The sequence below is a fragment of the Sebastes fasciatus genome, chromosome 21 (genome assembly GCF_043250625.1).
Source record: "Sebastes fasciatus isolate fSebFas1 chromosome 21, fSebFas1.pri, whole genome shotgun sequence".
Classification (NCBI taxonomy): Eukaryota; Metazoa; Chordata; class Actinopteri; order Perciformes; family Sebastidae; genus Sebastes; species Sebastes fasciatus.
Genome location: NC_133815.1, coordinates 1878876 through 1988525, shown reverse-complemented (window position 1 = coordinate 1988525; position 109650 = coordinate 1878876). Strand labels below are relative to the sequence as shown.

Below are 109650 nucleotides of genomic sequence, written 5' to 3'. Positions count from 1 at the left end.
CTCCTTGTCCTCCTCCTTGTCCTCCTCCTTGTCCTCCTCCTTGTCCTCCTCCTTGATCTCCTCCTTGTCCTCCTCCTTGTCCTCCTCCTTGATCTCCTCCTTGTCCTCCTCCTTGCCTCCTCCTTGTTCTCGTCCTCTTTGAACTAATGGAACCTCTTCTGGTTGTCTGCTAAAATGAAAAATTTAATGAAATTCAGTGTTGAAACACATCAAACTCAAATGAATCTCATTTAATTGTCTTGATATATTGATTTTAAGGAAGATTTTAACTGAAGTTTAAGGATTTATTGATTAATATAGAATAGAATACAACTCTCATTAAAGAAATTTGTCTTTCTCTCATTGATCAAGACAATAAATACAACATCACAAATCATCAGCAATACAGCCATACATGTGTCAAAATTATTGATTAAATAAATGAATTACAGCATGTCAGGTCCTACAAAATGATTTTGGGGAAATTAAACTAGACATAGTAATTAAATGACAACAGTATTCTGCTTTAACGTAGTCATTGCTCGCACATTACAGTTCATTACAATGCACAACTACTATTGTATTCAATACAGAGGTTATACTTACTCTTACTTACTACTTACTTATTGTTTCCATTGTTGGGTGGTTGCCCGGCCAGTGGGCTTACTATTGCTCTCTGACACATACTTATCCCTTCATATCTTAAGTATGCCAGGCCTAAGATTACTGCAACCACAATGGCTCCAATCACCCCGCCAACAATTGCTGCAACATCAACTGAACTGTCTGAAACAGAAAAAGAGTCTGTTAATTGAACTTTCTGCAAACCAAACTTCCACAAGTGCAATGTCATCATCATCAACCGTCAAGCATATATATATACATTTATATATATATTTATATATCATAAATTAAATATATAAATATATATATATAATATACAATCAACATTCACTGCTGTAAATACCATTAGTCAATATCATATATTTAATGTTATTTCATTGTATATTTGATTAAAAAAATTACATCAGTATGATTTTTCACCATTTCTGATTCTGTTTTCTAAGTAGCTTACTGTACATATGGTAGAATAAATACGTGGAAATAATACCAGTACTGGTAATACTACTAATTCCATGGTAACAAATTGACATATGTTGATATATCAATCAATCAATCAATTAATCAATCAGCAAGCATCATCTCAACCGTTTGGTAGAGGCCTATGTTAAAAATAAACTGTGGGATCTGTTCAACAAAACATTGATTGTTGTTATAATTGCCCCAAGGATGTAAAAGATAAAAGATTTTTCATTGGTTTTTTTTTCTTTGTGAGGACATTAAAGGGTGAAACAGAATAATTTATAGGTTGTAATTCAAGTAAAGAGAGTTTTGTTATGTTTCCTATGTGTTTATGAAAATAAAGTGTTTATTATAGTTAGAATTTAGGTTATTTATTGCCAGTGTTGTTGTCAGGCTGTAGCCTGCAGTGCCAGTGCATCACCAGCAGGTGTCAGTGTCAGTGTGAGTTACAGGGGAAGTCTCGCGTGATTAAGAGAGTTATTCACGCGAGACTCCATACACTGGTACAGGGGTCAGGGTGTTTACTTTTTATTTTTATTGATCATTGTTGTAGGTCTATGGTACGACGGAGTATTAGGGCCACATTGCCGAAAAAAAATTAAAATCTGAGATTTCGAGAATAAAGTCAGACGTTTACGAGAAAAAATAGTCGTGATATCATGAGAATAAAGTCATAATATTATAAAGTAGTAATTTCACGTGTTATTTTCTTTTTTTCTTGTAAAATTATGACTTTATTCTCGTAATATTAAGCTTTTTTTCTCCTAAAGTTATGACTTTATCCTCGTAATATTACGTTTTTTTTTCTCGTAAAGTTATGACTTTATTCTCGTAATATTATGACTTTTTTTCCCGTTAAGTTATGACTTTTTTCTCGTAAAGTTTTGACTTTATTCTCGTAATATTACAACTTTTTTTCTCGTTAAATTACGACTTTATTCTCGTAATATTACGACTTTTTTTCTCGTTAAATTACGACTTTATTCTCGTAATATTATGAATCTATTCTGTAAATCTCAGATGTTTTTTCCACTCAATGTGGCCCTAATAGTCATAGTACATTGTCTCTTTGGCCCTCACTGCATTAGACTTATATACTATATACTTAGACTATAAACTGTGTTATCTTCATCACAATGATCACATGTTTTGCCGCTTCAGACTGATTTTTTTTTTCTTCTATTGCCTAAAATGTCTCTTTAGAGAGTAAAGGTTGCTGACCACTGACCTAGTATGAGTAATAGGGAAGTCTCGCGTGATTAAGAGAGTTATTCACGCGAGACTTCATACACTAGTATGAGTCACATGGAAGTCCCGCGAGACTTCATACATTAGTATGGGTAACAGGGAAGTCTCGCGTGATTAAGAGAGTTAATGAGAATACAATGGAGGCGGAGCTAGCTGGCTGGATTGTCAAACTAAAGAGATATTTTAGTGTTGCAGGTGAGCTGGTGATGTTATTATGATTATCTGGGCTAGGACAATGTTTACACTGTATTTCGGTGGCACTGTGTTAGTAACTGTTAGTGTTTATGAGTAGTGACGGTATTAACGGTAGCCAGGTAGCAGCAGGAGCGCGGGAGCGGTGACCTTGACCTTGACCTTGACCTTGCTGTCTATGACCTTTACTCTCTAAAGAGACATTTTAGGCAAGAAAAACAATCTGTTTGGAGCCGCAAAACATGTGATCATTGTGATGAAGGTAACACAGTTTATAGTCTATATAGTATATAAGTCTAATGCAGTGAGGGACAAAGAGACAATGTACTACGGAGTATTAGGGCCACATTGAGGGAAAAAACATCTGAGATTTACACAATAAAGTCAGAATATTACAAGAAACAAGTCCTAATATTACAAGAATAAAGTCAGAATATTACAAGAATAAAGTCATAATATTACGAGAAAAAAGTTGTAATATTACGAGAAAAAAGGCGTAATATTACAAGAATAAAGTCGTAATGTTACGAGAATAAAGTCGTAATATTACAAGAATAAAGTCATAATATTACGAGAAAAAAGTTGTAATATTACGAGAAAAAAGGCGTAATATTACAAGAATAAAGTCATAATATTACGAGAAAAAAGTTGTAATATTACAAGAATAAAGTCGTAATATTACGAGAAAAAAGTTGTAATATTACGAGAAAAAAGGCGTAATATTACAAGAATAATGTCATAATATTACAAGAATAAAGACGTAATATTACAAGAATAATGTCGTAATATTACAAGAATAAAGACGTAATATTACAAGAATAAAGACGTAATATTACAAGAATAATGTCGTAATATTACAAGAATAATGTCATAATATTACAAGAATAATGTCGTAATATTACAAGAATAAAGACGTAATATTACAAGAATAAAGACGTAATATTACAAGAATAATGTCGTAATATTACAAGAATAAAGACGTAATATTACAAGAATAATGTCGTAATATTACAAGAATAATGTCATAATATTACAAGAATAAAGACGTAATATTACAAGAATAAAGTTGTAATATTACAAGAATAAAGTCGTAATATTACAAGAATAATGTCATAATATTACAAGAATAAAGACGTAATATTACAAGAATAATGTCGTAATATTACAAGAATAAAGACGTAATATTACAAGAATAATGTAATATTACAAGAATAAAGTTGTAATATTACAAGAATAAAGTCGTAATATTACAAGAATAATGTCATAATATTACAAGAATAAAGTCATAATATTACAAGAATAAAGTTGTAATATTACGAGAAAAAAGGCGTAATATTACAAGAATAAAGTCATAATATTACAAGAATAAAGTTGTAATATTACGAGAAAAAAAGTGTAATAATACAAGAATAAAGTCAACTTTACGAGAAAAAAGTCTTAATATTACAAGAATAAAGTCATAATATTACAAGAATAAAGTTGTAATATTACGAGAAAAAAGGCGTAATAATACAAGAATAAAGTCAACTTTACGAGAAAAAAGTCGTAATATTACAAGAACAAAGTCATAACATTACAAGAAACAAGTCGTAATATTACAAGAATAAAGTCATAATATTACAAGAATACGAACGGGACCCCGTGACCGAGTCATGTGACCGAGTGGACGCTACTGCGCATGTCCCAGTTGCCCAAGTTACGCCAAGATCCGGGTACTTTTCCAGACGGAAGTCGAGCCATTTAGGCTTCATGCGCCAATGAGCAACTCTCATAGGAATGACTGGGGCCCGCCTCCAACGCTGTATCCCGTTCTCTTTATACATCCATGAGACCACCTTGCAGTGCCTGAACAATAACTGGTGATGCTCTAGCAACCCTCTCGTTGTTATTCATTGTAAAAAGTGCAGTCCACCAAAGAAATCCATGCAGCTCTTTGAGTCTTCTGGGAGTATGAACCTTCTCTGCTATTGATTGTTTATGGTTTCATGATGTATGTCATCAAAGTGAATAACAATACTGGAACTGTCTGAGCACAGGAAGTCACAGTTTAGTACAAACTGTACCAAAAATATAGTTTCCAAACTGTCTGGTTTAATACACTCCCAAGTATTCCCACTTACAGATGTAGTGTATAATCAGCCTTTTTACTGTTATAATATATATTTTATTTACCACTGTGAAGGCAAATGTGAGAACATGTTCTGTGTCCTGTACAATGGACCTCTGTCTCCCCTGTTTTTTATGTGTAGACACCTGCATGGGTCTCTGATGGTTCAAGGTTAAGGAGTGAAAAAGACCGTACCGAAAGTGTATAAAAGCGCAGGAGGAAAGGTCAGGTTTTTTCACGCTCTGCAGACTGGGTGCCTCATCTCTCGAAATAAACAGACAAGGAACTCAAGAAAACTGTCTTCATTTGCTTATTGAAAAATTACTACATAGATATTACAGATAATAGTTCTTGAAAGTTCTCACCTTCTGCTACGTCACCTTGATGTTTCTCTATCCTCAGAATAGTGTTGGTTATGTACGTCTCCTCAGCATCACTGAGCTCACAGCTGTATATCCCCTCTTGATTTGATGTTAAGCCCTGCAGCGTGAGGCTTCCTGACTCAGACACACTCTTCACCTGCTGAGTCCACTCCTCTGAGACTGTGTAGGAGACGTTGGCTCCGGTCTGTTTCAGGATGATGTGACTGTGGTTGAACCTCCAGATGAGGCTTGTCAGTGGAGTGTTTGAGGACGTGCAGGGGATCGTTGTTTCAGTCTGTGAAACATTGATAGAAGCTGAAATGATACAAAAGAAGAAGTGATCAAATATTTCTTATCAGATTCTGGAACCAGATTCAATCGGTCTTCTTAGAAACACTTACCGGGTTTAAACAAAGTGGTTCTCTTCTTGTTTGAGCGAGTGCTGACGGTGCAGCTGTAGTCCAGATCAGAAGCTGAAACTATCAGAGAACTACTGATGTTGTAGAGCTGCTGTTCATTCTGCTGGACTGTGGTTTTGTTCTGGGGGGTCACGGTGGATGGAGGGTTGGTGGACCAGGTGAGCTTTGGCTCAGGGTAGATCCCCTCTGAGCTGCAGGTCATCCTGTTTTCTACCTGCTGAATGTCGACTTTACGGACCGGAGCTGCAAAGAAAAGAAAGAAAAAAGGATTATTTTTTTTTTATGAAATGGCTTTCGAAGTGGAAATGTGTGAGATAGCAGTCAGCTGTGGTGAAATTTACATTTTCTGCTCACTAAGCTTGAGTGTCTCTTTCTCATACCGTCCACTTTTAGGTTGATAAATGATGTGGTACCAGTCTCGGTGCTGGTGTAGCACAGCTATTGTCCCACAAACAGAGTGTGTTTTTGTGCTACGTAAGCAGCCGTAGCTCTGCTGGTAGCTTTGTGCTTGCCGCCGCTCTGTCATTGCGGCGTAACTTTTGCGAGTGTCCGACAGACCGTGTGTGGCGGCGGGGAGTGTTGGTTTATCGGTGGCGTTATAGCTGTGATCGTAGGTGTAGCAGACAGTGTATGTACAGTTTATTTGTTGGTGAATAAATGATACGAGGCTACAACTCGCTCCGCTCAAGCGAGCCATAGACGGGAGCCAACTTCCTGTATCATGCAACTCCAGCTCTGCCTCTTAAGATGGAACAGCTTATCTCCTTAAAGAGACGAGCTGCTCCTCTGAGTTTTTCTCAGCTTTTTAATTAATTATTAATATTTATTTTAACTGTTTTAACCGATAACATAAATGGGTTAAAATGTTTAATGTCGGTTAACGGTTAAACGGTTAATTATTGACATCCCTATACCACACGTTCATGCAATCTGACTTTTGATTCACAAAACATGCAGTTAGAAAAGCTCATGTCATATTTCTCAATTCTGCAAAGGTCTGGAGTGATATCAGGACATTTTAACTGAATGATTTATTGATACTTGTTAGTGTTTCCTGTATTTACTGTTTGTTTCTCATACCGTCTACGTTTAGGTTGATGAATGAGTCAATGTGGTCGATGGCGGTGCCGGTGTAGCACTTGTATCTGCCCTGGTCCTGAACCTCCACCCTTGTCAGCCGGAGCGAGGCGTTTCCTTTGGAGATCTGGTCTTTGAACAGTGACGTCCTGCCTTTGAAGTTCTCGTCCTGGCGGCTCAACTGGTCTTTGTCGTCGTAGTAGGAGTGGGCCGGAATGTTTCCGGTTGTCACCTGAATCCAGTGGATGACCACTTCATTGCCAGCCTGAAAACTGCACGGTAAGATGCAGCTCTCGTTGAAAACACAGTCCACAGCATCTGCAACACATCAGGTAAAGAGACATCCAGTTGTGTAATGTTAGTCCCTGTATTAACAATACATAACAACAAAAATGTATTTAATGAGCAAACAACGTTACTTTGTGCTGCGCAACAAACAAAGAACATCAATGAAAACAAACAACATAAAAGTAACACAACCAAGAATCCTCAGTAAGAGCATGTCTGTTGAAGTCAGTTTACAATGGCTCGTCACGTTGCATATGTTCAGGATTCCTGTGCAGTATGGAACTTGATTTTAATAATTAAAGGTCTGGATAAGTATGGAAAAACATTTCTGTTTCCATACTGTTGCCCCTATTCTGTTTTTGAAAATATTAAATTCAGAATTTCTAAAAACAAATGGATCATAGAAGCGGAGTGTTTTTCATGGCGTTTGGAGCAGCCAAAATGTTTACTACTGTGTGAGAGAGCGCGGGCCAGAACACCCTGAAGAGGACCTGCTCCCTACGTAGGTATGAAGCTAACGAAAACACAACCATTCTTAGTTTCAGGTGATTATACACTAATGAAAACATTGTTATGAATATTCTTCCACCACTGCAAAAAACAATCCTGCCCACTACTGCTACAGTAGTTCTGATAAACACACTCACATATAAAGTAGTTTTTAAAGCCTGCGCATGTTACGCTGTTTACTAGGGCTGTCAAAGTTAACGCGATAACACATTAATGCAAATTCATTTTAATGCCACTAATTTCATGCAATTTCTTTAATGCATTAATGCAATCAATCTTTTAGAGGTTGTAGCTCAGTTTTAAATCCAGAGTGAAGATACTGGGATCATATGAAACTAAAAAAAACTAAAGAATCCATCGGTACCAGCCATGTCATACTAGCTTGTCGAGAAGGACTACATATTGGTGAGGAAAAACCCACACGAGTCTCCCCTTTACAGACATGCCCACTTTATGATAATCACATGCAGTTTGGGGTCAAGTCATAGTCAAATCAGCACACTGACACACTGACAGCTGTTGTTGCCTGTTGGACTGCAGTTTGCCATGTTATGATTGGAGCATATTGTTTTATGCTAAATGCAGTACCTGTGAGGGTTTCTGGATCAATATCTGTCATTGTTTTGTGTTGTTAATTGATTTACAATAATATATATATACATACATTTACATAAAGCAGCATATTTGTCCATTCCCATGTTGATAAGAGGATTAAATACTTAACAAATCTCCCTTTAAGGTTCATTTTGAACAGATAAAACATTTGATTAATTTGCTATTAAATATTTTATTCAGTTGACAGTCCCACTGTTTTCATGTAAAACACACAGATACACACAATACATACAGTGGACACGTATCATGCTCCCACATGTACTTATGTACATTCACTCTCTTGCATGAGTAAGTAAATAATATTGCAAGTTACTTTATTATTTTTCTTTTTCGGAGAGAAATTAAAAACAAGTGAGAAAGGAATGCACTGAAATATGATTGAAATGAGGATGAGAGTGACGGGTTGGGTTCTTCTGAGGAAATGTCATCATCATCAGGAATTTAAACAATGAACCCTTTGTCAGCTGCAGGTTGTCCAACCGGCTCTGATTAACTTCTGATTCATACTCTTGTGTGGCTCTGGTTTCACTACGGTATGTGTCTCAACAGGTTCTCCTGCATTCCAGTTAAAAGTGACAAGATAATCCTCTCAGTCCTTTCCTACTCTACAGCTGATTTATTTTACTATAGTTCAGGTGTCACCTGTAATTCGTTCTTTATATTTGATTGTCAATGAAAATGGTTTCCTAATCCAAGACTTTATTTGGATCTTTGCCACTTGACCTTTGACCTAAATTAAAAGAAAGTCGTTCGTATATTTTTGTAAATAATACAGATATTGTTTTTTTATTAAGCCTAATGCAAAAGATTTCCGTATGAGCTTGTTGTATTTGTAAGTTAAAGATTAGTCTCAGTAACTCAGACTAATGTTGTGCAGCCAAACTTTATTAAAATCAACTTTACTTTAGACCCTAGTGGGGATCCTAAAGTGTCCAAAGACTTAATTTGAGATAAATGTGTCTTTAAATGATGCACAAGACATTCAGAATATTTCTAATGCAGCTATAAAACACAGTTAATTAGACACATATGTCTTTTCCTCTGATATGTAGCCATATGCATATAGTTTCTGTGTTATTTGTCAATATTTTGACATGTTTGATTTGATTTCTTCCTCCACCCCCGTACACGGAAAAGTCATAAACAGCTGGTTGTATTTCATGAAACAAGTTGGCACATTACACCAAAACTATCTGAATGACGGTAAACATGACATGTCTGTTATTTCTGTTTAGCCTGGTCAGACGGGCTTTGAACGCCTCACTCACCTCCTCTTGCAAGGCTCTGCAGGAAGGTCAGGACCACAACGAACACGACACGCTTGAGCCCAGTCATCCTTCCTTTTAAACCTCCGTCGACACTGTTTAATACACTGCACAGAATAGGAATTTCACCGTGGTCACGATGCCAAGGCCACCTGACTGGTATGACCAGTTATCTGATGTGACATCTCAAGTATGCTCACTGAACAGAAGGGAAAGGCTTGAGTGCGTTGACTCTCGGGTGTGGGCATCTTTCATTCAGCACATTTTTTATAATCCTTAATCCTTAAATTATCTTATTACACCGCATTGTTGAATACTTGATTCTGATTGGTTAATCACAGCGTTCTGTTATTTCTTTATAGCAGACCGTTGCTATGTATAACAGACCGTTGCTATGGGCGCAGCTCTGATGTTGGACTCTGGTAGACCATTTTGTGTCAAATTATTGATTATTTAAGTAAGTAGCCGTGTAATAAGCAGGATAATGTACAGCTAGCCGGTCATTGTTGTGAAAGAATCCCCTTCAGGGCGATGAGAGACCCCTCTGCTTCGCGTCGGGGTGCGGCATCACCCTGTTGGGCTTTCTTTCACAACAATGACCGGCTCGCTGTACATTATCCCTTACATAACGTTTATTTAAAATGTGTATCTCACCTCTCAAAAATAAAGTTACAAGTAAATAAAATACAAAAAATTATAAAATCATGAAAACAATTATACAATCAGTTAAAAAAAAGAAGCCATGAGATAAAATTGAGTTTCAAGAAGAGATTTTTAAAGACGTTAGAGATTTTTCCACAGCTGAGGCGCGCGGCCGCCTTTAATGATTAGTCAAGATGTTTAAAGCGGTATCTGGGCCCTGTCAGAGGATCTCAGGCTCATAGAGAGTTAGTTGATCACAGATAAGGCAGGAGGCTTTAAACACAAGCAGTATAATCTTAAAATAAATCCTAAAACTCTCTGGTAACCAGCAGCCAGGACTAGTGTGATGTGATGTGAGGGTTTCTCTTAGAAAAGGTTAAAAGTTCTAAACGTTTTGCCTGCTGTTGACGGATCAAAGTGTGTTGCAAAAGGCGAGTCTGGAAGTGAATACAATCTTATCTAGATCTGAAAAGTGAAAGTGACCTCCTACAATACTTCTTGGCAATCCATCCAATAGTTGTTGTAATATTTCAGTCTGGACTGAAACATTTCCATCCCTAGAGCCGTGCTGCTACAGTAATGTGGCTAAAAATACCATTAAGTGCAGAGGCCTGTACTACGAAGCGAGTTCAACATACCCAGGGTATCTTCTCCTTATCTGGCTTCACTAACCCTAACAAACGAGATCACGCTTAGCGGTCCTACGAAGCTGGTTATCAACTCGGTAAATCAACCCAGGGTTTCTCAGTCACAGATATGGACAAGTCCGCAGACTTGCAGACAGACAGGCAGAGCAGCACGTTTTACAAAGGAAGAAACTATATTAGACAAATATGAAGAAGTTAAACACATAATCCAGACTAAAATTAACTCAGTTGAAGCTGCCAAATACAGGAAGGACAGCTGGTAAAAGAAAAAACTCCAGATGTATGAATGCATAAATTAACAGACTTAGTAATTTAACGGAATACTCAAAAGTCAGATACAGACGTCTAGATATAAACAGCTTTTAGGAGTGTAATAGATGAATGGATTACACTTCTTTGAGGGCGGCTCCAGGTCACATGTCAATGTGTCCTTGAGCAAGACACTTAACCCCAAATTGCTCCCTAAGGCATAGCCATCGGTGTGTGAATGAGTATTTAGATTAGATCCTGATGGGCAAAGTTGGCACCTTAGTAGCCTCTGATATCAGTGTGTGAATGGGTGAATACTGACATGTAGTGTAGAGCGCTTTGAGGGGTCGGAAGACTAGAAAAGCGCTATATAAATGCAAGTCCATTTACCATTTATACCCTTTGATCAAGAGTTGGCGTGTATGACTATTTCAACCTTCTTCCAGCTGCGTCCGCCCCCCCCCTCAGGCAGTGTAAAACAGATTCAAGAGGAAGTAAAAATAAATAAATATAAAAATATAATTCAAAGCGGTAAACCCCCCCAGCATAAAGTCAGCTGTCCTTCCTGAATTTGTCAGTTTTAACTGTGTTTTTTTTTAGTCTGGATTATGACTGTAACTTCTTCATATTTGTGTAATATTATCATAAAATCACCGCATCGAGCTCTGATTGGTCAGTAGGAGGTGCTTTTATACGAGTTGATCTCTTATCTGGAACATAACCTGATCCACCTTCGTAGGACGGAAAACCCTGAAGTTACCTCGCTAACCACAAATCCTGCTTCGTAGTAAAGGCCTCAGGTATGCATTTGTGTTGTGTTAAGGTATCACAGAAAACATGATGTCACTGATGTCATCTCCATGACGACAAGTGAAAGAGGTGTATTTAAGTTGCAAAGTTAATTTAAACTCTGGGAATTTAACACAATTTCAATATAAAAATTATAGCTTTTAATAGTGAACTTATTTGGATGGAAATGCCCATAAAAAGTGAGACACTTCAGGAAAAAACATATTTTTTATGCACTGCTCAGTTTTAAGAGTTTGGGCTTCTTTTGGACTCGTGGAAAGAAAACATCCAGAATACACATTTAGGTGTTTATTTTACTCCTTTATACTCTATTTGCGTCTGTAGATTTCTCCTAAATCCACCAAAAGTTACCATTAGATAATGCATAATTTGCATATTTAAACATAACATTTGAGAGAACTTGTAATTCAAAAAATAATTATCTTAATGTAAGTATATAATATAAATATAATAAAATATACAATAAACAAAATAAATGACTCGATAAATAAAATTATGAATAAAAATGCCATTAAATGTAGCAAAAATAATATTTAAAACAAATGAAGCCAGTAATTAATTGACATAAATTGATATTTCTGTTTTGATTTGCTTTTTTATTTATCTTTTATTAATTCCCTTATTTATTTACTCTTCTGTTTAATTTTCCCTTTTATATATTCATGTATTTACTTATGTATTTATTTTGATTGGTTTTTAAATGTATTTATTTAGTTTTGCATTTAGTTTTTAACTATTTATTTATTTCTTATTCATTTAATTTGTTATTAATTTTATATTTATTTTTAAATGTATGTATTTATTTATTTATTAATGCCCGATTTTCCCCACTGCATTTCACCCTTTATTTATTTCCCCAAACCTATTTATTTCAGTATTCTTTTGATTATACATTTCTATTTTATTTCTTTTTATTTTTTAATTTAGCTGGTTTTGTCCTCCATACCACATGGCCTATTTCACACTGTATGTATGGATTATGTCTTATGATCTAATAAAAGGTTAGTTTCTATCTACATATGACATTTCCACTTTAATCCCATTATTTCCTGTTAATTCCTATGAACAGTTTTACCTTGCAACCCTAGTAAAGACAAATAAAAAACCTTCTCCCACACCTTTTGGATAAAATGAATACTGTTTGTTTTGTTTGACCTCCAGTGGCTGACGTTCACTCTGAAATCACCGCTGGACGTTGCAGCAGATGAGGAAACTTTCATCCAGAAGAGGTCAGTAAAACAACATGTCTGCTACTCATACTTCACTGTATTTGCAGGTAGTCAAGCACCTACTTGTTTATTTTCATACAATACATGAAGACAAGTGATATCAAACATAAGGCAGCTGAATGAATGTAATACAAATAATACAGTCAGTACATGGAGCTACGTAGACGCCCACAGGCCTGCTGTTATAAGAGAGACACACAATGCATCGAATCATGTTCAAACAAGCAATGATTTAGTGATGATAGTGGAAAAAAATGCTCTTATGATCTTAAATTACTATACCAATTAGTTTTTGTTGTTATACAAAATATTTAACACGAGTGCAGAAACTGAGGCGCGTTTTAGACATGACGAACAACGAAGTAGTTTTTATTTATTTTCTCAGATTTAAAGGTATAATTCTTTTGATTTTCACTGTAGCATGTAATATAATTCATCTTTTTTATGAGATGTTCACATGGCACTGATGATTTATCTGTGAAAAGTCCACATATTTAGCATGTATGAGTTTACTTGCTTATAATTAGAATACTTCCTTTTCTCTCTGCGAGTCACTTTTTCCGTATGTGGTTTTATTTTTTACTTCTTCTTTACCAATGTCTTAAGACGAAAATACTTATTAGTTTTAGTCACATTTTAGTCATTTTTATCCTTCATAGGTTAAAGACAAGGAGGACAGAGACGGACTGAGCGCTGCCACCACAGTGCGTTGTGTGTGTGTGTGTGTTTTTGAGACAGAGAGAGGGGAAGAGAAGGTGTCAAAGAAGGGGACAAAAATAAAGAGATTTTGGTAAAATGTTTATGTTTTTAAACTACATTGTGGTCTCGTCGTTATTCGTCAGCGATATTAGAGCTGCACAATTAATCAAATATTAATCGCGATCATGATTAAATAAACACGATCGCCTGCGATATTGACGTTTAAAATGCGTGCTTTGGTCATAGAAAACTCTGCTGCATATCAAATCAAGTGCCACAGTCACCAGCCGGCGATCGAGATGTTTTGGCTTCACTTTTGGAGAGCCGTCATGCCGCTGTGCGTGCACCCGCTGTGGCTGCAGTCCGGAGGGATTCAACTCGGTGGGCCGGAGACGGTGGATCCTCTCCCCGGTGCTGGCTGGCCCTCGTCTGGCACATTTCCATGAGCCTTACAGCCTTAAATTGTTTACAAGAGCACGAAGTTCTTCATAGATCTAGCCCCTTAATTTTGCTCTAATATACCAGATGGATGCATTTAACTTTAATGGATATTCCTGAATATTCCTGCATTTTTTGCAATATATATCGCAGAAAAAAAAATATTGCAGTGTCAGTTTTTTCGAACATTGTGCAGCCTTAATTTATACAACATGGAAGTGAAAGCAGCGCTCTGTTTATTTAAACGTGAAAGTGCAAAAAAAATTGATTTGTCGCTAAAATCAATAAATAATCGTGATTATCATTTTGTCCATAATCGTGCAGCCCTAAGCGATATTGCATGCTTTATATCATCACCGTTAATTGTTTAATGACGTCGGTGCCGTCTCGCCATCGTCTCGTTGTCATCTCGTCATCGTCTCGTCATCGTCTCGTCTAGGGATGCACCGATACCACTTTTTTTCAGACCAAGTACAAGTACCTATATTTGGGTACTCGCCGATACCGAGTACCGATACGAGTACTTCTCTGTGCCAAAAGACCCTCGTTAACAGCCAGCTGGAGGGTGTGAGCGACACACGGCGGGCTGGGGAAAGTGAGGGCCGGTGCGCGCCGGCTGAGGTGGGATCCCGGCAGAGCGGGGTCGGGATCCCACCGTAAAGTGGTATCGGTGCCGTTGTGTTGGAGCCGTTTTGCGAGTACATGAGCACAGTATCGGACCCGATACTGGTATCAGTATCGGTATCGGTGCATCCCTAGTCTCGTCGTTGACGAACATATTTTGTCATAGTTTTCGTTAACGAAGTTTAAACTGTTCTTTACCGATTTGTCCGAGTGTGGAGCCCGAGGACGTGAGGTAGAGGAGGAACAGCATGCTCTGCTTCATAAGCCAGAGTCTCATACAAAATAAATAGATTAAAGAAACGTACCGTAGCATAGAAACAACATAGTGCAGAGTCTTAAGGTCAAAGTGTCCTTCGTTAATCAGTCTGGATAAAGATGTTTGCCAAACTTCTCCGGAGCTGAAGGTCTTTTTCTCTCGTGTTCCCACTGAAACTTCTGATTATTTCAGCCACAAACATTGGTCTGTTTTGGGCTTTGCTACCTCAAGTTTCCAGTGAAGGACACACAACAAGACCTGAGATACTGGAGGAAACAAAGTTTGTTGCTCCATCAGGTCATTTAATCCTTCAGTCTCCGGTGGATTTGTCTCCAGCTCTGTTAACTTCCTTCATGTAGTACAGTCTTCAGAGAAACGCTGTGTTTCTTTGGCTTCACCAGAGCTGCTGGTTGTAGTGCATTTTGTCTTTTCAAGTATTTATCTTTTTATTTTTCTTCATGATTTTGCCTGCAAACAAAATTGAACAGAATTCAGTCCTGAAAAGCGTCAAATCTCTCATTTCATCTTCTTCATTATAAACAACTTCTGCAGCAAACATTCGTTTTCTGCTCATTTTATCGAGTCACTTTAATAAAAAAAAAAAAAATAATCGTGCATTACGTTGTGCTTTGCTGCCTGACACCTGAACCGAGGCTACTGAATGGAGGCTGGGACACGGTGTTGAGCTATGGGGCAACTGGAGATGCGATGTTGGAGGGTTACAGCAGACAGCGCTAGAAATAAAGTGTCAACTCAGCTGCTCTTTGGGTGCAATCGGCCTGACAAAACTTTTTGGCTTAAAGATCTTTTTGCTAATTGCAGATTTGTAATTCTCACCCATAAAGTAGGCTGCTGTTGACACCCTGCCTGCGGACGCCACGGCAAAGAGACAAATCTCTGGTGCTTTTTTGACTACAGCTGCTAGATGGCGCTGTTGTTGAAGTGTTGTTAGCTGCTGATTTAATTACATTTAATTTATGATTCTTGTTTTTGTTGGAGTAGGTAATAAATTCCTCTCATTGAGTAGGTAGTTTATACAGGCTCAGGTTCTTTAAAAGCTTGTTTCATAAATTTGTACAATTTTGATTTGTGCTCATTCAAGATATGAATGAAGGGCTGAATTACTTAAAGAGTGAAGACAGTCCAGGTGTTTTCTTTATAATAAAGATGTCTTTGTTTCACTGCCACCAAAGGGGGAATAAATAACAACAAAATAAACAACAAAAAAAACATCGGTATCAGTGCATAATTATGCAATCCGTGCATCCCTAACTTCAAGCTAAATTTTAACTGAGGAGAAAGGTTTAATTGATTATCAATTAATTAAATGGATTACAGCATGCGGTGCACTGCAGAATGATCGGTGCAAATGTTGTAAAGTAGACTTGGCTGTAAGTAAATGACAACAGTATTCTCCTTTAGTGCAGCAGTGCTGTTGTTAGTACAGTATATTTACCTTAATGGGTTTCCAGCGTCAAGGTCACAACACGTTGTTTTCCTGAGTCCAAAAGACATTATCATGAGTACAAACAACACACACACACAATAAAAGAATAAGTGGAGGCAGAATTATTATTATTATTTACCTTTTTACACTTTTTACAAATGACTCTTTTATATTTGGTGAGTACCGCCAGGATTGCAACCACAACCCCAATGGAAACCACTCCAGCTGCAATGCCTGCAGTGTTTGCAGCATTAGAAGAGCCTGAAACACAAAAAGATTCAGTTAATTCATCTTTCTACCAAACAAACTTCCACAAGTGCAATGACAACTACTGAAGCGTGAAGCTGTAATGTGTCACAAAAATAAATTAATATAATATAACATTGATTCTATTTTACAGAAACCTTTCCAAAGTAAAAGGAGCGCCGCCTACAGTAAGTCAAACAGAAGATAAAAGATAATGCACTCAACCAGAGTGTAACAAAAAAAATGCAATTCATTTGATTATTTGGTTCTTCGACTGCATTTATACAAGCACATTATTTATTAACAGCAAGTGATTTTTATAATATTATATGATTATAGAGAGACAGGAAGACAATCCAGGCACTCCAAAATATTAAAACAAGCGGCAACGTGGAAGGAAATATATTAAGAAAGCCTTTATTGTCGTGGCTAAATCATTTAAAAGCCAATATGATTCGACCACTGTAGGTCTTCTTCAGGGCTTAAAGGCAGTATATTTTTGGCATCATTGGGCAAAAATCCCATAATGACCTTTCAGCATATTGTAATTCAAGTGTTCTGAGAGATAACTAGACTTCTGCTCCTCCTCATGGCTCTGTTTTCAGGCTTTAGAACATCTAGCCCGTGACGGGAGACTTTGACCAATCACAGGTCATTTCATTGAGAGAGAGCGTTCCTATTGGCTGTGCTCCGGTCATGTGATGTTCCCTCACCAGATTTCACAATGGCAGTGGCGTCACAAAGGTTCTCATTTTACAGCTAAACCGTGCACTACAAGATGATTCTGAGAACATCTGAGGAGAGAAATAGGCATTAACGTAACAGAATATTGATTCATATTTGATCAGCGCTGCCTAGTTTGACCGTTTGGTCGGAGTTCAGAGTGATTGACAGCCGGCTCTCGTAGACGGCAGATGGACAGCAGACCTCAGGTCAGCTCTGACTGCTTATTTCCCTCCGGTCTGTGAAATCTTGCAGATGCCGTTAGGAGCACCGGAGGACACAGAGAACATGATTTTTTTTCATGTTTCCTGTTTCATGTCCTACTGTCATGATATAGCAACCGTTTTATGAAAATAACTTTTTTTAATTATATTTGCTCCAATCTGCCTACTGCTGCTTTAACAACCAAGAAAAGTTGGTTTAAGCCCCCAAAAAGTTTCTTAGCCCTGACGAAGACCTACAGTGGTCGAAACATGTTGGCGTTTTAAACGATTTAGCCACTGTTGGGTGTTATTTTAATACTTTCTCATGTTTGTATTTTGCAGGTTTTGCAGGAGTGTGAAGTGAACCCTGTCTGGGATTCATGATTTCATGATTTCATGACGCTCCTCAGCAGCTCAGTGAGTAACTGAGAAACTGTTTCCAAACTGTCTGGTTTCATACACGCTCCAAGTATTCACACACACTGATATTACAGATAATAGTTCTTTAAAGTTCCCACCTCCTGCTACGTCACCTTGATGTTTCTCTATCCTCAGAGTAGTGTTGGTTATATACGTCTCCTCAGCATCACTGAGCTCACAGCTGTATATCCCCTCTTGATTTGATGTTAAGCCCTGCAGCGTGAGGCTTCCTGACTCAGACACACTCTTCACCTGCTGAGTCCACTCCTCTGAGACTGTGTAGGGGACGTCGGCTCCGGTCTGTTTCAGGATGATGTGACTGTGGTTGAACCTCCAGATGAGGCTTGTCAGTGGAGTGTTTGAGGACGTGCAGGGGATCGTTGTTTCAGTCTGTGAAACATTGATAGAAGCTGAAATGATACAAAAGAAGAAGTGATCAAATATTTCTCATCAGATTCTGGGACCAGATTCAATCGGTCTTAGAAACACTTACCGGGTTTAAACAAAGTGGTTCTCTTCTTGTTTGAGCGAGTGCTGACGGTGCAGCTGTAGTCCAGATCAGAAGCTGAAACTATCAGAGAACTACTGATGTTGTAGAGCTGCTGTTCATTCTGCTGGACTGTGGTTTTGTTCTGGGGGGTCACGGTGGATGGAGGGTTGGTGGACCAGGTGAGCTCAGGCTCCGGGTAGATCCCCTCTGAGCTGCAGGTCATCCTGTTTTCTACCTGCTGAATGTCGACTTCACGGACCGGAGCTGCAAAGAAAAGAAAGAAAAATAATGTGTTGATGTGAGACCTGGTTATCTTTGATGCTCGTTGCTGTGTTGTACCCTAACGTATAATAATTCCTTCCCTTCTTTGCACTTATTATGCCTCCAGCAGCCTTGGAGCCAGTGCCTAAAGAATGTGGATACTGTATACCATTGTGCTTTACGTTTTATTACTGTCTGTGGAAATCTTGTACACCGCTGTACTCTGTGTGCTGCTGCTAAATAGCCATCTCTGTATATTCGCAGACTTTCGCATTGGTTGTATCTTATATATAAATTAGGGCTGTCGATCGATATCATATATTTAATCGCGATAGATCGCATGATTGTCCATAATTAATATGCGATTAATTGCATTATTAAAATGAACCTTAAAGGGAGATTTCTCAAGTATTTAATTCTCTTATCAACATGGGAGTGGACAAATATGCTGCTTTATGCAAATGTATGTATATATTTATTATTGTAAATCAATTAATAACACAAATCAATGACAGATATTGATCCAGAAACCCTCACAGGTACTGCATTTAGCATAAAACTATATGCTCCAATCATAACATGGCAAACTGCAGCCCAACAGGCAACAACAGCTGTCATATAGTGGGCATGTCTGTAAAGGGGAGACTCGTGGGTACCCATAGAACCCATTTACATTCACACATCTGGAGATCAGAGGTCAAGGGACCCCTTTGAAAATGACCATGACAGTTTTTCCTCGCCAAAATGTAGCTCAAGTTTGGAGCGTTATTTAACCTCCTTCACTACAAGCTAGTATGACATGGTTGGTACCGATGGATTCTTTAGGTTTTCTCGTGTCATATGATACCAGTATTTTAACTCTAGCTTTAAAACTGAGCCCAGTACAAACAAGTTGTGTTAATGCGTTAAAGAAATTAGTGGCATTAAAATGAATTTGGGTAATCGCGTTAACTTTGACAGCCCTAATATATATATATATATTTATAATAGCTATATTGAGCCAAAAAACAGCCTAATTATTTAACCGAATGCAGTGCAGTAATTATCCAGCATCTGCACTTCAGCCTCCCAGGCTGACGAATCAATACAGATAACACACACCTCATTTTTTTTTTTTTATTACTTTATATTGGGTACAAAGATTAGTTTCTATGCTTTATATAAAGTAATGAAAGAAAATAAACCTGTGTGTTTTTTCCATGGTGGCTATCGCTGCTCGTGCTCATTACCTCCATTCTTCCAAACAATTTATGTTTTCTTTTTTTGTTCATAAAGGTCTGATTTGTTTTAGCAACAGGGATATAAAGACTTCTAGAAAATATAAACAAAAATGTTTATTAAAGTTCATTTGCACATGCATGAATTTAGAAAAAGTGTGAAAGACGAATGGGGGGAAACTACCAATTGACAGACACTTACAGTTACATTTGTAAGAGAATCATAACGTTCTCTTTAAGACGTTTCTTTCTTCAAACTTCTTCACCACAGACAACACTAGCTTCTATTGTGTTTATTTTTTTGTTGTTGCCGGCAGCAGAAAACTGGGAGATCAGGTTGACTGTGCCGGTGTGTTTATCTCCTGGGTGACCTTATTCTCACGGCCTTGAATGAATATCAGGCTCGTCTTCCAGGGAGTGAAACGTTATCAGTCGGATGTTTGTAGCTGAGAGAGCTCAACACACTGCGACACCAGAAAACAAAGTGTACAATTCGACAACACATATCCTGCATTTACTCTGTACAACATGTTCACAAGTCCAAATTACAAACATGCTGTACCTGCTGCTTTAAAAAATGTGTTCTCGGCTCAGTAGGTTTTGTGAAACTCAAGTTCAGTGAAGCACTAGCTGTGTACCATGTAGGTTATAAACTACTGTCTAAATAATGTCATATAAGCTACCACATGTTCATGCAATCTGACTTTTGATTCTCTCAGTTCTGTGAAGTTCTGGAGTGATAACTGGACATTTTAGCTGAATGATTTATTGATATTTTCCTGTATTTACTGTGTGTTTCTCATACCGTCCACGTTTAGGTTGATGAATGACTCATAGTTGCCGATGATGGTGCTGGTGTAGCACTTGTATCTGCCCTGGTCCTGAACCCCCACCTTTGTCAGCCGGAGCGATGCGTTTCCTTTGGAGATCTGGTCTTTGAACAGCGCCGTCCTGCCTTTGAAGTTCTCGTCCTGGCGGCTCAACTGGTCTTGGTTGTGGTAGTAGGAGTGGGCCGGTTCGTCTATGGATTTCAGCTTAATCCAGTGGATGACCACTTCATCGCCACGCTGAAAACTACACGGTAAGATGCAGCTCTCCATGAAAACACAATCCACAGCATCTGCAAAAAACATCAGGTGAAGAGGAAGAAGATTAACTTTTTTACCATATAAATCATAATCACAGTAATTACTGATTTTTGTTTGTTTGTTGACAAACATGAGACATGATTCGACAAGACAAGGAGAGTAGAGATGGAGGAGTCATTGGTTGGTATGTATAGCTGTGTGTCGTCTGCATAACAAGAGAGAAATATATTATGTTGTTACACGGCTTTGTTGAATACTCGATTCTGATTGGTCAATCACAGCGTTCTACGGTCTGTTAGTTCTTTATAGCTATGTTGCTATGGGTGCAGCTCTGATGTTGGACTCTGGCGGACCGTATTTTATCAAATTATTGATTTCCTAAGTAAGTAGCCGTGTAAGAAGCAGGATAATGTACAGCTAGCAGGTCATTGTTGTGAAATAAACCCTGACAGATCCCCACTTAATCATTGCTAGCTGTCTTTCACAAACTAGCAATGATTGATTGTCATGTCTCTCGGCCGAGTCACAGCAAAACTCTTTGACTCTATAATTGTCTAATCGGACACAGTGACCATCGTAACCCGGCATTATTGTCCACATGATTAAGTTTAAGTCCAATATTCACTCGCCTTTTTATCTCTGGTTTGGTCTCCACCACCTTCTGAGAGAAACATCTGTCTCTTTAGCTGCTAAATGCTCCGCTATATTCACCAGCTGGTTTCTAACTGTGTCTCTCTGCTGCCATTTGATCCATGAAACTTTAAAAGCAGAGAAAGCGTTGAAAACAACACCTTTAAAAGTCAAAAATCAAAACCTTCTTGAAGGATGAGAAGGACGCAGCTAATGCCGACCTCACACCAAACGACTTTTCAGGCGTCTTGAAGTTCCGATAAAATCAGACAAGTTAAATATTATCGTAAGTTCAATGACGCAAACGTTGTCCAATAGGAGCGCTCTCTGCAGCAGCAAACAGGAAGCAGAAAACGGGGTAGAAAGTAAACGTGGAGGAGTTGTGGCTTCAGTACTCTTTCAGTACGCTCTCTTTCTTTCTCTCATATGTACACGTGTGTGTGTGTGTTGATTTATATGATTGAAGCCAGCAATCTCCAGCTGAAACATACATTTAGCTCGTAGGCTAATAGAAAACATTCCAGTATCTAACTTTGGCTTGCAAGTAGCCCCATCGGGACAGTGGGTGCTAGCTAGCAATAGCAAACTCTCTGGGGATTTCAAGGGCTGCAGCAATTTCTGCCCACTTCTTTCTCAGCAGTCTTTCTTAATTCCAAGCAAGAGCAGGATGTGACATAATCTAAAAGAATCTAATTGGCATCTTGTGAATAGTGACCCTGCAAAATCCCCTGTGCACAATATCTGCCTGACTAATGTCTGACTAAAAACTCTGAGAGTTAAGACACGTTGTCTTTAGATGTGAGAGGTCTTCAGTCTTTTAAAAGTCTTTTCAAAGGCCCTGTTCAGACCTGGTATTAACATGCGTCCTCAGTGATCGGATCACAAGTGGACAGCTCTAAGTGCGTCTGATCACACCTGGTATTAGAATGCGTCTTCAGTGACCGCTTGTGATCCGATCTCACTTCCCCGCTCCATATGTAAATAAACACGTAGTTAACACGCGGCTACTACAGCAGACGTGACGGAATATTATAGGAATGTCAGTAGTAATATCCTACATATTTATTAATTCTGGTACATTATATTAACATAAAAATAAAAGGTTATTGTACTGGCGGTCCCCGGGGAACTCCGCGCCGCTGGCACCGCTGCTTTTGCCAGACAACAGCCTGTAGGGGTGCAGCGCTCCAGAGAGCCGGGAGGACAGAGAACAGGCGGGCGGTCCGGTGTCGGCTCCGGGCAAAGCAGCGGAACAAAAACAGCGACACATCTCCGACAGTATAATAATAATTCACTTCCTGTTCCCAGTCTGTAGATATGTGGCCTATAAACAAGATATATTTTAATAAAATACAGTTGTACCGACAGGATCCAGCAGAGCACAGAGGCCGTTCCCATGCTGACAAGCGCCTGTGTCTGTCTCATCTGATGTCCAGCTGGAATCAATGCGCCGGTGATCCCAGCTGGACATCAGATGAGTGCCGGTCCTTAATGTGGCCATGACGCATTCATGTACACACTGCTAAAAGAATGTGGTCATATGTGGTCCAGACCACTTCTGAATGTGGTCTGAAAGATCAGATCTCAATGAGTCCTGAATGCGTCTTGAGTGCGTTCACACCTGTACTTAGAGCTGTCCACTTGTGATCCGATCACTGAGGACGCATGTTAATACCAGGTGTGAACAGGGCCAAAGTCTCCTAGTGTCTGTTAGGCATTAGGTAGGTTGTTAGTGAGAAGTAAAATATTTTATCTTTCAGTAACAAGGAAACATAAACGAAAGCATTCACCAGGTGTGTAAAGGTAGGAATGTGATCTGGCAGGTTCTACAACATTCAAGACTTAAAACACGACGCTCTTAATCTTCTTTCTACTTCACAACAGATTTATTTTATTGTTTCATTTCTCTACATTTTTCAGTAAAGTGCTTTTTTTTAAATAATCATATGAAAGGGATCAACACGGTCTCTCTGGACTTTGCCACTAGGTTAAAGTTCGAAGTATGACACTGGTAATAAACAATCACAGTTTTCAGTCCTTTTAGACACTTTGTTTTGTAACCTAAAGCAAAGGATTTGCCTGCTGTACTTCAGTTAAAGGGTTAATTCACTCATATTAGACATATGTTCTCACTTATCTCTCGTGGTGTATAGCTATGTGCATAGTTTCAGTCATGTGGCAGCTACAGTTTCATATCTGATTAACGCTGACGAAAACATCGAATGTCGCAAGTTAAAGTATCAAGTTTAAACAACATGTGTGATATAAGTTTAGACTGAAATAAGATCACATGGGCTGTGAACACCCTTTCTCACCTGCTTTGTTCAAAGTCCGCAGAAAGGTCAAGACTGCAAAAAACACGACACACTTTCCCACCGCCATCCTCCCAGTAAATACTGAAATGACAAGAATATAAATCCACAACAGTCGCACCAAAGTCGACTAACGGGTTTGGCCTGAACATATGACTAAACAGATGACTCTGACGGCACGCCTAACTTTAGCCTGCCTGGGAGTAATCAGTAATGTGTGTGCGTGTGTGTATCAGCAGGGTAAAGTCCAAGCTGGTTACACAATGAACAGTAAAATATTACTCATTTCAAGGGCAGGGCTGCTGAAGGAAAAAAAAGTTTGGAAGTAAGCAAACTGAGGAGTTTGCAAAACTTAATTATTGTTTGCCATGTTATGATTTGAGCATAATGTTGTGAGGGTTTCTGGACAATATCTGTCGTTGTTTTGTGTTATTAATTACTTAATTAATAAATATATACATACATTTGGATAAAGCAGCATATTTGTCCACTCCCATGTTGATAAGAGGATTAAATATTTGACAAGTCTCCCTTCAAGGTTCATTATGACAGATAAAAATGTGTGATTAATCACCATTAACTATGGACATGCTTAATCATTTCTTAATCTTGAGTCACTTCCATGTAACCTCCTCCCACAGATGGATTCGATTAGGTGGAATTTTTTTTGCATTATTAACTGATGACTTGATAATACTGGAGAACATGTTTCCTGCATGAAGCTCTGTAGAGAGCAACAACTCTAAAGACTAGAGTTTCAGTGAGCACAAAGAGCAGATCTACCATTATCTCGTTTGTAAGGGAACTGGGTTGGGATTTGGGATTTAAAGGTGCAGTGTGTAACACCTGGCCAAATGCTCCAACCAAATCGCTGGCAGCATTTTATCTCTATTACTGGATCTATACAATCTAAATAAAAAAAAAACAACAACAACTAGTCACTAACAGCAGGGCATGAGGCAGAAGTGAATCCAATGCTGAAGTGTCTTAAACCTGCATTCTTTCTAACAGCCAGCAGGGGGCGACTCCTCTGGTTGCTAAAAGAAGCCTGATTTAATAGAAGTCTATGAGAAAATGAGCCTACTTCTCACTTGATTTATTCCCTCAGTAAACATTGTAAACATGAGTTTAGGATCTCAATCTCTAGTTTCAAGTCTTCTTTGATACAGCATGATGTTCATTTAGTAAATGATGGTCCCATTTAGAGTCAGATAGACCATAAAGCAGGGGATGCTTTAGGGCGGGGCTATCTTGTGATTGACAGGTCGCTATCATGGCATTGTCCGGTCTGGGAGTTGTCCGTGTTTTCATCTTAGAACTTTAACCCTTTCACTTTGTATTTAATCGCCGTATTTTTCAGCGTACTCTTCTGTCACTTCTGGTTGCAAAAAAAACAAGATGGCGAGGGCCAAAATGCCGAATATGAGGCTTCAAAACGGCAGTCCACATACCAATGGGTGACGTCACGGTACAACTTCTTATATACAGTTTATGGTCTGAGCACAGAAGTTCATTTTTGACCTGTTACTTTGACAAAATAATCTTTGCTTACTTGACGTGGTTGCCGTCTCACATCTGGTAACCGTTTGTGGACAACATTTTCACCATTCACCATTCATTTGGTTCAAAGCTTCAGAAACTAGCTTGTAAGTGGACCTTGAGTTACTATTGTTTCGTCATATCTCAGATAAAAAAGCACATACACAAGCCTTCAGTGATTAGTCTTTTTAATAACATTACATTAATTATGACACATTTGTGAAAGAGGTCAAGTGTAATTCATGACAACGTGATGAGTGTTTACGGCAAGGTGTGGCAGTGCAGACGGAGAGACACTCTGCTGTAGTCTGCTGCAGATTAAATATTGCCACACTTTCTTGACAACAATAAAACGTTATTTCTCCACCTCAAACATAAAGGTTTGTATTGTTCAGTCACATCAGTGGTTTCACATTCATTCTTATAATCCAGGCATGAAACAATTCCCAGAAGGAGCTCCACCTCTTGAGAAAAGTTCAGTGAAGGTTTAAATGCAGCATGTCGGTGCAGGTAGTCCAACAGGAAGTCAGTCTTTTATTTTGGTAATCCAGCCTGTGCAAGTGTCCCAAGAGCAGAACGCCGATTCCCTACTAGTGTCCAGAGGTGATAAACCGACATCCTCACCTGGTTTAGTTCACACAGAAGCTCTTTTTTCACAGTCACGAGCTGTGTGATGCAGCTTCTTGTTTTCTCGGCCTCCGTGTAGCTTGACTTGATGAAGTTCTTCTAATGCCTCGTTTCCACTTAAAAAAGTGCCAAGAACTGAGGAACCACAGGAACTAAATCATCCATTTTGTGCATTCCTGTTTCATCTGAAGAACCGTGACAATATAAAACAGTATAAAAAATGTCTTCTTCCTTATCCCAGTGCTTGCTTACTGTCTCGATAAAGGCCTCGTCACACCAGCATTTAAAGGTGCTAAATATCCAGAGCATTAATATAGCAGCGAACAACTATTTACTGTGTAAAGATATAGAGGAGTAATGTCTACCTGAGCAGAGAATCATCGTTATTGGATTTACTTGTGAGGGCAAAGTGTTGAGAGCCATGTGGAGGCAATCCCGGCTGTATGGGTAGTAGCTGTTGTGGTAGTGGGCCAATCACACGTCGCATTTAATCGAAGAAAAACCATAAAAATAATAAAATAATTTTCTAGATCTGGGCACAGAAAGGATCGAATGCAGGTATCGTTTCGATACTACTTGGTTCTTGTTTATTTCGGTCGATACCCAGCATGCTTTCTGGTGTGACCAGGCCTTCGATCTGTACACAAGCAGCAGCCACAAGGTTTGTTTTTGACCACTGAGTGACGTTCAGCACTTTGAGCTCTGCCCCAGTGCTTCCTGGGCCGTTGGAAAGCACCGCTCACTGAGCAGGGCGGTCCTAAAGTTGCCTCCTTGGTCGTTCCAGGCTTTTAAATAGTTCCTGGAATAAAAGCAGGTTTATGGCTGTACTGTCAGAGTCCACACACCCTTCATGGAGACGCTGAAAGTGTTTTTATGCTTTCAGAGTTCAGCATCTTTATCAGGGTTCCCTCTGAAATCCACAGCAGCCAAAAAACAATAACATACTTTTTTTTTTTTTTAAATAATCTCTCTGTTTGTAAGAAGCTGTTAGTTCCTCGTCAGTGTGCGTGTTTGTTATGTTAGTACTTTTGTTAGTTTTCGTTGATGTTTTGGCCACGTTGTTGTTTCTGTTTGTTTCTCAGGTTAACGGCGATCCCGTCTGGAGGCCCGATTGTCCGTTGGTGCCTCCTACCGTCAGCGGGCTGCTCTCGTTCTGGTTACCGTCGGCTGCCAAGGCTGTGAGGATGAGAGAAAACGTTACTGGATGAGAGGATGAAGACACAAAGGTCATTTCTCTGTTGTCCTGTATTTCTCAGTAGTGATAGGTATTTTAATTATCTCATTGCTTACGTTATCTACTTACATCATATTCAATCAGTTCCCATTTTATTGGGTCCACTTAGCTAAAACTATTAAAACGTTTTTGCTCGTCAGCCCTTAAATGCAGTCGAATAATTAAGTTAAATTAATTCATAAGAAGATTAGAGAGCAACACTTTAAGTCCCCCCATATTTAGCATTTATAAACATTTAATAAATGGTTTATAATAACACACTATGTTTAATGTAGTTGTAAGCAGATGTGTTAACGGATATAACTCAATGTACAAATCCTGTCCGTTAATAAACATGTTAAATGCCCAACAATCAGTCGGCTCATCAGCAGGACAAATAATCGCCAACTATTTTGATAATCGATTAATCGTTAATGTACTTTTTAATGCAAAAATGGCAAAAATACTGTTTTCAGCCTCTCAAATATGGAGATTTCTCTGTTTTATATCATATTTAACTGAATATGTTTGGGGATTTGGACAAAACAAGACATTTAAAGACATCGCCTTGGACTTTGAGAAACAGGGATGGACATTTCTTTTTACTATTTTCTGACCTTTAATAGACCAAACGATTAATCGATAAAGAAAATAATCATAAAAAAGGTATTTCTCAGTAGTGTTAGGTGTTTTAATTAAAGTATCTCATTGCTTACGTTATCTTCTTGCATCATATTCAGTCAGTTGCCATTTATAATGCTCAGTTTTTATTTATTTCAGAGAGGCGTTCATTCAACTTTAAGGTCATTTTGGAGGCTGTAGTTTGTGGTGCTGTTGAATTTTTAGGGAGAGGTGTTTCTATTATATTGTCCATCACATAAAGGCTTCACAAGTGGGATATTTATTGATGTATTTTCTGGGTTTTATGTTATTATCTATGAGTTGTAAAGGTGAACTTCTTCTGAGGCAGCAGAGCAAAGACTACGGCTCCAGCTAGTGTCTGGTTTTGGTGGTGCAAGTGTTATTTTTTAGAAATAGTTTATGACCGACCTTTGACTGAATGCAGCTCTGTCACCTCCTCGGGGTCGTTTCTGGGCTTTGAGGTGCCTCCTGAGAACAGATTGGAGAGACATAATGATTGTGAGAATGACAGTAATGAACTTTTAAAGCACCTGTACAGCCTTTAAAATGTGATTTAACTCACATAAACAAATCAAAATTCTTAGGAAACCTCTCCCACTTTTTGCTTTGATTTACTTTCCTGATTTTCTTGTTTTTATTCAACCATAGGCAGTCTCGTTTAAGTGACTGCCTACATTTCCTAGAATGCATCTGGATGACCCGGATCTAATTAGTTGTGACCCGGATCTAATTAATTATAACTGGTGTGACAGGTGTGGGTGTGTGCTGTAATGACAGCTGGAATATTGATAGCTTGGTTTGGATCATGTGTGGATATTTATATTCCAGTTCTTTTCCTTTTTTATGAATACTTTTTTAAAAAAGAGTAGTTTTTTGTGTATAAGATATACTATACTGTATGTACTACATTCACTATGAGACAGAGAAGCTTGACTTTACATGTAGTTTTTAATTTCATGCAGAAACACACACCAGTTTGGGGATCTCAAACAGTCTCAACAGCTAATTTCTGCTTTTCTAACGTAAAATAAGACTTTTTAATGTGTTTTTAGCTGTTGGTTTGGTTTACTTCACAGTGATCAACTTATAACAAGTATCTTTACTTTAGTCAATTTTTAAGTATTTCTACTTAACTTTTTCATTTTTAATGTGATGTAGAAGCTGCTGTTTATTGTAGGCTAAATTAAATGAACATTTGTGCTTTGTTTTGCCGTATTGACCGTAAAATATCTTCTACAAACACCCAAACGATTTAAAACTTAAAGAACATTAAATATCATATGGTGTCCTCCATATGAAGTGAAGTGTATCTAACGGAGGGGGATTGCGTTTTGTGTCTTTTTGTGTCAGTCCAGTCAAGCGCTCTTCTTTCTATCATGTAATGTCCACATCTGCTGGAGTCCATCTTTACCTTTCACCTTCAGGTACGCCAGCATGCCGGCCAGTGCGACAACCAGCACCGCGAGCACCAGACCGATGATCCACCAGTAGGACGCCTCCTCTGGAATCTTTCGCTCAGCTGCACACAGGTAACAACAAACACGCTTTAATACACCAAACAGCAAATGTGAACATGTGTACATGCATGTTGTTTTCTTTATATTTTAATTTTAATGCACATATTTGTATTTAATTTGGTGCTGCAGCTGCTCATAATAAGTACAGCTGATTGTTTTTCTAATTTCTGGTGGCTCAGCATTTTTTTTATTAAAAATAATTCTCTTAATGCCAATAATCAACTGGGGAAGTTTCATGGTGATATCTATTAGTTCATTTTTTTCCCTGTTCACCTGTAGTGTCTCCCCTTTTGTTTTGAATGGTTCTTCGTTATAATCTACCAAACACCTGTTAGTTTAGATAATGTTGCAGGGATCAACTCAGAGGAGACTCGTAGTAGTTTATGGAGTTTTTTCTACTCTTAAAACCACCTGTCTACATTTTGATGACAGGCGACCTCTTGTGGTTGTGTGAAGAATGACTGTTGTGTCTCTCAGAAGTCGTTGGGCTTATAAAGCTTTGACACCAAAACTATGAATTATTGTTGTAAAGCTCATATGGGACGCTTCAGAAAGCTCTATCTATTTTGTAGTTTAGGTTTGAAGACTTGTTGACTTGGAGAAATCTGAACATTGTCACCTACCATAAGGAAGTTTTGCTGCTAAAACATTTATGTATTGAAGTATTGTGATACACAGACGTGAACAAAAGACATCGAAGAACATACAGACAGCTGTTTTGAGCTCAGTGCGTTTCCTATTCGTCGCTGATATTTGTCTCTTTTGCTTTGTGTGTGTGTGTTTCTGCATGTATGTGTGTTAGACAGCATTAAAGAGATGGTTAACCTAAATTAAAACTACTTCCTACACTGAATAAATCGTCTACCTGAGCTGGATTATCCTGCATAACCCGCATTTAGGAGATGCTGCTGTTGATTATTTTTTCTTATGTAATTTTTCAATATTCTGACCAAATATTGTACCAATATTCTGATTTAAGAGGCAGAAATCTAAGAGACAGATATATCAACCTGGACAAATAAAAAATAAATTAAGAAAAGATGTTTTTTTCTAATTTGGTTAAACTGATCCTTTAATAAAAAAATATATTTTTTACAAGGAAGGAGCTTCAAACTGTCTTTTTGTTTGATGACAGGAAGTCTAAAAACATTAGTTATGCTTCTGAAAATGCTGAACGTATACACAAAGTATTTAAAGGGCGTAAATATACAGAACCACCAGTACAGTCCTTTAAAGGACATGTCTGGTGATATTCTATATTTATATTGTCAACAAATGCCATGAAAAGACCAATTTAGTTTGATTGAAAACTACGACTGTGTTTGTGTTTGTGACCTCACCGGCAGGATCGTCGATGGTGACGTCGGTGTGTTCGGTGTGAGTGTTGTACGGCACGGAGAACACGCAGGTGTAGCTGCCCGCGTGCTCCGAGTGTTTGGGGTCCATCAGCCGCAGGGAGCCGTCTCCGAACGGGACCCTGAAGCCGTCCAGCTCCACGTGGTTGTCCCAGGGCGGCGTGGAGACGCTGTTCCCCGACTGGCTGTCGTAGGTGAGGATGTGGGAGGGGTCCTCGCCGTTGGTGAAGCTCCAGTGGAGGAAGGGGTTGTTCAGGTAAGGAGGGGCGTAGCAGGGGATGGTCAGGTCTCTCCCTTGAGCTCCTCTTATTTCTAAAATAGAGATTAAAGGGACTATTTGTAACTTTCAGAAATGTTTGTTAACAGCGACACCTGTGGCCGTGTAGTCAATGAAAGTCTTGCGCTTGCTCGCTCTAAATAGAAATGAACGAGCATCGCTCAACACAGTGAGGAGACACACGTCAGCTAAAAGCACAATATCACTCTATATTTCAGCTGCTTGGCAGTAATGTTAGCTGACCAGACCAAGGTCTCTCCATGAATCAATGCTGATCCTAGTGTTGGCTTTCAGGCTGAAGCAGGAAGAGAAACGTTAATGTCTCCAACCGGGTGACGGTAACGTTTCTCTCTGCGGAGCCCCGTCACTTCACAAGACACGGAGCCCTGCCTGCAGAGGAACATTCTTCAACACCTAAATTATAATGTATTTGTACCTCTTTCCCTGAGTGAGGCGGTCCAGGTCGGACCCCCGTAAGAAGACGTGACTTTACAGATGTAGATGAGGTCCGGTTGTCCGTTGAGCCTCCTGAGGCGGCTGTCGACCGTGAACAGCCCGTGTTTGTCGGCCAGCTTGCGCGTGACCGGTCGGAGGTCCTCGAAAGTGGGCGGCTCCGTCTCCCAGGTTACATGGGGGGCCGGGAAGACATCACGGACGATGCACTTCATCTCCTCGTAGCCGCTCAGCCTGGACAGCTCCACGGACAGGCCTCGGATGGGCGCTACACACAAACACACACACAGAGACACTCACAGTATGATGAATGTTTCCCAGCAGCCCCTGATGACAGACTCTAAATGCCAGATCCCAATATAGCCTGACATCAGTCTCATGCAGATAAGCTTTGTTAACACTATATAACCGTTCTTACAAACATTGTAAATACATTAAGATTTCACTTTCCTTCACTGATTAAAAGCCTTAATGTTACTTTCACTACAGAGACTCTGAGGGTTTTTTATGGTAGAACAAATATTGGCATGGACATCTGTGTGCAGAGAGGCTTAGGAAGTAATTATACACCTGGTATTCAGAATAAAAGCTGGGAATTACAGCCATGCTGACGCCTCTGTGAGACTTTGAGCTTAATATCTTAGTTTAGCAAGTACAGCCGAGGCTGATGGGAGTGTAGTTTTGCAGGTATTTGGTCATAAACTAATAATATTCGGGCTGTCAATCGATTTAAATTTGTAATCGTAATTAATTGCAAATTAATCACACATTTCTATCTGTCAAAATGAACCTTAAAGGGAGATGGGAGTGGACTAATATGCTGCTTTATGTAAATGTATGTATATATTTTATTATTGTAAATCAATTAACAACACAAAACAATGACAGATATTGTCCAGAAACCCTCACAGGTACTGCATTTAGCATAAAACAATATGCTCCAATCATAACATGGCAAACTGCAGCCCAACAGGCAACAACAGCTGTCAGTGTGTCAGTGTGCTGACTTGACTATGACTTGCCCCAAACTGCATGTGATTATCATAAAGTGGGCATGTCTGTAAAGGGGAGACTCGTGGGTACCCACAGAACACATATCTGGAGGTCAGAGGTCAAGGGACACCTTTGAAAATGGACAACAGTTTTTCCTCACCAAAAGTTTGGAGCGTTATTTAACTCCTTCATGACAAGCAAGTATGACGTGTTATCGCGTTAACTTTGAAAGCCCTAAATTATATATAAAGTAATTTTTGCATCTATATGACACAATGTCTTTGTCACTGAGGTTAGCGCTGACTGTGATTGATTATTAAAAATGTGTCTACAGAATAAGATAACAGTCATTTTGTCAGCAGATCATTTCTGCAGGGGGTTTAAAGAAGGGTTAAAGAAGTCCTTGCGTTGTGTGCAGCATGAAATCGGATCGCGGTTGTAATTATTACTCGCTGACTTCTTTATTGAGACAACATGAGTTTGCTTGCACTGTAAACAGACACGAGCTGCTCTCCTGTTGTATTTCTGATAAAGTAGCTGCTAAACCGCACCTGTTACCACCAGGCTGAAATCTCCAGGCTTACAACTTCTATATCAGATGAGGCTGCACTTGGATCTCATAGTATGTCATAAATAATGACAGACAGGTAGTAAACAAGGTGTCTTGCACTGTAATATAATGGAATAATAGTTTCTCTGACCTTGTTCGAACCCGTCTAAACAAACTAGGGCCGTCCTCGACCAAAGAAATTCTAAGTCGACTAACACTCATACGATTTTGCTGACTAATGGATTAGTTGATTTAATCGACAGATCTGTAAAACTGAGTTTCTCCACAAAGAATCACACAAAAGCACCACTTTAAATCTCGTTGTTAACCTGCGATGTGCTCATAAGTTTCTTGGAAATGAGTCATTCAGCATGAAAAAAACATAAAAATGACGAATCAATTAAAGAAATCTTAGTCGACTAACACCGAAACAACCGATTAGTCGATTAATCGACGAAGAGGGGGCAACCCCAAAACAAACCAAACATCCTTAAAATGCTTTCACATGTAACCTTCTTCATAAACTCACCTTCCACCTTCACGACGACCTTTGCATTGTGTTCGCCCTTCGAGGTGTGAACTTGACACCTGTATGTGCCTCTGTCCCTCAGACTGCTCCTCCTGACGATCAGCGTGGCATTGCCGCGGGATATCAACTGAGGGAAAACGGAGATGCGGTCGGAGAGCTGCTCGCTCTTCAAGTGCTCTTCGCTGCTTTCTTCGCTGCTGTCGTCGTCCTCCTCTTTCTCATCCTCCCGCTTGAACTTGTACACCTCTACGTCCTGTCTGAACCACTCGATGATCTCCTTGCTGCCCGGCTGGAAGCTGCAGGGTAGCAAACACTCCTCCGAGACGAAGCACGTCATGGTGACGTCTGAAACAAGACGAGGTGAGTCACTGGGATGTTGGAGATTTATGTTATCATTAAGTTACAGCTTAAATGTGTTTTTAGTGTAGTGACTGTCGTAGTTTAGTAACATGAACGACGAATGCCTTTTTCTGTCATCACACTTTATCATGGTGATGGCGGTGGCTGCCATGACCATAGAAACTGGACCGGTTTCCCTGCTTTAACCAGTTGGTAATCCAGTTTTGGTGTTATTTAGGCACACATTGTACAAGGAAGCATCGAACTCCTTTACACAGATTTCCGAGCACGAGAAACTGCTGCCTATCAGATATCAACATCACTCTGCTGATACCTATAAAACTCTGTTAGACTGCAATCTGAACCAACTGAAGGAAACAATCCCACAAACAACTCGAGGAGGAAACCTCTGTTATCATCGTTTACAGGACACTGATCTCACCTGGGGCCAGATCAAACCGACTTAGATAGTCCTGTTAAAATAGATAAAAATCACTAAAAGTGATGGATAAACAGTTGAAATAGTGAGCTAAAAGTTTGTAAAAGAATGTATATTTAAAATGTATTTGGTTTATTGTGATTGTGATTATTTTGTGATTATTTCTTGTGAAATGTAATTATTATTTATTTATATGTAATTTAGCTTTGGCAATAATGTAACCTGGACATTCATGCCAATAAAGCTTATTTGAATTTGAATTTGAATAAAAGTAATGGATAAACAGTTAAAATAGTTAGCTACAAATTAGCTAAACGTAATGTTGAAATAAACAGTTAAACAGTTGAAATAGTTAGCTAAAGGTTTGCTAAAAGTAATGGATAGACAGTTGAAATAGTTAGCTAAAGGTTTGCTAAAAGTAATGGATAGACAGTTGAAATAGTTAGCTAAAAGTTATGTATAAAAATTTGGTTTAATTAGACTAGTCTAAGCTGAGGATCTAAAACCAGTCTAAGACCAAGACTAGTCTTAAACTAAAGATTGTGCAACTGTTCACCCTCAACTTCCCTTTATTGCCACATCCAGGGTGGAGGTGGCCAGCGATGAATAGTCTTCAGTGACGCATGTTTTACACGGAACAGGAAATCACCTTCCCACACTTTTCAGGTTTTACCTTCCTTGTGAAATCACGAGAAGCATTTAACCAGAAAACAGATGATAGAAATATTACCAAAACCCCAACAGCAGAATGTGGACGTAGCCAATAGCGGTACTGGCTAATTGTGAAACGTACTGAATCATCATTGTACATAGTGTTTATTAATTTACCTATGCTGTTTTTAGCCATTTTCTCATGTGTTTGTCATACTGTATTGTATCTGTGCTGTTTGTGTCACTTGTGTGGACTGTGCTACTGCCTCTTGGCCAGGTCATCATTGTAAATGAGAATTGGTTCTCAATTGATTTTACCTGGTTAAATAAAGGTCAAATAAAAAAAATAAATAAATAAAATTTCTATCGTGTACAAACACGATCTGATTGATGAGCTGTTTGACGCAGCAGTAACGCCACTGGTTAATCAAAATGCCAGTTGGTAGAGCCTCAAGGGGCATCGATGAATAAACAAAAACAACATAAATCTAAATGGAAATGACTTATTTTTCATTAATTCATGGGCAAACATTAATGATGTTGAAGGTTCAGCTGGCTACTTCAAGGACAAGACTGTGTAATGGCAATTTTCATATCTGCAGTTGACAGTCCAACTCCCCGAGGAGTAGGCCAAAGTTAACACTGTACCTTTTGATAATCTCGGGGCCTCACATGTTCAACCTTGTCACCATAAGCATTAAAACAGTGACCCGACAGTTTGATCTTCTGTGACTATAAACAACAGAGAGCTGAAGTACTTGTTGTGTCTTGTGATGTTGTCTGTTCTGTGCTGACGTAATGATACACTTTCTATCTTTCTCTTCTTTGCATTTATCTGTGTGTTATGCTTTAGTATGTATAAATATTGACTACTCTTTGTGTTCGGGGCTCACTTGCCACAGTCCACTCAGGTGGCTGTGCTCGTGAGTCCATCGCAGATGCTTTTCTTATTAATATATGCTTTTTTATTAAATTAATTTGAAAGACAAGTTGTTACCTTGGATTGTGTCTTGTTTTAACAGAAACTGCCACCACAACTGGCAATATTGTTTTTTTCCCCCTTATTGTCAACAAATACCCTGAACAACAATCCGTCTCTCGTTGCTTTTTTGACCTCCCTACCTTCCCAGTGATGATTTATTCCCCACCATACACTGGAAGTGTTTTTTAATGGCTAGTATGAACGACTACGGCAAGTAAAACCTGTTTCAGTGTTTCGTATAGGAACGTGACTATCGTTTAAGACAGTGTGAACCCATTTCTTAAGCATGTTTGAGCAATTGTGGCTACACCCCAAAAGTTATGTCACAGTAGGTGTTTTCCACCAGGTAAGAAAGCATCCTGCAAGACAGAAGTTATTAACGAGTACGGTATTTAATTGCATTATGAGGCAACAGCTTGGATCCATATTCACTTCCTGTTAGCTGATGTCATTCACAACAGGAAATAAACGTGGACCCATTTGGAACTGTGAAATGGTCTACAATTCAAGGTCACTCCATTATTATTATTATAACCGCAAGAACTCTACGTCTTTCTTCCCGCGTCCTGTAGCGACGTGTCTCAGTGTGATCGGGGCCTCAGACCGGAAACTATTTTTAAGCAGGGTTCCCGTGGGGTCTTAAAAAGTCTTAAAAAGTCTAAAATCCAATAACCTGAATTTTAGGCCTTAAAATGACTAAAAATCTCACGAAATTTCGTAAATACAATTTTGGCAGGTCTTAAAAATTCATTAACGTTACTTTCATTTAATAAAAGAAATGCATTATCTTGCTTTTAAATGTTTTGTTTTTTGAGCACGCCGTAACAAAACTATAAAACGGAACCAAAAGGAAATAGCTGGAGCAATTGGAGCACATCCATTTCACGTGCAGTCACGTTGGAGTGGTGTGCTTTTTAGTGGTGAAACCTCGCGGAAAGTGAAAAGCTGAGTAACGTCGCCGACATTGCTTTCGTCAAACCTAAGGTCCGAGTGCTAAAACCGGGTAAAAAATGTGTGAACAGTGAATTTAGTGTGCGGTTGAAGTTGGTGCCTTGAAATGTAATTGCAGCTCGCTGCACCCTCTGCAAGAAAACTTGGAAACTTGGAACATTGGGCATCATGTCTTTGGAGTCGCATGCAAAGTCAGAAAAACATAAATCGGTCGGCCAATTTATTTTCATTTTGGGTTTTTTTTCAATTTATTTATAGTTAGCATTTTATTTATTTATTTATTTATTTAGTTATAAAACTGAAAACCTGGAACAAAGACTGGGAAAACTGCTGGAAGGAATGTGCTTCAGTGAATTAATTAATTTACTTTGCAAGTAATTCCAAGTACATTCTTGCCAGTATGGACGTGAAGTAGGTCTTAAATTGCATTCATAGTGGTCTTAAAAAGTCTTAAATTTGACTTGTTGAAACCTGCAGATACCCCGTTAAGGTTCAACATCTTCAGACATATGACTCCTAGTGCAATGAATTTTGGTATCGGCACAGAGAAAACACTGCACAACAGATCCAAATGATTGAAAGGCACAAGCAGATATCATATTTTTCATTACTGGCCCTTGAAAATGGAAAAAAGTGGCTCCCGGGCAGTATATATGTACACATGGATGTTTCCATATTTCCTGCGAAAAAAATACAATGTTTGATTGAAAAACCTCTTTCTGATTTGACATCATGATCATAACAATAATGCACTTTTTAATGAGCTGTCAAAGGTAAAACACCTACTTTGACATCACTAATTGGGGTCTTTTTGATGCCACACATAAGATGTTGAATTAACTCAACCACTGAGATTATTCCTGGAGTAAATGGTCAGATTCCCGTTTCATAACTGGTTCATAACTGGCTGTCTCCAGCCGTCCGTCCTCCTGTTTCTCTGAGGTTCTTTCAGGACGATGGTTGGAAAACGTTTGAGCCAAAACTGGAATCAGATCATTGTTTGTGTTTGTACTGCACGTGTGTTTGCATGAGTCCGTGACAGTTACCGGCACAACAGGAGGGATTAATTGTGGCTTTATGACCGAGTGCTTCTTTCAGCACCTTCCTCTCTTGTTATGACTGACGTTGCTTGCTCATGCTCACACAGCTGTTCCTCACATTCTTCTCGTAAATCACGGCTCAGTAATGACTCAGACTTCTGACACACACCTGCACAATAATGCAACAAAGCAGTCGACCGGTTCACCTGCCTGACATGCCGGGTGCCAGTAGTTCGCTCCTGTCACTCAGCAATGTGACATTTTGTGCCCTTGGCAGGAAGTCTTTGCGCTTTTAACAAACTGATGAGCAAACACACACATTTCTTCAGGGTAGCCAACAAACTGTGAAACATTAACTTCACAAACGCCGTTATTTAAAAGAGTAAACACTCTAGTCGGACCCAGCTACGTACTTTCACTGATAAATAAGCAGATGCGTACTGCCAAATGAGATTACAAAACTAGCGATAGCACAATCTTGATAACTTCGCAGCCCACGAACAAAAACACTCTCAACACTGTTTTCAGAGCCGACAGGATCAAAAGACATGTCGGGTATTAAAGCTGATGATTCTCCTGGTAATAAAGTCGACTCAGTGGGGATATTATTCTCATATTTAGTGATAGAGATGAAGTGAGATCAGACGTTTCTGTGCTGCTACTAGTGGTGTATTGCATTGTAAGCTGTATTAAAGATACGTCTGTGTTTCTGCAGCTCTTTGGTGACAAACAGAGGTCAGTTAAAGGTCATACATGACTTACTGTAAAGTCATTTTAAAGCCTCGGTCTCCTCTCCTCCAACATCTGACAATTTCTGTAATTTTCTAAATCTGACAAATGTGCCCACTTCGCGCAGAGATGTGGTTTGAGCTTTCTTTTGTCTTTCACTTTTCACGTGAACAACCGAGTGCGACGCTATGAATGTCTTCCAGGAGAGGCCGCGGAGCTCCGTGGCGTGGTGTGAACAGTTCAGTTGATTTACCTGGGCGGCGAAAGGACGCGGTCAGTGCTTCTCTGAAAATCGCGGTGCCTCTGCAGCCCATGTAAAGCCGGTGTTAGAAAGTGACGCCAAGGAGTCCGGTATGTGACGAGCTGGGAAGAGAACGCGATAACCTTTTCCACCAAATCTGATCGATAAATGTTTGGTCATTTCCATGATTTAAGTGTCTCTGAACTTTTCTTATGTAGTGCATGATAAATACATGCTTTAGATTCAATTGTAAAACTGTTCCAAATCTTAGGAATCGAAGAATAACTATGGATAAAGAGGGAAGGGAGCTGTCCCATGCAGTCAATAGTATAGTATGCTAAACATGTGCACAAATACAGACACTTGATGGCACAAAGAACGGCAGCTAATCTGGATTCAAGCTTGCAGCTCTTCCTTCCTCCGGACACAGCCTTTTCTGTGTTCTTCATGCCATTAAGTGCATTTCTTTCTGTTCCAGATGTCAGCAGTAAAGTTAATTTGTTACCTTACCTCTGAGGAATGATGGTCAGAACTATAAATATAAGACCAGACAGACTTTTCCTTGAGGTCCAGCTGTTTGACAGCTGTTTGACAGCTGTTTCACAGCTGTTTCACTGCTGTGGTGGAAGAATATTTCATACCTGACGACAGGAAAAAGTTTGAAAAGGTCATCTTGAGTAATCTGGGGCAGTTCTCAGATTGCGGAAAGAAAAGAAAAATCCCACAATTTTGCAACTTTGAGATGATATTGTATTTTCTTTCTGAGTATCGGGTTGTGTATAGAAACCCTTTTAATCCCTGTGAACGTTGTCCTGCTTTCAGATCAGTCGAGGCTGCAGGACAAAGAGGCGTTTGTGTCTTACCTGGCGTTTTGTCCTGTGTGGCAAGGCCGATGCAGAGGAGGAAACAGGCCCAGGTGTGTATCGCTGACATGATTCCCTTTCAGCTACACGCATGTATGACTCGACAGAAACAGGTCTTCAGTCCATGCTTCTTCCACTGCGGCGATAGTCAGGCGAGGGTTTCCACTTTTTTTTTCCCCCTTCCGGCAGGTTTTTCCTTGGATCTCTCTGGGTGGTTTGGCAAAACAGAAAAAACATAATTAGAGTCACATTCCTGATGAAATGGACACAGGAACATATAGAGAGTAAAACGTGACAGAACATGTGCAGCTTTCTGAGGAGAATTCAGGTTTGATCCTCTGATGAGCGGCGAGGATTTTCATCACCACAAAAAATAAAAGTGAGATTTGCAGCTGAAGCCCTGCACTCTTTCATCCACCACAAACTCTTTTCTTCTCCGTCATTCCTCTGTTATCACTTATCCTCTGTATCGAGCCCTTCTTTTTATCTCTCAAGTGGTTTGACAAGCGAAAAGGAAGAGGATGCATCTGTTGCTCATGCACAATAAATTCCTCTTGAGTTATCGCTACGCTATCTTAACTCTCCTAAACAAACACGGGTGAACTTGGTACCGTGCATCAAAGAGTGTGAGAGGTGAAATGTGACGACGGTGATAAAGCGGTCAATCTTAAAGGCTTAAAGGTTGAAACGCAGAAAGTGAGTTATTTGGCGGTGACGTTGCGTCGGGAGGTGAGCCGGGCGTGCGGCCGCCGACATTGTCTTCATGTGTTTACGTTGGATCCTTCCTGCATTAGAGCTGAAGACAATTCCCTCATTAAGTGTTATACAGTACAGGAGAAGCACATCAGCTCAGATTTACTGCTCATGGCCTTCCTTTGGCTGGAGAAGAAGGGCAGCACTTGGATTTTTTCCAAATGTTTCTTCTTGGTAACGGAGCGAAAGTGCAGCAATGGTTGAGCAAGCGTGCACTAAATGACGGGATGACTTTTGACTACGCTTGTGTCGTGCAACAAAACAATTTTATCTCAAAGAGCTGACGGACTTTTGTCTCTTGGAACAAAAACCTTTAGAGTGCTCCGCGGAACGTTTCGGATGGACGTATCGCTGCAAATTCTGCAGAATTCTGCAAAAAAAATGACAACTTTTCAAGGTCAAATGAGGTTAAGTGAGGCACTTTGAGCCATTATGATAAGTTCTTTTTATAAAACTGTCACTATACCATGTGTAATCATTTTCCTCTGCCTCCTCCTACTTCTCCTGATGGCATTTGCAAGTTTCTATCGCACCTGAATTTAAGCAACCAATCACGTTAAAATGAATTTGCGTTATTGTGCCGTTACAGCCGTTATAAAAATAACTTCTTTTAAATCATATTTGCTCAAAGTTACCAGCTTTAAACCCAGTGTGCTAAATTAAAATGCATACAGCAACAAGTAACGTGCAGAATACAGTATAATAAAGTCTATATGTGTTTGCAGGGACTCGCTATGCTCACTTTGCTGCCTCTAAAACATACATTTTTAACACCTTATTCTGTATTAATAATTAAGGCTGTCAAAGTTAATGCGATAATAACATAACATATATACACATTTGCATAAAGCAGCACATTTGCCCACTCCCATGTGGATAAGAGTATTAAATACTTGATAAATCTCCCTTTAAGGTACATTTTGAACTGATAAAAAATTTGTGATTAATCGCGATTAAATATTTGAATCAATTGACAGCCTTCTTAATAACACATTTTTTAGTTATTAAACTCTACTGACCTCATTAGTCCCAGATTATTTTAAACTCAGTGAGCTTTACATTAAACTGGTTACAGCATATTTAATAAAACACATCTCTAAATCACATTAATTATTAGAGTTATTAACACGCTGACGCTCACCTCAGGTGCCCTCGCATCTTATCTCAAATACTTCCACTCTGCTGCCTCTAAAAGCTTTTAACTTAACAGCTTATCTTGTATTAATAACTCATTTATTAGCATTATTAAGACATTAACAGTAACTCTTTGACTTCAGGAGCTGCCTCTAAAATAAACAGTAACAAGTTATAATTCTGTATCAGTTAGTTTTGACTTTCTTGTCAAGTCAAACATCAGACAAGACGATGCAATTTAGCAAAAAATAACAAAATAATTACATGTATATTATTTTAAAATACATACAGTATATTTATGTGCTAATATTCTAATAAATTGTTCACTCGGTAGCAGAAACGAGACAATAAATGCTTCAAGCTTGAAGTTTATCCTGATTAACGGTCTTTTTTTCCTCACGGTTTTGTATGTAAACAACCAGCTCGGTCTCCAAATAAATGTTTATATCATTAAACAAAGAGTTTCTAGTAAAAAAGCGACAACAAAGCACAATTATGCTAATTTTCTATATCATATAATAACAGTTTTATTCAAGTTATTGGCCTCCGTGCACTCTGAGTTTATCTCAAATCGTTTTCTTGAAGCAGTTTTAATCACTGATTCAAGTCTACTGTCTAACCAGCTGATTGTCTTTATGAATGAAATGCAGCTTTAGAGTTTCATCACAGCACTGAAACGGCTCTTCTGAATGTTATAAATGACCTTTAAGCTGCTGGCTCAGAGATATAATCAGTTTGGATTCTTATCTGCTCCTACAAGTGTCCTTAATTGGTGCCCTTAATAACAACAATGTTATCTTTAGTAGTAGTTTCCTGTAAAAAAAGAAAGCACTGCATGTATGAAAGAAATGACAGGTAATACTTACAGGAGCTTCAAAGTAAAACTTTCTCTTTCTTTACAGACGTGATGTATCAGACGGAGAACTGAAATCAGTGCCAGCTGTCAGTGACGTGCCTGGAAATAATAATGAAAGCTGAGAAAGCACTCACGGTGACTCAGCCGGAGCTCCAGCTCAGAAGAAGTCCGGGAGAAAAGAGGAAGAGGAGCCGAGCCTGTTGCCTCCTGAGGCTGAGTGAGTGTTAGCTTGACTGGATCAACAGGTTATTTAGAGAATAGGCAGCAGTGCAGGGAGAGTAAGGTCGCCCCACACACAGACACACACCCTCTCTGAATGGGTGGAGTTTGGTTGTGATTGGCAAACACATATACACATATAAACAAACACACATACGACCCCAAACACACACACACATATAGACAAACACACATACGACCCTCTGTAGGAGTCAGTGTTTCCTCTGCAGCTCCATCAAATGTCAGTGGGGTTCGCTTTCAAAGTGCAGAGCTGTTTTAGAGCGTGCTGCGTACTGTGTGATATGTGCTGCAGGTCAAACAGCCAAAACTCTAACACCTGCTGACACCAAACACACACACACACACACACACACACACACACACAGGAAAATACTGGCTCAATTTCATCTGTTTACTTTTCAAAACACATGTACACACTAAAACATGATGGGTTTTTATCTACCGAATCGTGTGTGTTGAGCCTGCTGGGTCATTTTATTGTGTCATTTCCAGGGTCATTCTCAGTCCTCCTCTCTTCCACTGCTACCATGTGGTACCTATCCAGCTGCTGGGTCACTTTAACCCAGTTTATACCAGGTTATCTGCAGGCTGAAAGAAGCGTCTTTTGTCAACAAGCTGTCTTTTTTGACTCCTCTCCTACAGCAGTATCTGCTTTTTTTTTTTGTAGAGACAAGAAATACCAGTCTGTGGTCTGATAGGCTCTGTTCAGACCTGGTATTAACATGCGTCATGAGCGATCGGATCACAAGTGGACGGCTCTCAGTACAGGTGTGAACTAGGGATGGAACGGTTCAGGTCAAAAATCCAAACCGTTCGGTTCACTAGTCACGGTTCAGGTCGTGTATGAATTGTTCGGTTCATTTGAAATAAGTTATGAGGCCGATTGTGTATTTCTTTCATGTAGAGTTATGCTCCCGTTTATTGTCACACTAGAAATCAAGGCCTACTGAAGGAGGCTGGGACACGGGCACACATGGGTCTTCAGGTACGGGGTTTAACACATGCACAGTGTAACTGAAGCTGCAGTCGTGCGTTGCTATTGGCTCAATTTTGGGAAAAGGAAACATGAAAATAATAATAATCCATTTATGAGGTAAAATATAAACCAATATTTGGGTTGAATGATCAATCCACCTTGTTGCTGGGTTAAATTATCTCAGCATGTAGTTAGTCCAATAGTTAACCAGCAGTGTAGTTAAAAACTACCCAAATATGGTTCGATCAAATGAGGTCAAGCATGAGGCGTTAGGAGACGTGACATGTTTCCTTTTAGACATCTTTACTTCGTTATTTAGTCATCAATTGGTCGAGTTCAAATGAAGAAATGGAAACCTTTATTTGTCATAGAACATACAGGTACATACATGAAAAGGAAAAGTAAAACAGATGTAGATAACCTTTACTTAACCCCGAAACTTTTACCCAGTACATTGTTCTCTTTTCCAGGGAAGCCTCAGTTACTCACTCTCGCCTGGAAGCTTGGCACCAGTAAAAACTTCTCGTTGCGGGTTACAGTAAGTGCCTCGGGTTAAAGACAGAGAACCTACAGTAGAGGAGAGCGATTTTAAAAGATAACGTTACAGACAGAAACACATTTCTCACATTTTGTATCTGTTCAAAATGAACCTTAAAGGGAGATTTATCAATTATTTAATCCTCTTATCAACATGGGAGTGGACAAATATGCTGCTTTATGCAAATGTATGTATATATTTATTATTGTAAATCAATTAACAACACAAATCAATGACAGATATTGATCCAGAAACCCTCACAGGTACTGCATTCAGCATAAAACAATATGCTCACATCATAACATGTCAAACTGCAGCCCAACAGGCAACAACAGCTGTCAGTGTGTCAGTGTGCTGACTTGACTATGACTTGCCCCAAACTGCATGTGATTATCATAAAGTAGGCATGTCTGTAAAGAGGAGACTCGTGGGTACCCATAGAACCCATTTACATTCACACATCTGGAGGTCAGAGGTCAAGGGACCCCTTTGAAAATGGGACATGACAGTTTTTCCTGTACATGTAGCGTCTGTTTGATTTGTGCTACTGTACGTTCGCAGATGTAGCGTTGCTGGAGGCTTCGTGCTCGCCGTTGTCGCACACGTTTGTGTGCGGCGGCAGTGAGTGTGAGGTTTTCAGTGGCGTTCTAGCTGTGAACGTAGCTGTAGCAGTGTGTGTACAGTTTATTTGTCGGTGAATCAATGCTACAACTCCTCAAGACCGGAGCCAACTCCCTGTATCTGTAACGCCGGCTCCGACTCTCTTAGCTTTTCTCCTTTAAGTGACAAACCGCTCCTGAGTTTTGCTCAGCTTTTTAGCTATTTTTTTAATATTTCTTTTAAGCGTTTAATCGGTTAAAACTCTTAATGTCAGTTAACGGTTAAATGGTTAATTATTAACAATCTGGCCACACTGCCCTAACGGTTAGGGTTGGGTTTGGTATTCAGTTGTGATGGTAAAGGTTGGGGTTAGGGTTGAGGAATGCATTATGTCAATGAGTGTCCTCACAAAGATAGAAGTACAGGGATGTGTGTGTGTGTGTGTGTGTGGGATTATGACTTCCAGAGGTGTAAACTGAGGAAGGAGCTATAGGTGAGTCTGGATTAGATGCAGCTCGCTCCGCTCCAGCTCGGATTAAACCTCGACCGATTTGTTGTTTGAGCTGCTTCCAAACCCGTGATTCATTTTCACGCACAAATAACTTCTCTACACACACACACACACACACACACACACGCAAAGTGGAGGTGTGCGCTAGCCTCATTTAATCCATATTATCACACCAGGTGCCTGTTTTTTTTTTTTTTATTGCCCCGCTGAGACAATCCTGGTTTCTGATGTGTGTGTGTGTGTGTGTGTGTGTGTGTGTGTGTGTGTGTGACTGTTTGTAGGTTAGTGAAAGATTGCTGTGGCCGTAGATAAGAGGATTAGAGTGGAATTAGTGTCATTCCTCCATCGCCGCGAGGAATAGATTCATATCGATTTTAATCAGAGATAGGACAAAAAAAGCTGCAGATAAAACAGACCGAGACAGACGGCGAGAGAGCGAGGAGAGGAGAGGAGTGAATGACGCTGGAGGGGAAAGATTCCTGGAGATCATCGCAGCCGGGATGTTCAGCTGGAGGAGCTGAACCAACACCTGCTGCAGAGATACATGCATGTAGCAACGTGTACATACATGCATTTAAGAGAAAACCTCAAGAGATGATCTCTAGTTGAGGAAACTTCCAGCCTGCCGTGGGATGTCTGACCAAAACCACCAGCGTTAGTCTTCAGGGCGGTGTGGACGGTGTGGACGGTGTGGACGGTGGAGCTGGTGGAGCTGGTGGGGTGGCTGTGGCCGGCGATGCTGGCTGGCGTCGTGTCAGTTGTGGCGGAGGAATTTGTATGAAGCATGAAAGTGGACGTGCTGACTTGCCTGGCTCTGGCCGCCGCCAGCCTCGTCGCCAGAGTGACCGGCGGTCGCAGCACTGGACGCAGGAAGCACAAGGAGGTCTTCCTCGGGGAGAACAGCAAGTTCAAGTTTGGAGGGTGAGACGCACAGACGGACACAGATCACACACATTTGAGTCAGTCGATGATGATTAGTAGCATCTTTCTCGGTTTGTTCTCTGCTGTTTGTGCTTCGTAAACCTTGGGGGCAGCGCAGCAAGCTGTAAACATTGACATATTATCACCTTATAAAGCTGATTTTAGAAAACATTTGCATTTATACATCCAGCCGATATGGAGCATTATTATGGAGCATAGACTGTAAGTGGACGTAGTCACCGTGACGTCACCGGTTGGTTTGTGGACTACGGTTTTGAAGCCTTGAGTTTGGCATTTAAGTCGTTCCCATCTTGTTTTTTTGGAACCAGAAGTGACCATATTTGGACAAGAGGGTGGAGCGGTGGAGGAGCAGGCTGTTCTCACACACCGCTCGTAGCTTTACCTACAAAAAGTAACGCACTGTAATTCGTATATATATCCCACAAAATAAATGTATATGTAATCCACATAATCGTGAACCAGGAAGTATAAAGAGAGACAAACACCACATAGGGAGGAGATCGGGTTGGATAGGTGGGTCCACAAACACCGGACTTCACCCAGGAGTTTTGTTGCCTAAACCTAACTAAGTTGTTTTGTTGCCTAAACCTAACTAAGTTGTTTTGTTGCCTAAACCTAACTAAGTTGTTTTGTTGCCTAAACCTAACTAAGTTGTTTTGTTGCCTAAACCTAACTAAGTTGTTTCCTGTGAAGATGGAAGTTTATTTTGAAAAGACTCTATGCATGTAACTAGTGGAAGTGTACACGTGTGTCATGTGTTGCTGGGCATTTGTAGGGAAACGCGAGAAAAATAAGGAATAACTTTTTTCCGTAAGAAATCACCCCAACTGTTGTCTGAGGATACGTTGGGAGGAGCGAGGCGAAGTTATCAGTTAACGCTAGCTTGGTTAGCAAGGTGCATCCGTAATTCACGTTAACTGTAATATTAATTGAGATGATCATTTTGGCTAGCGGAAAACATGCTTAAAACAAAATGCCGACTCCTTATGGTACATGTCCACAGGGGCGTTTTTTATCGCGAGTGATCGCCTCGCTTTGTGTATAGATGTCTATGAGAAAATGAGCCTACTTCTCTCTTGATTTATTACCTCAGTAAACATTGTAAACATGAGTTTATGGTCTCAGTCGCTAGTTTCAAGTCTTCTTCAATACAGCATGATGTTCATTTAGTAAATTATGGTCCCATTTAGAGTCAAATAGACCATAAAGCAGGGGATGCTTTAGGGCGGGGCTACCTTGTGATTGACAGGTCGCTCCCACAGCATTGTCCGGTCTGGGAGTTGTCCCTGTTTTCGTCTTACAACTTTAACCCTTTCACAGTGTGTTTTCAGTTCTTGAAAGTTAATTGAAACATTTTGGTCGCCTAAAAATGTCTTATTCAGCGTTCGGTTGTACTCCACAAACCAATGGTTGACGTCACGACGACTACGTCCACTTCTTATACCTAGTCTATGATTCTGTGTCACCCAAATGTGAATTTTAGAGTAAAGTAAATACAGAGGTCAGGTGCTCAATCAGTTCAGCATGTAGTGAGTTCAGAGAACTGTAAAGTGCTCTTGAAGATAAAAACAAGAATCACAATCACAGCAAGAAGAAACGTAATATTAAAGGTGTTTATTCAGTTTATATTGGTCTAAAGCACAGTCCGGAGTCAACCTCTCAGTCTTCATCAACAGATTGATCAATCAATACCTCAAAGCTTTACTCAAGTACCGTCCTTGAGGATCTACAGTATTGATGCTTCTATGTTAGAGTTTATTCTGTGGTTGTGATTTCATTTCTAACGAACACGTCACACAGAGGTTCTCATAGTTCAATCACTTTCACTTCCCTGTTTCATAGAAAAACCACACAAAAACACTTCTAGTTGGATTATTTAATTATTTTAAGAAGTGAGCTCACAGTAATATTCCTCCCTGACGGTAATTTCCATTTTTCATTGACTGGGCTGTTTTTTGGCTCACAAGTTTGAAATAATCCAGCTTTTGGCGAAGAGAGCGGAACAGGGTTTATTTGGTTTTCAGGAGAAAAAGAGCAGCTTTCCTGGAGTTCCTGTTGGAAATAATGAATGAAAGAAAGCAGCTGCAGTTCTCTGACAAGTTGCGTTAGTGAATAAAATCACTGAATAGATTTCCATCAAAACTTTCTATTACAACTAGGGCTGTCAAAGTTAACGCAGTAGTAAAGCAAATTTTTTAATAATTTCTTGAAGGCATTAATGCAACTTGCGATTTTTACGTTGTAGCGGCTCAGTTTCAAAGCTAGAGTGAAGATACTGGTATCATATGAAACTACAAAACCTGATGAATCCATCGGTACCAACCGTGTCATACTAGCTGGTCATGAAGGAGGTTAAATAACACTCCAAACGTATGCTAAATGTTGGCGAGGAAAAACGGTCATGTCCATTTTCTGACCTCCAGATCAGTGAATGTAAATGGGTTCTATGGGTACCCACGAGTCTCCCCTTTACAGACATGCACACTTTATGATAATCACATGCAGTTTGGGGCAAGTCATAGTCAAGTCAGCACACTGACACACTGACAGCTGTTGTTGCCTGTTGGGCTGCAGTTTGCCATGTTATGATTGGAGCATATTGTTTTATGCTAAATTCAGTACCTGTGAGGGTTTCTGGATCAATATCTGTCATTGATTTGTGTTGTTAATTGATTTACAATAATAAATATATACATACATTTGCATAAAGCAGCATATTAGTCCACTCCCATGTTGATAAGAGGATTAAATACTTGACAAATCTCCCTTTACGGTTCATTTTGAATAGATAACAATGTGATTAATTTGCGGTTAATCGCGGTTAACTATGGACAATCATGCGATTAATTGATTACATATTTTAATTGATTTACAGCCCTAATTAAAACATGTAAATCCCCATAGTGCTGCTGAGCATAGTCATCCTCATGGAACAATGTTTATTTTTAACACAAATGCGGTGAATAACTTACAAACTGAAGGATTTAAACCACTCGTAAAAACATCACAGAAGCATTAAATTGTAGTATTTTTAATTATTCAGGTGTAGCTTTAGGATGAGAGTAGTTAGAGATTCATCTTAAAACAATAACCGCAATAAAGAAAATAAACTATATTTGTTGGAGCTGGGAAAAATAGATTTAAAAAAGATAATTTAATGAAAAATAGTTGGAAATATTTATTGAGTCTGGTTGACATACCAAAAGTTTTATTTGAAACGTCTCACTGGTGCAGAAAGAGTTGCAAATCAAGTCACATTTGTTGTAGACTATATACTGAGGTGTTGTAATAATAACAGCCCTGTACTTTATTACATATTATCACACCTACTTAGTGTCTGCATTAAAAGCCTGTTTATTAAGACTTTAATTGAACTCTGGATTGATTCCAGATGAAACGGTTGCTCTATGTTGGCACAACCGTTGACAGACAGCTGACGTGTGTGTGTGTGTGTGTGTGTGTGTGTGTGTGTGTGTGTAGCAACAGCGATATAAATAACATGATCAGTTGATCCGGTGACTAATGTCGCTGCCCGGCCCCTCGTCGTATGACTGACAGGTGATCTGTGGGAAATATAACACAGAAACAACACAGAGATTAAAGCAAAGTCACATAGAAATGAGTCAGTGGTGGAATGTAACTAAATACATTTACTCAAATACTGCAATTAAGTAGTATTTAGAGGTACTTGTACTTTAGTTGAGTATTTGCTTTTCATGCTACTTTCTACTTCTACTCCACTACATTTATCTGACAGCTTTAGTTACGTTACAAATTTAGATTTTTACCCAACAAGAGATACCCTATGAGCATGTTCAGACCAGCATGTAACCTCCGGGTCTGAGAAGTGAAGCCAATGCGGAAGTGCCATAAACCTGCATTCTTTCTAACAGCCAGCAGGGGGCGACTCCTCTGGTTGCTAAAAGAAGTCTGATTGTATAGACGTCTGATGAGCTTCTACTTCTCACTTGATTTATTACCTCAGTGAACATTGTAAACATGAGTTTATGGTCTCAATCTCTAGTTTCAAGTCTTCTTCAATACAGCATGATGTTCATTTAGTAACTTATGGTCCCATTTAGAGTCAGATAGACCATAAAGCAGGGGATGCTTTAGGACATGGCTACCTGCTGATTGACAGTTCGCTACCACCGCGTCACTGTCGCGGCGTTGTTCAGTGTTTGGTTCTTCTAAAATACGCTCTGAGGAGTCGGCAGTTAAGGACATTTCATTTTAGTTATGTTTTCCGCTAGCCAAAATTAGCATCCCATTTAATATCAAAATGCAGTATGCAAAATGTGCGGGTCAAAAATTACAGACGGAGACGCAAATAGCATTACATTTGGTGAAGAGCGCATTATGACTTGTTTAGGACTCGAAACTCAAAGGACTCGGACTCGGGACTTGAGTGCGAAGACTCGTGACCTGCAAAACAATGACTGTGGTTTTAGTCAAAATGTTATTAACGTTAAGGTATTAGTAATAATGTTAAGGTTTGGACTAATCAAACATCGTGAAGGTGGCACTTTCTCAACTTTTCACACTATTTTCCCTATTTTTACAAACAGGAAATAATCAGAAGATTAATCCCTAATGAAAATAATCATTATTTAATACTAGAGCTGCAATGATTAATCAATTATTAAATTAATCGCCAACTATTTTGGTTTTTTTTAAGGGAAAAAAAAAGGTGTAATTCTCTGATTCCAGCTTCTTAAATGTGAATATTTTCTGGTTTCTTTACTCCTCTGTGACAGTAAACTGAATATTTTTGAGTTGTGGACAAAACAAGATATTTGAGGACGTCATCTTGGGCTTTGATCGACATTTTTCACCATTTTATAAACCAAACAACTAATCGATTAATCGAGAAAATGATCAACAGATGAATCCATAATGAAAATAATCATTAGTTAATAGCTCAACCAGCTGCAACAGCAAAATCCTGCTTTTACATTAATGCATGAGTAATAATAATCTAATGATATAACAGTCACAGTTTAATACTTTAACTACATTTTGCTGATTATACTGACTTTTTCTTCATTTTCATAAATGTCCTGAAAGTTTTGTCAAACTGTTTTTTAAAGGTCGTGAATGAACCTTAAAGCTGAACCCTCTGAAGCTGCTTTAAACATCTCAACGTGACGTCACATCGTGTGCGTTTTCAGCAGCAAAACCCAGAAATGCAAACTTCATTGTGACGTCCTCCGTCAACATAAAGTAAACACAACGTGCAGTTAAACAAACTCTAAACTACTATATATATAAAATATGTCTGACATTCAACCAGGGAAACCCCGACGAGACGACGTTCGGGATGTAGAAGGTGTAATTACAGTCTGAGCACGGCGGCGGCCTCTCAGCTGCAACGCATGCTGCATCGTGTGTGTGTGTGTGTTTAGAGGGGTAAACATGCACGTGAGGTGAGCGCACGGTGGGAAAACGAGATAAAAGTTGTTGGAGCTTTTCTCTGCTGACAGATGAAAAGCCTCTCTGAAAGTCACACACACAGTTGCTCTCCTATTATTGTGAGGTCAGACAATGTGTTTGAGCCAAATCCTGTCTCCATAATCCCTTAAATTAACCTTGAAACAAACACTACAATCCCCTCAAACAAACCAAATTCAAGAATAATCTCAAACCTGAAGCCAATAACTCAACACAACACTTCTTTTTAAAGTTGACAGGTCATTTACTTAAAGATCCCATATTGTGAAAAGGGAGATTTTCATGGCTTTTATACTATAAAGCTGGTTTAAGTGCTCTATAAATACTGTGAAAGTATCAAAGCATTTCTCAAACCATAGAGAAATACACACAGCCCGTATTCAGAAACTGTGCTTTCTAAACAACCTGTCAGGATCTCTGTAATTTTGTGATGTCACAAATATACAATATATACATATATATACTGTATATAGACCATTACACAGTTTTAAACATTTTAAATGTGTCCCAGTTTATATCCTGTTACAGGTATATTCAGGCAGACAGTATGAGGAAAATAAAGTTGTTTTTTATACACTTAAGCACGTAAACATGATCTAGTAGAAACACATTATGAAGTATGTTAAGTATGAACCTGAAAATGAGCACGATATGGGACCTTTAAAGAGGCACTGCACACTTTAATGTGTTTTTTGAGCTGTAAACTAAATGATATGACTGCACTGTGGTGAAACACATCAATGCTGGTGTTGATATCATAGAATGTACAGTTTATATATTGGTGCCGTCAAATGGGGTCGTGTTTACCGTGTTTACGAGTTGAAAGGCCCCTCATGTCGTATTCACAACCTCTGAAGTGGGAAGTTTCTGAAATTTCCGAGTTCATGACTTGTGACGTGTTTTTTCATTTTGATAGAAATGGTGGAAGTTATTTTTTCGGTGCATAATAAGTTCATAAATTGTAATTTTAGTCGTATATTGTTTTTCTTGGTAATTGTATTATATGTCTGAGGGAAATTCCTAAAGACCTCATCTTTCTCTTCCGTCATTATACCTTTACATTTCCTGCATTATGTTACCAGCTTGCTAGCTTGCTAAACTGTTAGCCTCTGTTGCTTCTAGACGCCGACAGCAACGTTATTATTGTCGTTGCTTAGTAGCGGCGTTCTCACGACTTAACCACAAACGTATTGTGTACACGACTTCCCATGTTGTAAACACGAGCTCACGTGTTTCATTTGAAGGCAGCATGTGTATGTATGAAAGAAGTGGACGAAGTCACCGGGGCATTTTGGCCATCGCCATCTTGGTTTTTGGCCGTCGCCATCTTGGTTTCAGGCCGTGGCCATCTTGGTTTCGGGTCGTCGCCGTGGTGGTTTTGGGCCGTCGCCATGTTGGTTTTGGGCCATCGCCATGTTGGTTTTGGGCCGTCGCCATGTTGGTTTTGGGCCGTCGCCATGTTGGGTTTGGCTGTCGCCATGTTGGGTTGGCCGTCACCATCTTGATTTTTGGCCGTGGCCATCTTGGTTTCGGGCCGTCGCCATGTTGGGTTTGGCTGTCGCCATGTTAGTTTTGGGCCGTTGCCATCTTGGTTTTTGGCTGGTGCCATCTTGTCCTGTGCTGACTACAATGTAAACACATGCGCGTATAGATGTTATGGTCAGAGTTAGTGACGTAGTATAAAAAGCAACCACTTATGGTGGGAGGGTCGGGAGGGTCGGGAGGGTTGGGAGCATTGGGAGGGTCGAGAGGGTTGGGAGCATTGGGAGGGTCGGGAGGGTTGGGAGCATTGGGAGGGTCGGGAGGTGGATGGGTCCAACAATCACCGGACTTTTAACCAGGAGATCCGTGTTCGAGACCGTTTTTGACCGATGTTTTGTTTTGTAAGTTACGTTAGTGACGTTTTTCACATGACCATTCTCGCATGTTTTTTTATTGACGTTTGTGTCGTGTTTTCTTTAGTTGTGTTACGTTCTTTACGTACGTGTTTTACTTAGTTTACTTACTTATTTTAAGCCCAACCATGACGTTTTACCTTGCCCTAACTAAGTGGTTCTCTTGCCTAGACCTAGTTATGGATGGGTCAGGATTTTCGATTTTTCAAAGTCATTAAATTATAAAAAAATCGACTAGTTTATGCGGCTATCATCCTGTCTTAAAAATATATATATTTTTCCTTGTTTTAACCGTTGTATGTGGCGATTTTCGAAAAATAATGGACTAGTTCCCAGTGATTATGGAATTGTATTTTTGCTTAGAATGCGCATCCCTAAACTTAAGTTCGTTTTTTCTTACCCTAACTAAGTAGTTTTCTTGCCTAAACCTAACTGCACACGTTTGCGTGGCGTACTGATGATGCACAGAATGTCGTGGTATTCATACGCCTTCCTTTGAGACCGGGTTGCAGGTACCTCAGATATGTACTTAAGTACTTAAACAGGAAGGTTGAGGAAGAAAGGACTCACTAGTGTAAAATGCTTATTATCTGCATGACAGCTGGTTTTATGGGTCCTGCAGCAGCATGGAGGATTGTTTTGGAACATGATGAAACGCTTTCTTTGTGTGTGAGAGATAAAGAACACGTGTGCACGCAGGTGTACGCGTGCACACGTGTTTATTTGTTCATGGAGCCGCGCCACGCCTTTGATTAAGGTTATGGTTTTTGGCAGGATGAGAGCGAGCGGCGGTGGAGGGAGGACGGACAGAGAGAGAGACAGAAAACCACAAACGGTGTTTTCTCTCATCAACACCTGCAATTACAGTCTTAATAAAGCAGCTAATCACTCAACACACTCTGTCTGTCTGTCTGTCTCTGTGTGTGTCTGTCTGTGTGTGTTTGTCTCTGCAGACGTATTGACTACAAGCTGAAGAGGCAGGACAGCACCAAAACACTGCTGATAAAGAGCGAGCAGCTGCTGAGGATCGAGGAGCACGACTTCGCTATGAGGCCAGGCTTCGGAGGTCAGACAATCACACACACACTCAGAGTCTTCCGTTACTTGTGAAGACCCTCATTGACAGTCCATTCCCTGGCTCTAACCGTAAACTTAACCATCACAACTAAATGCCAAACCACAAACCTCCGTGGTCGGAGGAATTACAGTATGTTTCCATCCATCCCGTCCATCCTCGTGGACCCAATATCTCAGAAACGCCTCGAAGGAATCTCCTCACATTTGGCACAAACGTCCACTTGGACTCAAAGATGAACTGATTAGATTTTGATAGTCAAAGGCCAAATTTCAAGGTCACCGTGACCTTACGATCATCCCTTTCTCGTGGGCCCGATATCTCAGGAACGCCTCGAAGGCCAATTTCTTCACATTTATTTATTTTAATATATTTTTTTAAAATCTTTTTTTATTTTTAATCTAATTTTTTAAAAATATTTTTTAAAATCTATTTTTACATTTATTTATTTTTAATATTTTTTTTAAATATTTTTTTATTTTTTTATTTTTAATATAATTTTTTTTAAATATTTTTTTTCAATCCATTTTTATTTATTTTTAATATCATTTTTTAAAAAAATCAGTTTTATACCCAATCCCCCTCCCTTATCTAGTGTCTTTTATTGACATCTTTTTTAAGTAAAGTTGTGAATGTTTACATAAATAATGACTCCTCCCTTAACCCCACCTAACCGTAACCTTCAAACCGTCCTTCGTACCGGACGAAATGTCTCTCACCATGCAGAAATGTCCTCACTGCAGTCGTTTTAAAACTGAAATTGGTCCTCACAAAGATAACAACACAATCGCACAGAAAGGCACACCTCATTTAATCTCTGAACATTTAATCCGCTCGCTCACACGACGTCCCAACGGAGAAAATCAGCCCTCGTCCCACACTGATGATGCGTACAGGCGGTGGTTTGATGATGTGATGCTGGGCACTGGGTCACCCAGACAACGGATGTGTCAATCCAAAAATCACCAACACTGACCCAGATTACACCGTTGTGTGTGTGTGTGTGTGTGTGTGTGTGTGTGTGTGTGTGTGTGTGTGTGTGAGTATTAATGCATTTGAAATACAGTAGGACTCTGTGTGCTCACTCAAATGTGATTGTGTGTCCCTTTGTGTGTTTTTGGCATTATAATGAGTGCCTCTATGTGTGTGTGTTTTGTGAGAGAGTCGGGGGCGGGGGGGAGGGGGGGGATTCGTGTGCATTAATCTGGATTATATTCCATGTCTGGAGCAGATGGAGGGGTGGGAAACAAACTGACGTCTGAAATGAAGATCATCAGTATCAAACACACGACAATAGCTGCTGCACGCAGACACACAGTTTCATGTTAAATGTTTCCATACGAAGCGGCGCGGATTAAAACCATATCATGGTATGATCTAAAAGCTCCTGAGGAGATAAACGTTGTTAAAGTATCTCTGTGTATTTACATCAAGAGATATGTATTGTTATAGTTTAGTGAAGCCCGTCTGTTAAACAGTGTCGGCCGCGGTCGGAGGACGCGGGGGAGACCGTAGCTTTGGTCTCCAGGACCGGAGTCTCTGCTGTACTCTGCTGCTCTGCCTGCCTTCATTCAAACACCGCGCTCGTTCTCACTCAGCTCTCTCCACCTCACGTGCATGCGCGCACACTACATACTGCAGAAGAGTTAGTTTAGCTCTGAGAATATCTAGTGAAACAGTGGACGTTTGTGCAGAAATAACTGCTGCAGCTCCTCCAGGCCAACAGAGGTTTCCCGTGTCTTGTGAAGTGACGGGGCTCCGCAGAGAGAAACGTTATCGTCTCCGACCAAAACTCCGGTGTCTCCCCCGTTCCCTCCGGCCGCGGTCGGGAGGCTGAAGCAGGAAAAGCCAACACTAGGATCAGCATTGATTCATGGAGAGACCTTGGTCTGGTCAGCTAACATTACTGCCAAGCAGCTGAAATATAGAGTGATATTGTGCTTTTAGCTGACGTGTGTCGCCTCACTGTGTTGACCGATGCTCGTTCATGTCTATGTAGAGCGAGCACGAGCGCGAGCAACAGGACGCTGACTTTCGTTTACTTAACGGCCACAGGTGTCGCTTTTAACATGCAATTTCTGATTCTTACAAACAGTCCCTTTAAGTAAATATCCTTCTTCCACCACTGCCTACATAAAACAAATTAATAATAATGATTAATAGAAAAATAGATCCATGAGTTTGAAGGTTCATGAAGAGTTAAAACACGGCACAGTCCTTCATAATACTCACAGACAGGGTTTTACATCTGTGGAAAGTTAAAGTTAAGTTACAGCAGCAAGTATTTAATCTTTTGTCTGGACAACCGCGAGGTAAACAGTAGAAATGATGGACCAACGTGGCGCCTGGTTCTCTGTCAGACCACCCGACCACCCTTCCTCTGTGTTGTCGCCCTCGCCGTGATCCCATCAAAGTGAGTTACCTGTGTGAGCGCAGCCTGTAGTCACGTTTAAAACAAACCAGCGCTGACTGTTGGTATAAACAGGATTCAAAATGTGCTCTCAGTTTGTACACCACATCATTGATCCTGACCTGAGAGGTTTTTACTCTCATTATTTTGGCGACCACAAGAGGAGGCGTGTCACCAAAATGTAAACTTAGTTTAAGTTTTTGGAACGAAGGACAATGCTGTCATTTCTCTGCTGATGACAGTCTCTTCCTTTCATTCTTCCATTGATCTGAACGTTTTTATCAGAACTAAACTCTCTGTCGCTCTGACGACCTCTGCTCTGGACTGGAAATCCTGGAAATACCTGGAGGGACTAAACCCTCGTGTTTAAGTTCAATAACTTTATAATGTCACAGTGTTTTTGTAACTCAGGATCCTCTTATATCTGACCAGCGACGAAAGATGTATTCAGATCCTTTACTCACTGCTGATAACTAAGTCACACAGTATAATCAGCTTAATTTACTGTCAGAGTTATATACCGTTATTGTTATTATTATGGATAATTATAGAATAGAAGAAAGCCCGTTTTGTCATCTTACAGAATACAACAAAATTAGGAGCGCTACTCCTGATCAGTGCAGATGAAAGACAAAGATTAAAAACAGGAAAAACATTATCACTATTACATTAACATTATTAACATTATCACTATTACATTAACATTATTAACATTATCACTATTACATTAACATTATCACTATTACATTAACATTATTAACATTATCACTATTACATTAACATTATTAACATTATCACTATTACATTAACATTATCACTATTACATTAACATTATTAACATTATCACTATTACATTAACATTATTAACATTATCACTATTACATTAACATTATTAACATTATCACTATTACATTAACATTATTAACATTATCACTAACACATTAACATTAACATTCTACTAATACATCAACATTATTAACCGTATTACTAATACATTATCATTATTATTAAAACATTAACATTATTCAAACATTCACTTTAGTAACATTGTTACTGAAACATTAACATTAAAATTATCACTAATATATTAACATCATTATGCATTAACATTATTAACATTATTACTAACACATTGACATTATCAACATTATTAAAATGATCACTGAATTAAACAAATGTGGATGTTTTTACATGAAAAGTAGTTGTCAATAAAGTTTCTTTCCATTGAATAATTGATTAATTGATAATGGACTAATTGTTTCAGCTGTACCTGTATAAACTGCTGGATCGTTTAATTTGTAACAAAACATCATATTTTATAAACTCTTAAACGTTTTGTGTGTAAAAATCATAATTTGTGAAGTAACTAAAGCAGTCAGATGAATGTGGTAGAAGTAGAAGTAGAAAGTGGTGTGAAAAGTAAAGTACCAATACTTTCAGAAGAGTACTTAAATACACTTAAATGTGTCTGACCCACACGGTGACTCACGGCCTCTGTTTTGCTATCGTATCTTCTCAGTCTATAAGGTTGGTTGGCGTCCGGCCTGTCGTCCAGAGTGGGGACAACAAAAGCACCACTGTCTGCCCCGTCACGGCCCTGCGGCATTTCAACCCACTATAATTTTACACAGAAGGGAAATCTCAGCTTTTTGTTTCTGCCTCAGATAAGCCTATAGCTGCTGCGAGTGTGTCCGAAGAATCAAAACAAATCCCTCCACGGTCCCGAAATACACCGTGTGACAGATGTTAAGGTAGTATTTCTATATCGAGGACGTCTGTAAACTTAAATGAATCCCTACAAACTTCAGGCCACTTTGGTCTTTTATAGTCACACATCATGAGACCAAACGCTCGTAACTGATTTACTAACTTTGGCCTTCCAAACACTTGTATATTTTGTCCGCAGCTCTTCGCTGTGTGACCTCGTCTGGCCCCAATTTCAGGTAACAAACCTTGGCTCTGATTGACAGATGAATTCCCGCCATAAAAACATCAGGTTATAAAAAGTTGCTATTGATGGCCGGCTTGTTTACAACTGTGATTTATCCTTTGATTTCAGTTATTAAATCCATTCAAACAATCCGCCAAATCATCGTTCTCCACCTACTTGAAAGTCTGTCTACATGTGGAAATGGTCACACAGAACTCCTTTGGTGGCATTGTACGTTTCTGTAAACCACGGGTTATGTTGAATGTTGATGAAAAATAGGTTTCATATCAGCCTCACATCACGCTTGCAGAAACACATAATGCCACGTGGTTAACGATGTGAAACGATTGATCAGGTTTAGGCAATAAAACTACTTGGATAAGGTTAGAAGAAGAACATGGTTTATGTTAAAATAACAATGTAACGTAGCGTAACAACGTATCCTCATACAACCGTTCGTATGATATCTTATGAAAAGTTATTCATCATTTATCGTGCGTTCTCCTACGAATGTCCAGCAACACGTGTCAATTTCAGCATGTTACATGCATACAGTCTTTTCAAAATAAACTTCCATCCTCACAGGAAACCTTCTTGGTTAGGTTTAGGAAAAGATTGTGTCTTGGGTTGAAATAACTACAGAAAAGGCGTAACTTGGGCAGTGAAGTTAAGACAAATAAATCAACGTTGACTTCTGGTTTCACACGGGACACGAACAGCGGTCTACTGAGCGAGAGTCCGGTGTTTTTAGACCCACCCGACTTCCTCCCTACACGGCGTTTGTTGCTCTTTATTCTTCCTGGTTCACAGTTATGTGGATTATATACAAATTGATTTTGTGGGATATAAACGAATTACAGTGTATTGCTACGAACCGTGTACGAGAACAGCTTGAACGTAACAATGCAACGTAACAAAGTAACTTAAGGACGCAACAACGGAATGTAATTACGTAACGTAACGATGGAATGTAATGACGTTACAACGTGACGGAACAACGTGACGGAACAACGGAATGTAATAACGTAACGCAACGACAGAATGTAATTACGTAACCACGTGACGGAACAACGTGACGGAACAACGTGACGGAACAACGTGACGGAACAACGGAATGTAATGACGGAACACAACAACAAAATGTAACAATGTAACGGAACGGAACGTAGCAACGGAACGTAGCAACGGAACGGAACAACGGAACGGAACAACGGAACGGAACTTTACGACGGAACGTAACGACGGAACGTGACGGAACGGAACGATGGGACGTAACGACGGAACAACCGTAACAATGTAACTGGCGCCTCTATATAACAACCGCACTTAACGTACTTTCGTACGTAACATTACGTAACAGGCGTAACAACGTTACATAACAAGAGTAAACTCAACATTGACTTTTGGTTTCACACGGGACACGAACAGCGGTCTCCTTGGTGAAAATGCTGTGTCATTATTGTTATTAAACAATAATTAATATATTATAATAATCTCTCTCTACCTTTGATATTCTTATGGATGATAATACATTCACTTCTTTGTTATTGGTTACGTTATTTGAAAAAATAAATAAAGATATTATTGGAAAAAAAAAATTAAAAGCAAAAGCAGCAAATCTTCACATTTGTGAAGCTGGAACCATGAATTGTTTGCCAATCAATCGACTAATTGATTAATGGACTAATCGTTGCAGCTTGTATAAACTGTCAGGTAGTTTAATTTATAACATATTTTATAAGATCTTCATATGTTTTGTGTGTAAAAATTTTCTTTTGTAAAGTAACTAAAACTGTCAGATAAATATAATGGAGTAGAAGTTTAAAGTAGCATGTAGTACAAGTACCTCAAACTCAAATAGTACTTCACTAAATGTAGTTACATTCCAACATTGAATAAATCAAAGTAGAATCTGCCAGATGAATGTGATTTTTAAATGAAATGTCCTGGAACACAACGTCTGCTTGTAGCTGCAGTAAAAATACATCCTGAAGTTTAAAACAAAAATATCATGTTTCCCAAAAGGTTAGCCGTGACGTAAAACATACGTTATTTGCAGTAAGTGTGCTTTAACATAGAAAACCACTAGTGTGGTGTGTGTGAGTGACATTCAGAGCAGAGCTTTGATTACATTTCAGTGTTTCCGCCAGCTTCATGCGTGGCTGGGTTCAGTCCGTATGGATTGTGTAGGAGTCTGACGTTCATGTTCTCCAAAAGCTGCTGAGAGAATCACCTTTTAATCCCCCCCCCCACCTTTCCCCCCCGCCCTCCTCAGATTGGAGAGTCGAATCAAAAACAGTCAGCGTGGCGTAGAGGCTGCACTGAAACATCCTGCGACCTTAAAGCTGCATTATGCTGCTTATGAATTGATCCCTCTGCGGCCTTATTGTGTCCGGTGGGATTAAACGACTCATTCTAAAGCGCCGAGCACACACACAAACATTTTTGGGGACAAACCAAAAAAAACCTTAAAGCTGCACCCGGCATGTGATTTGTTTGTGTTACTAAGGTAAATCTGCTGCAGCTCACTGACTGAGGTTTTGTAGATTTACACGAATAAAAGTCCAGAACTGGATTTAGTGACTAGCAGGACAATCTGTGCAAGACGCAATGAACCGTTGCTGCCTTTCCGTTCCAGAAAGTGAGTTTAGTCGGACTCATTATCAGTCGATTCGGTTCCACAACAGGAGCCGGGACGATTCACTCCCTATTCAATACTATCATGATACTTGTGTGACGATTCGATATGTTTGAATGCATTTAACATAAATGTAAATGTAAAACTATTTTAGGGCTGTCAATCGATTAAAATAGTTAATACCACATTTTTTATCTGTTCAAAATGAACCTTAAAGGGAGATTTGTCAAGTATTTAATCCTCTTATCAACATGGGAGTGGACAAATCTGCTGCTTTATGCAAATGTATGTATATATTTATTATTGTAAATCAATTAACAACACAAAACAATGACAGATATTGTCCAGAAACCCTCACAGGTACTGCATTTAGCATAAAACAATATGCTCCAATCATAACATGGCAAACTGCAGCCCAACAGACAACAACAGCTGTCAGTGTGTCAGTGTGCTGACTTGACTATGACTTGCCCCAAACTGCATGTGATTATCATAAAGTGGGCATGTCTGTAAAGGGGAGACTCGTGGGTACCCATAGAACCCATTTACTTTCACATATCTGGAGGTCAGAGGTCAAGGGACCCCTTTGGACATGGACATGCCAGTTTTTCCTCACCAAAATTTAGCACTAGTTTGCAGCGTTTTTTATCCTCTTTTGCGCTACAACCTAAAAATTGCAAGTTGAGTTAAAGGGACTGTTTGTAACTTCTTACACGTATAAATCAATCCGGGATTATAAAGTAGTCATTTTACGTGTTATTTGCTTTTTTTCTCGTAAAGTTATGACTTTATTTTCGTAATATTACAACTGTAAATCTCAGATGTTGTTTCCCTCAATGTGGTCCTAATACTCCGTAGTACATTGTCTCTTTGTCCCTCACTGCATTAGACTTATATACTATATACTTAGACTATAAACTGTGTTACCTTCATCACAATGATCACATGTTTTGTGGCTCCAGACAGATTATTTTTATTTATTTTTTTTGCCTAAAATGGCTCTTTTGATAGTAAAGGTTGCAGACCCCTGGTCTAGTGTGTGTGGGGTGGGGGGGTGGGATGAGAGTCGGTGTGTCAGTGGGTCCCGGATCTTGTTAATGAGGCCACAGAAGAAACTATTTTTGTGGCGTGAGGTTTTGGTCTTGATGGACCGCAGCCTCCTGCCTGAGGGGAAGTGACTCAAACAGTCTGTGACCAGGGCGGGAGGAGTCGGCTACAATCTGTCCTGCCCGCCTCAGGGTCCTGGTTGCGTTCAGGTTCTCTGGAGAAACCTGTTCTCACTCCCAACTGGTCAAATACCGACGCTTGGTCAGTGGTCCTACACTTCAAACTACGACGCCCTACAGGAGGTACTCCTCTAGCGTCAGTTTTGGCGACGTGTCAGTTTCTGCTCACTACAAGCATAGTGTCTTTTCAAAATAAACATCTGTGTTTATAGGAAACATACAGTTTCTGCTTGTTACATGCATACAGTAGCTTTTCAAAATAAACTTCCAACGTAGGTTTACTTGGGTAGGTTTAGGAAAAGATTGTGGTTCAGGGTAAATTAGGTCAGTTTGTTACGTGAAGTACATATGCGGCGTTAAATTAAATAAGTAAATAAGTGGACAAGTTAAAATTTCCTCAAATTAAACGAAGACAAAACAGAAATTGTTGTAACTGGTACGAATGCACAGAGAGAAGAGATCGCTAGCTCTATAGAATAAGCCTGAAGGAAAAAACCTGGAGTTATTCTTGACTGATCGCTCGCGCCTACGGAGTGCGAGCACGTTCACAAGCAACAGGATGCCGACTGCAGTTCACTCAACGGCCACCGGTGTCATTGATAACAAGGATTTTCTGAAAGTTACATAAAGTACCTTTAATGATATGATGTGAAACTGTTTCAACCAGGTTCTGTCAAAGCTAACGATAATAACGCCGCTGATTTCTTTAACACATTAACGCAACTTGTGATTTGTTGCAGTTCAGTTTTAAAGCTAGAGTGAAGATACTGGTATTATATGAAACTAGAAAACCTGATGAATCCATTGGTACCAAATTCAAATTTATAACATTTTCAAATATGTACAAATGTATAAACTTTAGTCAAAGTTAACACGATAATAACGCATCAATGCAAATTAATTTTAATGCCACTAATTTCTTTAATGCATCAATGCAGCTTGCAATTTTTAGGTTTTAGCGTGCATTATATATTCATATTTCTATGAAACTAGAAAACCTAATGAATCCATCGGTACCAGCCATGTCATTCTAGCTTGTTGTGAAGGAGGTTAAATAACAATCCAAACTTAGGCTACATTTTGGCACGGACATTTTCAAAGGGGTCCCTTTTGAACGGATAAAAAATGTGCAATTAATTTGCGATTAAACATTTGAACCGATTGACAGCCCTAGTTTCAACACAGAGGCTTTGTGTCGACGTTGCATCACATAAACCCAGAGAGTTGAACCTGACCTCCTTCTGCACGTGTCTCTGTATAAGCTGCCTTTAACATACTCTGACTGGGTGTGAAGAGGGAAAAGGGAAGCAGTAGAGAGGGGCAGAGAGAGTGACCTTCTGTTTCAGGTTTTTCCCACCAAAGAGCACTCGTCGTCGGGGTTACGCTAAATGTTGAGTCTGCACCGCTGGTGAGTGTGAGTTTTTATGAGTCGCGCTCTGCAGCAGGAGCTTTATGGTCCTGGCTGTCAGATGAACTTCATTAAATAAAGTGTTTATTGAGCTGCCGGCCTGCTAACATTCAGGTGGAATTAACACACTTTACATCCACATAAAGGCTCACAGACACTCTCCACTACGTCTCTTTTATTCTCGTTGGCCTCGAGGGTGAAAACAGGAATGTAACCGGATAAACCAACGTCCAGACGGAGGTCACAGACCAAACCAGAGTGTGTGTGTGAGACTGCATGCTAAACCAGCAGACATGGTTTCAGTGATTTGACGGTTAAAACGGCTTTTTTTCCATTTGCTTGGTCTGGATTTTGGTCGTTCAATTAAATAAAATTACAACTGGTTAAACCAATGACCTCTGAGATACCAGAACTAACAACATTAAGGGAAAAGACTACAGACAACCGTCTCCAGACACAACTCTATGTAGCTAGACACACTTAAAAATAATAAAATAATGATGTTTAACACAACTTAACTGTGACAAAACTGAAATTACTCGATATTATTCATATTTAATTGTCCCGTTGAACCAAAATGTTGAACGCTATGATGCTAAAGCCTAAATTTGTAGCTGTCAAATCACTCCGTTGTGCTTTTTTCCACCACTTTGGTTCAGGCTGAAATATCTCAGCAACTATCGGAGGGATTGTCATGAAATTTGGTGCAGATATTCGTGTTCTCCAGAGGATGAATCCCAATGACTCTGGTGATCCTCTGACTTTTCCTCCAGCGCCACATGAGGTTTACATTGGCAGTATTAAACATAGACTGTAAATAACAGTGGTTCCCAACCTGGGGTCCGGTTCCCCCTTATGGCCCGTCCACACAGGGAACGTCAGGAGCGCTGCTAGGCTGCGTCTCTTCTAGAGATTCAAGGTCTCACGTCACAGTGAAAATGATCTATTGACTGTATATTGACATCATATCAGCAACATTACTACAGTTTCAATCTCTATATCTGTAGAATATGTCACAGACATGGAGAAAAAAAAGTAAAGATTTATTTTTAAATCAACACTTCCTGCTTTCATTTCAAAATAAAAGCCCTCAAGTGTTTTTTTTCCATAGACAAAATTCCTTCATTTTGTAACACAAGGCTTTTATTCTGAAATATGTGCAGGACAGTGTTGTAGAACATGCAGTGACTTGCAGGGTTCCATGAATGAATAGTGAAAAGTACAGGATTTTAATGGTGAGAGCGTCCGATGTTATTAGGCTACAAGTAAATAAAAAAAACACAAATCTATCTTGTTATCTTGTTGGTTTATTATTCTGTCAATATGAAGACACAACAAGGTCGATATTATTCATCATTACCATAAATTATTAGTTCTGCGTTCATTATAAAAAATATAGATGCATTTCTAGGGGGGTTCAGTGAACCAACACAAACTGCGCCTGTACTTCTATGTGACATCTACTGCTGACCTGCTATCTCCCCTTAAGACCCCCTAAAAAAGACTAAAATGTGGGTCTCAGAGGGTTAAAATACTGTCGCAACAACAAGTATAATGTAACCTAAATGTCTGAAAGCATTCCCACGTGTAGCCCAGTTTAAACTTAGCCGTCTTTTGAGCTGCAGATCACCTAAACAAGCACACTGAGTGAGGTTAAAGCTGACGGTTGTCAGACGTGATTAAGCAGTATGCTGACAGTCATTCTTCCCGTGCATTCCCCTCATTGTTTAACTCTATTGACTCTAAAGAACGTGCTGCAGATAGAGACGTTTATGAGTTTAAGACAACAGTAAAATCACTGCTGATGTCTTGTGGTCGCGTCAGGAATGAGCTCCTTAGCCTGCAGGCCGCGGCGGCGGAGGAATCCTAAAATTAGGAGTAGGAGTAGATTTATGGTAAAAGAAAAGCAGCGTCACAGCTGGTTGGACGAATAAAGAACCTCCGTCCCCAAACTCCTTCAGGTCATGATTGCTCTGTGGAGGCCGAGCAGCAGAACGGGGAGTGAGCGGCCGTGATTGGAGCTTGTTTCTTTAGGGGGGGATTTGTGCTGTTTACCTATTTCTGCTCTGTTTGTGTGCACAAATCAGGTTGTTCAGGTTTAGTGGTTAAACAAGCTGTAATCTGCTAATGAGGCGGATGGAGCGCGGGAGTGTGGAGGACTGATGTTGATGGCTGTGGCGAGCTGGTGGCGAAGACAAAGGATGTTGTTACCAGTGTTTGACCAAAAAGAGGGTTTGAGGGCCGAAACAGACGATGTGATTGAAGAGACACAGGCAATTTTATCACAAATAAGTTAAATTTTCAGTGTTTTATGCAAAGTTTTACTCATGTTAGGGTGGAAAAAGCCTCTGAAACAACATGTACACCATCACGACACACTAACGTTTCTCTACTGAATGTTTCAGTGCAGGTTTTCTGAAGCTGCAGAGTAAAATCACATCACTACCTTTAACATATCCGCACCGGTTACAGACGATTATTTCTGGAAAGTATGGAAATATTACGGCTGGGATGATACACCTATCTCTTGATTCCATACTATCACGATACTTGGGTGCAGATTCGATATGTATTGCAATTCGATATGCGATTTTTGTTAACTTTTTTACCACTAGACCATGGGGAAAAAGTTGAATCATACACTTCTAGGGACTTTTACTTTGGAAAATATCAAAATGAATCCAGTAAAAATGTTCGTTTTTCAGCATGTATGTAGTCAGAGATGTCCTGAAGTCAAATATATTTATTACATTTGTTTCCAGCAACCCAAAAATCAAAGAATAAAGACATTTCCTTCACAGATTAGTGGTATTTTCTTTTTAATTTATAAGGGACATGTAATGTTTTATACTTCTGGTGAATATAATCCATCAATCTTATCTCCATATATGTATTTAGTATATACAGTTCCCTTTGTTAACGCCTTATTTTGAAAACCAGACCTAGTTACTACTTCCTCTAACTTCTCCAAGGTGGTCTCTAGCTCTCCCGTCAGCTCCGTTCTCTTTATCCATCCATGGTCAGCTCCATCGGGGCCGTTTCAATGCAGAGAACACAAATGTCAGTATATGGGTGCTCTACAGTCGTAGCGTCGGCCCATTTGACCACGGAGACGAGAGCGACGGCCGGCTCGACCGCACGTTACCGCAATATGATAACGTTTCCTGTCCGTGACAGAGTTAGCATGCAGCTTTAGCTCTGCTCTGTCTAGCTCTGCTTTTCCTGTCAACGTGTGAAACCCAAAGTGTTTCCATCCTTTACTGGATGTGTAGTGTTTACCACGCTGGATTTATCATGTGAGGGTGCAGGTCGTACCCACTCCAATGTTTTCTGCTTCGCGGCTGGCTGCGGTTTGTTTTGGTTGACGGATACGGAACGGATATGACGTCACGTTACTCAGACTACAACAATAAAAGCGGTAACTTCCTTCCACCTCCACAAAGACTCAAATGAAGTTGTCTGTTTTGCAGTAATTTGTAGTTTCATGACCTTAAATGCGTGTTGCAAAGTGACAAGAGGTTGAGTTTTTGCAGATCAGAAGGTGACGTGAGAACAGAGAATACTTTCTGCAGGCTGTTCTGATGTCATTCCCATCGGAAGCTTTGCTTTGATTTATGAGTTATTGACTTTAAATCGAATGCTTTTGTTGTTTCAGCCGCAGCCATCCCGGTGGGCATCGATGTGCAGGTGGAGAGCATCGACAGCATCTCAGAGGTCAACATGGTGAGAGTCTTAAACTTCTTTAACTTCTTTTCCAGCTGTTAAACTGTTAACTGGTTTACTTGTTGAATTTTCTACAATTAAAATGCCGTACACACTGATCAAACATTGAGTTTTTTTCTGTAAAAAAAACACATTATATTCATAAGTTCATATATCTGTAAAGGAAAATATGATTTAAAGTCGATCCTCACAAATTAACCAAGTCTGAGTCTGTGGTTCTTTATTTTATTTCATAGCTTAAAAGCCGCTTTTAATATTAAAAATAAGGTTGTGCATTCAATAAGTGACTCAAAGGGATAAATCATTATCAAAATAATTCAAATATGTAAAAATAAAATCCAGATTTTCACAAAGAAAAGAGCTCTGAGAGTCAGAATCAACACTTATTTCTACATATTATGACCGTTAATGAGTTCAGAGAGTTGAGAATATGTCCACTTCAGGCCGCTCTGATGTCACTTCCTGTCAGTTGGCTTCGTCTGTTCTGTGACCCCTGGATGACTCTGCTTTCAACTCAGCCGGCCACTTACCTACGAGTGTTTTATCAAGTTCCTCCGGCTAAGAGAGATAAATGGTGGAGAGGACGGTGTCGTCAAGGCAGCCTCGACTGGAACGGTGACAATCTGCATGCAGTCTGGAGACACGGTCCACTTCAGGCTGCAGAAACATCACTGACGATGACAAATCGTATTAATTTGACCAGGACGTGTTTACAAAACCTACGATTGAATCCTTTGTTTTATAAATACAATAAAACATTAGAATAAACAACGCAACATATACAGAGAAAGAAAAGTTATATATCAACATAATGTCTCTGGTGTGGCGTCCTGCAGGACTTCACCATGACTCTGTACCTGCGTCACTACTGGAAAGACGAGCGGCTGGCGTTTCCGTCCAGAACCAACCAGAGCAGGACGTTTGACTCCAGGCTGGTGAAGAAGATCTGGGTTCCCGACGTCTTCTTCGTCCACTCCAAGCGCTCCTTCATCCACGACACCACCATGGAGAACATCATGCTGCGGGTTTACCCCGACGGAAACATCCTCTACAGCGTCAGGTAGGGGACGGGGACGGGGACGGGGACGGGGACGGGGACGGGTTTGAGACATGAGACGTTAAGTTGTGGAGGAAAAAGGCACGTTTAGACATGCAGACTGGTTCAGCAGCTGGTCCTGATGATTCATTATGGGTAGTTATTTTTTCAGAGGAATAGGGCGCAGGAGGTTTAATCTGCAAACTTGATGCTTTATATGTTTTTAATGACAACAACCGACCAACACAAACTGTAATGTTGCTGCAGAAGACTTGGGCCATCCTGATCCACCAACATTCCACATTTCAGCCGTGTTTTGTCGCCACACGATCAGTCGGCGTTATGAGGGGAGATGCCGTCCTCCTTGTTCTCCTGTGTAAGGGTCGTGCCAGTTAGAATCTACGGTTCCGACCATGTCTCTCGTCCTTTCTGCTTCATCTACTATTTTCCTTCTCTCCTCTTCTCTTTGGTCCCAGAAGAGTGTTTCACATGTCATACCCATATTGAGGTCAACAGCAGGAGAAGATGAATGACTGGAGTGAAAGTTAGTGTTTTGTGTGTTTTGTGTGTTTCAGGGTGACGGTGACGGCTCTCTGCTCGATGGACTTCAGCAGCTTCCCTCTGGACACACAGAACTGCTCACTGGAGCTGGAGAGCTGTGAGACACACACACACAGACACACACACACACACACACACACACACACACGCACACACACATACTGTACTTCTACTCCTCTACATCTCAGAGTTACATACAGTATTGTACTTTTTACTCCACTAAATTAATCTGATCATTTTAGTTACTACTTACTTTGCAGATTCATATCATAATAAAAAAATGTGTAACTGTAAATCCATTCTTTATTGTCACACATTGTACACAGCGAGCGCACAGTGAAATTTGTCTTCTCCATTTAACCCGTCCTAGTATATATAGGGCACCTCTGCAGCGCCCAGGAGGCGAACTGGCACCTCTCCAGCTACCAGTCCACACTCCTTCACTTGGTCCGTGCTGGGACTTGAACCGATGACCCAGATCTACTGCCGCCCCCGATAATCAGTCATTACATTATGACGTAATATCACAGATTAAGATCAAACTTCCCCGGGGGCAAATAAATAGATATTATAGTATAAAGTATATAAAGTAATTAAAAGTAATTCCACCTTTACGAGCTGCAACATTAACCTCAGCAATGATTATCATATAATAATATAAGATATACTATTCTATGGACCATTCTGCACGATGAGTACTTTTGCTTTTGTACTTTTACTGAAGTAAAAATTTGAATGCAGTACTTTTATTATTAGCAAAGTATTTTACACTGTAGTATTACTACTTTTACTTAAAGGAACAATGTGTAACGTTTCAGGGGATCTATCGGCAGAAATTTAATATAATATTCATAACAATGTTTTCATTAGTGTAAAATCACCTGAAACTAAGAATGGTTGAATTTCGTTAGCTTAGAATGAGTCCTTTATATCGACATCGGGAGCTGGTCCTCTTCATGGAGTCCGTCATGTTTCTACAGTAGCCCAGAACGGACAAACCAAACACGGACTCTAGCTTGTTAATCTGAGGTAACGTGAGCCGCAGAGTGTTAAACCGTGGAACCGCCAGCCGCTGTCTGACTTCTGTTGCTCCTACAGTAGTGTTATTATGGTATGGATGTCCTCTGAGCGAGGTGAACGGCGTTACCACGGTTTTATACTCGGCAGCTCACGTTACCTCAGTCTTGGAAAGTGAGGAGTGAGCGGAGGGGTACTCAGTTGGTTGCAATCTGAACCCACACCACTAGATGTCACCAAATCCTACACACTGAACCTTTAAAGGTAAAGATCTGAGTATTTCTTCCACCACTGAAAACAAGTAGACAGCAGGATGAACTCAGACGAAGAATACACAACTCTCTGTCTCTTTTTCCAGTTCTCATCTTTCCTCTTTTTTCCATGAAACTGAACACCTCTCTGTGTCTCTCTCTCTCTCTCTCGCTCTCTGTCTCTCTCTCTCTCTCTCTCTCTCTCTGTCTCTGTCTCTCTGTGTTTCTCTCTGTCTCTCTCTCTCTCTCCTCAGACGCGTACAATGAGAACGACCTGATGCTTTACTGGAAGAATGGGAACGACTCTCTGAGGACGGATGAGATCGTCTTGTCTCAGTTCTTCATTGAGCATTTCCACGCCTCCAGTGGCCTCGCTTTCTACAGCAGCACCGGTCTGTCTGTCTGTCTGTCTGTCTGTCTGTTTGTTTGTGTGTCTGTGTGTCTGTCTGTCTGTCTGTCTGTCTGTCTGTGTGTCTGTCTGTCTGTCTGTCTGTCTGTCTGTCTGTCTGTGTGTGTGTGTAGTGTGTGTGTCTGTGTGTCTGTCTGTCTGTCTGTCTGTGTGTCTGTCTGTCATTCTGTCTGTAGTGTGTGTAGTGTGTGTGTCTGTAATGTGTTTAATAACCTGAATTCACTGTGAACGGGCTGAGAGGGTTCTGTTGTTTCTGTCAGAAAGTGGTTCACTACTGAATAACAACATCATATTTGTTTATATTGGGGCTGTCAATCAATTAAAATATTTAATCACAATGAATCACACATTAATCACACATTTTGTAACTGGTCAAAATGAACATTAAAGGGAGATTAGTCAAGTATTTAATCCTCTTATCAACATGGGAGTGGACTAATATGCTGCTTTATGTAAATGTATGTATATATTTATTATTGTAAATCAATTACCAACACAAAACAATGACAGATATTGATCCAGAAACCCTCACAGGTACTGCATTTAGCATAAAACAATATGCTCACATCATAACATGGCAAACTGCAGCCCAACAGGCAACAACAGCTGTCAGTGTGTCATGACAGTTTTTCCTTGCTAAAATGTAGTTTGGAGCGTTATTTAACCTCCTTCATGACAAACTAGTATCACTCTAGTTTCATATGATACCAGTATCTTCACTCACTTTAAAACTGAGCCCTCTACAACCTAAAAATCACAAGTTGTGTTAATCATACTAACTTGTCGCAAAGGAGGTTAAATAACGCTCCAAACTTGCGCTAAATTTTGGCGAGGCAAAACTGTCACATCCATTTTCAAAGGGGTCCCTTGACCTCTGACCTCCAGATGTGTGAATGTAAATGGGTTCTATGGGTACCCACGAGTCTCCCCTTTACAGACATGCCCACTTTATGATCATCACATGCAGTTTGGGGCAAGTCATAGTCAAGTCATCACACTGACACACTGACAGCTGTTGTTGCCTGTTGGGCTGCAGTTTGCCATGTTATGATTGGAGCATATTGTTTTATGCTAAATGCAGTACCTGTGAGGGTTTCTGGATCAATATCTGTCATTGATTTGTGTTGTTCATTGATTTCCATTAATGCTCATGGTTTCCTGATGAGATCAGTGTCTCTGTCTCTTTCTGTCAGGTTGGTACAATCGTCTTTTCATTAACTTCATCCTGCGGAGGCACATCTTCTTCTTCATGCTGCAGACGTACTTCCCCACCATGCTGATGGTCGTCATATCCTGGGTCTCCTTCTGGATCGACCGGAGGGCCGTCCCTGCTCGCGTCTCTCTGGGTAACAACACATATTAACTTCTTCCACTCCACCCCTCTTTACCATAGACCTGTTTTAGTATTCTTTAGGGGGAGATAGCAGGTCAACAGTAGATGTCACATAGAAGTGGTGTACATCATCTGAAAGATTAATTTGAGATGCAGCTCAGCACTGAGGGTCAAATTGTTCCAGTCATTAATCAGAAATAAACATGAATGAATATATGATGGTCATCCCCATGCTCTGTTACGTCTCATAAGTTGTTGCAGCAGATTGTTGGGTTGATACCATTTGTTACACAGATTTGGTGCTAAATTTAACCATTTTTTTTACCACTGAAGAATTGATAAAAATGATCAATAATCCCTCCAAAATCCCACATTAAGACACCAAGACCTTGAGGAACACCATAGAAAAAGCCATGCTGTGATTTGGGATCCAAAACTTTTGACATTTTGGAGATTTCTGCAAGAATTGCAGTTTTCGGTGATTGGATGGCGAGCACTTGTGTTGTGTAAACTGCTCAGAAACCCCCTTATTGATCAATCTAGCTAGGAAAGCCATCCATCGTCTGAATGCTCTAGGTCTCTAGTTTGTGGCTGTAAAGTTTCATGAGGCTGTGATTATCCTAGAGGTCAACACAGGTCATTTTATACAATGAGGTCACGTTTCAAAAAATGTGTGAATGCAGGCGCCCTCAAGGAGTGAAAGGACCAAGTCTGACCCCTAAAATGTCAGGATTTACCTCGTTGGGAGCAGCTTTTTGTGGTTGATGAGACCCATAATGTGACTATGTGAGCATATATTTATTTTTGGGACAGCTCTTATACAGTAAATATTACATTTATATATGAACAGGATCTGTGTTGTGTTCCTTTTTTATCACTTAGGTCCATTTTTAGATAAAGGTTTTGAAAAGCACGAACACTTTTCAGCACAAAAATTCCCCAAAAAAGCTAAGAAATACATACAGATTGTGCAGTTATTCAAATTAGGTTTAAGATGTTTTAAGTGAAAAAAAAATACATCACCACTCTGTATTTCTTCTGCTTTTTATCCACAAACCATACTACTAAATTAAATAGCATAAAATGAGATTTTTGAAGGTTGAGAAATGTATTTCCTGAGTTGGAATAATCTGGTTTGTCAGAAAAAGATGTTATTCTTTGTGTTTGGATGTTGATGTGAATGATATCTACTAGTCAGAGTAGTGATGATAAACTTCGTATGACTAAACGCGTACATGGTTTTGGTATCTGTCTTACCAAAGTTGACCAGCCGTCCGGTCTTCACACCAGACTTCATGTATCATCTGAAGGTTTTCTCTCAGAGTGGACCGTCTAGATGTCAGAGGTGTTGTTGTGTCTGAAAACAGCCGTGTTCTCTCCTCCTGCAGGTATGACCACGGTGCTCACCATGTCCACCATCATCACCGGAGTGTCCTCCTCCATGCCTCAGGTAACAGCTCTGTTTGTGTGTGTCTGAGAGGCCTTCAGGTGCAGTGGGCTCTCTGGGTCCGAGAGGCCTTCAGGTGCAGTGGGCTCTCGGGGTCTTTAAAGGGAGAACGCTGTAGACGACAGTTTTTATTTACGGTCATTTACGTCCACTAAAAGTGCTTGTTTTTGCCATGACAGGCTCTGATTGTTGTTAGAAGTGTCTGACAACATCATGGAAAGAGTCTCGCTCAAGGAGAAGTCTCATTCTGAAATCTGGCGAGGTGACGTGTTGCCGGAAGACAACGGTGGAATAGAGAAATACATTCATGGTGGAAACATGCAGTTTGTTGTGTTGGAGTACAGAAAGTGTAGCTTAGCGTTATCTAAAAGATTTTCACTGTCATGGCTGAATATTTAGATGATTTCCACAACGAGGACGAGGTCTTTGAATTGGTATTTATTAGAGCCAGAGTATACGGATATTCAGATTTCACAACGAGATTTCTCCTTGAGCTGGACGAGGACACGATAACAAACAGACCGGATCAAGAGAAAGGTCAGAAATAGGTTTTATTTCTCTGTAGGATCCTTTCCTTAATGTTGTCAGACACTTATAATAACAACCTGAGCCTGTCAGTGACAAAAACAAACACTTATAGTGGACGTAAAGTCCCATGTGAGCCTGTAAGAGTCCAGACTTGAAACTAGAGGGGTCAAATCTCTGACAACCTGAGGAAGTACTGTAGGTCTGGCTCACTGGAGAAATTGTCCTCAATACCTCCAGCAAGGAGGTTTCTGATTGATTTACAGAATATGATTTTACAGGGCAAACATTGCTAGAAGAATTAAATGTTCAGGAGTTATCTATAGTAATAACAATGGTCCAAAATGATGTAAAATTGCTGCACAGTTTTAAGTAAAAAAACGTCATATTTTCGGCTATAAAGGCTACACGGAACCTGGAATAGGTGGAAAATAGTGTAAAATGCTGTTAATAACTATAAATATAAATGATCCTGGCCATTCAAATTAAAGCAAAATAATAATGTCATCAGGAAAGAAAAAAAACGAGTGAAAATATTCTGAAAAATGTTTAATTAAAGTTCATAGTTATTCTATAAATGTGAACTTTAACAGCTGAATAACTGAACAAGGTTTTGAACCAGCATTGAGACCTTTACGTTGTTACAGAAAGTATAACTGAACAGTGAACTGAATAAATAACTAAGAATATGGGATCATTTCAGTTTGATGCGTCTCTTTGTTGTCCAGGTATCCTACGTGAAAGCGGTGGACATCTACCTGTGGACCAGCTTCCTGTTTGTCTTCCTGTCTGTGATCGAATACGCGGCGGTGAACTACTGCACCACTCTGGAGGAGATGAGGAAGATGAAGAGGGGGAAGGTTGGCACCACACACACACATCAACACTGTTCAACACTGTGCAACACTGTTCAACACACATCAACACTGTTCAACACTAGAACAGGGAGGGAATAACATGTTTAACTAAATGTCTCCCTCTAGTGGACAAACAGACACATTACAATCTGACTTCTCTGCTCAAGAGACTCTGTGCTGGAATGTAACTAAGTACATTTACTCAAGTACACTTCAGTACAAATATGATGTATCTGTACTTTACTTGAGTATTTTATGACACTTCACACTCTACTCCACTACATTTATAATATTTATAATATATTTTAATATTACCTTTCAATATCACATGCAATATTACTTTTCTATTTTTGTTTACTTATTTTACTAAATCTTACTTTTATTGTTATTCTATTAGGCACTGGTGTTAGTATTACTTCTCATACACTATATATTTATTACTCTGTTGTGTTGTTGTTATTCTTATTTTGTTGTAATATTTGAGCAATCTCTGGCAGAAGAGTTTCCTTTGGGATTAATAAAATATTAATAAATATCTTATCTGACAGCTGTAGTTACTAGTTGCTTAACAAATTAAGATTTTACATGCAAAACATATCGAGAACGTACTGTATATGATGCATTGTGTTTTTCATGCAAAAATGCAGAATATTTCATGGTTTCATCTTCTCAAATGTGAAGATTTGCTTATTTTCTTTGTCTTAAAAGACAGTAAACTGAATAATTTTGATGTTTTGTCTATTGGTCAGACATTTGATCCATTGTTAATATAAAATATTGATTACAGCAGCTTTAAACACATACAAAATTGTCCCCAAAGCCCCACATATCATCTGAATACACAGTATGATCTGTACCTTCATGTTTCAGATCCCGTCCACCTTCAACGCCAGCCAGGCGATGGCCTTCGACGGCTGCTTCCACGACAACGACATTGAGCTGACGCCGTTCTCCCGCTTGGCGCCCACCCTGACCTCGGACGGCCTCACCACGTCGACCCAGACGCCGGACGTCCAGCCCACGGAGGGGACCCGCCTCCGCCGGCAGCGGTCCGTGCGGGAGAACGTGGACCTGTTTGTGAGCAACAGCTACATGATCGACTCGTACTCGCGCCTGGCGTTCCCTCTGTCCTACCTGCTCTTTAACACCATCTACTGGTGTCTGTACTCCTGATCTCTGCTGCTCTGGAAACAGGCAGAGAGCATGCTGGGAGATTCCTCCTCCTCCTTCACTGAACTAACTCTTGATCACAGGAGCTTCATCACTGATCATCTTCTGTACAAGAGAGAGATGAGTAGGAACTCTTAATGTGTCTCATGGGAGCCGGTTGAATCTGAAAGAAATCTGTTTTTTTAAATAATCTGAACATTTTATACTCAAAGCTCTGATTTCTAAGGTTAATTCACTCCTTAACTACGGGGAAATACTAAATTAGGATCAAATTTATGTGAAAATGTTGATGAATGATGTGAGTGGAGCCAACCAGCTACTGTACATGTACTTTAATTTCTTTTCTCATAAAATTTTTATCTTGTTCATGAGGATGTAAAAGTGAATTTATGTGTGCTTCAGGGTCATGTTGTACTTTTTAAGAAATTAATTTTGCTCTTTTGTAAGCTTTATAGAATTTTTACATTTATATTTTAATACATTTTTATTAACAAAATAAGAAATAAATAAAGTTTTTTAGCATCCTGGCAGAGTAGAGAAAGCTTTGAAACACGTTGTTTTCAGCACTCCTCCAGGATTTATTCCAAGTAGTGGAGTAGTTTAATTTTAATAGTTAACTTTATTCCCATAATATTGTGACTTTATTCCCATAATAGTATGACTTTATTCTCATAATATTATGACTTTATTCTCATAATATTACAACCTTTTATCTTGTAAACATATGACTTTATTCCCATAATATTATGACTATATTCTCATAATATTATGAATTTATTCCCATAATATTATGACTTTATTCTCACAATATTATGACTTTATTCTCACAATATTATGACTTTATTCTCACAATATTACAACCTTTTATCTCGTATACTTATGACTTTATTCCTATAATATTATGACTTTATTCTCATATTACAACCTTTTATCTCGTAAACATATGACTTTATTCTCATAATATTACAACCTTTTATCTCGTAAACATATGACTTTATTCTCATAATATTACAACCTTTTATCTCGTAAACATATGACTTTATTCTCAGAATATTATGACTTTATTCTCAGAATATTACAACCTTTTATCTCTTATACTTATGACTTTATTCCTATAATATTATGACTTTATTATCATGATATTATGACTTTATTCTCAGAGTATTATGACTTTATTCTCATAATATTATGACTTTATTCTCGTAATATTATGACTTTATTCTCATAATATTATGGAGTAGTTTAATTTCAATAGTTAACATTAATTTGAACCAATAAACAATGGTAAATCATAATTATGATAATAAAAATTGGGATTATTCTGTGATGCGTTTGTGGTCTCCTGACTTTAGTAATTCTAAAATCCTTCTACATCCCTGCAGGTGTAACCGTTATTAAAACATATTAAAATATCCAGATTGTATTGACAGTTTCCATAGCAACTACAGAGTGAAAAAGCAACGTTAACGAGCGTTTTTTGTATTTTATTCTGTGGAAACAAACGCAGAGTCTCGCAGCCGCAAACACACCGCAAGAAACAACAGAAAAATCCAGCCTCACTTCAACGCAGCAGCAGCAGCAGGAGGAGTACAGGTGAGACAGGTGTAGAGGTGACTACAGTTGAGTTTCTGAGTCACGATCAATGAAAACAACTGCATAAAGTCGAGTTGTATTAGCACAACATTAGCTTTAGCTGGCTGTAACCGTTAACCTCGTTTTAATGTTATTGTTCGATTTGTGGACGTTGGTTAGAAAACGGCTAGAGCAGGGGTCTGCAACCTTTAGCCTACTATCTAAAGAGACATTTAGGCAAAATAAAAATAATAAATGTGTTCGGAGCCGCAAAACATGTGATCATTGTGATGAAGGTAACTCAGTTTATAGTCTAAGTATATAGTATATAAGTCTAATGCAGTGAGGGACAAAGAGACAATGTACTACGGAGTATTAGGGCCACAATGAGGGAAAAAACATCTGAGATTTACACAATAAAGTCACAATATTACAAGAATTTTTTTTAATATTACGAGAATAAAGTCATAATATTGCAAAAATAAAATTGTAATATAACAAGAATAAAGTCATAACTTTATGAGAAAAAAAGTAAGAATATTATGAGAATAAAATCATAACTTAATGAGAATAAAATCATAACTTTATGAGAATAAAATCATAATATTACGAGAATAAAGTCATAAATTTACGAGAAACAAATTGTAATATAACAAGAATAAAGTCATAACTTTATGAGAAAAAAAGTCATATTATGAGAAGAAAGTCATAACTTTACAAGAAAAAAGTTGTAATATTACGAGAATAAAATCATAACTTTATGAGAATAAAGTCATAAATTTACGAGAAAAAAGAAAATAACACGTAAAATGACTACTTTATAATATTATGACTTTATTCTCTAAATCTCAGATTTATTTTTTTCCCCAATGTGGCCCTAATACTCCATAGACCTACAACAACGATAAATAAAAATGAAAATGTAAACAAAAAACAGTTATTCATTTCCATGTTTAAACATCCACAGAGAGCCACATGTTGCTGACCTCTGACCTCTGACCCCTGCTCTAACGGTAGCTAGCTAACTGCTAACGGGAGCTAACGGTAGCTATCTGTTAGCATGATAGAGGCCGCCGTTAGCGGCCCGCTTTCCGCCTGAAACACCGTTTAAATACCGGAAGATGAGCCCTCAGCACCTCGGTTAACTTCACGGTAACTTAGCAGACGGGTTATTTTAATGTTTTTCTGATTTAAACCTCAACAACCAACCGACTAACCGACTAACGCAAACAGTCAACAGATTATAATCCACCAGAACCAACAGCAACCACCGTGAGTCAGCTCTGCTACATATGTTGTTATCTAACTGTTTTAATGCTGCTTTAAACTGCTTTAAACTGCTTTAAACTGTTTTAATACTGTTTCAAACTGTTTTAATACTATTTTAAACTGTTTTAATACAGTTTTAAACTGTATTAATACTGTTTAAAACTGTATTAATGCTGTTTAAAACAGTATTAAAACAGTATTAATACAGTTTAAAGCAGTATTAATAGAGTTTAAAGCAGTTTTAAAACTGTTTAAAACAGTATTAATACTGCTTTAAACTGTATTAAAACAGTTTTAAACTGTATTAATACTGTTTTAAACAGTATTAATGCTGTTTAAACTGTTTTAAACTGTATTAAACTGTTTTAATACTGTTTTAAACTGTATTAATACTGTTTTAAACTGTTTTAATACTGCTTTAAACTGTATTAATACTCAGCTAGACCGAAGTTGTACTGTTAAACTGTATTAATGCATGTTTTAAGTCGTTTTCAATGGGAAAGTTAGTGTTAATTGTTAGAAAGTCAACCAAAGATGCACAATTTGAACAGTTAGTGTCAGTTAAGAAGAGAAATTAATGTTTTTCCCCCTAAACCCTTTCCAATTAACTATTTATGGCTTCTATCATTCAGTTTAGCCAGCTAACCAGCTTTAATTCAATGTGACATTGATGTGAAGTGATGAAAAACAATGTCCAGCATCTCACAATGATGATAAAAGGTTAAATTAACCAACTGTTCAAAATGTGCATCTTTTACAACAAGGAAACTTAATCAGCAGCTCAACATCTACTGAAAACCCATTATATCCATGTACTTTATATAGGTTTTTAGAGTGATGATGAAAGGTTAAATTAATCCAAACATATATAAAGTACATGGATATAATGGGTTTTTCAGTGGATGTTGAGCTGCTGATTGAGTTTCCTTGTTGTAAAAGATGCACATTTTGAACAGTTAGTCAGTTAAGATGAGAATCTAATGCTTTTTTCCCTACACCTTTTTAAAACCAGCTATTTATGGCTTTTGTCATTAAATTTAGCCGTCTAACTAGCTTTAAATGTCGAGCATCTCACAATGATGATGAAAGGTTAAATTAATCCAAACCTATATAAAGTACATGGATATAATGGGTTTTTCAGTAGATGTTGAGCTGCTGATTGAGTTTCCTTGTTTTAAAAGATGCATATTTTGAACAGTTAGTTTCAGTTAAGATGAGAATTTAATGAGAAATTAATTGCTTTTAATCATTTTACTCACACATTTTCAATTTGACGGACCTTTAACTTGATATCGTAGTTAAAAGTGGTGTGATATATATATATAGTGGTGTGATATATATATATATATATATTAATACATATATATATATATATAAATAAAACTCAGAATTAAATTTTTTTTAATTTAATTGTGATCTGCATCAGTTTGAAGTTTTGACTTTTATATAGTCAATTATTAATTTATCAATAAAAAAAGTTCCACTGAGTAATGAAAGTAGCCAGTAGTGACAGAGTGAGGTGGACCTATTATCTGCTTATCATAATCATATATAAGATTAGAATCTAGTTGTTGTCGTGTTTCCATCATGCCAGCTGGTGTTGTGACTCATTTCCTTCTCTCCGCCGCTCCTCCCGCCAGTCTCCGTGGTGACCATCGACAGCGGCAGCCCTCGTCCCGTTGAGTCGCCCTCCAGCTCGAGTCACATGACGTCATACCAGAATCCACTGTGTCCAGCTGATCTACAGGGGCAGTTAACGCCCAGAGCGCCGGGTCCTGGTTACTACTACTACTGCTATTACCAGGTACTTTAATATTACTCCTCACAAGTTCTTATCTAATCAGAAGTAACACAACTACACAGTGATCTGGTCTAAAGATGTTCCAATACCATGTTTTCCTTCCCGATACCAATACCTGAACTTGAGGTATCGGCCGATACAGAGTACCGATCCAATACCAGCGTGATAAAAAACATAAAGTTATCATTATTTTGTTTTAATTTATTTTATTTAACAAATGTGTCAAACTACCTGCAATCAGTTCTTCTTCGCTGCTCTGAAACAGTAGTTGCCAGAGGCAGCCATGATATATCCAGGGTGACAGCACAGTGAAGGCTGCTGTTTTGGAGCGGAGAAGAAGAATTGATTTCCGGTTAAACAACTTGATTTTTTTTCTGGGTTAATAATTCTGGGTTCGGTGCGTTGACTGGCATACTCGCCGATACCCGATCCCGAATTTTGGGCAGTATTGGATGCATTTCCGATACTGGTATTGTTATCGGAAGAACTCTAATCTGGTCTGGTCCTCTCGCTGCACAGTCACTACATACGTGAGCTTGTTTGGAATCAACTTCATTGTCAGATCTGAATCTGGAAACCAAATTTAGTTTGAAAAAGTAATGTCTATATTATTGTCCAAAATATATATTAATATACAATCCAAAAGGGGCTTTACCATCTGTTCAGCATACAACACCCTGTGTCCTTATGGTGCGTTCAGACCAAGAGCCAAGCAAACTGAAATGTATTAGTTTTAAAAAATACAATTGACTGTTCTGATTGCAGAATAATGTGATTGTTGGGGCCTTGTGAGGGGAGGCAGGGAGGAGGTCGGGAGGGGGGGGAGCTAATGCAGCGAGCCTGATGTAAAGCTGATGTGAGTCAAAGGGAAGGTATCAGTGGGAGGGAAGGACGAGTGAATGGTGGGACGGGAGGAAGGAGGAACGGGGAGTGGACAATGCTGCTTTACTGCTCTGTGATTGGTGGCTGCTGGGCCATGTGCTGACCCCTCTCAAACTGTAGCCCAACTAGGGCTCCCACATACATTCACACACACACACACACACACACACACATAAAGCGGCGTGGAGCCTTCTGTTGAGTGGCAGGGACATGTGAGCTCCTTCACATTTGCTATTCTGGGCAGGGGAGGGGAAAACGAGGAGGGACGGGGCGAGGCGGGGGTGAGCAGAGGGTCTTTTCTCTTTCTGCATGTGGCTGAGCCATCGTGAGGAGCTGCTCATGATTTTGTCTCGTGTTGTGTAGGCTCCTAGTGTGCGTGGCCATAGCAGTCTTGTGTTTTATTCCCACTTTAGGCCGGAGAAGATGGGGTGCTGCTTTAGTAAGGAGCTCAACCCCGGCCTGCAGAGTGAGAGGAGCAGTCTGTTACGGCCCCCGCTCCACGATGGGCTGAATGAGGTCACAGACCGGGTCAGGCAGCACGCCGCGGCTGTAGCGCAGCATGTGTGCTTGGACGAAGAGGAGACATGTGTGGCAGACGGACCGGCCCTGAGGACGCCTCTGGAAGATGAGGAAAGACCTCCAGAACTGGACAACAACGTTAGGACAGAGGCGGTCAGCGGGGACGGCACCACGCGGAGTGACGGGGATCTTAAACCAGCCAGCCCACACGAGGAGACGGAGGCTATTATTATCACAACCAGCACAAACGTACATACAAACACGGACACAGAGCCAGGCATGACACATGCCGCTAGGCCCAGCTGTGAGCCGGCGCCGTATATGGAGGTGCCCACACATAGTCCAGCCAAAGCGAAGATTCTGGAAAACGCCACACTCAGGGCGTCATGGTTCCATCAGCAACAGGACGGGCAGAAGCACAAGCCGGCAAAAAGTTGGTTATCCTCTCGCTCTGCTAAGTGCCAGGGCAACGTCCCAGAGAGTGAGGCGTCACATGACCAGCTGCAGCCGCCACTGGTCAGCGCGTGTCAGGAGACACAGCGGGATACCCCCAGAGCCGAGGAGGAGAAGGAGGAAGAGGAAGAGGAAGAGGAAGAGGAAGAGGAAGGTGAGGAGGTCTGTGTCACTACAACAGCACTGTGTCAAGGTTTTGAAACAAGGAGCTTCTACAGCATATGTTCCATCGACGCTGATGACCTTGAACATGACCACGACCACAGCCAGTCCCAAACAGCTGGAGCAGCACACTCACTGCACACAGCTGCAGTAGAAACTCTGCCGTGCATACTGGAGTCTCCGGTCTCCAGCCAGTCACACACAGAGGCATCAGCTTCCTGGGACCAGATCTGTGTCACAGAGTCTACAATGACCAGCCAGTCACGTGATGAGGAACCAGCGCCAGTCCAATCACACTCAGACAGTCCACTCACCTTACCTCATCCTGTTGCATCCCCACAGCTGGTAGACGCTCCGTGTGACCCGCTGCCTCCGTCCAGCAATCAAATAAACAGCGAGGAACCTCAGGCGTCCACACCAGACGGCTCTCAGCCTGAAGATCTGAACCGCCAGACAGCTACAGATGAATCCAAGGATGACATGTTGATGAGGTCACACGCAGATGATAGTGCATGTGTGGAGGAGGAGGAGGAACTTGTGGAGGGATCAGAGGAGGGGGTGAACTTGGGGGACCACGGAGCAGCAGAGGAGGAAGAGTTGGATCAGAGCCTTGATTCTGACTTCAACCCTCTGGACGATCATCTGCAGGAGTCTGACCTGTCAACAGAGCAGCACATGCAAAGTGTACAACCAGCAGCTGAAACTCCCGAACTGGACACTTCCAGTTCTTCACAGCTCGACCTCAACCTGGAACCGCTGCTCAAGGAGGCGGTTGTTTTGCCTCCGTCTGGAGGACAGATCGAGGTGGGTAAGCAGAGTGAGGCTATCCCTGTGAGTGTCAGCAGAGGCCACACTGAGGAGGGCGACGTCGGAACAGCAGATACGACTCTCACCGAGGTGTCCTCCGTTTCCACCATCTCCGCTGCAACATCACTGCCCGTCGAACTGACCGCCTTCTCTCGCCACACAAACCTGACACCTCCCTCAGACTTAAAAACCACATCTCACCAGCGTGACTCCGACAAATTAGATGTCAATTCAAACGATCCAGTGTTTGAACTGAGCAGCATTGAGCCTCCCAGTCAGGATGTTGAAGCTCCACTCACTGAATCTGAGCACAGTGATGATGGGTGTGACGACTGCGACGAACCACTCGACAGCTCTAATGTGGAAATCGAAGGTGCCGTGGCGTCAGACGAGTCTTTTCAGGGTATCTTCATGAGCGGTGATGTCGGACAGGCTGTCAACAACATAAACCTAGAAATCTTTCAGGATGGCAAACATGTTGAGAGAGGTGATGCTACAGATGTTTCACCTGAAACAGCCTCTCACCTAAGTGACCCGTTGTCAGAGCACTGTGACGGTGGCCTAGATTTATTAACCTCTAGTGTTTGCTCTGACTGTATGAACCCTGAAGTCGCCATCGGCCTGCAGCACGACACTGCAGACTGTTTAACTCAACCTGGAGATTCATCAGATGAAATCCACTCAGAGGAAATGAATGAGATACAGGAGGAGACATCTGTACCTGACAGTGATATTCCTCCAGAAACTCCCATTATTCCAGCTACTGAGACACCGCCCCACGGCGCCGAGGTCGATACCAGCATCTGTGACGACTCCCATGTGATTCCTGATGACTTCCGCTGTCCAGATGACAAACCCTCGGGTTTGGAGGACCCCACCGTGACCTCTGTGGACCCAGATCAGATTGATGCTTACGCCTCTACGCCGTCATACGAGATTCACTTCCTGGGTCACGAGCCGTCGGCGACTGCTGAGGAGGGCGAGAGAGAAGGCGGGATGAGGGAGATGGTGTCTGAGCTGCTGGGAGAGGATGCGGACTCCTCCGTCTGCCGCCTCTATCCCCACCCCTGGATTAAGCTGGGTCTGGAGGAGACCTGCGGGGGGTGGGCCCAGGGCGCGTCCGAAGACGAGCCCAGCCAGGGCGAGAGCACGACGGGCGCCGACGTGGAGCAGATCCCAGCCGGGGTCTCGGAGCTGCAGTCGTCTATGGCTCTGCTGGGAGCCTACCCCTACAGCACAGTGATGCCTCAGGGACGCTGTGTGTGGGACTGGCACACAGACTGCACTCAGTCTGTAAGTGTTCACGCTGGGAAAGCATTCACTTTAATGTATAAATTATATTACTTTGATGTGATTCTGTCAGGGAAAGAAAGACTTAACTGGGCACACTGAACAGGACCAAAGGTTCAAGGTTCTTTATTTGTCAGTTTCAGCGAAGCAGTCATTGTCAATGAAAATCTCAGGTTCCTTCAACAATGCTCATAAAATATTTATATATAAAGGGGAAATCACACAAGTAAATGTAAAAGCAAAATGATAATCTAAGGCATAAAATAGTGCAGTTAAAATAAATACAAACATAAAAAAGTATAAAATAGTAATGTTAATATAAATTTGTAAACTACAGGAACTGAAGCAGAGTCTTAAATACATAACGAGTGGTCATTGTTCAAACAGACGTCCTTGATTCAGTCACAGATTTTTAAGAATGAGAGAAAAAACAGTAATAATGTGAGTACAAAGACTTGTTGATATAACGAGGTTAAGTTGATTCAGAGGGTTCGTTATCTGAAGAAGACCTTGTTAGATGAAGAGTAAAGTTGAATCAGCTGTAATGTGATTTATAACAGAGTAAAATCAAGAAAATGTTTTCTTCCACATTACTGTAAAGGCCTGACCATGTAACAACTCACCTTTTCTCTTGAAGAAGTCATGTCATCATATAAATTAGGGTTAGGTCTGATATTCTGTCACTGTGCACCATTGTTTGACCTCCCTGCCACTGTAAGCAAATTTCCTTTTCTTATGAGGCAATTAATACAATTGTTTTGTTTTGTTTTGTTTTGTTGGTGTTTGGTCCAACATACATACATTTCGTGAGATGAAATGGCATCTAGCTCTGTGCATTTAATTCAGTACTCTTTATTACACCATTTAATGAGAACATTTTCTGTCTGTTCTTGACCTGAACACACAAGTTATTGTCTGTTGTCTTGTCTGTTGTTAACATTTGTATTAATTTGTTCTTTGCCACTCGTGTTTTTTTTATTTTTTTTAAATCATATAAATACATCTGACTTTCAGGGTTTCCGCCAGAAAAGTTTTCTAGAGTACCGGCGGCAAAAACTCTGAGGGGCGGCTTGCCACTAAGGTCAGCCCACGACCTCCGTGAGGGAGCTAACTGCGGGATTAACGGGCCAAGACATGGGAACTTGGCCTGGGAGTTGTAGCATTTATTAACGTTACGTCTCTCTCTCGCTAACATTACGGGCCGCCTGGTCGAAGCCCGTCTTAACTCGTAACCCCGAAAGACACAGTCTCTTCTGTTTCTGTTTCTCTTGACCGCACACAATGACGCTTGCTGACGTTAAGCATACACCCTATATGCACTGACTCATTCCTTAGAGGAGTTCGCTACCTGTACAACACATTTTAGTTTAAAAAACATCTTAAAAATACATAAATCCCTGATGACTCGGCCTGGCGGGCCGCTGGGCTAGCAATACGCTGGCGGAAACTCTGAACTCAACTTTCATGTTAGATTAATATTGTGCACATTGTGTGTGTTTTTGTTTCAGGAACCCGTTGCTGCTCCCAGCCTTAACCCCAACGCTGAGGCATGGACCAATCCCAGCTTTAACTTGGACGTCCCTGGCCCCGCCTACCTGCAGGCTCAGCAGCCATGGCTGCAGTTCCCCGCCGATCTGACCAATCAGGAAGGTATGCAGCAGTTCCCTGCCGATCTGACCAATCAGGAAGGTAGGCTGCAGTTACTGAGTGACTAAACCCCAGAACTAAATTCAACATGCTGTCTTCAATGTCGGATTTAATCAAATTATTATCATACTCCATTTCAGGTGTTATTTTGTGATGAAGAGTTTGTAATTTATTCTGTGAACAAGTCAAAAACAGCATTACTGGATGAGTGTTATTGTCTGTAAATGGTGGTTATGGTGTGGTGTTCTGTGTATTATGGTGTGGTGTTATTAAGATGCTGTGGGGATGATTTTCAGGATACGAGCCAGAGTTCCAGCTGGAGAACATGGTCCTGTCTGAGGCCGTGGTTGAGGCCGATCCCAGCGCACCAGAGTACCAGACGCTGCCTGCCGAAGCTCCGGTAGTTAATGGAGAGCCCATCGACCCTCCTGTCACAGGTATCAGTCCACATCAGTGATCGAGGCATCTCTAAAAGTTATATTTGCTCCCTTTTTTTCTGCTGGTCTGATCCGTTACTCAAAACCGTGATACGATCCAAACTGTGAGTTTTATGATCCGTTGCACCTCTAAACTGTAGTTCTGGTACACAACCCTAACATGAACCTCAGTCTTTATAAAGCAATGACTCAGCTCAGATATGATCATGACTTTCTTTGATTTCAGACGAGGTCAGAGAAGAGCTGAGGAGCGTTCTGGAGTCCTACCTGACCAGGTAACGACTCACCTTTTCTTTTCTCCCTGAAGTCATGTGATCATGTAATATAGCTGACCACACGTGGTCTAAGCATAAAAACTAAATTCAAAATGTAACACACGGTGTTGCAGTGGTTATCACTGTCGCCTCACAGCAAGAAGCTTGCAGTTTCAAACCCGGCTTTCAAACTGGGTTTGGTGCTCTGTTGGTATTCTAGCTGTCATTGTGCAGTATTATTTGACGTGTCACCTCCTTTGGTAACCCCTCCAAACACTCCTCAATAGAGCTCTCCTCCTATGTCCCTCCACAGGGAGCACCTTGGCAACGACCTGTACCTCAACTCCCAGATGGACAGCGACCAGTACGTCTCCATCGCCACGCTGGCCAGCCTCGACAAGATCAAGAGTCTCAGCTCGGACCTGGACCTCATCGCCGACATTCTGAAATGTCAGTGTTTGCATGTTTTTACCACCAAATGTTGATAATGTCATGCTGCGAGTAGCTTGTACTCTTAATCTGGAGTTTGTATTGGTTTTTATGATAATAATTGTTTTCAATGGACACGTCTGTTAGGAGAAATAATGGGTTTATTGTGAGATTTCCATTCCGGCAAAACTCAGGGATATTATTTATATTTCTCTGTATTATCTCTTAACATTTACATTACTCAGACCTGTTTATGATACAATCTAGACAGTTCAAGACAGGTTTTAAAGTTTAGAGAGATAAATGTGGATCATGGTTGTCCTGAGACATTCTGTCCTCTCATTGGTCGACAGCCCTGCCGCTGGTCCAGGTGGCTCCGTGTGGACAGAAGGTCCGGCCCAGTCAGAGTCGATGTGTCGTCATCCTGCGTGAGATCCCCAACACAACACCTCGAGAGGCAAGAGACCCCGCCCACCACGCCAAACACAACCTCCTCTCTGCTCTCCCCTCCCCTGCTGATCCTCTAATGTCTTATTTTGTCCACAACTCAAAGATATTAATTTTATTGTCATAGAGGAGTAAAGAAACCAGAAAATATTCACATTTAAGAAGCTGGAATCCCCTCCTTAATGTTCCTGTTGTACTGCTGGAGGTAGAGGCTCTGTTTGACAGGGAGAACCTTAATGTTCCTGTTGTACTGCAGGAGGTGGAGGCTCTGTTTGACAGGGAGAACCTTAATGTTCCTGTTGTACTGCAGGAGGTAGAGGCTCTGTTTGACGGGGATAACATTAATGTTCCTGTTGTACTGCAGGAGTTGGAGGTTCTGTTTGACTGGGGGAACTTTAATGTTATTGTTGTACTGCAGGAGGTAGAGGCTCTGTTTGACTGGGAGAACTTTAATGTTCCTGTTGTACTGCAGGAGGTGGAGGCTCTGTTTGACAGGGAGAACCTTAATGTTCCTGTTGTACTGCAGGAGGTAGAGGCTCTGTTTGACGGGGAGAGACTTAATGTTCCTGTTGTACTGCAGGAGTTGGAGGTTCTGTTTGACTGGGGGAACTTTAATGTTATTGTTGTACTGCAGGAGGTGGAGGCTCTGTTTGACTGGGAGAACTTTAATGTTATTGTTGTACTGCAGGAGGTGGAGGCTCTGTTTGTCTGGGTAACTTTAATGTTATTGTTGCACTGCAGGAGGTGGAGGCTCTGTTTGTCTGGGTAACTTTAATGTTATTGTTGCACTGCAGGAGGTGGAGGCTCTGTTTGTCTGGGTAACTTTAATGTTATTGTTGCACTGCAGGAGGTGGAGGCTCTGTTTGACAGGGAGAACATTAATGTTCCTGTTGTACTGCAGGAGGTGGAGGCTCTGTTTGTCTGGGGGAACTTTAATGTTCCTGTTGTACTGCAGGAGGTGGAGGCTCTGTTTGACAGGGAGAACTTTAATGTTATTGTTGTACTGCAGGAGGTGGAGGCTCTGTTTGACAGGGAGAACTTTAATGTTCCTGTTGTACTGCAGGAGGTAGAGGCTCTGTTTGACGGGGAGAACTTTAATGTTATTGTTATACTGTAGGAGGTGGAGGCTCTGTTTGACGCGGAGAACTTTAATGTTCCTGTTTTACTGCAGGAGATGGAGGCTCTGTTTGACAGGGAGAACTTTAATGTTCCTGTTTTACTGCAGGAGGTGGAGGCTCTGTTTGACAGGGAGAACTTTAATGTTCCTGTTTTACTGCAGGAGGTGGAGGCTCTGTTTGACAGGGAGAACTTTAATGTTCCTGTTTTACTGCAGGAGGTGGAGGCTCTGTTTGACGGGGAGAACCTGCCAAAGTTCCTAAGCTGTGAGTTTGTGAGCAACGACAACTGGTTCGTCACTTTCGAATCAGAAGCTGACGCACAACAGGTAAAATACATATATATATATATATATAATATAATTCTATTAATAAAGCTTTGAATGTCTGTTGTCAGGTTTTATGACGTCAACACCAAAAAAAAGTGTTTCATCTGATTAAATGAGTTGAGTCCAGCCGTGGCCTATTCTCATGAAAGTGATATAATTATTTCTAATCACCGAAGTGATGCTATTGATGTTGATAGTTTAGAAATTTCCGTTAGAATAGGCTGCCGTGTAACAGGAAGACTATTAAACGTGATTTATATTTTAAATCAAAATGATTCAACCATGCGTGTTACTGTCTCTGTGCGCGTCATCAGGCCTACAGGTACCTCAGAGAAGATGTTCGGGAGTTTAAGGGAAAGCCCATCATGGTGAGGATAAAGGCCAAAACCATGGCAGTCACTTCCTTCGCTCCAAAGAATGGCTACAGACCCGCTCAGCTGGACCAGTGTGGCAATCCTTACAGCTCCTACTTCCCCCAAAGCACCTACCAGCAGCCCTGCCCCACCCAGCAGATGTATGACTTCCCCAATGAGGGGTGGGCTCCGGCTGCCAGAGGATACCAGGAGTGTGCTGACGTGAGTCCTTCTATGTTGAACATTGTATGAAGTTGTAGGCTTTATTATTGCATCGACATCGGATAGAGTAAGAATAATTCTGTTGCTAGTTACAGCTCATTGAATGTGTGTTTGCTAATAAGACGTGATCAGTGTGATTTAGCTGTTGTTGTTTTTGTCAGCAGCATCAAACGTTGAATGACTTCATGAATGGATTCTCCAACTTCAAACCTTACGTCCCACACAGGCAGAGGTAGCTACTGTCCACATTAAGTGTTGTTAGAAAGAAACTTCCCATTTATTAGCTGTAATGTTGTATTCTTGACGCGTGTTATGTCAGAGTGTTTGTAACCATTCCTTTCTTCCAGGAGAGGCTCGAGGTGGTCAAACTCTGCAGACCGTTGGCAGTCCAATCAAAACGCTTCCTCACACCCGTCGGAGCAGGCACCGGCGGAGCGCTCCTCTTCCCCGTCGAAGCCGGGTCGAGGGCGGTCGCGGGGAAACGCGCGACGTCAGAGCAGAGGTGGAAGGACGGAGCCCAACAAGCCAGTCGGGTCGCCCACTTCTGATCGGGGAAGGTAACGAAACAGCAAGTCTTTGTTTTTTGTTTTTTTTAATATAGCCCAATATCCCAAATTTGCCTCAGGGGGACTTTACAATCTGTTTACGTATATTGATTCGCTCCACAAACGATTGGCTCGCTAGTCGTCCAAAGTCTCATTTGATTGGATGATTATTTGTAAACGGCCCAGAGTGCAGGATGAGTCATCAAACATTTGAAACTGTTTACAGGAAGAGAAAAGACGGGATTCTGAGCAGATTTTGGTATAAAAATACTCTGATAGTGGGTTTTTTTAACACAGGGACACAGGATTAATGCTGGGAAAATGTATTTTTCATTTCATGGGGACTTAAAGCCTGAATTATACTTAATCATCAAGGCGTTGCCGTAGTTACAGCCAAGGCTGCTGCAGCGTAGGGAGTGATTTATAGCTGTAGTATCGACTCTGTTGGCTCTGAGAAGCAGCGCTTATACATCTAACTGTAGACCTTTTCAAACCTCCGCCACATATTTACTGTAGACTGGAAGAAAGAAAATATATCTGCCTGCTGTGATTGGCTGTTCCTCGTCACATGACGTGCGTTGCAGCGTTCCAAAAGTTGAACTGTTTGGCTGCGCCCCGATAAATAGGCCCTTTGAAACACTTGAGTATTGTGAATACAGTGTGTTGAGTGATGCTTTAATACAGAAGTATAAATCAACTCTGAGCTGCAGCATCATCACTGCTCTGCTGTGTGTCTCTGAAGGAGAGGAAACCTCAACCAGAGGAGGAGAGAGAACCCGCGGTCCTGGGACAGATCAGGTGGAAACAGTCATGTAAGTAGCCGGTGAGGATTATTAGTGTTGGTTAAGTTCACTTTGTTGTGTATTGACTGTGTGTGTTTGTGTAGAACGCACCAAGTCAGTCGCCTCCTCGTCAACCGACTCCTCCCCCTGAGCTCGGCCTCACCAGCTTCCCTCCTCTTCCTCCGGCAAACACTGCCATGGCAACGGTACCTGCAGCTAACGGCAACGCCAAGGTGACCAAGTCTCTCTGTCTCACACTCTCTCTCACACACACACACAGACACACACACACGCGCACACACACGCACACACACGCACACACACACACAAACGGCTCTATGAAATCATGACATTGGTCTTTTTTTCATCACAGATTCCAGTGAAAAGCAGCAGCCCGTGTGCATCAATGCCGACAGCGTCACAAGAACCTCAGCCAATCGTAGAGCAGTAAGTATCTCAGAGACAGCGGCTGGTTGATGATTTAGGGGCCGTTCACCTGCCGCGTTTTTTGCACCCGCAAATCTGTCGTTGTCAATGTCAAGTGCGAGAGTGACGCTGTGCACAAGTGTTCCTAAGCGCCTGTTTTTAAGGACCATATAAAAGGCGAGATAAAAATCTGTCAATCAATCAAAATGTACCTTAAAGGGAGATTTGTCAAGTATTATTACTAATATGCTGCTTTATGTAAATGTATGTATATATTTTATTATTGTAAATCAATTAACAACACAAAACAATGACAGATATTGATCCAGAAACCCTCACAGGTACTGCATTTAGCATAAAACAATATGCTCCAATCATAACATGGCAAACTGCAGCCCAACAGGCAACAACAGCTGTCAGTGTGTCAGTGTGCTGACTTGACTATGACTTGCCCCAAACTGCATGTGATTATCATAAAGTGGGCATGTCTGTAAAGGGGAGACTCGTGGGTACCCATAGAACCCATTTACATTCACGGTTTTGGTTGCTTAGTAACGGCAGGTGCAACAGGAACGCAACCTCCCTAGTACCATGAATAAAAAGATTGAAAGCATCACGGCTGGCGTTTTCCACGTGTTTTTAGACGCAACATGTGAACGTCTTTACCTCTGCATTCTCTATTCTCTATTTTTACCTTCTGTACTGATAACATGATTAACTCCACAGCACAAGCTCCTCCAGTTGTTCTTCTCTCGCTTGCCTCGCCCATAGGATGTCTCATATGTGGCCTTTTATCAGTTTTCCAGTTGTCATGGTGCCAGCTGTGCCAGCTGTGCCAGCTGTGCTCAGCTCTGTGTGTAGCTCTGAGTTTGTTCTGCTGGTGTCTGCAGGGACGTGAAGGAGCGAGCAGAGACGACCAGCGAGGCCATACCAGCTCAGCTCACACAGGAAGCCATCACAGTAAGACCTCTTTATGGTGTTTCTATCTCTTTGAATCAGCATATTTTAGCTCAGCGTGTGTTCCAGTCTGTCCTGTTATATCTGCAGAGTTTCTAAACACCTTGAAGTAGGATTGAATCAAATGAAGGAGTTTAGGCAGGACGGCCGGCGGACTTCTACTGCAGGTCTTTGTGTTTAACGTCCATCTCGGCCGGAGTCGGTCAGTCCTTTCAAAACATCACAGTCGCTCTCAAAATGGAATTTCATGTTGTTAATACAGAATATCACTGATGTCATTTTAGCTTTTTACTATCATTAGTTAATACCAGTGAAATGAGATTCATTAATAAATAGTAAACAAATAGGGCTGCAACTAACCATTATTTTCATTGTTGATTAATCTACTGTACATTTTCTTTATTTATCAATTAGTAGTTTGGTCTATAAAATGTTAGAAAATGGTGGAAAATGTGGATCAGTGTTTCCCAAAGCCTGAGATGTTTTATCCACAACTCAAAGATATTCAGTTTATAGTTATAGACGAAGAAAGAAACCAGAAAATACATTTTTTATTTTCACATTTAAGAAGCTGCAATCAGAGAATTTAGACTTTTTTTTTCTTGGACAACTAATTGATTAATCGTTGCTGCTCTATAAACACACAATATAAATTTAATGTGGAAATGGCATCAATCCGACAGATAAAAATAACAATTGTTTTTTTGTTTTTTTTAACTTAGTTTTTATTTCAGTTTCAGCAACTTATACAATAATCATCATCACATTCTTTCCTAGTGGTTTTTCTCATTTCACAGCTGTCTCTTAGTTTTACCCATAATTTCACAAATTAAAACCAGGGGGGAGAAAGAGAGGAAAAAAAACACAAGACTTCAGCTTAAACTATAATTTCAATTGAATTTGGAGAAAAAGAAAGGACACATACTTAGACAATCCAAAGAGTTAAAACAAGATAAAGAGTTAAATTAATTAATTTAACAAAAATTTAAAAAAGGCTCAGAAATCAGGGAAAATAACATAATGTTCTAGTATTAATCTGATTTATTCAAAACTTCTTGGTGTACTCGGAGATGCTTCACGGCCCAAAAAAAGAGTAAAAAGTAGATATAAACATTGGGGCTGGGCGATGTTTAAGTCAAGCCTGATGTTGCCTTGCACATAACAGAATGATCCCAGTGACTCCTACACAGTGAGACATATAGCTTATTAATTAAACACTGGTATCAGATTGGTACTCGGCATCGGCCGATACCCAAAAGCTCAGGTATCGCTATCGGACTGAAAAAGTCTGATCGGTGCATCCCTAAAATCGACTAAATGAATCAGGTCGACTAAGAACAAAACGACCGATTAGAGGAGGCAGTCCTAATAAACACTTCTGAATGTTGATGTGAGATTGAGACGATGGTTTAACACGTAGACGTAGGTATTAGATCAGTTTGATGACTGTTTGAAAGCCGTTACTGTGCAGGAGTGAAACGGCGTGAGAGCCTCTGACCTCACCTTATGCTCTGTTTGTCCAGGAGTCCAAGAAGAGGCCCAGCTACGCCGAGATCTGCCAGAGAGCGTGGTCCAATGAGCCGGCGCAGCCCGCCGACCTCGCCTCTTCAGAGGCGGAGCGCATCCCGACCGCTCCGGGCCAGGCGTCCGAACCAGCTCTGTTGCCACGGTGATCGTATTAGGTGGGAAACAAGAGACTTCTGGGTGTCATATAAGCTGAAAATATATCATTGTCATACCTGCTGCACATTCACTGAGTATTAATCTGTGGACAGAGTGATTCGGTGGAATCTACTAAGATCTACTACATTTCGGTCTGGACGAGCCTTAATGAATACAGCTGTGCATCGGGGGGGCTGGTTCAGGACCAGAGGGACCAGGGTGGGTCCGGGCTCGCCACCCACTCAGGATGTTCAGGCCAGCTTTTCAGTTTTTCGAGAGGAAGCTGGAGAGAATGTGTAAATGTTGATGTGCAGCTTGACGTTAATTTTATTAGTTGGTTTGTAGTTGAGATCAGTTTATTTTGAGCCGGGTTTTGATTTAGTTTTTAGTTTTACTGACGGCTCTTCTTCTTCTCCTGCTGTTTCTGTGTGTTTGGTGTTTTTTCTCGCTGTACAGGATGATTTTTTTTTTCCATTCATCTGTGTTATTCTTGAGTCTAAAGGGCCGCTGTGGGCACACACAATGCTCTTTTCTCTAAATATTAGCACTAGTCACCTGGTTTGTTTCCATTTCCAGACATTGGTGAGTCGTCCGGGCATGTGATGGACCGAGGTCCGGCGTGTATTAGTGAGTTATAGGAGGATCAGATTGATTGATCGTCCAGGAATCAAATTGTTCTCCTTGAAAAGCACTGATTATTATTAATACTTTATCTCTGCATGACCTTTTTTTAATTTCATTTTAGAATTTAATTTATGTGCTATTTTTATTTTTGTTAGATATGAGTGCTTTTGTGTGTTAAAGCTTTAGTCTCACCTGTGTTGAGTAGGAGTACCTCATGTTGTGGACACAGGTGGGCTCGGTTCAGGGTGTCGTCGTCGTCACTCGGTGTCCGTAAACGAGCTCCGTTTCAGCACCATCAACTTCAACTGTATTTGAGAACTTGAATTTTGATCATACTGAGTCGTCCGATGCTCTTTGGTTAGAAATATACCATTTTAAATGTGAACCAGTTGTCATGGAGAAAGAGCAGACGAGGTTGTGGCACGTGTTACTTTGTCTGTACAGATGTACATATTACTGAACTGATATTAAAGTGCCTTTGAAGTTAAAAACACTAGTTTGTTATGTGTCTCGATTAATTGCAAATTAATAAAATGTATGTCTGTGGCATTAAAAATAATTTGCGTTAACGCTTTACTACCCGTTAACTCTAACAGCCCTAATGTATAAACCTACATATTCTACATGACATCCTCTGCTGTGAACTTGTGCTGCAGCATCATACCAGAGTCCCATCACTGGATGCCTGCCGTTCACTCTCTTGGTTGTGGTTCTGCTTCATAACCAGCAGATGGCAGATGAGTCCCATTATAACAGCTGTAGTTCCATTATGTGGAAACACCACTTGTTTACAATGAGGATGATTTGATTCCTGGAAGGCTGCAGGCCTAATGAATGTGACGAGTAATACTAATGAAATCGACCGTATTAGACGGACAAACAGATGCTCACTTATGTGTCACCGCCACACTAGGCTCGTTCAGTCATACTGGACTTAATTAAAGGCTGCTTGACCTTTTGATATTAATCACATTATTCTGTTGAGGTTTAGTTTCCACGTGCAGATGTCGGATAAAGAATGACCACATTAAAAGGAAACAGGTAGAGCAATCTGTAAAATAGAAGAGCATCACTGACCAAACATCGTGGAATTAAATACAACTGTGCAGACAGTGTTTGGCTCCAAAAAACAAGATAAAACTACAAATAAAAAAGTGTCACAGAGTATGCCTTCTGTCTGGTTTGACAGTATTTCTTCTGGCTACATCCGGCAGGAAGTTAAGTCAAATAAACCACAGAAGAAGTAAGATTTGTAGCCATTTTTATTAGTAGAACATATATTATATATATATATATATATACATGTATTATTGTGTGTATGTCTTCATGTTTGCACCATTAGGTTGTTTTAAAGCTAAATAAGAAGGTATTGATGAAGTTGTGCACATCCAAAACATTTTAAAGAAGTCATGGTTGATTTATAATAAATAAATTGATTAAGAATAGTGACATGTTTAACTGACAGGAAAACATATTGTCCAATCTCAGGCACTCCAATAATAATCCTAATGGGTAGACTGGTTTATACTGGTCTGCAGACCTAACAGGGTGGAACATCTGGAGTTAGCCATTGCTCTGTGAGTGATCCAGGTTTAGCTATCTAACCTTCTACACATAAACACAACTTTTATAACTATATCAAATATGTTTAAATTTGTTTTGATCGGATCAACTTTCTTCATAATTTAGATTATATTATGATTAACATCATGATGTATGTATATAGATTGAAGCTTTTAATTTTTTTTTTATTTCAATATATTTTTTTCATTATTTTCCTGCCAGATCTTTACTAAAAAACAACAATATATATTATTTAAATAAAATAAACCAATTGAATGAAAAAATAAAGAAAATAAATTAAAAACTAAATTGATATTGAAGCTTTAAATATTTTTTTAATAATTTCAAAATCATTTTTTTCATAATTATTTTCCTCACAGATCTTTACTAAAAATATATATATTTATGATTTAAATAAAGATAAACCAATCGAATGAAAAAAATAAACAAAACAAATGAAAAATAAAATTGATATTGAAGCTTTTAATTTTTTTTATTTGAATAATTTCACTATATTTTTGTCATTATTTTCCTCCCAGATCTTTACTTAAAGAAAAAATATATAATTTTAGATTATAGCTTCAATATCAATTTTGTTTTTTATTTATTTCGTTGTTTTTTTTATAAATAAACAAAATAAATGAAAAACAAAATTAATATTTTTAATAATTTAGTCATTAGGTGTGGCTGCTCTCGGCGCTCCCTTCCGGTGATGACCGGAACTGCCTCCTCCTTCCTCCGGAGAGTCACGTGACACCAGCAGGCAAAGAAGCTGCGAACGACTGGGGCTGGGGCTGCGCGAGCCTCATCATCATCACCGCCACGAGCACCGCCACGAGCCCACCACGAGCACCGCAGAGCCAACAGCCACCAACCGCCACCATGGTGTTTTCCTCCCAGATCTTTACTAAATATATATATATATAAATATATATATATATATATATATATATTTATATATATATGATTTAAAAAAATAAATAAATCAATTGAATAAAAAAATAAACAAAATCAATGAAAATCAAAATTGATTTCGAAGCTTCTAATTTTTGTTTTATAATTTCAATATGATGTTTTCATTATTTTCCTCCAAGATCTTTACTAATATATACAGTATATATATTATTGAATTTATTATTTTTTTTTAATTATAGCTTCAATATCAATTTATTTTTTCATTTATTTTTTTTTATAAATAAACTAAATAAATTAAAAACTAAATTGATATTGAAGCTTAATAATGTCAATATATTTTTGTCATTATTTTCCTCCCAGATCTTTACTAAACAAAACAATAAATTAATCAGATAAATATAAAATATAAAATAGTAGTTAAATTGTGTCATGTTTCAGAACCAGGTGGAGAACCGTCACCATGGTGTTTTCTATCCAGATCTTTACTAAAATATATATATACTGTATATATATATATATATATATACAGTATATATACAGTATATACGTATATACATTCTTTTTATTATATTATATTAGGCTTGAAGCTAACTATTGAAGCTTTTAATTTTTTTAAAATAATTTCAATATATTTTTTTCATTATTATTTTCCTCCCAGATCTTTATATATATATATATATATGATTTAAATAAAAATAAACCAATTGAATGAAAAAAAATAAACAAAACAAATGAATATATTTTTTTATTTTAATAATTTCACTATATTTTTGTCATTATAAATTAAACTTATTTTGTTTTTCACAAAATAAATGAAAAACAAAATAATTAATATTTTTAATAATTTAGTCATTAGGTGTGGCTGCTCTCGGCGCCCCCTTCCGGTGATGACCGGAACCGCCTCCTCCTCCTCCCTCCGGAGAGTCACGTGACACCAGCAGGCAAAGAAGCTGCGAACGGCTGTGACTGGGGCTGCGCGAGCCTCATCATCATCACCAACACCACCACAAGCACCACCACGAGCACCGCAGACAGCCGCGCGAGGAGCCAACCGCCACCAACCGCCACCATCATCCGGGTTCTTCAGCGGTTCCAGGAGGAGAGAGCGGAGCGGGGCGCCATGGAGGGCCCCCGTTAAACACGACACGACAAGACACCCAGATTTACCGCCTTTGTTCTCCCTCGACGCCGCGTCGTCTTCTCTCTCCGCGCCGAGGAGCAGCTCTCCCAGGAGGAGGAGGAATGGCGGACCGTGAGGCGTCACCGATCCCGCTGGAGATCCGAGCCCGGCTGGCGGAGCTGGAGCTGGAGCTGTCAGAAGGTAAGATGTTCAGTAAAATGTAAAATGGGCGGCGAAAAATAACCGTTATCTCACCTTCACCATCACCACCTTCATCACCATCATCACCATCATCACCATCCTCCATCCCGCTCCTCCCATCCAGATGTTTGTCATCCAGAGGGACCGGCCCGGCCAGCACTGTGCAGCCGGGAGAGAGTGACTGCAGAGCGGACACACACTGCGGGTTGAGCCGCTGATCTGCTTTGTCTCTCCCTTTTAAAAACACACATACACACACTAAACGCCCCGTTTTAGGTCCGAAAACCAACCGGTTGTTTGACCTTGAGATGTGCACGCACACACACACAATCAGCCTACCTGTGTGCATGTGTGTACGTGTGTGTGTGTGTGTGTGTGTGTGGTTTAATAATAGCATTGCGATGCAGCAGCAGCAGCACAGAGGGCCAGTTTGGCTTCTGATGATCTCTCAGCTTCTCTTGCATCTGTATGTGTGAGTGTGTGTTTCTGGGCCTGCAGAGCAGCTGAGGATGAGGAGGAGGAGGAGGAGGATGCTTGGGAATATTTTTCACCCCCCCACTCCACCTCCACCTCCCTCTCCATCCATGCATCCACCCCTCTTCCTCTCTTTTCCACACACACAAACACTCCCTTTCAATCACAGCCCGCTGCTGCTCCACTATCTCACATAGGAACATGGCATTTTTTCTGCCTTATATAATGGAGATGGCATATTTTATTCATACAGGGCTCAGGGAAAGGCCTACATACACGCGGGGAAGCCTCGATACATGCTGGATGTGAGCCACCCTGTTGCCTGAATATTGTCCCATTTTATTGTGGATTCATTCATTCATTATTATTATTATGGGTGCCTTTTTTTGCTTTGCAGCAGATGTATATATCGTGCGGCTTGAAGGTGAAGATTTCAGCGTCTGTCACTTTTTGTCAGGTCTGCAAAAAACCCTGCAGTGAAAACCTGCCTCACCTGCAGTGATTGTGCAGCTGAAAAAATACAGTCTGGTAGGGAGGATAGATGCAGTTTCAGGGTGTAAAATGTTGAATAATTTAGCATGAAAAGGGGTCAGATTTAGAGACAAGCAGGAATCTGCAGCTTTAAAATCCCCCAAAAAACATCTCACACCTCAACACATAGGGCTGCACGGTTATGGCCAAAATGATAATCACCATTATGTTGATCATAATTATTTATCTTGATTATTCATAGCTTTTAGGGACAACATATTTTTATTGCAATTTCACATTTTAAATAAACAGCTTTCACTTCCATGTTGTGCTAAATTCCAATCATCCAAATCTCAAAATGTTATTGTTTTACTTAGTTATTGTCATTTATAGTGAGTATTTGCGTAAAAACACACAATTCCAATTATTAGGAAATAAATCATTGTATTTTTATTTATTATTTTCTTTGATTAAAAAAATCTTGGCATTAGTAGTTTTAGTTATTTATTATAAGCTGTTTAGAGCTAGTGTTAGGAGGTTAAACTGGTCATAATTCTCTCTGTTATCTATTTAATATTGCTATAAGACATCTCCATCAAACAACTGGATTTATTCAAGCTTCTCATCAAAAAAATACATTTCACAAGATTACATTTGAACGCATCATGATAGCGTTATAATTTGCCATCGCTCAATATTTTAAATATATATTTATTTTTACTGAGTAGAGCTTGAATGCATCATAATGTAGTAGAGCTGCACAATTTGGGCCAAAATGATAATCACCATTATTTTTTATCAATATTGAGATCACAATTATTTATCAAGATTATTCTTTTACATGTTTTTATTGCAATTTCACATTTTAAACAAACAGCTTTCACTTCCATGTTGTGCTAAATTTCAAAAGTCAAAAACTCAAAATGTTCTCCTTTTACTTAGTTATTGTCATTTATAGTGAGTATTTGCATATAAAAACACATTTTAAACACCTCTGTTTGGTACAGATCCCGGCAAAAAGCACACCATAATCATTTTAATGTTTATTAATGAAAATGAGAATAATTATGTAAAAATTATCGTTGCAATTGCAATATCAGTTACCCGACGAACCCGGTACCGGTTCGACAATGTTTGTTTGGCAATGATTTCAATATTTTAGTTACAAAATCAACGCACAAGAAATTGTGTTTTTACTTTATAATATTTTCATATTAAATGTACTTACTTGACTTTGGATTATTTTTTGTCATCTTATTTACATTGTTATTGATCTTATTTGTTATTATCTAAGTTTTACTTGATCATATTTCATTATTATAATAAAACTACTCCATTTGGAGTCAAAATTATACAATTTAGTTGTTGTTTTTATTGATTTTATACTGTGTACAATGGAAGGATATAAATAAACACCTTTAAACACATTTGTTTGGTATAGATCCTGCCCAAAATCCCACCATAATCATTTAAATATGGTTATTAATGAAAATGAATGCAATATCAGTCAAAATAATTGTAATTCGATTTTTTTTTCTTCAAAATTGTGCAGCCTTAAAATGCTAAAAAATCACACTCCAGCTTTTCATTTCCCGTATTTTATATGATAGTAAACTGAATATTGATTATTTGAATATTAAAATTTGGGATTGTCGGTCAGATTGAGTAGAAGATTAATCAGTTAATCGGGAAATAGTTTGCAGGTTCATTGGTAATGGAATTTATTGTTAGTTGGAGCTCTTATTCAGTTTACAATGATATATAACAGACAGAATAAGATCTGATTTAAGTCAATAGATCTTCACTTTATTGCTCTGTTGGGGAGTTAGAGCGACCACGAGGAACTTTAATTTTGTGTTGATTTTGGCGGTCCCTGTGGACAGAAGCGGTAGTGTTTCCGAGCAGGCGATCATGTTCATTTAATGTGGGAAGCCAAAATAATATTCTATTAATTGTGCAGGCGTGCAGCCCTACCTCAACATATCAAACTGCCCCTTTTCCTTCTGATCGGCCTCGTCGCATACAGTATAAAAGCCTTTTATTTTGTCTCACTGCAGTGACACACACACACACACACACACACACACACACACACACTGAGGTAAAACCGTGGCAGCTGCCGGCATACCGGAGCTCCTAATCCAGCCGAGAGTGTTTATCAGAGCAGAACCTGCTGCTGGCAGATGTTATTAATGATGGAAACGGCGGGAGGAAGTGGAAATGTCACGCCCCGAGCGTCAGACAGAATGAAACACTCCAAACATTCAGGTGTGTCGTTAGTGGTGGATCACAGCGGGATGAAGCCGGACAGGCGTCATGACCGTGTGATGGACGTGTCAGTGTGTGTGTTGGTTGAAAACAGGGTGTTTCTGTGTGTCTGCTTATGTGTGTGTGTGTGGTCATTACAAAATAAGAGCATGGTGTGCAGTAGACGAGGCTTCTTTTCAAAGAGGAAGGGAAAGAAAAACAGTCAGATTTACTCACTGGTTTTCAGATTTATATTGGTATAGATCATTCTTTTAAAAAATAGTTGATCGTTTAGTCTCTAAAATGTTCATTAGAGGTGGTAAAAAAATTTATTCTGCTATGTAATGCGATTTTCAAATTGATTTTTTAACCCTAGAATCGATATATTTGCTTCATTTGAGTCTATGTGGAGGTAGAAGGAAGTTTTATTGTTGTAGTCTGAGTAACATGACGTCACATCCGTTCCGTATCCGTCAACCAAAACAAACCTCAGCAAGCCGAAACCAAAGAGTTAAACAAAAATCGCAATAAATTGTAATATTGAATCGCAATACTTATCACCAGCACCCAAGTATCATGATAGTATTGTATCACGGACAGGAAACGTTATTGTATCGCGGCAACGTGGCGGTCGAGCCGGCCGTCACTCTCATCTCCGTGGTCAAACGGGCCGACGTTACAACTGTAGAGCACCCAGATACTGACATTTCTGTTCTCTGTATTGAAACGGCCCCGATGGAGCTAAAGTAAAAGTCCCTAGAAGTGTATGATTCATCTTTTCTCCATGGTCTAGTGGTAAAAAAGATAACAGAAATCATATAAATCGCAATACATATTGAATCGGCACCCAAGTATGTTGATAGTATGGAATCAGGAGATCGGTGAATCATCACAGCCCTAACTAGTACTGTCTAATCTTTAGAGGAAGCGTCCCACAACAGAGAGCTTCTTCTACAGAACGACTACTGACAGGGAAGTAAATCAAGTATTCTCCAACATTAACAAAGTTTTCAATCCACAAAGACCTCTGCTTTCAAACTAAGTGGAGTGTTTGAGGACACGGAGCCGTCACTGTTATTGAAATGCAGAGTAATGAACCTCAGGCAACAATTTCCTGTCAGATTTGACGGCATGAAACTTTTTTATTCTTCGTCTTTGAGAAGACGAGACCGGCGCTCCACCTGTTTATTAGATAAAGTCAGCAATCAGCCCGGCTCTGGAAAGATAAGCCTCTCTCCCGCTCCCTCGCTTAGTGTCGCCTAAATCACATCATCTCCGCCGTATTACTGTGACCTCTAGGCTTTAAGGCGCTGTTCTCAGAGCGTTTCAGAGCGTTTAGCTCGTCGCTGTTAAGCAGAGGGACTCGCAGATGGGACGAACGGAGCTGTCGATGGACTTTAACGTCCTCTTTTTCTGGTTCTGGAGCTGTCAAACTCCAGCGCTGAGATGCCCAGCAGACCTCAAAGTACCCGTTAAAGTCTTACATGATGAAGCTGTAGTACTCTGCGCTGTGTTTAACCTCTTATACCAGGTTCGGCTGCGATGTGTGTTAAAACACCGCCTTTAAAAACGTCATAAAATGCTGTGGTGGTCTCAAACTTTAAATGTACTCCTTTTACTTTGTTATTGTCATATAGTAGGTGTATAGTGGGGGTCTACCTGGCGCGCAACCACCGGCTGTGGCCGCTCCGTCCTCCTTGCGGCGATTAACGCTACCTCATTAACGTTACCTCATTAACGTTATGGTTCCCTTATCATTAGGTTTAAATCTGAAATATTGCCAAATAGGCGCGTTTGCTTTTCGCTTCGACACCAAATCCTCCGCCATCTCTCAGTCTGTCAACTCTCTCTCTCTCATCAACGTGCCTGTTAAAGATGACTCCTGCCGCTCTGAGCTGACTCCTTAAGATGCATTCACTGTCAGATTGAAGCGTCCGTCGTCCGACTATCTACTGATAACATGCCTCAAAAATGAACTAAATGGGTTTTATTTCTGTAAAAAATAAGCAAGACGACGGTGGCGGCGGTGCTTCACCTACTGGTCTGAACTCAGAGCGCCCTCGTCTGCTCAAATTAAGCACTGAGAAAGACGAGAGAATGCAGATCAGTGCTTGTATGACTAGATTTACCTATGATGCCCTGATATCGCAATTCAGTTTTTCGTCTCGACAATGCATATCGTCATGATTTTATATCGCGATATTTCGTGGCATGATATTTCGTCACACCCCTATTATTTGCATAAAAACACCTTTAAACATCTTTGTTTGCTGCAGATCCCGGCAAAAATCACACCTTAATCATTTTAATATGTTTATTAATGAGAATGAGAATAGTTATGTAAAAATGATCATTGCAATTGCAATATCAGTTACCCGACGAACCTGGTACCGCTTCAACAATGTTTGTTTGGCAATGACTTCAATTTTTTAGTTAGTTAGAAATTGTATTTTTACTTTATAATATTTTCATATTAAATGTACATACTTGACTTTGGATTATTTTTTGTTATCTTATTTACATTGTTATTGATCTTATTTGTTATTATCTACTTGATCATATTTCATTATTATAATAAAACTTCTCCATTTGGAGTCAAAATTATACAATTTAGTTTTTGTTTTTTTATTGATTTTATACTGTGGACAATGGTAGAATGTGATGATGCACAGGGTAAATGTCATGGTTAAAGGCTCCATTGTGGTCACATAGCCTCCTGTAGTGGATATCAGGAGGATTTTAGAGACAGATTCCGGGGTAGAGGTAGAAAACCCATTTGGCACACTTTGGGTATCCAAGTGTGCCAAATGGAGAGTCCTGGTCCTATCCTGACTAAAACCTTTGTAGAATCTATGTGCTTTGTGTTATTTATGTCTCTCTTTTTCATCGCCCTCTCCCGGTTTTCTCCCGGGGTCACAATTCTCCCGTATTTCTCCCGATTTATGACAAATTTCCACACTGTTTTTTTCCCTTTTCGTTATCTCAACCTGTTTCTGGCTCTGGACAGCGTCTATAAGTCCTACTGTTTCCACCCGGACGACAATACAGCTACACCAAATGTCGTTTCCCGGCGGAAGAGAGCAGTCTATGCTCATGACACAGCGCAGTTTGAGCTCATGTTTAAGCTGCGCCCGCCGCTGGGTTCAGCGCACATCACAGCGTGCGGCGCCCAAAGTGGGGCTTTGCTCGATGTAGTGAAAAGCTGTTGTGTCGCTACGCAAGCTATTGGAATTAACGGCTTTCAGAGCGCAGTGGTGACGTTGTCGCGTTGTCTGAAAGGACCTTCAGCGAGTGAATTCTCTGAAGTCTTACCTCTCCATAGAGACCAAGATCATGCAGATAGACCTGCTAGTTGTGGAGCTATTCTTCATTGATTTTGGGCATGTCTGTCTAGGCGAACCACACCTTCCAGCACCTTATAGGGATTAAGAGGTTAATGTCCTTTGGAGGGTTTTTTCGGTGAATTGTTTTGCCAAACTGAAGCATTGTCTGTGTGTGTGTGTGTGTGTGTGTGTGTGTGTGTGTGTGTGTGTTTGTGTGAGGTGAAGCTGATTTAAAAGGGAATATCCTCACATGCATATTTCATCAACAAAGTGCTGCTCAGGTGTGAGACTGACGGCACTGTGCTAAATATTTCAGATCTTATCAAAGCTTGTTATTTCCTGTATTGAATATTAAGAGTCACAGAAAGTGATTGTGGTGTTTCAAGTTTCTAGATTTTTCGCCGTGAACCGTGCAGCTCTAGTTTTTCTGTGTTTGTATTCATACATACAACAACATCTGTGGCCTGAGGCGGAACGTTTCAGGTCAGCGTTGTTTTTCTGTATCTGCAATGTTTCACACTGCAAAAAAAACAAAACAGCATATTTACAAGAGATGTTGATGAATAATCTATGATTGATTATTCTGTGTTGTGTTGTTAAAGTTGCTCAATGAATCAATCAGCTGTAAAGCTGCTGTAGAACGTAGCTTCTGTCAGTGAGATGAGGTGTTTATTAGTAATATTACAGTAAATCTGGAGGCATGCAAAGCTGTGAGAAGAATAACAGTATATATATATAGTGTAATTGTGGTATAGTGTCCAGTCAATAAGGATCTATTTAGTGCCACTCTGCAGTTTAGATCTATATCATTGTGAATTGAGTATCTTTAGGTTTTGTCGTTGTTGGTCAAACAAACACAAGACGTCAGACTGGACTGGAGCTGGCGACGGGCATTTTTAGTCATCATTTAGTCATTACAAGAAAAAAGTTGTAATTTAATGAGAATAAAGTCATAATATTTCAAGAAAAAAAAGTCGTAATATTCATAACTTTCATAACTGTCATAACTTTACGAGAGAAAAGGTTATTTCCTCCTCCTGATACTGATGATAATGTGGTGCTGATGAGCCAAAAGATGAAGTATTTGGTTATTAGTGAAACCTAAACTTAAGTATAACTTCACAACATGCTCCACGTTCCTCATTTTCACACTATTTCCCCTCTAAAATAACACGGAAATATTATAAACTTCTGACTTTATTCTCATATTACGACTTATTTTTTCGTAAACTTTTGACTTTATTCTCATATTCTAATTTTTTTTCTCTTAAACTTCAGACTTTATTCTCATAATATTACGACTTTTTTCTCGTAAACTTCTGACTTTATTCTCAGAATATTACGACTTTTTTTTCTCGTAAACCTTTGACTTTATTCTTGTAATATTATGACTTTATTCTCGAAATCTCGGATTAATTTATTTTTTCCTCAGTGTGGCCCTAATATTCCGTCGTAGAAAACAGCATTTTGACACTAAAACATTCGTACTTTGATTAAAATATGAATGTTCAGGTTTGAACACCACTGGAGAAGGTACAGAATGATATAAAAACCTAAAAAACATAACAAACAAATCTCCCTTTAGCCCTTTAATAAAGAGAACCATGTGTGTCTGGTTTAAAATGGGAATGAAAGCAGTGACAGCTCAGTGAGCGGTGCAGCGTCGGTGTGTTATCAGCTGTCAGTCTTTGGTTGGAGATGACGTCTGTTGAGCTTCATCTGACTACAATGAACAGAACTGTTCTGTGGGCTGAGTCTGTGGGTGTGTGGAATAATGGGACTGTTCACATGACAGCACTTAGATCACGGAATGAAAATCAATACCAGGATTTGACCAGACTTAAAGCTGAAGTAGGCAGATTGGAGCAAATATGATTAAAAAAAGTAATTTTTATAAAACGGTCGCTATATCATGACAGTAGTACATGAAACAGGAAACCTGAAAAAAAATCATATACCTCTGGTGTCGTCCGGAGTCCTCCGGTGCTCCTAACGGCATCTGCAAGATTTCACAGACTGGAGGAAAACAAGCAGTCAGAGCTGATCTGAGGTCTGCTGTCCAGCTGCTGTCTACGAGAGCCGGCTGTCAGTCACTCTGAACTCCGACCAAACGGTCAAACTAGGCAGCGCTGTTACGTTAATGCCTATTTCTCTCGTCAAATGTTCTCAGAATCATCTTGTAGTGCACGGTTTAGCTGTAAAATGAGAAAGTTTGTGATGCTACTGCCATGTTGAGATCAGGTTGAAATCTGTTGAAAGAACGCCAAGTTCTGGTCACATGACCGGAGCACAGCCAATAGTAACGCTCTCTCAATTAAATGACCTGTGATTGGTCAAAGTCTCCAGTCAGATTTTTTAAAGCCTGAAAACAGAGCCATGAGGAGGTGCTGAAGTATCTCAGATCACTTGAATTACAAAATGCTGAAAGAATATTATGGAATTTTTGCCCAATGATGCCAAAAATATACTGCCTACCGCCACTTTAACCGTTAAGTCTATAAAATGTGGAAAATCACAGTTTTCTGGAGCACAAAGTGACGCCTTCAAATGTCCAAAACCAAAATATATTCAGTTTATAACGATATCAAACGTTTTTGAAAGACTGAAACAAGCAAATATTTAAAATGTTTGCTTGATAAATGAGCAAAACTGCCTTTTCATGCCCCGATGGTGAAAAACACAAACAAGCAACGTGAAACTCCTGTTTGTTTGAGTCTGTTTGAATGGGATCAGAGTGGCGAGCAGAGAGGCGTCACCAAACAGTGAACCAGCTGGAAATTGAGTCTAATTTTGATAATTGATGAACAGTTAGTGTCATTTATTAAGTGGAGACACCAAACATTCACTCGTTGTAGCGTCACAAAGCAAAGAGCAGGCGGCTCGTTATAGGGCTGCAACATGAGATCACTATCAGTATTGATTGATTGATTAACGGTTTGCTCTATAATGTGTCAAAAATAATGACAAGAACTCATCAGAACCCACGGTCACAACATCAAACTGCTTATTTTATGGCAAAAAAACTCTGAAAAATCATCCTAATGATTAATTATTTATCAAAATCATTATTGATTACGTTTTATGTTGCTCAAAGCAAACAGCTTTTGTGCAAGTATGCAACTTTAAAGACGTAATGGGTATTTAATTTGCTAATTATTTATAGCAGCTGCAACGATAAGTCAATTAATTGATTACAGAAAAATAATCTGCAACAATTTGGATAATTGATTTTCTCGTTTTTAAAGAAAAATGCCAAATATTAGCTGTTTTTTTGCCTTTTGAATACAAAGATTTTCAGCTTTTCTCAGTTTTATTTAGTTGTAAACAGAACATTTTGGGGTTTTGTACTGTTGGTTGGAGAAAATGAGACGTTTGAAGACGTCATCTTGGACTCTGAGGAACTAAAACATAATTGTCAGATTAATCAATAATGGAAGTAATTGCAGTTTAATTGCAGCCTTAATGAACAGATGAATTGATAGTGAAGATAATCAGCTGTATGTGACGTCGTAATGTGTTTCCTCTGGTGGCATCTTAACCCCACTGATGCTGTGGACGTGACACTTGGCTGCCACTGTGTGTGTGTGTGTGTGTGTGTGTGTGTGTGTGTGTGTGTGTGTGTGTGTGTGTGCGTGTGTGTGTGCGTGTGTGTGCGTGTGTGTGCGCGTATGTCTGCTGGAGGTAGATTTGGTTACCATGGTGGCTTTGTGGGTGGACTGGCTGTTTATGATGAT

At 39.9% G+C, this 109650-nt stretch overlaps 7 protein-coding genes and 1 long non-coding RNA gene across 16 annotated transcripts in view; 5 read left to right on the top strand and 3 right to left on the bottom strand.

The window, feature by feature from the left end:
* Nucleotides 1–4918: 4918 nt before the first annotated feature.
* LOC141759555 (CD276 antigen-like) lies at nucleotides 4919–9719 on the bottom strand. Its single transcript, XM_074621711.1, has 4 exons — nucleotides 9149–9719; nucleotides 6471–6785; nucleotides 5373–5633; nucleotides 4919–5286 (listed from the first exon to the last, which is right to left on the bottom strand). Exons 1-4 carry the CDS (start codon nucleotides 9213–9215, stop codon nucleotides 4934–4936), a joined length of 996 nt encoding a protein of 331 aa, XP_074477812.1. The 5' UTR covers nucleotides 9216–9719; the 3' UTR covers nucleotides 4919–4933.
* On the top strand, nucleotides 6619–20706 carry LOC141759557 (uncharacterized). 2 transcript variants are annotated; one of them, XR_012592144.1, is made up of 5 exons: nucleotides 6619–6746; nucleotides 12655–12722; nucleotides 16587–16620; nucleotides 17701–17775; nucleotides 20565–20706. It is a non-coding gene; the product is annotated as an uncharacterized LOC141759557 (long non-coding RNA). The 2 variants fall into 2 exon arrangements; XR_012592143.1 differs by lacking the exon at nucleotides 16587–16620.
* On the bottom strand, nucleotides 14534–24001 carry hhla2b.2 (HERV-H LTR-associating 2b, tandem duplicate 2). The gene is made up of 7 exons (XM_074621710.1): nucleotides 23780–24001; nucleotides 20552–20866; nucleotides 18272–18532; nucleotides 17892–18188; nucleotides 16326–16447; nucleotides 16196–16237; nucleotides 14534–15207 (listed from the first exon to the last, which is right to left on the bottom strand). Exons 1-6 carry the CDS (start codon nucleotides 23844–23846, stop codon nucleotides 16220–16222), a joined length of 1080 nt encoding a protein of 359 aa, XP_074477811.1. The 5' UTR covers nucleotides 23847–24001; the 3' UTR covers nucleotides 14534–15207; nucleotides 16196–16219.
* Nucleotides 24002–25486: 1485 nt separating this feature from the next.
* Nucleotides 25487–42723, bottom strand: hhla2b.1 (HERV-H LTR-associating 2b, tandem duplicate 1). Of its 3 annotated transcripts, none has more exons than XM_074621489.1 (8): nucleotides 42584–42723; nucleotides 39707–39913; nucleotides 33472–33816; nucleotides 31383–31667; nucleotides 30655–30981; nucleotides 29209–29316; nucleotides 28206–28265; nucleotides 25487–27118 (listed from the first exon to the last, which is right to left on the bottom strand). In XM_074621489.1, exons 2-8 carry the CDS (start codon nucleotides 39774–39776, stop codon nucleotides 27021–27023), a joined length of 1293 nt encoding a protein of 430 aa, XP_074477590.1. In that variant the 5' UTR covers nucleotides 39777–39913; nucleotides 42584–42723; the 3' UTR covers nucleotides 25487–27020. The 3 variants fall into 3 exon arrangements, with proteins under 3 accessions (XP_074477590.1, XP_074477592.1, XP_074477593.1); XM_074621491.1 differs by having other exon boundaries at nucleotides 42460–42600; XM_074621492.1 differs by lacking the exon at nucleotides 28206–28265 and having other exon boundaries at nucleotides 42460–42600.
* Nucleotides 42527–76984, top strand: LOC141759432 (gamma-aminobutyric acid receptor subunit rho-3). Of its 2 annotated transcripts, none has more exons than XM_074621488.1 (10): nucleotides 42527–42666; nucleotides 54556–54668; nucleotides 67945–68012; nucleotides 68849–69072; nucleotides 69624–69706; nucleotides 71132–71269; nucleotides 72480–72632; nucleotides 74008–74069; nucleotides 75320–75451; nucleotides 76319–76984. In XM_074621488.1, the coding sequence occupies exons 2-10, from the start codon at nucleotides 54650–54652 to the stop codon at nucleotides 76619–76621; spliced, it is 1182 nt and encodes a 393-aa protein (XP_074477589.1). In that variant the 5' UTR covers nucleotides 42527–42666; nucleotides 54556–54649; the 3' UTR covers nucleotides 76622–76984. The 2 variants fall into 2 exon arrangements, with proteins under 2 accessions (XP_074477589.1, XP_074477588.1); XM_074621487.1 differs by lacking the exon at nucleotides 42527–42666 and adding an exon at nucleotides 45635–46235.
* Nucleotides 76985–81102: 4118 nt separating this feature from the next.
* On the top strand, nucleotides 81103–88731 carry LOC141759271 (uncharacterized). 2 transcript variants are annotated; one of them, XM_074621177.1, is made up of 7 exons: nucleotides 81103–81263; nucleotides 82556–85376; nucleotides 86882–87023; nucleotides 87317–87457; nucleotides 87684–87732; nucleotides 88025–88161; nucleotides 88494–88731. In XM_074621177.1, the coding sequence occupies exons 2-7, from the start codon at nucleotides 82566–82568 to the stop codon at nucleotides 88712–88714; spliced, it is 3501 nt and encodes a 1166-aa protein (XP_074477278.1). In that variant the 5' UTR covers nucleotides 81103–81263; nucleotides 82556–82565; the 3' UTR covers nucleotides 88715–88731. The 2 variants fall into 2 exon arrangements, with proteins under 2 accessions (XP_074477278.1, XP_074477277.1); XM_074621176.1 differs by having other exon boundaries at nucleotides 86882–87062; nucleotides 88494–88729.
* A 1015-nt stretch (nucleotides 88732–89746) lies between these two features.
* On the top strand, nucleotides 89747–96093 carry LOC141759272 (uncharacterized). 2 transcript variants are annotated; one of them, XM_074621179.1, is made up of 9 exons: nucleotides 89747–90031; nucleotides 90346–90606; nucleotides 90771–90838; nucleotides 90954–91163; nucleotides 91894–91963; nucleotides 92038–92166; nucleotides 92307–92380; nucleotides 93250–93319; nucleotides 94840–96093. In XM_074621179.1, exons 1-9 carry the CDS (start codon nucleotides 89762–89764, stop codon nucleotides 94987–94989), a joined length of 1302 nt encoding a protein of 433 aa, XP_074477280.1. In that variant the 5' UTR covers nucleotides 89747–89761; the 3' UTR covers nucleotides 94990–96093. The 2 variants fall into 2 exon arrangements, with proteins under 2 accessions (XP_074477280.1, XP_074477279.1); XM_074621178.1 differs by having other exon boundaries at nucleotides 90768–90838.
* Nucleotides 96094–98931: 2838 nt separating this feature from the next.
* Nucleotides 98932–109650, top strand: part of LOC141759270 (disco-interacting protein 2 homolog C-like) — a 60441-nt gene continuing 49722 nt past the window's right edge. For 2 of the 3 annotated variants that reach the window (XM_074621175.1, XM_074621173.1), the window contains exon 1: nucleotides 98933–99401. In XM_074621175.1, the coding sequence (XP_074477276.1) occupies nucleotides 99323–99401 (79 nt within the window). In that variant the 5' untranslated portion in view covers nucleotides 98933–99322. Of the gene's footprint in view, nucleotides 99402–109650 lie in introns of all 3 variants that reach the window. The other variant, XM_074621174.1, reaches the window with a different exon arrangement.

Excerpts from the sequence above, each read along its gene's own strand:
- LOC141759432 (XM_074621487.1), top strand. The coding sequence starts at position 46,099 with ATGAAAGTGGACGTGCTGACTTGCCTGGCTCTGGCCGCCGCCAGCCTC. Across the intron at positions 74,070-75,319 it reads TGTCCTCCTCCATGCCTCAG|GTATCCTACGTGAAAGCGGT; the intron begins GTAACAGCTCTG and ends TTTGTTGTCCAG. Across the intron at positions 75,452-76,318 it reads GGAAGATGAAGAGGGGGAAG|ATCCCGTCCACCTTCAACGC; the intron begins GTTGGCACCACA and ends TTCATGTTTCAG.
- LOC141759555 (XM_074621711.1), bottom strand. The coding sequence starts at position 9,215 with ATGACTGGGCTCAAGCGTGTCGTGTTCGTTGTGGTCCTGACCTTCCTG. Across the intron at positions 6,786-9,148 it reads GCAGAGCCTTGCAAGAGGAG|ATGCTGTGGACTGTGTTTTC; the intron begins GTGAGTGAGGCG and ends GATGTGTTGCAG. Across the intron at positions 5,287-5,372 it reads AACCACTTTGTTTAAACCCG|CTTCTATCAATGTTTCACAG; the intron begins GTAAGTGTTTCT and ends GTATCATTTCAG.
- hhla2b.2 (XM_074621710.1), bottom strand. The coding sequence starts at position 23,846 with ATGGCGGTGGGAAAGTGTGTCGTGTTTTTTGCAGTCTTGACCTTTCTG. Across the intron at positions 20,867-23,779 it reads GCGGACTTTGAACAAAGCAG|ATGCTGTGGATTGTGTTTTC; the intron begins GTGAGAAAGGGT and ends TGTTTTTTGCAG. Across the intron at positions 16,448-17,891 it reads GAGGATAGAGAAACATCAAG|GCTCTTCTAATGCTGCAAAC; the intron begins GTGACGTAGCAG and ends TTTGTGTTTCAG.
- LOC141759272 (XM_074621178.1), top strand. The coding sequence starts at position 89,762 with ATGGAGGCTCTGTTTGACAGGGAGAACTTTAATGTTCCTGTTTTACTG. Across the intron at positions 90,839-90,953 it reads TACGTCCCACACAGGCAGAG|GAGAGGCTCGAGGTGGTCAA; the intron begins GTAGCTACTGTC and ends CCTTTCTTCCAG. Across the intron at positions 91,164-91,893 it reads CCCACTTCTGATCGGGGAAG|GAGAGGAAACCTCAACCAGA; the intron begins GTAACGAAACAG and ends GTGTCTCTGAAG.
- LOC141759271 (XM_074621176.1), top strand. The coding sequence starts at position 82,566 with ATGGGGTGCTGCTTTAGTAAGGAGCTCAACCCCGGCCTGCAGAGTGAG. Across the intron at positions 85,377-86,881 it reads ACACAGACTGCACTCAGTCT|GAACCCGTTGCTGCTCCCAG; the intron begins GTAAGTGTTCAC and ends TTTTTGTTTCAG. Across the intron at positions 88,162-88,493 it reads CATCGCCGACATTCTGAAAT|CCCTGCCGCTGGTCCAGGTG; the intron begins GTCAGTGTTTGC and ends ATTGGTCGACAG.
- hhla2b.1 (XM_074621489.1), bottom strand. The coding sequence starts at position 39,776 with ATGTCAGCGATACACACCTGGGCCTGTTTCCTCCTCTGCATCGGCCTT. Across the intron at positions 30,982-31,382 it reads CGCCTCACTCAGGGAAAGAG|AAATAAGAGGAGCTCAAGGG; the intron begins GTACAAATACAT and ends TCTCTATTTTAG. Across the intron at positions 27,119-28,205 it reads AGAGCTGCATTCAGTCAAAG|CCTTGGCAGCCGACGGTAAC; the intron begins GTCGGTCATAAA and ends TCATCCTCACAG.